Source organism: Bidens hawaiensis, unplaced genomic scaffold (genome assembly GCF_021521415.1).
Source record: "Bidens hawaiensis isolate Kalapana, Puna unplaced genomic scaffold, B.hawaiensis_p1.1 tig00013115_1, whole genome shotgun sequence".
Lineage (NCBI taxonomy): Eukaryota > Viridiplantae > Streptophyta > Magnoliopsida > Asterales > Asteraceae > Bidens > Bidens hawaiensis.
The window spans coordinates 251,603-377,110 of record NW_027492105.1 but is presented as its reverse complement, the minus strand read 5'-3'; the positions used below and the strand labels follow the sequence as shown (position 1 = coordinate 377,110).

At 36.1% G+C, this 125,508-nt stretch overlaps 9 protein-coding genes, 2 non-coding genes and 1 pseudogene across 13 annotated transcripts; 7 read left to right on the top strand and 5 right to left on the bottom strand.

Moving 5' to 3' along the window:
* The first annotated feature begins 26,353 nt into the window (after positions 1-26,353).
* On the top strand, positions 26,354-31,354 carry LOC143543282 (sodium/hydrogen exchanger 1-like). Its single transcript, XM_077035637.1, has 13 exons — positions 26,354-26,648; positions 27,254-27,372; positions 28,283-28,380; positions 28,783-28,842; positions 28,933-28,979; positions 29,069-29,263; positions 29,344-29,390; positions 29,506-29,572; positions 29,674-29,774; positions 29,869-29,970; positions 30,069-30,207; positions 30,430-30,492; positions 30,729-31,354. Exons 1-13 carry the CDS (start codon positions 26,469-26,471, stop codon positions 31,149-31,151), a joined length of 1,641 nt encoding a protein of 546 aa, XP_076891752.1. The 5' UTR covers positions 26,354-26,468; the 3' UTR covers positions 31,152-31,354.
* A 5,906-nt stretch (positions 31,355-37,260) lies between these two features.
* Positions 37,261-40,915, top strand: LOC143543267 (sucrose nonfermenting 4-like protein). Its single transcript, XM_077035625.1, has 13 exons — positions 37,261-37,408; positions 37,516-37,603; positions 37,754-37,936; positions 38,016-38,150; positions 38,245-38,304; positions 38,407-38,496; positions 38,618-38,752; positions 38,837-38,981; positions 39,063-39,236; positions 39,316-39,379; positions 39,481-39,550; positions 39,865-39,976; positions 40,583-40,915. The coding sequence occupies exons 1-13, from the start codon at positions 37,308-37,310 to the stop codon at positions 40,672-40,674; spliced, it is 1,449 nt and encodes a 482-aa protein (XP_076891740.1). The 5' UTR covers positions 37,261-37,307; the 3' UTR covers positions 40,675-40,915.
* Positions 40,916-43,111: 2,196 nt separating this feature from the next.
* On the top strand, positions 43,112-49,934 carry LOC143543281 (ISWI chromatin-remodeling complex ATPase CHR11-like). 2 transcript variants are annotated; one of them, XM_077035636.1, is made up of 24 exons: positions 43,112-43,318; positions 44,202-44,318; positions 44,404-44,510; positions 44,626-44,738; positions 45,166-45,263; positions 45,363-45,542; positions 45,630-45,851; positions 46,033-46,167; positions 46,254-46,536; positions 46,636-46,709; positions 46,828-47,048; positions 47,133-47,220; positions 47,312-47,405; positions 47,500-47,688; positions 47,760-47,868; positions 47,948-48,037; positions 48,155-48,227; positions 48,383-48,434; positions 48,507-48,565; positions 48,691-48,856; positions 48,941-49,119; positions 49,193-49,408; positions 49,488-49,589; positions 49,685-49,934. In XM_077035636.1, the coding sequence occupies exons 1-24, from the start codon at positions 43,115-43,117 to the stop codon at positions 49,700-49,702; spliced, it is 3,189 nt and encodes a 1,062-aa protein (XP_076891751.1). In that variant the 5' UTR covers positions 43,112-43,114; the 3' UTR covers positions 49,703-49,934. The 2 variants fall into 2 exon arrangements, with proteins under 2 accessions (XP_076891751.1, XP_076891750.1); XM_077035635.1 differs by having other exon boundaries at positions 48,380-48,434.
* Positions 49,935-51,696: 1,762 nt separating this feature from the next.
* LOC143543242 (uncharacterized) lies at positions 51,697-53,865 on the top strand. The gene is made up of 5 exons (XM_077035609.1): positions 51,697-51,797; positions 52,188-52,415; positions 52,526-52,583; positions 53,160-53,386; positions 53,668-53,865. The coding sequence occupies exons 1-5, from the start codon at positions 51,697-51,699 to the stop codon at positions 53,738-53,740; spliced, it is 687 nt and encodes a 228-aa protein (XP_076891724.1). The 3' UTR covers positions 53,741-53,865.
* A 2,298-nt stretch (positions 53,866-56,163) lies between these two features.
* On the bottom strand, positions 56,164-62,309 carry LOC143543266 (putative serine/threonine-protein phosphatase 2A regulatory subunit B'' subunit TON2). The gene is made up of 12 exons (XM_077035624.1): positions 62,131-62,309; positions 60,907-60,998; positions 60,620-60,682; positions 59,081-59,179; positions 58,601-58,759; positions 58,361-58,432; positions 58,110-58,242; positions 57,860-57,924; positions 57,656-57,731; positions 57,396-57,497; positions 57,112-57,304; positions 56,164-56,433 (listed from the first exon to the last, which is right to left on the bottom strand). The coding sequence occupies exons 1-12, from the start codon at positions 62,267-62,269 to the stop codon at positions 56,196-56,198; spliced, it is 1,431 nt and encodes a 476-aa protein (XP_076891739.1). The 5' UTR covers positions 62,270-62,309; the 3' UTR covers positions 56,164-56,195.
* Positions 56,942-57,064, bottom strand: LOC143543291 (small nucleolar RNA snoR104). The gene has a single exon (XR_013137048.1). It is a non-coding gene; the product is annotated as a small nucleolar RNA snoR104 (small nucleolar RNA).
* LOC143543292 (small nucleolar RNA snoR104) lies at positions 59,585-59,707 on the bottom strand. The gene has a single exon (XR_013137049.1). It is a non-coding gene; the product is annotated as a small nucleolar RNA snoR104 (small nucleolar RNA).
* Positions 62,310-63,772: 1,463 nt separating the features above from the next.
* LOC143543241 (uncharacterized) lies at positions 63,773-64,315 on the top strand. Its single transcript, XM_077035608.1, has one exon. It carries the CDS (start codon positions 63,773-63,775, stop codon positions 64,313-64,315), a length of 543 nt encoding a protein of 180 aa, XP_076891723.1.
* Positions 64,316-68,333: 4,018 nt separating this feature from the next.
* Positions 68,334-71,858, bottom strand: LOC143543280 (putative cyclic nucleotide-gated ion channel 14; annotated as a pseudogene). The gene is made up of 7 exons (XR_013137041.1): positions 71,767-71,858; positions 71,134-71,671; positions 70,418-70,637; positions 70,026-70,320; positions 69,840-69,951; positions 69,503-69,739; positions 68,334-69,121 (listed from the first exon to the last, which is right to left on the bottom strand). The product of XR_013137041.1 is annotated as a putative cyclic nucleotide-gated ion channel 14 (transcript).
* A 5,255-nt stretch (positions 71,859-77,113) lies between these two features.
* Positions 77,114-82,855, bottom strand: LOC143543240 (ubiquitin carboxyl-terminal hydrolase 18-like). Its single transcript, XM_077035607.1, has 11 exons — positions 82,575-82,855; positions 80,470-80,605; positions 80,290-80,378; positions 80,116-80,201; positions 79,601-79,763; positions 79,355-79,478; positions 79,046-79,203; positions 78,777-78,879; positions 78,459-78,650; positions 78,273-78,334; positions 77,114-77,904 (listed from the first exon to the last, which is right to left on the bottom strand). The coding sequence occupies exons 1-11, from the start codon at positions 82,853-82,855 to the stop codon at positions 77,289-77,291; spliced, it is 2,010 nt and encodes a 669-aa protein (XP_076891722.1). The 3' UTR covers positions 77,114-77,288.
* Positions 82,856-97,345: 14,490 nt separating this feature from the next.
* Positions 97,346-97,895, top strand: LOC143543265 (flowering-promoting factor 1-like protein 3). Its single transcript, XM_077035623.1, has one exon. It carries the CDS (start codon positions 97,346-97,348, stop codon positions 97,667-97,669), a length of 324 nt encoding a protein of 107 aa, XP_076891738.1. The 3' UTR covers positions 97,670-97,895.
* Positions 97,896-106,552: 8,657 nt separating this feature from the next.
* LOC143543239 (uncharacterized) lies at positions 106,553-106,948 on the top strand. The gene has a single exon (XM_077035606.1). The coding sequence runs from the start codon at positions 106,553-106,555 to the stop codon at positions 106,946-106,948; it is 396 nt and encodes a 131-aa protein (XP_076891721.1).
* Positions 106,949-125,508: the final 18,560 nt, after the last annotated feature.

Below are 125,508 nucleotides of genomic sequence, written 5' to 3'. Positions count from 1 at the left end.
GGAATTCGGAAAGTCATGGTGATACATGAATTGTCGATTCTTGATTCGAATTTGTTACCTTTATTAAGTCTGCATTTAGGGTCATTTATTTTACTTTAACTTTTGACAGTAACTGACTTCGCGAAACCAAGCTTTATAAGGTTATACTTTGCGATAAAACCAAGATATTAACTAAAATTAAAACTTTTATAGAATGCCTCCGCTATCTCGCCGATTTCAGAGAAGAGAAGCCTCGCGCATGCGTAGACAGCAACGTTCCCAGGAAATGGCCGCCGCAATAGCCCAAGCTTTGAGCCAAAACAATACCAACACCTCTGGTTACAACATTAAGTCCTTTAACGCGGGTAACCCTCCAAAGTTCACAGGTCTTGAAGGAGCCACCGTGATGCTCCAGTGGCTTGAGAAAATAGAAAACACTTTCCTCCACACCCAATGCCCCTCAGACAAACGAACCCTGTATGCTTCCAGTGTCCTGGAATCTAGAGCGCTTACATGGTGGAATGGAGTAGCTCATGCGCGTGGCGCAGAAGCTGCTTCTAGCATGACATGGGAGGAATTCAAGGAAATTCTTACGCGAGAATTCTGCCCTCCCAACGAAATTAAGCGCCTGGAGGAGGAATTTTGGAATCTTAAGCAATACAGTGGCGAAGCGCGCGAGTACGCGACGCGCTTCCATGAACTAAGCCTGCTTGTCCCTCACCTTGTTACCCCTTCCCGCCGAGCCATAGAGAAATTCCTTGGGGGTCTCCCCATGGAAATTCAAGATTCTGTATGGGCCAGAAACCCAGTAACCCTCTCTGACGCCATTGAGTTGGCCGCTGTGCTCAGCGACAACCATGTCAGAGCAGGAACCCTGTTCCTGCGGGGAGCTGAGAAAACCAAACCCACCAAGACTGCCCCTGAACCAACAGAAACCAAACCAGAACCCTCAAACCGTAACAACCTCAAGCGCAGGCGCAAAGCCTATGCGCTTACCAACCCGCCCATTGTCCAGCAACCCATTTATCAACCTCCAGTTTACGCGCCTAACCCTCTGTCAGCCTACCCAATCCCTCCTATAGTCCACAACTATGCCTTAACCAATCCAGCACTCCCTGCCCCGCCAACTAAGAAACCTTACACAGGAAACCACCCCTTTTGCCCAACCTGTAGACTCCACCACCCACCTCAAGTCCCATGTCGACTTTGTACCCGATGTGGCCGCGCTGGTCACCTTGCAGAAAACTGTAGAGTCCTTCCCGCCAGTCCAATTGCGCCAACACCACCAGTCTACCCGCAGAACCCACAACCAACCTACCAAAACCCACGACCCAGATCGTGCTTTAACTGCGGTGATCCCAGTCATTTCCGGAACGCGTGCCCGAGACTACAAGTGCAAATCACACAGGCGAATCCGGTGAACCAGATTTCAAACCAAGTAACGCGTGGACGAGCTTTTAACATAACCGCGCACCAAGCGCAAGCGAATAATGACGTAGTTAATGGTACATTTTTGCTTAACGGATTTTATGCTTCTGTACTTTTTGATACTGGCGCCGATCGAAGTTTTATCTCTCGCGCCTTCGAGCAGAAGCTTGCGCGACCGCGCAGCGATTTAAAAGAAGATTTTTCAGTTGAATTGGCTAATGGTGAAATTATTTTAATTAACTCAGTGATTAAAGATTGCACGCTTAACCTTAACGAAAACGATTTTCTGATTGACCTCATCCCTATGCCTCTTGGAAGCTTTGATGTTATTATTGGTATGGACTGGCTCTCGAATAATCGCGCCGAAGTTATTTGCGCCAAGAAGTTGATTCGCATTCCTCGAGAAAATGGTGATCTTCATATCTACGGCGAGAAACCCTCCCGCGGTCTTAAGCTTATGTCTTGCGCCGAAGCCCAAAGACTCATGCGGAAGAAGTGTATTGCATTCTTAGCCCATGTGGTTAAACCTGCTGAAGAAAAGAAGCTTCGCGATATCCCTGTTGTGCGTGATTTCCCTGAAGTTTTTCCTGATGATCTTCCTGGTATCCCTCCCGCTCGTGAAGTCGAGTTCCGTATTGATCTTGTCCCTGATGCTTCCCCCGTAGCTAAATCTCCTTATCGTCTTGCACCCGCTGAGATGCAAGAATTGGCCAGCCAACTTCAAGAGTTGACTGCTAAAGGATTCATTCGCCCTAGCTCTTCGCCCTGGGGTGCTCCGGTGTTGTTCGTTAAAAAGAAAGATGGATCGTTTCGCATGTGTATTGATTACCGCGAGTTGAACAAACTCACCATTAAAAACCGGTATCCCTTACCGCGTATTGACGACCTCTTTGATCAACTCCAAGGTGCCTCTTGTTTCTCGAAGATTGATCTCCGCTCTGGCTATCACCAGTTGCGCATCCGCGATGAAGATGTTCCGAAGACTGCTTTTCGAACTCGCTATGGCCATTTTGAATTCTTTGTCATGTCCTTCGGTTTAACCAACGCACCCGCCGTTTTCATGGATCTAATGAATCGGGTGTGTAGGCCTTTCTTGGATAAATTCGTGATTGTGTTTATCGATGATGTTCTGGTGTATTCTAAGACCAAGGCCGAGCATGAGCAACATCTCCGATTGGTATTGCAAAAGCTTAGAGCCGAGCAGCTCTTTGCCAAGCTCTCCAAGTGTGAATTTTGGTCGGATGAAGTACAGTTTCTTGGCCATGTTGTTAACAAGATGGGTATTCATGTCGACCCATCCAAAATTGAAGCAATCAAGAACTGGATTACGCCATCCTCTCCTTCCGAGATCCGTTCCTTTCTGGGCTTAGCTGGTTATTACCGGCGCTTCATTTCGAACTTCTCGAAGATCGCTTTGCCATTAACAGCTCTAACGCACAAAGGTAAACCGTATATTTGGGGCTCGAAGCAAGAAGAAGCCTTTCTATCGCTCAAGCGTTTGTTGTGTGAAGCTCCTGTTCTTGCGCTACCTGAGGGTAATGATGATTTTGTCGTGTACTGCGATGCCTCCAACCAAGGTCTCGGTTGTGTTCTTATGCAACGAGGCAAGGTTATCGCTTACGCATCAAGGCAACTCAAGGTTCATGAAAAGAATTATACAACTCACGACCTCGAACTTGGTGCAGTTGTTTTTGCCTTAAAGATCTGGAGACACTACCTTTATGGTACTAAGTGTATCCTCTACACTGACCATAAAAGCCTTCAGCATATCTTTGATCAAAAGGAACTCAACATGAGGCAACGCCGATGGAACGAACTCATCAGCGATTACGATTGTGAGATCCGGTATCATCCTGGTAAGGCTAATGTGGTAGCCGATGCGCTCAGCCGAAAACCCTGCCAGCTTAACTGTATCTTGCCGCGCACCCAGCTTCACTTCGCGCCGATCCTAAGCAACCTTGAATCGCGCATTCGTGACGCGCAGCGCGCATCCATCAGTAATGGTAACCTTCGCGCCGAGTTAGCGTGTGGCGCGGAAGCGCACTTTGTCCCTAATCTGAGTGGAATTCTCTGCTATCTCAATCGCATCTGGATTCCCTTTGATGAGAATCTTCGCGCTGATATCCTGAGTGAAGCGCACAAATCTCGATATTCTATTCATCCTGGCGCTGATAAGATGTACAAGGATTTGCGCATAACTTATTGGTGGCCCGGTATGAAAAAGGATATTGCTGTGTTCGTAGCTAGATGCCTGACTTGTTCTAAGGTAAAAGCTGAACATCAACGCCCATCTGGTTTGCTCGAACAACCAGAAATTCCTACGTGGAAATGGGAATGTGTAGCGATGGACTTCATTACCAAGTTACCTTTGACAGCAAGCAAACATGATAGCATTTGGGTAATAGTGGATCGATTGACTAAGTCTGCTCACTTTCTGCCCATTCGTGAAAACTACCGTGTTGAGCAACTCGCGCAGCTTTATGTCAAGGAAATTGTCTGCCGCCATGGTACTCCTTTGAGCATCATATCCGATCGCGATGGCCGTTTTATATCCCGCTTTTGGAAATCTCTCCAATCTGCGCTAGGAACTCGCTTGGACATGAGTACGGCATATCATCCCCAGACTGACGGTCAGTCTGAGCGAACTATTCAAACTCTTGAGGATATGCTCCGATCTTGTGTTCTTGATTTTGGAGGTAATTGGGATTCGCACCTGCCTTTGATCGAGTTCTCTTATAATAACAGCTATCATTCCAGTATTGGTATGGCCCCATTTGAAGCACTTTACGGTCGTAAGTGCCGCTCCCCGATTTGTTGGAGCGAAGTGGGTGAAGCTCAAATCACAGGACCCGAACTTGTTCAAGAGACAACCGATAAAATCGCCAAGATCCGTGATCATCTGCTGACTGCCCGAAGCCGACAGAAGAGTTACGCAGATCGTAGACGGAAGCCTCTCGAATTTCAAGTTGGTGATCTTGTTCTCCTCAAAGTGTCGCCCTGGAAGGGTGTTGTCCGCTTTGGGAAGAAAGGTAAGCTTGCTCCTCGATATGTTGGTCCATTCAAGATTCTCGCGCGTGTAGGAAAAGTTGCCTACAGACTTGACCTGCCGCCCGCGCTCAGTAATGTGCATCCAACGTTCCATGTATCCAATCTCAAGAAGTGTTTAGCTGACGAGAACCTTCACATTCCACTTGATGAAGTTCAAGTTGATGAATCTATGCATTTCGTTGAGAAGCCTGTTGAGATTATGGATCGCGAGGTTAAGCAAACCAAGCGCAGTCGCATCCCTATCGTGAAAGTTCGTTGGGAGTCCAAGCGCGGAGCCGAGTTTACATGGGAAAGGGAAGATCAAATGAAGATCAAGTACCCGCACCTGTTCTCTGCGCAACCTACTTCGAGATAAATTTCGGGACGAAATTTCTTAAAGTAGGGGAGACTGTAACATCTGCCCGATCCGACCCGACCCAGGTACCCGTTTCTCTGATCCGATCTCTTTCTTTTATGATTTAATATTTATTTATACTTTACTTTTAATAATAATATATATTTTCCTTCCCGCCTCTTTCTCTCTCTTTCTTTCCGCCGTCCCGTCCCTCTCCTTCTCTCTTTCCGCCTTCTTTTCCCTCTTGTCGCCGTCCCACCCTTACGCCTTGTTTCCCTCTTTTTCTTCTAACTCTTTGCTTGTCCTTTGTTCCTTCCCGCCTAAGGTTGTCTGCGCAGCTCCACGCGCCAGACTCCTTACAAGGAAGCCTGCGTGAAGACCACATGTTTCAGCGATACGCGAGACGAACTCTTCTCGCAGCGCGCTAAGAACGGTAGTTCTTCCCGCGACGCGCTAAGGATTTGTAGTTCTTCTCGCAGCGCGCTAAGAATCGTAGTTCATCCCTCGACGCGCGAAGGATTATAGTTCTTCCCGCGGCGCGCTAGGAATTTTAGTTCCTCCCGCGGCGCGCTAAGAAATGTGATTCTTCCCGCGGCGCGCTTAGAAATGTAGTTCTTTCCGCGACGCGTTAAGGTTGTTTCTGTCTGCCTTCGCGCTCGCGCTCTCTTGACCTTCTGTGTCTGCCTTCGCGCCTTAGCCTTCTCGCGCTAAACCCTTTGAGTTTTCTTCTGTTGAATCTAGCCGTTGCTTTTGTGTTGTCTTATCTTTTGTGCTGTTGACCTAATCTGCTTTATGTCCGAAAAGCCACTTTTGGCGCAGCATGCGCACCAACCCCATTGGTTGTCAGAAAAAGTGACTGACATTATCTTTTGAGATCTGCTTTTGCCATGCTAGACCAGTACCTTTATCTGACCCGCCCATGCTTTTTACTGTTAACCTGTCCGCTTTATCTTGCCCCCTGCAGCTGCCATATCTTTTGATATCTTTTGCTTTTGGAATCTTTTGCTTTTTGAGATCTTTTTCCCCTTTTCTAGGGATTGTGTTCCCTAGGGTTTCTCTATAAATAATAATATTATTTTTCCTAACACATCACACACAAACACTTAATTTAACCTCCTCCTTGCTCTCTCTGCCGTCTTCCTCTCTGCCTCCGTCTTCCTCCCTGTTCTGCCCTGCTTTTCCGGTAATATATATATTATATATAATAATTTACTTATTAATTATGCTAACTTATAATCAAGACTTAAATCAATTCATTAAAACAATAATCTTATTTATAGGTTAACTTGTGCTTGTTTAAAGTTGGTTCTTGCTTTATCTTACACCGCATCGTTTATCATGTGAGTAATCTCATACCTAATCCCTTTTTGCTTTTAATGTTTTGGGATGTTCATGTGTTCATACAAACTTAGAGTCTTAAACTTGTTTATGAACTTTAGTCGCGCAGTATCCCATGTGTTGAGGACGTAGACTTGGCTGTTTATTTGTATGTGTGGATCATTAACCGTCTTGTCGGTCTATTCCGCAGTTTTCATGGTACCATTAGATGAACACGGGAGAACTATCGTTTATGATTTTCTCTTTTGTTTGCACATACACAGTTTGTCTTGTTTGTGAGCTCAATTGTGAGCACTGGCAGTCTTATGAATCTTAGAGTTGGTCCCAATCAGATTACACCCTTGTTGAAAACCAGACATACACATGTTGCGCGCAGATTTATGATTATCTATGTATTGTATTAAACTTGATTTCTCACCAACACGCAAGTGTTTGACGTTTATTTTAACACATGTTCAGGTTTGCAGTAGCTGTTTTGGAGCTTGTGGACACATAGGAAGTTTTCTTTATTTTGGACCTAGATTAAAATGTATCAAGACAAGTTTTTGCTGTTCGAATATTATGATTTATAATATATTGATTTATGTTGATTTATGTTATCTCTTGTTAACCCTGCGCGTGCGCGAATGAATGTATTTATTAAATATTGACACCCAATAGTGTCACGAGTAATGAAACAATATGTGGCGCCCCGATGTATAATCCGCCTTTGGTCGGGGTGTTACAAACGGCTCCCCCAAGGAGTTTCACACCTAACATTGGCCTTCCAATCTCACAGGGAAACACCCCCTCCTGCACCCTAACCCCATTGCATGACGGCCAAAATACTTCTATTTTCTTAACGTTAAGATCAAGGCCCAGGCGAGGGCCCTCTGCCCTGATAATATCTAAATCTTTAGCAACCTCTATAGTGTCTCCAATAATAGTACCATCATCTAGGTACCAGGCATGGAAGAGGAGCTTACAAGAATCCTGGACCAGATGAACAAGAGGGTGCAGAATTAAAGCGAAAAAAAAAGGTCCCAAAGGGTCCCCCTCTTGAACCCCAGTGGTGGACCAAATGTGGTCATCTCTCACATATAGCCTAGCTGGCTGCCCATATAAAAGGTTCACCCATAAAGAAATAGACGGGCATCGGGCACGAACCTCATTCAGAAGAGCAGTCCTATCCACCAAGTTGAAAGCATTACAAAAATCAACGGTAAGCATAGTCAACGACCCATCAGAATGATACTTATTTAAAAACCTGTTCGCGCTATGAAGCACGGCCTCTGCACCACTAGGGACTCCCACCCAAAACTAAAAGTCACAAAGGTATTTGGCAGTTTCCTTTCCAACACCCCTCATAGCCACTTTAGAGATTATTCTCCTCCAAATGGCACTTACGGCAATGGGTCTAATCCCATTCTCAGGTTTGAGCAACGGTGTGAGAGGAGCCGACGCAATGAACTCCGCCAAAACCCTCGGGCATCTCCCCCCCCTATACATAAATTAACCACCGCAGTAGTAGCTTTTAGCAACCTAACAGCGATCGTCAACCCCTCCCCACAAAAAGCATCCAAAATGTATTGGGCCCTCAATCCATCTCGCCCGCAAGACGTCCCTTTAGGGAAGGATTTAATACACCCAAGCACACTATCCTCGTCAACAACAAGAGGAGGCTCAGAAAGCAATGAAGTAGGCATAACCGGCGGGGGCAAGTTGGGATGCTTAGCCACTAATGCTTTCAAAGTATCATTGCCAAAAGGTGCAACCCCTGAAGAGCATAATACTTTAATTTCGGCGGTGAAATGCCCATCCGCCACTTTTCGTAAACATTGTTTCACATTGTTGCACACCGCAGAGTCATCGTGCTTAGCAAGAGGCCCATCATGACTCGAGCTCACCCTCAAAGGTTGGGCAAAAAGGGATAAAATAAGCGCATCAAAACCATCCTTAACACCCCAAGCTGTTAGTGCCTGCTAAATACTATGACATTGCAAGGACTTCCTATTACCGGACCTGCACTCTTGACGACTAGAAGGTCTGAAAACTCGCAATATGCACCGCGGTAACAACAAAAGTCTCACCCATGCCTCCACAGACTCTAGCATAGCAACCACCTTTGCTACGGCCGCAGTTAAGGCTTGAGCAAAAGCCTACGAACAACTACGAGGGATGATCTTAACAGTCGTGATAGGAAGAGACAAGACGCGGTCAAGGAGAACCTTATCCACCACTATCCCTCCCAAGGGAGCAACATCCCTCATAACATACGGTCTATCAATCCCCACAATAAACTCATCCACATCTCCCACGCCTTCCTTGAACTTGGCGACCCCATCAGCATGATGACACGCCCTTCTAAGAGCATTTACATGCATACACAACCCACATAGCCACTGGTCCGAAGCCTTTAAAGCCTCCCCAACCGAAATAAATAAATCACAGTCCGTGGAGACGGCGTCCCTTAGGGCTCCTTTTCGCTCATCCGACGACAAATGAAGTCGTTTGATATGCGCAACCAACCAAGGGAACCCCTTGAAACCCGCCCGTCCATCCGGGCTACAATGGAACCCCCGAAAAGGACACGGCCAAACATCCCCCGAAGGCCGAACACCCACATCCATTGCTAGGCCCACCCTAACCAATCCACCATGAGAAATGATGTTGAACGACAACAAGTATCAAATAAATCATGCTAACCAAGACTTTCTTTAAATTATAATAAAGTAATCTTCTATTTCTATTAAGTTTCATTTATTGTCTCATTGTTAATTAGCACATACAGAATGATTTCATATATTATGTACTAAAAATAAAAGAATAGATAAACGTGCATGAAATTTTTTAAGAAAACTAAAAGTAAAATGGTTACATTATAGACTGTTTCAAAATATGTTATAATGGACGCATTTGATATTTTATTTATTATATATATTAAGAAGTTTTTAATCTTGAGATATATGCGATATTATTATATTATATATTTTAAATTAGAAGATCTGTCATACTCTCAACTTAACTGTTCATTAGAAAGCTCGCATATGATGTTTGTACTGTGTGGATTGATGATTGTAGACAAAACTTAAAATAATTCAAACACCTGGTTGTTCTATATGTGTACGCGTGTGGTGTTTTGTGGGGGTATCTAATTGGACCGCAAGTTTTCTGGCATTGCTAACACCATCTGTCTCCCACTCTCCCTCGACTTTGTCAAAACCACCCAATATTAAACCCTTCCGCTGTTAAAGAAATAATAATATTAATTGTCGTGACGGTTACCACTAATTGATTTCTGATATTCGGTTTATTTGTACATATTTAATTGTGTTAACACACTTGTTTTACGTGTTCAGTTTAGGAACTTTGGTACTTCATACGTGTTTGTTGTGTTTCAGGTCACAGGTACTTAACGTGTTTAATTTGGACCTATACGAGCATGGAATGAAAACCCGGGATGTCCAGCACGCTTGCCGAGGCAATCATGTGAAGTTGCTGAGAAAGGAGACCCATCGCGTAGCGCGATGGGTGTTGAAGGTAGGGCATCGCTCTACGCGATGCCCTGTAAATTAGACTACGTTGACTTTTGGTCCATCGCGTAGCGCGATGGACCAGGAGAGGAGGCCATCGCGCTACGCGATGGTCCCCAGAATCGTGAAAGTTAGGGTTTTGTTTTATATTACGTTTGGACGACCCGAGACGCCATTCTTCACCTTCCAGGCGATTTCCAGAGCAGAAAAGCAAGTCTCGATCATCCCCAATCATCTCTAAGTGTCCTACATGGCCTACCAGATCAGAACCGAGGCCCGAGAGATGCCGATGCGCGGCTAGTTTCTTCGAGTCATACCCGGGATGTAGAGTATTGAATCTTTCAGTTTTTCTCATGTATTTAGAATGAATTGATTGTAATGATCTTTGATTAATCTATGAGTATTGATGTCTAGTATTATTGTGCACTCAGTCGGTTTATTTTGATCAGGATTGTTTTGACTAGTTGAATGTGATGAAGCATACGCTTTCCCTTAGTTAAGTCACACTGGCAGGGACTGTTTGATAACCAGTGCCATGTGTTAGTAAGCGTTGATGCCTAAGGTTTGTCTAGTTAGTCAATCGGTGTTAATCTGTTAAGTTGCATGAGTTTGCTGTTAGGTTAATTACTTGGATTCCTGGGTGTGATTTGTCTTTGTTAATTGATTGAACACGTGATTACTTGCTTGCTTGTTGTATACAAACCATTTGCTAGTGTGATCAGCACTTTAATTGAATTACTTCATAAGTTTAGAAATTGATTTCACTTCACACTGACCACTTACTCCTGATGGATACGATACCTGACTTACCCTAGCTGCTTAGGTTAATTAGGTTTTTGCATGACTCAAACGACGGTCATCAATTTCTCCTGATGGTAAAGAAAGGTTCCGACTTCCAGTATTGTCGGATGTATTTCTGGGTGTTTATTTGTTGCTACGCCGCGACTATGGTGGAGGCACACGTTTGGCAGAGAGGGAGAAACAGAGTTGCTTCCCTACCGTTGCCGGCGGCTTTCTGGTCGTTTAGACGGCGGCGGTGTGCGGCGATTGTATTAGATGTTCTCATTGGCAGTTTCACTATTTCTTTTCGATCTATGTGCATATTAGGTGTTCTATAGTTTTTTATACCACTAGCCATATGTACACTACACATACATGTGCATAAAATGATACGATTATAAAACTCTAAATTAGTTATTATGAGTGCAAAAACAATAATATAGATCATTTAACTTTTTATCCGTGGTTCTTATGTATAGATGCGTAGGTTATACATATTGTAGTTTATATATATTTAAAAGAAAAACATTAAACTAATTTGTTTGTGTTTTTATAATAACATGTGTATGCTATGTATATAAATGAAAAATCAAGTTAACTTGTTCATATATGGTATTTGAATTTTAGGATGAGAAACAACAACAAAAAAAAATTGCTTTATTTTTTTTAAATATGGAACCTTGAGGTTTTACGAATATGATTATTTTCATCAAAATCGCTAACCTCGTCTAATTTTTAACATTAAGTAGGAGTAAAAAACTAAAAATCCCCCCTCCCCCAAAAAAAAATACGTTAATCAGTTTTTTAACACCCCATAGTATGTTTTATCAGTGTGACATACTTTCCTTTTTGACACTCCTTATTCCTAAACAAGTAATAGCATGTGTATAAGATAACCACACAACATACTCAATGCCACTTAGTTCCGTGAAATGGTTTTGAAAATAAAATGTATAGGGTTTACGAATTATTAATCAACGAAAGTTGACATTAAAAGATTATGGTTATTTAAAAAGATCTTACATAATAAGGTATATTGGTTTTTAATAATCCCAACTATTGTCTTTAGGTCACTGTTGGTCCCAACTAATGAATTGGCTACTAATGGTCCAACTTTTAAAGTATTTGTTTCTAACGATCCGCGACTAACAGAATCCTAACGTCGTTAGTTTTAGGTCGCCGGAAAAACGGTTTTGGCCGGAAAACTCAATTTTTTTCCCGAAAACTCAACATTTTCGTCCCAAACATATTGGTAACTTCGTATCAGACCTTTAGGAACCTTTTTCTAGTAAAAGCCCCAATTATTGAGGTCGTCTGAAACCTTAGAATCATTGTCGGAATCGGTTAATGGTGCTCAAGTGGTGGTAGTTGGTGAGCGGTGTGTCAATTGACGGTGGTTGTGGTGTTCAGGTGGTGTTTTCCAGCAACAAATTTGAATTTTCCGGCCAAAAACGCTTTTCCGACGACCTGAAACTAATGGCGTTAGGATTCTATTAGCCGCGGACCATTAGGAACAAATACTTTAAAAGTTGGGACCATCAGTAGCCAATTCATTAGTTGGGACCAGCAGTGACCAAAAGGCAATAGTTGAAAGCATTAAAAACCAATATACCACATAATAACATTTGTGAACGAATTAAAATAGTTTATTTGAAAAAGATATTGTACTATATTAAGCTATAAGACTTTTCTAGAGAAGATTTTCTCTCTGTCCCTCTCCCTGTTTTTTTTTTAATGACTGCATTTTATACACAATAACGACATAGCAAATACCAGAACCAAGTAAGCACAAGAGGATTATCTTGCATGTTTAACTTTACGCAACTTGTCACACCCCGAAAACCTTAACTTAACACAGCGGAAGTCTTAACTTTAATTCGTTCGGGTTATGACAAACGCCGATAGTCAACAATAATAAACATTTAATAATAAAAGCATCATCTTTTATTATAAGGAAACATTTTACAAAATCAGAGTTTATTACACGTGCTGATGCACGGTCTACAACACATCACTTTTGTTCAAACACCCCACGCTCTCATTTCCATGCCACCTCGAAACCTTCACTTTCCTGCAAAGCATATTTAAATAATATTTGGGTCAACACGAATGTTGGTGAGTTATTCCTGAGAAGAAAAACTTATTATATAAATATAAACAATTTATATATAAACAACACATGAATATAATGGTGTACGGCCATTATACTCCCAATAAAACCGATCATACACGGTATAACACAATAACGAAACCCGCATTTTACCTTTAAGCACAAAAGGCGTTAGTTGTAAACTAGCTACGAATACAACGCGTGTATGACTACCAATTTGATAACTTGAAACGTACCATACTCGAAATAATCCCACTTTTAACCCAACGCGAATGGAAGTGGGGGGCGTCACCCCGATAGATCTACCAACATTTCTGTGCCCTCAATTCGGTTAACAGTTATTTAACCAAATTGATTCATCCCACAATAACGACAATTTGTAGTATAATGCGTTTTCAAAACATATATATATAAATACGAATATAGATATACAATATGCTTTTCGGAGGAAGAACTCACCTTTAATTTCGGTGTTCGAATAAACGCTCGTTCCTATATTAGTACACGTTCGTTAATCTTAAATTTGACTAAAATATACATATTCTTATTCTAAAAATTCCACACAAGCATATAACACGTAAAGTTTACTACTTATAATCTTATAATTCTATACTTAAAAATATAAACAAGTAATAATCAACTAATAATTGTTTTATTTAATAATTTAATTTAATTATTAAAATTTATAAAAATTATTACCTTTAGTTGTTGGAGTGTAAAAATTTTGACTCTATTATAATCGGTTTTGTCGGTTTTGCCGGTTTCGTTGATTTTGAGCTTAAAAACGAACCGGTTGTCATTTTTATGAAACTTTTAGTTTTTAAATTATCTAGAACACTTTTTATATAGTTTTTAGTCAAGTTTTATCGGTTTTTCAATAAAAATGTTTTGGTTTTTATTTTGTTGCCAATTTCTTAAAAATGTCAATTTTTAACGTTTTCGTGTCGGTTTTCGCGACACGAACCGTGTTGGTTTAAGTTTTGCTATTCTTGACTTTTCTTATACTTTAACTTATGTTAAATATAAGAATATTATGACTTTAGGAGCTGTTTTAATTCAGTTCCAAAAACTCATGTCGGTTCACCTTAAAAGTCGAACTTTCCGACCGTTAAAGTCACCGACAAGCTATTTAAGTCATAATGTCAAAACCCAACCGTTTGGTACAACAAATGTACATAATAACAAATAATATATCATCATATACATGTTTGATCATCTAGCACCAAGTATGCACACAAAACAAATTTCTAATTACACATACTCAAAACCTTAACTTAAGTCTTCAACTACACAATGAACATGTTATTTCTATGTCTCTACAAGGTGTTTATGTACCAAAATTTCCAGATCTTAATAACCCATATTAACCTCTTATTTCATCCCATTATCATCTTTAAAACAAACACATTCTTGATTCTTTAACAACAAAGTTTCTATTACTAGTAAGTAGCAATTTTTAATAACCTTATTATCATACCAACAATCTTTACAATAGAGTTTACTAAAGTAATCCTAACCACAAGTCTTTAATCATCCATAAAAGATTATGTTCACTTATCATCTTGCAAAACATCTTGTACAATTTACAAAGTTTCTTTTATTAGTAAGTTTAACACAAACTCTTGTTTATCTAAATTATCATGTTTCATGCATCCTAGTACTTCTAGTAGATTTTATTCTTTTTCATATGTCCCATTCAATCACTTAGTTTGTCATTTTCAATCCATATAAGACAAGTATGAGCTTTATGATCAAAAATCAAATTTTTGTATTACTTGCATGTGTAAGTAACTTTCCAACAAAATCAAATCTCTACACTTTTGTCAACCCTTTTCCAAGATCCTTTTCAAAACCATTATTATTATTACTTACAACTTTTTCAAGAAATCAAGTATGTGGGTTTTCAAAATTATCATTCTTTCTTTAACCATTTTACCATTTAACAAGCTTACAACTTCAATCAAATACCAAAATCAAAACCTATGGTTCTAATGGGTGTTTTTACCCATAATCCATTTCCAATCTTTTGACCATTTACACATTTACTTCCATTATTAAAACAATACCTAAACCCATTTGTTAAACAAACTCAAGTAACATCAATATGGACAATCTATACAAGCTTAAATGCAACCATAACAAGTCCTATAATCAACAAAACCCATCTTACACATTCATATGCAAACTCACGGTCACATACATACATGCATATATCCATATTATACTTGCATGTACACAACCAAACATACTAAAATCAAGCCTTAAACATCAAATAACAACTAATATACACAAATCTTTGAAGTGGGTTACCTTGGGTTTCGGATTTGGTGCCTATGGAGGTGCTAATGTGACCTTGTGTTGGCTATAATCCTTCATTTGTCTTCCTACTTCTTGTTATTTGCTTAAACCTCCACCAAATACCTCCTAATCAAGTGTTGTGTGTGTAAAAATTTGAAAATGTGAGATGGTAAGGTGATGATGGGGTGGCCGGTTATAAGAAGAGAGAAAGAGAGGTATAGGGTTGTGAGTTGGATGGTATAGAGTGTGCATGTGTCCATATTTGAAGCTTCCAAGTAATCTAGGTAATCATTGGATACATACATGCAAGCTTTTCATTGGTGGGTTTGGGAGGTGGGTTGGGTTATGTGTATGTGACGGCCGAGAGAGATGGGAGAGGGAGAGGGAGGGGTGGTTTTGAATAATGACATGTGATAATATCTAGGTGTTAGCGTTTAACGTATCTCGTAATTTATCTAGCCAAACGACTTCCGTTTCTAATAATTTTTATCAGACTTTGAGCGAAATTAGATTACAGTCAATGTCTGCCTAAAAACATAATTTTCTGATAAACTTAATGTCGGGCTCTTACGGTGTCCTCTACTGGCTTTCGGTTACTTATTTTCTAATTTTCGCGATTCTAACCTTATAAAATTAAGTTTATACACTATCTCTAATATCCTAACATAAAATTTTATTTTTCAAGGTCATCTTGACACGTTTATGAATTTATTTTTTTGAGATATTATCCGGTGTCAATCTGCACAGTGTCAGCTACACGACAAAATTGAACTTTTTCGGGTTCCATATTTTTTTAAAATTCAACTAAAATCAAAACTTTGACTAAAAATATTATTCCTATGTATTTATTTTACTAATTAATACACGATTACGGTTAAGATAATTACCAGATTAGTCTAATTTTTGGCGGTTGTCACATTCACCCATCCTTTTAGAAATTTCGTCCCGAAATTTAGGATGTAGTGCTGGTTTCGGTTTCTTCTGGGAAGAGGTGAGGGTATTTCGCCTTCATTTGATCCTGACGTTCCCACGTGAACTCGGGACCAAGTCTTGAATTCCAGCGAACCTTGATAAGCTTAATCCTGTTACGTCTTAGCTTCTGGATTTTCCAGTCCATGACTTCAACAGGTTCTTCTACAAATCGAAGCTTATCATCAATCCTATGTCTTCAATAGGAATAATCAGCGATTCGTCAGAAAGACATTTCTTCAGATTGGATATGTGAAACACGTCGTGTATTCCACTGAGTTCTGAAGGTAGGTCGAGTCGATAGGCTACCGACCCTACTCGTTCGGTAATTTTGAACGGTCCAACGTAACGTGGGCTAAGTTTTCCTCTTTTACCGAATCTGACTATGCCTTTCCAAGGTGATACCTTTAGTAACACTTGGTCTCCTACCTGGAATTCCAACGGTCTCCTGCGATTATCCGCATAACTTTTCTGTCTGTCAGCTGCAGCTTTTAACCTATCCTTGATTTGAAAGACTTTGTCGGTGGTCTCTTGGACAATTTCAGGGCCTGTAAGTTGCTTTTCTCCAACTTCTGCCCAACAAAGAGGAGATCGACATTTTCTTCCATACAAAGCTTCAAATGGTGCAGCCTTAATACTGGAGTGGTAGCTGTTATTATAGGAGAATTCAGCTAAATGCAGATAAGTATCCCAACTACTTCCGAAATCAATGATACAGGCTCGCAGCATGTCTTCCAATGTTTGGATAGTTCTCTCGCTTTGACCGTCTGTCTGGGGGTGATAGGCAGTGCTCATATCTAAGCGAGTTCCTAGGGATTCGTGAAGAGATTGCCAAAAACGAGAAACAAATCGACCATCTCTGTCAGAAATGATTGAGACTGGTATTCCATGTTTGGCTACGATCTCTTTCAGATACAGCTGAGTTAACTTCTCCATTCTGTCTTTTTCTCTAATGGGTATAAAATGAGCGGATTTAGTTAATCTATCCACAATTACCCAAATCACATTATAACTTCGCGGTGTAACTGGCAGTTTGGTTATGAAGTCCATGGTAATATTATCCCATTTCCACTGAGAGATCTCTGGTTGTTGCAGTAGTCCAGGCGGTCTTCTATGTTCAGCTTTCACTTTGGAACATGTCAGGCACTTGCTGACATACACTGCTATGTCTCTTTTCAAGTTAGGCCATCAATAATGTTCTTGGAGATCTTTATACATCTTGGTTGATCCTGGGTGGATCGAATATCCAGACTTATGCGCTTCGTCTAGAACAAGATTACGCAGATTTCCATAGAGTGGTACCCAAACTCGATCATGTAGGTATAGTGTCCCATCAGACTTTGTGACAAATTCATTTTCAAGTCATCGCAATTTCTCAAACCTTACATTTTGCGGTTTCAAAGCTTCACGCTGTGCATCACGAATTCGAGTAGTAAGACTCGTTTGAATCGTCAACCCTAATGCACGAACACGCAGAGGCTTTTCTCTTTCCTTTCGACTCAACGCATCAGCCACAACATTCGCTTTACCCTTGTGGTAACGAATCTCACAGTCGTAATCATTGAGTAATTCTACCCATCGACGTTGCCTCATATTTAGCTCTTTCTGATCAAAGATATGCTGGAGACTCTTGTGATCAGTAAATATTGTACATTTGGTTCCATACAGATAATGCCTCTAAATCTTAAGAGCAAACACAACAGCTCCCAATTCCAAATCACGCGTCGCGTAGTTCTTTTCATGCTCCTTGAGTTGTCTGGACGCGTAAGCTATCACCTTGTCTTGTTGCATAAGCACACAGCCAAGACCTAAGCGAGACGCATCACAATATACTACAAATCCCTTGGTACCTTCTGGTAAGGACAAGATTGGTGCACTACACAACTTTTGTTTAAGCAATTGGAAGGCTCCTTCTTGTTTTTCTGTCCACTCATATTTCTTGTCTTTTTGGGTTAATTGGGTTAAGGGTTGAGCTATAGAAGAAAAATTTTCAATGAATCTACGATAGTAGCCAGCTAATCCTAAAAATTGTCGCACTCCAGTGGGTGATCTTGGTGTCTCCCAATTCTTAATTGCTTCAATTTTTGTTGGATCAACTAGGATACCATTCTCATTGATTACATGCCCTAAAAAGTGGACTTCTCGAAGCCAGAAATCGCACTTGGAAAATTTGGCATATAACTTCTCTTCTTTTAGCAATTCTAGAATCAGTTTTAAGTGTTGTTCATGTTCTTTCTTGGTTCGTGAGTAGATAAGTATGTCATCGATGAATACTATCACGAATTTATCCAAGTATGGCTTACAAACTCTGTTCATAAGATCCATGAACACAGCCGGTGCATTCGTTAGACCAAAAGGCATGACCAGGAATTCATAATGGCCATAACGAGTTCTGAAAGCGGTTTTAGGAATATCCTTTTCTGCAACACGTAACTGATGATACCCGGACCGCAAGTCGATTTTTGAGTAATAGCTTGATCCTTGCAACTGATCAAACAAATCATCAATTCTCGGTAGTGGGTACCGATTCTTAATAGTAAGTTTGTTCAGTTCTCTGTAATCGATACACATTCGAAAAGAACCGTCCTTCTTTTTCACAAATAAGACCGGAGCTCCCCAAGGTGAGAAACTTGGTCTTATGAATCCTTTGTCTAGTAATTCCTGGAGCTGATTAGATAACTCCTGCATTTCCGATGGTGCTAATCCGTACGGAGATCGAGCTATCGGAGCGGCATCTTGAACCAGATCGATTCTGAATTCGACTTGACGCTGAGGAGGTAATCCAGGCAAGTCTTCAGGGAAAACTTCTGGAAAATCCCGTACTACAGGAATATCCTCTATCTTTCGCTCTTTAGCCTTTGTGTCGACTACATTGACAAGAAAAGCGGGACATCCTTTCCTTAACATTTTGCGAGTTTTTGTGATACTAGAGAGTTTTAACTCGGTGATACTCTGGTCACCTCGAATGCTCAGAAATTGACCGGTTGGGGTTGGTAAACGAACTAGCTTTTCGGAGCATATGATTTCAGCACCATTTTTGGATAACCAATCCATTCCTACTACTATATCAAAACTGCCTAACTCTACGGGTAAAAGATCGATTGGAAACCTAAGGTTTTCTAACAGAATATTGCAGTTTCGGATAATTTTACTGGTTTCAATTAGCTTCCCCGTTAGCTAATTCTATTGAGTAATTATTGTCTAACTTGCTTGGTTCAATACCGAGAAGGGGTTCAAATTGGTCAGAAACAAAGCTTAAATCTGCTCCAGTATCAAATAGTACATAAGCATAATGATTATTAACGAGAAACGTACCGGTGACTACGGATGAGTCTTTCCGGGCCTTTTTCGCGTTCATCTCGAATGCCTTGCTCTTAGCATTTTGTACCTTGAGTTTGGGGCAATCATTTCTGAAATGTCCGATGACACCGCACTCGAAACATTCGAAAGTTCGGTTTCCTGAACCGGACGGAGAGTCCTTACTGAAACAGTACTGAGTCTGGTGTCCAAATCGATTACACTTATGACATTTCCAACATTCCCCATTATGACTCTTTCCACACCCGTTACAAGTGGATCCTTGTCCTGATCCTCTTGCGTTTGCTGCAAACATCCTTCGTGCTCCTTGGTTTCGTTTGAACTGTCCTCCTGAGTTACCATTCCACTTTCGTTTGAGTTCTCCGGTTCTCTGATTATCGGTAACTGTTTTTCGTTCATGTTCGGCGGTAGTCGCTTTCTTACCGAAGTCTTTCAGAGTTCCCATACGAATTGCATTATCAGTTAAAGATTTTGCCAGCTCTCGGGCTGACTGGATAGTGGTTGGTTTGGAGGAGGTAACCAATCCTCGGATCTCGGGAGCTAAGCCCCAAATGTACCTCTCGATTCTTGCATATTCAGGCGTAACCAGTCGGGGTACTAGCCGTGCCAAAGCGTTGAATCGAGAAGTATATCCTCCAATGTCAGCACCTTCCATCTTTAACTGCCAGAATTCGTATTCGATTTTCTGAAGTTCGTTTCGGGGACAGTACTCCTTTAACAACATTTCTTTTAGTTCTTCCCAGGTTAGACGGTAAGCGGTATCTTCTCCGAGATTTTGAATTATGGAGTTCCACCACTCGAGTGCCTCATCACGGAATGAGCACACTCCGTATTTTATCCGTTCGAGAGGAGTGCAATCACTGATTTTCATTACTGATTTTCATTACAGATTCCATGTGTAAGTAACTTTCCAACAAAATCAAATCTCTACACTTTTGTCAACCCTTTTCCAAGATCCTTTTCAAAACCATTATTATTATTACTTACAACTTTTTCAAGAAATCAAGTATGTGGGCTTTCAAAATTATCATTCTTTCTTTAACCATTTTACCATTTAACAAGCTTACAACTTCAATCCAATACCAAAATCAAAACCTATGGTTCTAATGGGTGTTTTTACCCATAATCCATTTCCAATCTTTTGACCATTTACACATTTACTTCCATTATTAAAACAATACCTAAACCCATTTGTTAAACAAACTCAAGTAACATCAATATGGACAATCTATACAAGCTTAAATGCAACCATAACAAGTCCTATAATCAACAAAACCCATCTTACACATTCATATGCAAACTCACGGTCACATACATACATGCACATATCCATATTATACTTGCATGTACACAACCAAACATACTAAAATCAAGCCTTAAACATCAAATAACAACTAATATACACAAATCTTTGAAGTGGGTTACCTTGGGTTTCGGATTTGGTGCCTATGGAGGTGCTAATGTGACCTTGTGTTGGCTATAATCCTTCCTTTGTCTTCCTACTTCTTGTTATTTGCTTAAACCTCCACCAAATACCTCCTAATCAAGTGTTGTGTGTGTAAAAATTTGAAAATGTGAGATGGTAAGGTGATGATGGGGTGGCCGGTTATAAGAAGAGAGAAAGAGAGGTATAGGGTTGTGAGTTGGATGGTATAGAGTGTGCATGTGTCCATATTTGAAGCTTCCAAGTAATCTAGGTAATCATTGGATACATACATGCAAGCTTTTCATTGGTGGGTTTGGGAGGTGGGTTGGGTTATGTGTATGTGACGGCCGAGAGAGATGGGAGAGGGAGAGGGAGGGGTGGTTTTGAATAATGACATGTGATAATATCTAGGTGTTAGCGTTTAACGTATCTCGTAATTTATCTAGCCAAACGACTTCCGTTTCTAATAATTTTTATCAGACTTTGAGCGAAATTAGATTACAGTCAATGTCTGCCTAAAAACATAATTTTCTGATAAACTTAATGTCGGGCTCTTACGGTGTCCTCTACTGGCTTTCGGTTACTTATTTTCTAATTTTCGCGATTCTAACCTTATAAAATTAAGTTTATACACTATCTCTAATATCCTAACATAAAATTTTATTTTTCAAGGTCATCTTGACACGTTTATGAATTTATTTTTTTGAGATATTATCCGGTGTCAATCTGCACAGTGTCAGCTACACGACAAAATTGAACTTTTTCGGGTTCCATATTTTTTTAAAATTCAACTAAAATCAAAACTTTGACTAAAAATATTATTCCTATGTATTTATTTTACTAATTAATACACGATTACGGTTAAAATAATTACCAGATTAGTCTAATTTTTGGCGGTTGTCACACAACTATCCCAATTCACACATGTTTTCTTCGATCTTGAAACCACTCAAAGCAAGCTTTGTATCTTGAAACCACTCAATTTGAGGAGTTATAGAAAATAAATACAAAAAAATTCATTTTTTATGGACTATTTCAAATATTTAAACTTTGAAACTTAATATATTATCTACTAGGTTAGTTATCCGTGTGCTACACGGGTTGATCAAATTTAATTTTTCAATTAAAAAATATATAAAATTGTAATAACTTAAAAAAGATAAGCATAGTTTGCATCATATGCCTGAAGAGCGTATTTATTAAAACATATATGAATCAAATAACTGAAATTGTGTAATGTTTAGTAATGCAATCCACTTTCGGTTTGTACACGCTATCATATATAAATGTATGTTAAATCGAAAATAAATCGCACACCTGCAATGTTGGGCCTTCCCATAAATATATTTATTTAATCAAAAAGATTAACCTCTCTCTTGAGAAATTACACTGTGGAGGGAAAGCAAATAAATTGTATATTTCACCTGTATAAAAAAAAACATTTAACAAAAGTTATAAAAATTAATATAATGCAAAGTCGTCTTAACTGTTTCCACCTTGCGTTACTTTTGTACTTTAAAGCTTTGGAACCTTCTTGACAAACCATTTACTGTATTTGTTCATGTAAATCATCTTATTTGAATGACTCTTAACAAGAAGTCCCAAAATACCCTAAGTAGCGTCTTAATTTCAAAATCACTAACACTCAACTCAAACAGGAGTCAACAAAAGCAAAAATGCACCTAAAATCAATGAAAGAGCCAGTGTTGACTATTGACAGCCCATTACAGTTCCTTGTTAGCAATTTTATCAACTGTTGTGTAAGTGTAGAAAAATTTGGATTCTAAAAATAAGTTTTCTAGCTTTTTAGTGCATATTAATTACAAATCAGACCAATTTAAACATAACCAGACTGATCTATATTAGATTGTATATTTAAAGACATTTACCAAACAACCTCACAATTTGGACGTTTAAGGAACCTGCTTCCTATTTTAATCCAAAATGACCCACATGACTCATTAATAAAAATCAAGCATTTAATTTGATCATAGTGACAACTGACAAAGACTCCTTTATAAACTAAACAAGTAAAATGCGGTACATATATCCGTATTCCATAATGTATATTTGTAAAAGTCATGTCGCAAAAAGAAAAATACCTTTGCAACACGATGAGCCTTCTTGATGTCTTTCCAACTTGTCTTATTTATTACCAACCAATTTACAACACAATGATTCTTGCATATCAGTAACTTCGCTGATTATACACAAAACTTGATCTCCTCATATGGGCATTCAGATATTAAGCAATTCCATTTTGATATTTTAGAGAGCATATCTTGCTGATTATTTCCAGTTTCACCCTTACTCAATTGTAACCGTAAGTGTTAAACTAATAAATATTCTAGTGAAAAACCTTGAGCAAGCACACAAGAATCTTCTTTAAAAAAGAAGCTAAATAGTTATAATTCTAATGAAAGTGAACAGGAAATTATATACCTAAAATAAACGATTAATATTGTTTAAAAAATCCATTATTATTTATATAGACATGAACATAAACCCTAAATCTAAACCGCTATTAAAAAAAAAAACAAACACAAAAAAGCTCGAAGATAATTGATCACTATGAACATAAACCCTAATCCTAATGACTTATATTGAATTAGCAATTAATCACAAACTAACCAAAAACCAGAAATTGATTTCCCAAAACTATCAAAATCTAGAATCTAATTACAACACCATAGAATCAATAATCATAAAATCTGAATAAACAATAATATTAACCAAAATCAAAACCTTTCAGATATTGTGAATCAGGAGATGATTAATCACCGGTTGTGTGTTCATCAATTAAATTGTCGGAGAGGAAATCAAACATAGCCTACGATTGTTTGTTCATCGATTGAATTGCAAGAGACAAAACCCCGTAGGCCTGGAATGAAAATAGAGAGAGAAAGAATGGAAAAAAAACCCCTAAATAAGTGATGGGACGGAAAAATAAGTTGTCCCGTATTGCTTTCCTTCGTTACAGAGTTTAGATTAGATTTAGATTATTACAAAATAAATATGACAATACCAAGTCTTATATAAACTTGATGCATAGATTATTTAGTTACCAAGTATTTAAAATTATATCGGATTGTTTAGATAACATTACAGGAAAACAAATTGAAAGTTGCCATATCATATACATACAACATACTAACATAATTCTTTGTTTTTTTTTTATTTTACCGTCGCTTAATCCATCATATTAATATCCCTCAACCTACATTAGGTAATCGGTATTATTCAACCTCATCAATTTTTATTTGAGAAATAGATTATTGCTTTAGACTTTATAGTAGCATGGTTAAAAAAAATAAGAGTTGAGTCAGTCGACCCCTCATGTTGCCTGCCATTCTTATGCAACGTATACATCATTTGATTTTGTATAATGAATGACTATTTTATGTTAACAAACTTTGCACATGCTGCTATGTACAAACTCATTTATAACATGTCGAATGTTATCGACACACATGAAAATTGTAGCATGCATATAAACTTGAACCCCACATGTTACGTAGTTACGTACACAACTCGATTACCTAATATGGTTCTCTTTTTGTATATTCATACTTTAAAACTACAATTTACAACCAAAAATAAAAATATACATAAAATAGTTATGTATATACCAGATCTGTTTAAATTAAAACAATATGCATTATTAAAGTTTAAAATAATATACGATTAAACAGATCAAGTATTAAACTCGTTAGGTTGACTTGAACATGACTCGTTAAGAAAAATCATTTTCTTATTTTCAAATGTAGCTACCTCGATCATCTTTTAACTGTTTGCCCCACTTGTAGCCTAGTGGTATGAGGATTGGATTATCCAGTGCGGACCCAAGTTCGATCCCCACTCGTATCCCTTTTGATGGATTACGAGTTTATGACGATAACTGATTTGAGTTAGGCCTTGTGAGATTATCAGTTTGAATCCCTAGACCTCCCGGGTTTTCGTCCCATCATGTGTTATGTCAGAGAGTTATGCTCTTGTGGTGGCACAACGACTGCCAAGTAGCAGCTGGCGGTATATGTTTCGGCGGAACGCCCAAGACGAACTCTAAAGCCAACGTAAGCCTGGTTAAAACAACATAGTCTAATGGAAGCAAGGCAACGAAACTCTCTAAATTTATGGAGTGCGATGGCCTAACGTACAATAAAGTCGTCGTTTAAAAAAAAAGGAAAAACAATCTCTTATTTTTACATTTAGTCACCACAATCATCTTTTAAAGTTTGCGTTCTTTTTAATGTGGTATAGTGGTAGGAAGTTGGGCTCTTTAATGGAGACCTATGTTCGATCCTCGTAGGCAATACTTTAGTTTTTGTGATCTCCGGTTCAATCTTGAGGGTGTCCGGATTTTACCAGCAATGAACCTTCGGACGAGTAAGTTTTCCTGGAAACTGGAAATAACTCGGAGTCGCGTAAAATGGGTTGGGTGTTGGGTCACGGGTCACCCCATAGCCCATACACGTAAAAAAAATATTTTAACTGCTTGCCATCTGGCAAACAAAAAAATAATAAGTAGAAAATATCCGATCGTCTTCTCACTCGCAGTCACGATCTAGAATATCATATCATATATAAATATAAAGACCAAGTACAGTTTGAACACTACGCGTGCAACGTGCTTTCCAGTACCTTTCAATTCAACCTTTTTAATTTTGATTTGATTCAACGCAACTTCTTCTCGTGTTCAATCTCGAACCGTCTGGAAGCAAATCAACTCACGCCTCTCTGATTCAAATCTCAGCTTCAATTCTGAAATCACACGCAGATCACGCCTCAATTTCGGGTATTTTAGCTTTATTAGATGCTGTAAGATGCTTCATGTGTTGCGTTAAATGTGCTGATGCAGTTATTATTATTATTATTATTATTATTATTGAAGTTGTTGTTTAATATTCTATTCTATTAGGTTTACTGAATACTGAATTGTTGATTTAGTGATCTGAGATTCGAAGTTTTGAGATCACGTTTTCTGCTCGTAAGCTCAGTTTGACCTAATTACGTCACACAGTTTCCGGTAATTTTAGCTTTATTAGATGCTATAAGATGCTTCATGTAATGTGCTGTTGTAATATTTATTATGAAGTTGTTTGTTAATATTCTATTAGGTTTACTGAATACTGAAATGTTGATCTGAGATTCACAATTTTGAGATCGTCTTTGACCTAATTACGCTACAGTTTCCGGTAATTTTAGCTTTATAGATGCTTCATGCGCTGTGTGTAATGTGCTGATGCAGTTATTATTATAGAAGTTGCTGTTTAATATTTATTAGGTTTGCTGAATACTGAATTGTTGATTTGGTGATCTGAGATTCAAAATTGACCTAATTACGCCTCTCCTTAATTTTCAATTCCGGAATTCAAATCTGAGCTTCAGTTTTGACTTAATATTCGGTAATTCTAGCTTTAGAAGATGCTTCATGTCTTCCATCTATTGTTCTGCCGCGTCATATGATTTTATTTCTAAAGTTATTTTTTAAATTCTAATATTCTATACTAAATACCGAATTGTTGATTTGATGATATGAGATTCCGGTTTAACTGCTGCAGAAGTTTGTTTGTTGTTTAACCGGCCAAATTATCCTTAAAGTTGGTTTTTGATATTCTACTAGGTTTGCTGAATTGTTGATTTGGTAATCTGAGATTCCGTGTTTATACTGAGGTTCTTTGTCCGACCTGCTAAATTGTCATTAAAGTTGCCTTTTGATGTTCTATTAGGTTTACTGAATTGTTGATTTGGTAATCTGAGATTCTGGTTTAACTGCTGCTGAAGTTTGTTGTTCGACCTGCCAAATTATTATTAAAGTTGTTTTTTGATATTCTATTAGGTTTACCGAATTGTTGATCTGGTAATCTGAGATTCTGGTTTAATTGCTGCTGAAATTTGTTGTTCGACGGGCCAAATTAATTGGCCAGGATGGTGTTTGATTTGGGATCATTGATTGGGAAGATGGGGAGCAATGCGTTGGCTACCTCTGAGTACTCTTCGGTTGTGTCTATGAACTTGTTCGTTGCGCTTTTGTGTGCTTGTATCGTGATCGGTCATCTTCTTGAGGAGAATCGATGGATGAATGAATCTATTACCGCACTTGTCATTGTAAGTATTTGTGTGTTTGCTGATCTATTGGTTTTAAATTAGCGGTCCTGAATCTGCAATTCTAATGGATTATGATTGATTAGGGGTGTGCGAGGTTCGGTTTGGGTCGGTTTTGGGCTAAAACCGAACCAAAAACTGAAACTTAGGTTATTGAATTTTTGAAAACGGTTCGGTATCAGTTTTTCGGTTTTCAGTTCGAGTTCGGTTTTGCCACTTTAGCTTGAAAATTTTGGGTCGAAAAATAAAACTGTCCCAAGATAATGAATTTGGGTCCAAATCATTTTGTTAATTAATAACTAGTTGATTATTATGCATTTAAGCTAAAATATTCCAGTTACGTATTTATGAACTTTTTATAAATTACTTCACATAAAAAATGGAAATCCATAATTTCGTTCGTTTTTTTTTGTTATTTATTACGTGCAAAACCAAAACCAGACCGTAAGTTTGGTTTTATAAAAACATAAAACCAAACCGTCGATTTTTAGTTTCGGTTTGGTTTTTTCGGTTTCATGCACACCCCTAAATTTGAAAATGATTTATTGATGAAGATGAAAAGGGTTTTAAAATGATTTGTTTTATGTTTTTGATTAATTGGATGGCAGGGTCTCTGCACAGGAGTTGTTATTTTGTTAATAAGTGGGGGAACAAGCTCACATCTTCTAGTCTTCAGTGAAGATCTTTTCTTCATTTATCTTCTTCCACCAATCATCTTCAATGCTGGGTATGCTTTAGGCTTTTAGTTTCCTTTTATATGGAAAATAATATGTTGTTCTATAGGTTGTTTGCGATTTCAAAGCTGAAAGAATCTAGGGTTGATTTCCTTCACAGTTAACGTTTCTATCGCTATAAATTGTCCTGTCTCTTGTACTTTGCTTAATTTATGGTGACATACTGACATGTCAAGATTTGGACCAGTCATTTTAAGAAGCAACACGCTTTTTAGTTCATGGTATTAATGGGAAGTTGAGAGCAACACTCATCTTCTTGTTATATACTTTATATATTAAAAAGTACTTTATCTTGTTAACTTGTATTAATTAGGCTGAAGCAGATCATTGGATTCTTGCCTTATGCCAGATTTCACTAAGAACCATTTTATAAAATCTTGGTGTATTTCCATTGATTGGTATCATAAGATTGGTTTATTTAGCCATAACTGCTATTGTGGAGCCCGCATGAAATGTAATTTTTATGCTTTGAAGCAAAAAAAAAAGTAGAAGTTCAGGCCACTTCCCACATATCTTCAGAAGTGTGAAATGCCCGTTATATTTAGTTTTATAAGATTGTTGTAACACCTGGGAGAAGAAATGACCATGTATTAATGGCATAATCGTATAAATATCATTTATGTTAATAGATTTTATGTGGTATCCAAAAGAAGAATGTGTTAATAGAATAAATGCACTATGCTATTTGTCTCATGCGTTTTTTTCCCATGAATACTTTTCTCTCTCAAACACCAAAAGTTTAGATGTCTATGTGCAATTAATAGCTCTGTTGTTGTAAGTTTTAAGATCAAATTAAACGTAACTACTCATTAATAACGTGATCATAGTTATTTGAACTTTTGCATGGTTAGTAGTTGTTACCTTATGTTGTCTTTCCTTATGTTTTCCATAAAAAACAAACAGGTTCCAGGTTAAGAAGAAACAATTTTTTCGCAATTTCATGACCATTGTTTTATTTGGTGCTGTTGGTACCGTGATATCATTCACCATCATATCATTTGGTAAGCACTTCCCATCATTCTTGGTTAAAGCATTCATATGTATTTGTAAATTTGTTCCGCGTTGTAGATAATCTGTTTATTAATTGCGTAGTATATTGAGATATTTATTCGCAGGATGACAAAACCGCTTTGCTTTTGTCTTTATTATTTACTAAGTTAATTTTACAATAGTATAGGAAACATAGTCATAACGCGTTAAATCTTTTCTTTTACATAGCACAATAAATAATTGTAGAATAATAATAACAAAATCATTATAAGATGTCTCATGTTGAAAACTGAAACTGAAATCTGTTTTTCCTAAATTTTCATTCTCAGTTGAAAGTATTTGTTGATTTATGATCATATTGATAGCATTGCATGATTATTCAATCTAAAGAAGTTGTACTTATTTGTTGATAGCTTCTACAAAAATTTTCAAAAAGATGAATATCGGGAATCTTGAGCTTGGAGACTATCTTGGTATCACTTGATCTTTAGTTTTCATTCAAACTTTTCTTTTGCAATTTGTTAATATCTTCTTGTTTGCTTAACTTTCAATTTTCTTCCCAGCAATTGGTGCGATCTTTTCAGCAACTGATTCTGTTTGCACCTTGCAGGTACTTAGAGCATCATCAAGTTTATTTTAACAATAATCATTATCATTTTTAGATGCTAATGTATCTAATATTATACTCCCGCATTTTAGGTGCTCAACCAAGATCAGACCCCCTTACTGTACAGTCTGGTGTTCGGGGAAGGAGTTGTGAATGATGCCACATCAGTTGTCATATTCAATGCAGTTCAAAACTTTGATTTATCTCAGCTCACAACAACTGTTGTTCTTCAGTTGATTGGGAATTTCTTTTATTTATTTATCACAAGCACACTTCTAGGAGCAGGAGTGAGTCTTTGACCCCTTCCCGTCCCAATTATCTTCATATTTTGGTATGACCATTTGATGTTCTATTTTGACTCTTGTAGGCTGGGCTGCTAAGTGCATATATTATAAAGAAGTTATATTTTGGAAGGTACACAGTTTTTTAACTCCTATAGGCTAGGTTACTAACGAGCCTAACTGTAGTGATGCTTACATTAGTGTACATTATTAATGACAATAATAATTCTATGATCTGCTGGATCTAGGCATTCAACGGATCGAGAAGTTGCTATCATGATACTTATGGCTTATCTTTCTTACATGCTAGCTGAGGTAGATCTTCTTCTTTGCTTATTTGCAATTCTACCTGTTTACTTATAATATAGTTTATTTAAAAAAGTCAACTAAAACTTAAAGGTCAATGACTGTTGCAGCTATTCTATTTGAGTGGCATTCTCACAGTGTTCTTCTGTGGAATTGTGATGTCCCATTACACTTGGCATAATGTCACAGAAAAATCCAGAGTAACAACCAAGTATGTTTATTCTTTTAGCTAATACTGTTATTATATTAATCTATTGGTACCAGACTTAATAAGTTCATTTGTATCTACTTGCCAATATTTTCAGGCACGCCTTTGCAACCTTGTCATTTATTGCAGAGTTATTTATTTTTCTTTATGTTGGTATGGATGCTTTGGATATTGAAAAATGGAGCTTTGTGAAAGACAGGTACAATCTATTTGTATATTTTTGAATTTAAGTCTATTTACTAATCAAGCTTCAATAAGGCAAGTTTAACATGTTGGTGTTTGTTTATGGTTTGTCAGCCCGGGGACATCAGTTGAAGTGAGTGCAATTTTATTGGGATTGGTTTTAGTTGGAAGAGCAGCCTTTGTCTTCCCTCTATCATTGTTGTCCAATTTAACCAAGAAGGCGCAACACGAGAAAATCGATTTCAGGCAGCAAGTAAGTTCTTACTTTATCGTAGAGGTGGAAAGTTAGTCAGATTTACTTATATATGGGTCGATTCGAGCTATGTTTTATGACAAATGGATCAATTAAAAATTTAGCTAAAAAGACATGCCCATTTTGCCACCTCTTCGCTATTCTTGTTTTATGACTCTGATTTGACTGACACAAACGGATCCTTAACTTCTTTGTTTTTCTATTTCCTTGTGTTTTTTTAAGGTTTTAATATGGTGGGCTGGTCTTATGAGAGGTGCTGTGTCTATGGCTCTTGCTTATAACCAGGTTGGTTAACTTACTTCTTTATTTATTCTTATATTTTTGCAATGTTTAACTTGTTACTGTTTGCCATATTAACTAATTATAAGTGGGAAGTAATCATGTAAATAGTAATATAGTATCCCCCATAGGTAATGGCAGATATAAGGTTTTCTACCATGGTTGTTTATTCCCATTATATTTTATTTTTTATTTGCGCACTAGCACTACAGAAATTGTAAATTATTTCTACCATCATGCAGTTTACGAGGGAAGGTCATACAACATTGCCTGGGAACGCAATCATGATTACAAGCACCATCACTGTTGTCCTTTTCAGTACCATGGTATTCGGTCTAATCACGCAGCCTCTTGTGAGACTGTTGTTACCCGCACCCAAAAACTTAAGCAGGATGATATCTTCCGAACCAACGACTCCTAAATCATTCATTGTACCACTTTTAAACGGTCAGGATTCAGAAATCGACGTCCCCCGACCTTCCAGTCTACGAATGCTTCTTTCGACACCAACTCATACCGTCCATTATTACTGGAGAAAATTCGATAACGCGTTTATGCGTCCTGTTTTTGGTGGTCGGGGTTTCGTGCCCTTCATCCCTGGTTCACCGACTGAGCAAAGTCTTCACCAAAGCTCACATAATCTTGTGGAAGAAGAAACCGGCTAAACCGAAGACTAGATCTAAATCAGAACTTTTTGTTAATAGGTTTTGGATGAGGAAGCTGTGTCTTTGAAGTTTGAAATGATGGTATTGTATTGTGTGGTTGTAGGATAGATCAAGTTTGTTGCTTTGTGTTGGGTTTTGGTTTTAAGGTGGTGAGTTTATGACTTGAAAGAATGTAGATTGTGCCTTTGTGTATAATTTGTGTATGTTTATGGTTTTTGATCACTTTTTTCAAAGTTATTATATGTTTTCTCTTCAAAACTATTAGTTTGCATTCATTTGTTTTGATTTGATAACTTGATACATAAAAATATTATACAGTGACTCTTTTATAGCTAGTTAGTAACGATTAAGTCGTTGCGATATCAACACTAAATAAAAAATAACAAATCTGTAAACGCCCGGAACAGTATCGGCATACGTATATCTTATGATTTAAGCAGTACGAATTCAATCGGTATGGATCAAATTAGTTACTGTAATGTCACTAAACCCAAAAAATAAATTAGTATATGCCAAGAATAGCAATGACACTTTTATAGCTTATAACAATGATAAAAACATATTTAAAAACGAAGTTTTTTCCAATCGGTAAAACTTGGGCGTTGTGGTGATAAGTCAACACAAATTCAATTGATAATTTGATATTGGTTAGATTCGTAATGATGTTGAAACTAAACTTAAAAAATATATTCATCAAATTAGCATGTTTAAAACAAAATGATAAAAAAAAACATCTTTAAAAAACACAAAAATAAAACTATAAAATATTCAAAAATTGAATTGTGACATTAACGGCATCTTTTAAGCTTAGGAATATTGATTTTAAATAATCTCAATTATATCCCATTGATAAATAACAGTTTCATTTTTAAACTTGACTGGTAGCAGTCCTAACTAAAAGGGTATTTGTTTTTAACGGACCACGACTAATGGATGTTAACTCCGTTAGTGATTTGCTAGCGTAGACCTTCTTCTTCGGCCGCATCATGCCAGAAACCTGCAACTCGCCTTCATTCTCCCTAATATCAATACATCGTTCCTCTCTCTCTCTCTCTCTCTCTCGAAACCTAATCGACGTGTCGCCGTTGTTGTCTCCGTCGAAGTCCACCCTCGGCAATCGTCGTGCACCATTCAAGGTAATTAACCCATCATTCGACTTGTTTTGATCCCCTTAACAAAAGCCTTATGTGTATTTTGTAAATCGTGTAACATTGATTATGAATTTTGAAAATAAGGTTGGGTTTGGTATCTAGGGATTTGCCATGGAAGAAGATGAAATCTGCATCATTTTCTAATTTCCGATATGTTTTGAAGGGGAGGGAGACGGTGTAACAATATTAGGGAGAATGGAAGCGAGTTGAAGGTTTTCGGCATGATGTGGCCAGAGAAGGAGGTCCACGTCAGCAAATCACTAACGGAGTTAACACCCGTTAGTCGTGGTCCATTAAAAACAAATACTCCTTTAGTTAGGACCACCACCAGCCAAGTTTAAAGTTGGGACTGTTATTTGCCAATTGAGCATAGTTAGGATTTTTTAAAACTAATGTTCCTTAAATTTATGTTTCATGTTTAACGTTAAAGGATCCCCCTAACTTAAAACGAATGATTTGCTTGTTTAAAAAAAATCTAACTCTTCTACGTTACCACCACCAGCCAAGTTTAAAGTTGGGACTGTTATTTGCCAATGGAGCATAGTTAGGATTTTTTAAAACCAATATTCCTTAAATTTATGTTTCATGTTTAACGTTAAAGGATCCCCCTAACTTAAAACGAATGATTTGCCTGTTTAAAAAAAATCTAACTCTTCTACGTTATAATAGCTTACTATAATGGAATACATATGGTCTCACCTAAGTCGAAGAAAAGAGAGAGATAACGGGTTGAAACAAGTTTGGTCAGATTAGGTTTGCATCATGTTTAACTGAAATGCTACTCGCACCTAAATGTGTGTATCTTAGTAGCCGTATGAGTCATCTACAATGGTGGTCAAATTAGGTTTGCATCATGTTCAACCAAAATGTAACTCTCACCCAAAGATGTGTATCTTATTAGCCGCATGAGTCATCTACAACGGTGGTCAGATTAGGTTTGCATCATGTTCAACCAAAATGTAACCCTCACCCAAAGATGTGTATCTTATTAGCCGCATGAGTCATCTACAACGGTGGCCAAATTAGGTTTACATCATGTTCAATCGAGATGTAACTCTCACCCAATGATGTGTATCTTATTAGCCGCATGAGTTATCTACAACGATGAATTCAGTTGATACATTTACCTCTAAACCTACTTTTAAATTTACACATTTGTCCATAACCATATTTAAACTAGAGGTGGGCAAATAAACCGGTTAACCGAACCGATCCAAAAATCCAACCGAAACCGAACCGGTTTGAAATCGATTATATAGAAACTGGTTGAGAATTGACTGAAACCGTAGGTTCGGAACCGGTTTGTAGTTTTCTCCATCAAAACCGGTTAACCGAACCGAAACCGATCAAAACCTGTCAAAACCCGAACTGAAACCGATCAAAACCTGAACCGAAACCGATCATAAACCGGTTTAGACTTTTATTGATTTTGAGTTCTAAACCGGTTTGTGCACCTTTAATTTAAACTGTTAAACCTTTACCACTTGAAAGATGCACTATTTTTAACACCTTAGTATATTACTAGGATATAGCCCGTGTAATATACGGGTGGTTAAAAAAATACAATAGAAAAGTTAAATTTAATAATATACGTAATAACATACATCGTCGTTTCAAAAGCATACTAAAATATATTTATATGTCTAAATATATGTTTAATATATCATATTTTTATCTTATGGATTCATAACAACATAGCTTATGGAAGAATAATTTTGTTTTAATAATATAAATAAGTAGATTAAATTAAATAGCTTATTAGGTGTAAATTATAATTTTGAAAATTGTTAAGATGGAATCTTATATGGATAGCCTAATTAAAGGTTTTGTAAAAACTATGTTACTTTAATATAATAGTTAGATTAGATTAGATTAGGGTAGTTTCGCTTGACCTTTGTGATTTTAATCAAACAAAAAAATTATCAAATGAACCCATTCTATTTGTGGAATCAACATAAAATGTTTGTGAACTATTTATGTGAAATCAACATAAGAAAAAAGTTTATTAACTACGTGTTTGACTTTTTAGGAATCCAACATATTCGTATTTGATGATATGAAAAGATTTCGTTAAGATTTTCTTACACATTTGACTTCATCTATTAATAAAAAAATACCAAAGCAAGTATTTTAAAAGTAAGTTTTATTATAGGTAAAACTATTAAAGATCACGTGATGATTTCTTGTAGTAAGAAAAAAAGTATCAACTTATGTCTAAAAATATACCTGACAGAGATGCCAATATCATTAACAAATTAAACATAACTCTTACTAAAAAAAGAAATAAAATTAAGATAAAACAAAGGATTTTTATTTCTAGAATGTGGCTCACAAATTCGTATATAAGCTCGTTCGTTCACACAAACCAACTCGCACAAGCAACTATAGACAACTTGAATAGTATAATGTGAAACATATTAGCATTTTTATCCATTACTTGTCTTAAATTTTTGCTAACTAACTACATGCAGCTCAAAAGAAGGTCTGGAGTTCTAATTCATGGTTTTTTTTATTTTATATATTTTCAGGTTTTAGTCCCTATTCGTGGCTTTATACTTGCACCTTTTACGTTTTAATTATGTTTCTACGTTTAACTTCAATAGATTTATCATACGACCCCTGAACTTTAATAGAGTTCCGCTACACCTATGAACTCTTAACTTTACACTTGCACGGTTGCACCCTACACCTTAATTGCGTTTCTACCCCTGAAAGAGTTATCACAAATCCCCCTAACCTCAGCATATTTATCGCACGATCCCTGAATATATAACTTTAGACATGTTTACTTAATCGTGTAACTTGCTTGTTTTTATAATCATTTTAACTTTAACTTTTTTAATATCTACAAGTCGCCAGAATCGATCCACACATAATTCCCATATCTACACCTATGACGCAACGCATCTAACTAATATATTAAAACAACATAATTTTGTCTACATGTCCTTCACCTAAGTTGTCCACATAGGCTTCCATGTCATCAGCCTTCCATAAATCTATTTTCCACGTATTCACAATAAAATTTTAATCAATGATATTGACTTTTATATTTTTGTAACTTATTAATGTAATTATGATATTAATTATTCTAATTATTGTTAGAATTATAAAATTTATTAAATTTACTAGGTTTAAACTGTTCATCGTTTCTTATTTACAAGGCACATGCTTCGTTCAAAAATCATAACGCTCTCCATCGTTTGTAACCAGATTCTTCGCCTCATCTATAACCGGTTCTTCATGATTTGTCAGTTTCATAATCCAAACAACATCAAATATGTTCATCGTTTGCAACTATCAGGTATGAATTATATTTTAGTGTTTAATCAATTTTTGTGATGAACAACATCAACTTGATTCACTGTTATTGGATTTAAGGTTTAACTGCATGATTTTTTATACTAACAATTAATAGATTTGATATTTAATCTATTCCTATTAATCTATTTATATTTTAATCTATTTAGGGTTTAAAGGTATGATTTTTTTTAAATTATCGGTTAATCGATATGATTTTTAATATGTTTGTTACTTAAAAAATTATGTTTATATATTGTGATTTTTTGTTCCTAATACGCCTTTTTCCAAGTTTCACTAATATTTATGACCTATCAATTTAAAATTCGAAAATCTTATTATATATGAATAGGAACCTAACTGTTATAATAATAAAATATTAGTTTATTATATTTAACACATTCTTGTATTTGGTATAATATTAATCAAACAATAGTAATTGATTTAGTGAGCATCTAATCTAACTAATATATTAAAGCAACACAATTTTGTCCACATGTCCTTCACCTAAGTTATCCACATAGGCTTCAATGTCATCAACTTTTCATAAATCTATTTTCCATATATTCACAATAAAATTTTAATCAATGATATTGACTTTTATATTTTTGTAACTTATTAATGTAATTATGATATTAATCTTTCTAATTATTGTTAGAATTATAAAACTTATTAAATTTACTAGGTTTAAATTGTTCCTCGTATCTTCTTTAAAAGGCACATGCTTCGTTCAAAAATTATAACGCTCTCCATCGTTTGTAACCAGATTATTCGCCTCATCTATAATCGACATTTTTTGTTTCAAAAGGTTTTTGAACGAAAACTCTACACGGGTGAAAATATAAGTTTAAACCTGGTATGTATTTGTAAGCTTAGTTTTCAAATAATATTACAAAATCTTTTACTAATGTGTTTTTTTATTTTTTTCATGTATAATGGTTCATTTATGTTATATTATTCCTTATTTACTGAATTATTTATTTATTAAGTATTTTCTTTTTATGTTATAGACATAGTTTAACATCTTTTATAATATCTGCTGGTAAAAAACTTATGTCAAATATTTATGTTGATTGAATATGTTTTTTACATTTTATATTATTTCTTGATATGTTTTACACCCGTATGTAGCACGGGTTATTATCCTGGTATTAATTAATTAAATTTACTAGAACAAAACATTACCAATAATAATTTTTATTAAACTTTTTAGCATACAATTTGCTGTTGCCCAATGAACGGTTGATGACGCCGCTGTAATACATATAACATCTTCCTCAGATCCTCAATTTACTTCACCCCAAGCTTTATATACAAAAAACATTCACTTTTTCTTAAGGGTTTTTGCTCAATTTACCATTTTACACCAATAAAAGTTTCGATCTTTTTCCGTCTAGGGTTTCATCTTTGTATCAAGATCCAATTCAACAGTATCACTATTCGATTCGATTTGACTCGTTCGCATTAGGGTTTAATTTCATTTCTTTTATTTTTTATTGGGTTTGATTTGTTCTATGCATGAGGTTGGTTTTTGAGCTTTTGGGGATTAAATTAGGTTTCAAGAAACACAGTCTTGAGCTGTTATAGAGTAAATAGAGTCTTGGTGTGATTTAAAGCTAGGGTTTTTAATCAAGTTGTTTGCTTTAAGTGAAATTTGAGTGAAAATTGCGGGTTTAGTTTAATTTAATTGGAAGTGGTGGTTTGAATGTCTGGTTCGGGAATGGATGGCGGTACGAATCTGACGCCGGCTCGGTTTGTGTGGCCTTATGGTGGAAGGAGTGTGTACTTAAGTGGCTCGTTTACGGGGTAAGATTTTGGTGTTTGTGTTTGTTTGTGAGGTTGCACGCCAGGTGTTTGTGATAATGCCTGAATGAATGGACTCGGTTAATTGATGGTTTGTGTGTTTTGTATAGATGGTCTGAGCATTGGCCTATGACCCCGGTTGAGGGATGCCCGACTGTGTTTCAGACGATTTGCAGCTTACCGCCTGGTTACCATCAGGTTAGTTTCTTGCTTAATATTGTTTCGGTTGGTGATCAGATTCTTTACAAGTGAATAGAAGGCGTTTAGGTTAGGATTGATGTAATTTTCCTTAAGACCCGAGTGAAATTATGGAACATCTGACATTCACATGTTATTTTCATCTTGTAGTATAAATTTATTGTCGATGGCGAGTGGCGACATGATGAGCACCAACCTTTTGTAAACGGTAATTATGGTATTGTGAATACCGTACTCTTAACCGGGGAACCAGACTACAATCCTGCAGTCATGAGTCCACATACGACTTCTGGTTCAAACATGGATGTTGACAACGAGACGTTTCAGCGAGTGGTAAGGCACTTTATATATTGCTATGTTTTAATTTGTTGAAATGTGTGGTCTTTTATTTACTGTTGGTAATATATTGTAGGTTAGGGTTTCAGATAATACACTACATGAACCGTTGCCAAGGATATCAGAAGCTGACCTGGAAGTATCTTGTCACAGGATTTCTGCATTTCTGTCTACACATATGGCATATGAGCTGCTTCCCGAGTCTGGAAAGGTCTGATATGATTATTGGGTTTTTAATAAAGTAATTAATTCAATTTTTATGGTTCTTTTTACAACCGTTTGTGTCTTAATTGTCTTGTTTACAGGTCATTGCTTTAGATGTTGATTTACCTGTAAAACAAGCGTTTCATGTCCTTTACACGCAGGTAATTCTAGTATTCTACAATCTCTCTTATCTACTGTATAATGAATCTTTTTTTATATTATTCTTTCTACATGTATGGTTATTAAAGCCGTATAATTTTTAGGGAATTTCTACTGCTCCTCTTTGGGACTTCAGCAAGGGTCAGTTTGTTGGTGTTCTAAGTGCATTGGATTTTATTTTAATTATGCGGGAGGTAAGTTCAAGGCGAATCCACTTATCAACATTAAGACTAATGATGCATGGTGAAAAAAAAATACATTATTTATAATATTATTGGTTTAAAAAGGCTTGTTATTTATTTGAATCTTTTGCAGCTTGGTAATAACGCGTCCAATCTGACGGAGGAAGAACTTCAGAAGCATACCATATCTGCTTGGAAAGAAACAAAGCTATATCTGAATAAACAAGCTATTGAGCATGGTAAAATATTTCCTAAAAGATTAGTGCAGGTGAGTATATTATCAAAAATTAATTTTTTGTTTACACCGAGAACTATAGTGACTATCTGATACACACACACACACGTTGTTCAGGCTGGGCCAGATAAAAATTTGAAAGATGTCGCATTAAAGATTCTGCATAATCGTGTTGCTACAGTTCCAATAACTCATTCAACCTCAAGTGATGGTTCATATCCACAGTTATTATATCTTGCTTCACTTTCTGAAGTACTAAAACGTAAGGTTTTGATTCTCTTTTATTAACTAATGTACCTTTTATCACTCTAAATTGCTAACTAAGTATATGTGGTTAGTTCAGTTGTTTGTAGATACTTTAGGCATTCTCTAAGTTCATTGCCTATATTGCAATCGCCAATTTATTCACTTCCTTTGGGCACGTGGGTCCCGAAAATTGGAGACTCCAACAGACAACCGTTGGCAATATTAAGGCCGAATTCTTCTCTTAGTGCAGCCCTAAATTTGTTTATACAAGGTTTTTTTTTTATGTCAGTAGATATTGATATAAGTGTAACCATGCTCTCTTTTACAAATTCATCATTTTTCTTTTGCAGCTGATGTTAGCTCAATTCCAATTGTTGACGACAATGATTCGTTGTTGGATGTATACTCTCGAAGGTATCTTTATCTCTCTTTGTGCATTCTTAAATCTTAATATTTCTTGGGATTATGTTATTGATTTTGCGTTGTTCTTATCGTGTTGGTGTACATTTTGACAGTGATATAACTGCTTTGGCAAAAGACAAAATCTATACACGCATTAACCTTGACGAAATGACTATTCATCAGGTTAGCGTCATTTGATCAGTTAACTCTTTAACCTTGAGTCAAATAGTATTAATATTTAGTCTGTAAAGTAATATGATATTAGCAAAAAAGGGAGCAAGCCAAATGGTTCTAAGTCAATTAAATGTATTTTTTTAATATATCGTAGAAATAATATAACATGTGTAAGCACATTTACGCTTTATTATGTATTAAGAGAGTTAGACAAGAAATTGTTTGGGGTCAACCCAAGCCGTACCAAATTTTTACTTATTTTAACTTACCTTGTTTGGCCCATTAACCAACTCATATGTATCTGATATCTCTGATAATCGCAGGCTTTGCAACTGGGACAAGAGCCACACCCTAATGGGGCAAGTGGACAAAGATGCCACATGTGCCTACGCTCGGATTCTCTGCATAAAGTCATGGATAAATTAGCAAAACCCGGTACTTTCAACCTGTGTGGCTCAGCCCGTTCCTCTTTAAGATCTTTTTATCCAACTTAATACAGTCGAGCCAGCTCATCTTGTATCATTTTGGCCCAAACCGACTTGCGAAAACATGAAACTGAAAAAAAGACGATCCGTAACCAAGAAAACCGAGCTGACCAAACCCAAACAAAAACCGACAATGTTTTTGTAAAAACATAATTTTCGGTTTGGTTTCAGTTTTGCAAGTAATTAAAACCAAAAAAACCAAACCGTACCGAAAGTTTATGGATTTTCATTTTTTGTTTTGAATGTTAAGTAGTTTATAAACTTCAATAAATGTTTTAGCCCAAGTGTATAATAATCAATAATTAACAAAAAAAATTAGGCCCAAGCCCCAAAGTTTTGTGTTCGTATTTTGGGCCAATTTTCTTTTACCCAAAACATTTTAAGCCCAAATGGTAAAACCAAAAAAAACAAAACTGGAAGTTTTTAAAACGAGTTTTTGGTTTGAACCCCAAACCTATCCATGCTCGCCCAACCTTGCTGCTTGTTATGATCTATGCAATACTTAAAAGATTAAATAATATTTGACCATTTTGACCTGATATGTGCTTCGGGTCAGGGGTAAGACGAGTGGTGATTACGGAGGCTGGAAGCAAGCGCGTTGAAGGTATCATTTCTCTAAGTGACATATTCAAGTTTCTGCTTAGCTGATGAATCAATAACAAATCTCAATTCTTTAAAGCTTACGGTTGCAATTTCACTGTTTCGCCTTATGTTTTGATAAAGTTTATTGATTTTCGAGAGCAAAGGCATGTAAATGATAAATCCCATTTGTATTTTGTTTGTTCATCATCGCCCACCCACCTTTCTGACCATTACTCAGGCCTGCCTTTGTGCTCTGCTAGTTTTGCCACTTTGTGGTATGTAGTTTTACTGGCAACTATGGTGGTATTCTTTTATAGACAACCAAGCAGAACTTGTGAAATGGTGGCTTTGTGTTGAGCTTGTTGGTTATGGTTTCGTTTAGTTGTTGAGATTCAATGTTCAAACTTTTAAGAACCCGCCGATGTATAATGTTATCATGTGATGGTTAACTCAAAACACTTTCACTAACTCATGTGGAGTGAGTTGGTGAAGATAACACGAGACGCTCGGTTCAGACATTTTTACTAAGACAACTTATGGACAAGGTAAGCATTGATAAAATAATTGACGAAAATTGCATCTGATCATCCAAAGTTGATGGCTTTCAATCACGTTAAATGGCGGGCCAGTTGCCTGACAACCGAATAGAATTGAGGGGTTAGTGTTTGTGAAATCTGAAAAAAAAATAAAAATAAAAAAATTTACAAGCATTTAAATGATAAGAAGCAAACAATTTTTTGAGTTTTGATTTAAGATCTTGAAGATTGTTGATCAAGGTATAACATTAACAATGAAATACCGTTTATTACTTTCATTTCTAGGTTTGTGCTTGTGAAATTTGATGAATGTTATACAAACACTTAAATGATGATTGATAGAGTTTTGAGTTAACGATCTCTAAAGACAACAGTTGGGGATATATATCAATGAAATACCACGAATTGGTATATAGTTTTTAGTAAGATATAATAGTCAGCTGTGATCAGTGTTAAGTTAACTAGGCAATCTATTAGCACACGTTGATTTTTTAGAAGAGTAGGATACCCGAAACTTGAAGCTCTTAAAATAAACACGCGTATGCATCACAAATATGAGTGGCTAACTGGGTTATTGACAAATGATAATGACAAGTTGATTTTGTAAGAAAGCCAGTATTTATTTTGGTAACTAGGTTACTCACTAGATCAAAATTCATTGTTGTTTCAATTGTTTAGTTAATTTCTCAAAACCAATTATATATATATATATATATATATATATATATATATATATTTTAAGGTTAGTGTTAAAAGGTTAAATTTGACAGGTCAACCATAAGTCAACAAAATGCAAGGGGTGTGTTTATCAGTTAAAAAAACTCATTTTAATTGACTTTATTGTTTGGTTTGATGATGAAATAGTTTCCAATGTTGGAGGGCTATTTGTGACAAAAATAAACTTAGTTTGTTAACGAACCGTTAAGCAACTCCATTTGGGATTTAGGGTTTATAAGCGAGTTTTGTACGATTGGATCGGTTAGTTCCTTGATTCTTTTCCTTTTTCGTCTACAATCATTTCGATATTGAATTCAATAATCATAATGCAATCATCATTCTACAAACTTTGTTCATTCGCTTCACATCAGTAACATAACTAACAAGACTCTCAACGTTGTTTCTCACGTTTTGCTTTATATCCAGAAATACCAAAAACATGAACATGTCTCCCTAGCACCTAATTAGGTATAAAACCAAAAAAAAAAAGAAAAAACTCAATCATGCACATACTAGCGTTTTATGTGTATCTAAACACAAAAGGAAACCACTTATGTTCCTGGTTAAGACGAAACAACAAAACACCATATTTTAAACATAGGAGTTCATCGCAAACAACAAATAAATCACTCATTAGTCCGTCACAAAATACCTTTTACTAGTCACACCGCTCAACAATACCATAAATAAATTATTTTCTATTTCAGTAACAATTACGTTTAAAGGTGTGCAAACAGTCACGATCCGACCCGAACCCATTTAATGGTATTCGCAGGACCCGGGACCCCGACCATATGGTAAATAATCGGGTCTAACCGGTTCAGGTATCACAACATCCCTTGGTTTATTTAAGGACAAAATAGTCAGACATGACCCAGACCCATTTAGTGGTGTGACACTTATTTTCTACCTTGGTAACAATCTATACCGTATGTTTAAGGGTGTGCAACCCGTAAGACCCGACTCAAACCTATTTAATGGTGTTATCATAACCCAAAACCCGACCACATAGTAAATAATCAGGTCTTATCCGTTCAGGACCCACCCGAGTGGTAAACCCATGAAAAGCGGGAACGAAACAAAATTGTGATAGTGTTAACGGCGAGAATTTTCCCACTCTCGAAATAAACTAAAAACTTAGGCTATAAATATCAATACGACTATTTTCTCTCTCTCTTCGTCATTCATTTTTGCCCTCTTTTCAGATTTGGCCAACTGAAAACCAAAACCCTAACCGTAACCAATCAATCGCCATGGCCAGACGCTCCAAATCCAAGGACTCAACGGACGAGTCTCTATCCAATTCCAATTCTTCCGAGGAAGAGCAGGTTAACGATCCGGTAGTCGAAGAAGAAGACGAGGAAGAACTCGAAGCCGTTGCTCGGACTGCCGGTTCCGACGAGGAGGATAACGGAACTGCTATCGCTGAGGAGCAGGATGAGGATGAAGAAGATGAGGTTCGTTATGTTGTTGATTTTGGTTAGTTAGTGGTTAGGTGGTTAGGTTAGGGTTTGAAGTGATGTATGACGGTTTAGTTGTACGATTTAGGTGAGATTTGGTGTGAATTTGTTTGGCTGTGTGTTAGCTATGGAGTGTGATGTGCTAGGGTTTTGAATTTGTTTTGTTTTGATTATGATGTTTCAGTATGCGTAGCTTTATTTAATGAAAATTTGTTGATGAAGTATAATTGTTGTTTCAGCTTGTGTTATGTGGATTTACTGGTTTAGAGGTTTAAGCTAGTGTTATGGAGTGCGATGTGCTAGGGCTTTGAATTTGTTTTTTTATGTGTAGCTGCAGTTGTGTTTTGATTATGCTTTCAGTATCTTGTTTGATGAAAATTTGTTGATGAAATGTAATTGTTGTTTCAGCTTATGTTATGAGGATTTAGTGATTTAGAGGTTTAAGCTGGTGTTATGGAGTGTGATGTGCTAGGATTTTGAGTTTGGTTTGGTTTGTTTGTATGTGTAGCTGCAGTTTTGGTTTGGTTATGATTTAAGTATGTATAGCTTTATTTGATGAAAAATTGTAAATTAGAGAAAATTGTTGTTTCATTTTGTGTTTTCAGGATTTACTGGTTTAGAGGGTTTGGTTACTGATTTTGATGAAATTTTTGTTTACAGAGCTAGTTTTGTTTGAATACATGCTGTAATATGTTTTATGGAGTTAAGTTTTGGTTACTGGTAGTTGAGATATGCATGTGGAGTTTACTTAGGTTTTTGATGTTTATGGCATTGCCATGATTGTTAGTGATTTTTTGTGCATTGCACGAGAGTAGAGGTGAGTTAAGGTGAATTAGTATTGTTGTTTTTCTCTGTGTAACCGGTGTATGGTAATGAACAGGCGCAGAATGACATTGCTCGCCGTGAAAAGGCTAGGTTGAAGGAAATGCAGAGGCTGAAGAAACAAAAAGTACAAGACATACTGGATCAACAGAATGCTTCTATTGATGCTGATATGGTGTGTTATTTAGGAAAAAAACCATACTTTTGCTGCTTTTTTATGTGAAGTAAATGTGATTGTGTTACTTGTTACAATATGACAGAATAGCAAGGGAAAGGGGAAATTGAAGTTTTTACTTCAGCAGACAGAATTATTTGCTCACTTTGCCAAGAGTGACCAATCTGCTTCTCAGAAGAAGGTGAAGGGAAGGTAATAACTTTACGCAGTTGGTGAACTTTGTTACTTGATTTTCTTTCTGAAGTTTTTCCATTTGAAGCATTAAACTTTTCTAATGATTTTGTGCTTGCCTTATTTTGGTTATTAGCGGTCGTCATGCATCAAAACTGACTGAAGAAGAAGAGGATGAAGTGTACCTTAAAGAGGAAGAAGATGGGTTGTCTGGCGCAGGGCATACACGTTTGTTGGTGCAGCCATCTTGTAAGTTTTTATTTGGTTTACTAGTACTGGTTTGTCAACACATGGGTTTCCTTCTTATCCATCATTTCTGTACTAGCTATGATTTGAACCATGGACTTTAAAGTTTTTCAGTTGTTGATTCATTATAACCACTTTGATGACCCTTGGTGGTTTGGGTAGCACATATTTTAAGAAGTGTTATAACGTGAATTGGTATAATTTTGATCAAGTTCTTGTTAAAAAAGCTCTTTTTTTTGTTTCTTGACGACCAATTATAAAGTGGTGCATTGTTTTTTGGGATCAGAAAGTGTGTTTTATGCTTGTTTTAAAAAAAATATATAAAGAGGGTTTTAGTGGTGTTTTCCACTTTTTTTAAATATATGTTTCAATGGCATAAGGTTTAGCTGGTGTTTTGAATCTAATTTTGGGTTATGCTATTCTTTGACAGGTATTACTGGGAAGATGAGAGATTATCAACTTGCAGGGTTAAATTGGCTTATAAGATTATATGAAAATGGCATAAATGGCATTCTTGCGGATGAAATGGTACTGCCAGTGATTTTAATTTTCACCATCAGTTTTATCATGCAATTATTACTTGATGTGTGTTTGATTACTTATTTTTATCATTTTATAATTCTTCAGGGTCTTGGTAAAACTTTACAAACCATCTCCTTGCTTGGTTATTTACATGAATTTAGAGGAATTACTGGTCCTCACATGGTCGTTGCTCCTAAATCCACACTTGGAAACTGGATGAATGAGATTAAACGTTTTTGCCCGGTGTTGCGTCCTGTTAAGTTTCTTGGGAACCCAGATGAAAGGGTAGGTGACAGGGATTGTGTTTAACTGACTTTATTGTTAGTTATACTTAATATAGTCTTTAAATATGAGTGATTTTTGATTTTACAGAAATACATACGAGAAGAGCTACTTGTTGCTGGAAAGTTTGATGTGTGTGTCACTAGTTTTGAAATGGCTATTAAAGAGAAGTCTACTCTACGGCGTTTTAGCTGGCGCTATATTATAATTGATGAAGCTCATCGAATTAAGAATGAGAATTCACTTCTTTCAAAGACCATGAGGATCTACAATACCAACTATCGTCTTTTAATAACTGGCACACCACTTCAGGTACTGGAAATGATACTTTATTTTATTTGTAGTTAATTAATCTGATTTTCATGCATGGCTAATGTTTATCACGAAAGCTATCAGGCCTTTCAAAGTTTTTGTTTCTTCTTTTTAACAGCTTGTTTTAAATCTTGTGGCTTTCTTTGTAGATTTATTCATATTTGTATATTTTTTTGCGCAGAACAATCTTCATGAGCTTTGGGCACTGCTGAACTTTTTGCTACCTGAGATATTTAGTTCTGCTGAAACCTTTGATGAGTGGTTTCAAATTTCTGGTGAAAATGATCAAGAGGAGGTTGTTCAACAGCTTCACAAGGTATGTTGAGTGCTTAGTTTTTAAATTTTTGTGCTTTGATATATGTTATACTATTGTATTATCCTATTTGTTTTTATCATGTTTAGGTCTTACGGCCTTTTCTACTTCGAAGACTGAAGTCTGATGTTGAGAAAGGTTTACCTCCCAAGAAAGAAACTATTCTCAAAGTTGGAATGTCTCAAATGCAAAAACAGTATTACAAGGCTTTATTGCAGAAAGATCTTGAGGTTGTAAATGCTGGTGGGGAGAGAAAACGTCTGTTGAATATTGCTATGCAGCTCAGGAAATGTTGTAATCATCCATATCTTTTTCAAGGAGCTGAACCTGGTCCTCCTTATACTACTGGGGACCATCTTGTAGAAAATGCAGGTGATTGTCTTACCTTTATATTCGTACATGGCTGCATCATTTTTGATGCTCATATGTTCATTGGCGTGCTGTCTATTAACAGATTCTTTTTAATCACAGGCAAAATGGTACTTCTAGACAAGTTGCTTCCAAAATTAAAGGAGCGCGATTCAAGGGTTCTAATATTCTCACAGGTTTGTACTTTAGCTTTTCTGTTTTTTGTTCTATATATTCAGCTTATTGTTGAAGCCATGTAAAAATGCTTATTAAAAAATTCCCTAGTGAGTATACTAATGTAGTTTAAACTTATAGATGACAAGGCTTCTGGACATTCTAGAAGATTATTTGATGTATCGTGGATATAAATATTGCCGAATTGATGGAAATACCGGCGGTGAAGATCGTGATGCTTCTATTGAAGCTTTTAATAAACCAGGAAGTGAAAAGTTTGTTTTCTTGCTGTCAACTAGAGCAGGAGGTCTTGGTATCAATCTTGCTACAGCCGATATTGTCATTCTTTATGATAGTGACTGGTAATACATCTTTTTGTCAACTGTTTTTTTAGTATTTTTCGGATCTCATCTGAGGAACTTGTATTTACTGTAAACATTGTGTAGGAATCCACAAGTTGATTTGCAAGCTCAGGATCGTGCTCATAGAATTGGGCAAAAGAAAGAAGTTCAAGTGTTCCGTTTTTGCACTGAGGTCTGTTTTAGTTTCTTTTTTTTTGCCTTTAACTAGAAGCTGCTGTATTTATAGTTTAGTAATCCTTTATGGCCATATTAATTGATTGCAGTACACTATAGAGGAAAAGGTCATCGAAAGAGCTTATAAGAAGCTTGCACTTGATGCCTTGGTTATTCAGCAAGGACGTTTAGCTGAGCAAAAGAGTAATCATTCTTGATATCATATTACCGTATATGCATATCACTCATAACTATTGGATTTCTGTGTGCCTTATTATATTCTTTCTTTCTTGTACAGCTGTGAACAAAGATGAGTTGCTACAAATGGTGAGGTTTGGTGCTGAAATGGTTTTCAGTTCTAAGGATAGTACAATCACAGATGAAGATATCGATAGAATCATTGCTAAAGGAGAAGAGGCGACTGCTGAACTTGACGCTAAGATGAAGAAGTTCACAGAAGATGCAATTAAGTTTAAAATGGACGACAGTAGGTTCATTACCCTAGCTTATTTTGTGTTGGTGTTATTTTAACAGATACTAACATATTTTCACATGCAGCTGCTGATTTGTACGACTTTGATGATGACAAGGATGAGAACAAGTTTGACTTTAAGAAGATTGTCAGTGATAATTGGGTCGAGCCTTCAAAAAGAGAGCGAAAGAGAAAGTAATTGTTACTTCTGATTTCAAGGTATTTCAGCAATCTTGTAATCAATCACTTGCTTATTTGTCACTGTTTTTTTCAGCTACTCTGAATCTGAATACTTTAAGCAAACAATGCGTCAAAGCGGTCCCACAAAACCCAAGGAACCAAGGATTCCTCGTATGCCACAACTGTAAGTTCCTTTTTCATCATTTGCTGTTTTGTTTTGTAACTTAATATGATTCTCTTTTCGTTAACATCAAATTACCACTTAAAATGTGTCTCTTGAACTTGCTACATCTTAATGCAGGCATGACTTCCAGTTCTTCAACACGCAGAGACTCAGTGAACTCTATGAGAAAGAAGTGCGCTATCTCATGGTGGTAATAACGCTATTAACCCTAACTTTTCCATCTTTTTGTTATTTTCAAGAGTCACATCTTGTTATTGCTGGTTTTCATGTGTTTTAGTGTTTCGGTGCTGATAATTTTGTGCACGCTTCTGATGTGTTTTTCTTGGTTTTTTGAATCTTCAGCAGGCACAACAGAAGAATCAAGTTAAAGACTCAATTGAGGTTGATGAGTCAGAAGGTAAAAGTTATTTCATTTGTTTGCTATTCTATTTACATTTTAGTATTGACTAATATATTATTAATTTTGTAGAGGTGGGAGACCCTTTGACTGCTGAAGAGCAAGAAGAAAAAGAGAAACTACTGGAAGAAGTATGCCTTTATTTTTACTTATTTTATATTTTTTATTGAGCACTGGTTCTTAATTTGTTTTGGGTTTTATATCTCTTAACTTAATTTTAAAATTGTAAATGTAAAACTTTGATTCTTCATCACAGGGATTCTCGACATGGAGTAGGAGGGACTTCAATACATTCATAAGGGCGTGTGAGAAGTATGGCCGGAATGATGTGAGTAGCATTGCTTCAGAAATGGAAGGGAACACAGAGGAAGAAGTTGAAAGATATGCCCGTGTGTTTAAAGAAAGATACAAGGAACTGAATGGTAAGTTAATATAGATTTATACTTGTGTATATGTATGCATGTATGTATATATATTCTCATTAATGACATGATATGTTTCTGCAGATTATGATCGGATCATCAAAAATATTGAAAGAGGTGAGGCTAGAATTTCACGTAAAGATGAAATAATGAAAGCAATAGGAAAGAAGTTAGACCGTTACAAGAATCCTTGGTTGGAGCTTAAAATTCAGTATGGTCAGAACAAAGGCAAGCTTTACAATGAAGAATGTGATCGATTCATGGTACTAATTCCGCCCATAATCTTATCTTTCTACAATCCAATGATCTTTTCTAACAGGATTAACAAATTTACAGATTTGCATGGTTCACAAACTCGGGTATGGAAACTGGGACGAGCTGAAGGCAGCATTCAGGACATCGCCTTTGTTCAGATTTGATTGGTTTGTGAAATCTCGAACCACCCAAGAACTTGCAAGGAGATGTGATACCCTCATTCGTTTGGTTGAGAGGGAAAATCAAGAATATGATGAGCGGGAGAGGCAGGCTCGTAAAGAGAAGAAACTTGCCAAGGTGACTTTTAACTTACTTTTACATGTTTAACCTTCACATATTCCCTTGTCAAATTGTCACGGTTACATGAATATTTCAGAACTCGACTCCATCGAAACGGGCCTTGGCACGACAAGCTAATGAGAGTCCTCCTTCTATGAAGAAACGCAAGCAATCATTGATGGATGACTATGTTAGCTCGGTAATCATATCTCCTCTTACTATACCCTATGGCGTATGTCGGTGTCTTGTATAAAAGTTGGTGTTGACTAGTGAATGGTGTGTTTCTTTTTGCAGGGAAAGAAGGGCAAGTGACAGCTTACTGATATGTGATTTTTGAGACCGTTGGATTAGTGGGTGTATTAGTATATACAATGGATTGGCATTTGTTATATGATGCCTTAGTAGGCCCATGGATCTCTATTTACTTAGGTTTTGTTTATTCGGGCTTCAAACTGTGATCAGATTCCAAGTACGAATGCTGGATTTGGATTTTGTATCAGCTCTAACTATCATACTTTTGTTATGACTCAAAAATGATCTTGTTTTGGTTATGGTTATGGTTTATTTGTTTATTTTTTAAGATATTTGTAACCTTAAATTCAACTTAGGTTAAAAAAATACAGATGTAAAATGAGATTACATTAACAAGACTGCATCTAAAACTCAAATAGGATTTTTTTTTTGTACATGTTATACAAAATACCTGGTTTCGGACCTGATTTGCTGTACCTTACTTGGAACCGGTTTCTATCAGTACTCTATCTGTCGGTAGTACTTAGTATAGGATTTCTTCTCAAAGCCGTACCTGAATTCGGAACTGACTTGGACCCGATGGAACTGGAACTAAAAATACCTGGACAAAACCCGACTCGAACCTGAAAAAAATCCCGGAAAATCTGGTCAAATACCTTACTATACCTGAAACCAATTTCTACTCGGACCTGATTCTGGTTCCTGAAAATACTCGGTTTGTGCATCTCAAGTACCGGTATTGGTACCAAGATTTTAAAAATTCGGTATTCGATACTTACTAATACTTTGGTACTTGGTATCTTTTTGGAATGTATTAGAGTTTTATTGAGGTTCTAACCCATGAATATCTTTAAGCGGGTATTTTGGTACTTGGAACTAGACATGCACTAACCGGTTATTCGAAAACCAGTTAATTTAATAACCAGTCTAGTTTTCGAACACAAAAACCCTAACCGGTATAACTGGTTTCAAGTATAACCGAACTGGTTAATGACCGGTTAACCGGTTTGGTTTTTCGGATAAAAACCGGTTAGAGAGGGACCCGCTACTAGAGGTGCACAAAACAACCGGTTTCGGACCCAACCCGACAGTTCCTATCCGGAACCGGACCCGACCCTACCCACGGGTATGGACCGGGTTTTTGGTTTCCTTCTGAAACTGTACTTGGAATGGGAACTGACTTGGACCCGGTGGAACCGGTTCCGCCAATACCCAGTCGTACCCTACCCGGAACCCGAAAGTAACCCGATGGAACTGGTCAAAACCCGGTCAAATACCCCACTATACCTGGAACCGGTTCCTACCCGGACCCGGTTTTGACTTTTGTTGACCATACATGGTTCCGGTTCCTGAGAATACCCGGTTTGTGCACCTCTACCCGCTACTAACCGGTAACTAACCAGTTTGGATGTGCACCTCTACTCGGAAACCGTTTGTCATTATGGTTTATTGGTTTTATTTTTGTGTCTTGGTTTTATAGTTTATTGAATGCTGATATCATACTGGTAATCGTACAAATGTCGCCAATTTGGTACCTGTTGCAGAGTGTGATTAAGTTAAATATTACTTTTACTATTTTAGTGGATATTTGAAAAAAAAACTTTAGGTACCAAAATGGGTGACACACTGAAATACCCGTAAATCTGATGGGAAAATCTAAAATTTAAAACTAAGTATTCTGTATATAAGTTACAATATATGTATCTATCATCTTTAGCTACCACCTGATCCGATTCAAATTTTGACAGCAACCAATACCTACCCTACCCTACCCTACCCTACCCTATTGATTGCAAATAATCTCTCTCAATATATTGAACTAAATCGTAGACGTCATCATCATCAAGCCGCCAATCACAAACGCTTTATACTCAACCACTTACAGCCAGCAATCAATAACAAATCATGCGCCATTTGCTTAAACCAAATCGAACAAGCCGTCGTAATTACAATATGCTTGCACGCCTACTGCTCCGATTGCATTCGTAAATGGAAGTCATCGGAAGCGGACGTGTCCGCTCGCTTCGCTGTTTGTTAAAATCGATTTTAATTCCATGAGTTTCCGTACACAGCATTTGTTACCTGTCCGTGCGAAAGTCAACCGTAATGTTAGGGATTTTGACCGTAGACGTAGAGATTTTGTGGCTCAACGAAGGCGAGGCTTTTTAACTTAAACATAGGGTTTAAGTTTTTATGAGAAGTTAACCGTAAACGAACATGATGTTCTTGCTTGTTCATTTACGTTTAACCGAACACAAACGCGTAAGTGAATGATTTTTTGTTCGTGTTCGTTTATTAAGAAAATGAGCATGTTCGGTCTGTGTTCGTTCGATTAAAAGTTAAAACTAAATCAACAGTTCACGGACATAAACAAACAAACAAGTCTAATACTTTGCAATTGATCTAAACATATGTATTTATGTACATATCTATAATAAACGAAGAACGAACATAAATGAACGAACAAAACATGTGTTCAGGTTTGTTCATTTAATTAAATGAACAAAATTTTTTGTTCATGTTCGTTTGTTTATTAAATTAATAGACTTCCTGCAGAACAGTTCATGACGTTTGGTTCGTTTACAGGCATACCTAGGGTTTCTGCTTTTATATTTGTTTATATTTTGTTCACTCTCAGGGCTATTGGAATATCAAGAGAACTGAATGCTGTTAACAGAAGAACAAGGCCACTACCGAAGCAGAGGTCATTTGGGCAGCCCGGTATGCTGCCTCCTGGTGTTAGCAAAGAGAGAATTCTGCAGTGGCGCGCAAGGTATAACATGTACAGCAGTGATTAGTTTAGTGCAAGTTTATATTTTCTTTATTGGTAAGTTGATTTGGTATTTGTCTGATGACATGTTGTTATGAATATATTTTTTGCAGCATATATGAGCAGAACATGGTTGCTGTACCTTGCCCTACCAGAAAGTCTCTGGAGCAGGTGTGTAGCTTACAAAATTTTAACTTTTACTGTTTTATCATATTATTAACATTTTCATTAGATTTATCATTTCTATTTTTAGGCTTGAAAATGGAGATAGTTAAAATGGTCATTTTCTTTTGTTTTTGTGTTGCTGTGTACATTGAAGTTGAAATGATTGCATAAAGTTTTTATTGATAAAGTGGGTTAGTCAAAGGGGTTTGATAAAAAAAAAAAAAAAAAAAAACTTGAACGGGTCACTTTAAAGTTAGTCTCGAATGATCGTTGATCGCTTGTCACAATATGTGGAACATTAGTTTAAATCTAGTCTTGAATGATTGTTGATCGCTTGTCACAATATGTGGAACATTAGTTTATCGTTTAAACCTTTTATATGTGATTTATAGCATTCCATACCTCAAAGCAGCAAGTATTATCTTAAGGTTCTGTACTCCTTTTTATTCAGGAAGAAGCTTAACTTAAATTCTTGTTTTTGTTCTCCGTCTATGATTCTCTAGATTCTGCTATGATTTTGAAGTTAACAGCTTGCATTTGCTTTAAGAATGTTATTTTGTGTTTACATGTGTGTACTTTCAGGTATGTATAGGAAGAAACAGTAACAAGGAAATCTTACTAAAGAGAATAGAACCTTGGATACACAGGGAACTCCATGCTGTTCTTGGGGATCCAAATCCAGTCATACTTGTCCATTTGGTGACATCACTCTTTATCTCAAGCCTTGAACGAACTCATGAGAACAACCATCTTGAACGTTTGCAGCCTTTTCTGCTCGGACGGACGAGTACATTCTGGCATGAACTCAGGTATGTTGTCTCCAGCTATCATTAAGTTTGTAGTTCACATTAAAATTTGGAAGTTAACTTCCTTGCGTGAGTTTTCTGTGTATATGTATGCTTGTATTACTGTAAAGAAGAACGTCTCATTTTTTCTATATGTTGTATTTTTGAACCAACTGATGGAAAATATTAAGAATACTGGAGTTCGTGCGGTTTCAATCAAAGAATGTCTATATCAGTCAGCAATCATTATATTTTTACATTTGATCCAATAATGTGTTATAACCGCCATATGTTTTTGTCTACAGATGTTTTGCAGAAAGCTCATTGAACCTGGAAGCATATGACACGATAGTTAAATATGAAAAAGTTTCAAACTGAAGACCGTTATTGGATTTTGTACGTGTATCCATGTGGGAATTTTGGGAGCACCTATAGTATGGATGAAACCAAAAGCAATCTCATGTCTGGATGAAGTCAATCAGGTCAATTTGTCGTGCAGGCTAGGTGCCAGTTGAGTATGGTTCGTAGAAGGGTACGGGTTTAATTGAGGGAGCTTGATCCCTTAAAACTGGATACCCTCCATACCAACCAAAGAGTGGTGTATTTCACCTTGTTATCAAACCCTTGCCCGCAATGATCAGCCCGCAGGGACCTGCTTTGATGATTTGAAGTTAGTATGGTTGACTCATAATCTAAGTAATGCCTAATCTTTTAATTCAGCAATGTCATATGGGTTTCGTGTCTTAAATTGCAATTGAAATTGTCGCTGAGCACTGACCCCAACTATTTTAACCAGACCCATTTGGCTCGGCCCTCATTCAATTCCTAGATCCGCCATGGCACTGCACTCTACAAAGAGGTTACCGGGCTTTGAATCTGCTTTTGTTTTCTTTTCAAGGGCACAATTAATTGGCATTTATAAGTATTGTATACTTCATTTGAAATCAATTTTGATGTATACGTTTTACAATGCATGTTCTTGAGTGTGAAATGTGAAACAATCTACTACACACGTGGGCCATGTCGCATAGCTAAAGGGATGCCGCAGTCCACATGTAGGATCACACATGGGGCCACAAAACACACTTAAAACTCGAAACAAATGGACCTTAAATCATTTAGTTTACTCCAATCCTTCATAGGGGCAGCATCAAACTTTAGCTTATTTGCCCAAAACTAACTTATGTATAAACATGCGAACAAGCATACATGAATCCCCAAACTTTTTCTCTTACCATCATGTGGGAGGCATATGAGTGACAAATTTAATAGTTAGGGAGATACCGATTGCAGATCTTTTATACATAGCAGTACAAACTTATGGAACAAATATGACCAACGTGTGAGCACTCATGTTTCTCGTCTTAATAATAAGAAGCCGATTCACGTGGAATTGTTGGTAATTAACTGAGTCGGGCCTGTTGGTCCGGGCTTAAGTATCTCATTATGGTGTATGGGATTAAGGGGCTATATTGTTGGTTGGCCATAAGTTTAGTGGTCAAGTTGTCAGAAATTTATGTCAAATTGTTGGACATAAATGTCATGTAATTGGCAAGTTGGCTAACTAGTATAAATACATCTACCAAGTCAGCGTTAGATATCACCGTCACCACCACTATCACAATCAAAGTTATAATATAGTTTTTAGTTATTTATACTGTTCCTTAGTCATCGTTTATTAATCTTGAGGAATCAATTCTGTAAGGAACCAATGTTTTAAAGAACACACTAAGATAAAAGAGTTGCAAAGTTTAATATTATGTAATCATATATGATGCTCTCAATTTATTTGAGAAACTAGTTTACATATATGAACAATATACTTTCAGTGTTGCACCATTCATGATAAGGTTTAATTAAGATCTGGACAGCATACCAAATAACACCTTACCCTGGTGAGTGAGAATAACATTGAGCAAAACATTTTGGAGACAACTTCATGCATCACAACCGCATGTCTTATAATGTGTTGTTCTCACTATTACAAGTGAACTTCACATTAGGATCGAAAATTCAAACCTCCGTTCGATCCCCTCCCTCTTTAAAACTCTCTTGAGCGTTTAAAATGACCTAAATATGGAACATAACATAATTCCTTCATAGGTATGAGATGGCACGTCTTATATGCCAGTCTCGAAAGTGTCATGCTAGTTGATCACACCGATTGTAGTATCACACACGAACATCTTAAATTATTTGCTATATGACCCGATTCTCCCCTAAGAAGTCTAGTGATGTACAAATGATTAAAGACTATTCTTTGGTATGACAAAATCTAACATGATACACATAATTTTCTAACATGTATATAACTCCAGACAACCCATCGTCACACGTAGCATTCTGAAGAGATTCAACAAAGCAAATACCCAAAAGATAAAAAGCACACACACAAACATGCAAAGATAAAGTAAATATACATGAGCAACATTTAGGCAAATTGATGTCATATCAACATTCAAAGACAGTAAATGATTGTAAAACATTTTGCATATCTTACAGCCATTGGCACAACTATACGAAAAAAAAAATGTTTCTTTAATGATTCTCTCCTGTCAAAGCCATGAAATGTTGAAGAATGAATAATAATACAAGCAAGATATCTAAATTTTTTGTTTGGCAACAAAAGCCATCAAGAATCTGAAGTTCTGAACCCATCAATGCAAGCACACATATAACATTTTAGCACTCAATAATACTGAAACAAATTAGTGTGTAAAGCAAGCACTACAAGTTATCAATAATTTTTTACATAAGATACACACATGGTTCTCGAAAAGATGTTAATATGTATACTGTAATTGTCACATTTTTAAGCACCACACCAAAATGGCTATTCTTCTTCGGGCTCTTCCTCTTCTTGCAGAAGATTTTCTCTGTTGTCGTGGGCCCAGAAACCGCGTACATCTATAAGCATACTTGCAACTGTCCCACCTTGTTTGCAGGATAACAAATCTGAAAGTGTGATCCTTAGAGGATCAGCTGGCTTCACCATATCCCAGATTTCATCCCTAACATCCTCTATGCACAGTTCATAATTTCCACCCTCGATCCATTTCTGGTGCACGTCTCTGAATTGTATGCAAGCAAAATATCACAATTAAAAGGCTTACAAAAGACAAATGTCGTTAAATCGTTGCAAATTTGATGCGCTTTACAAAACTAACTCTTTTGAAGTAAAAAAAAGAATCTTTTTGAACTCCAATGCACACTATTTTTTAGCACAAAATATACACCGATAATTTATATAAATTAAAGCAAGATATTTTATTATTATGCGATTATTTTCTTTATTTATTATATGAAAAATATACAAATATACCAAAAATAAATTGAATCAAATTCAATATCGGGCTCACTTTAGGCGACAATGAGAACTTTTAATGATATATTTTCTAAAAAATAATTTGTATGTTAAATATGTAGCAAATAAGATGACCAGGGTAAAATTTAGAAGTAAATTAATAAAAAAAAGTTTTAAGTTTAAATATTTGAGTTTATCTCATAATCCGAAATTCCAGATAAGTTAAATTTCATTGGATAAAAATTGTTGTTATACCAAATCAAGTGTTTCTGGCCATATGTATCTCATAATCCGGAGGCTTGTGAACGTGACTTATGTACAGCAAGCAGGAAAACTTGAGACATATAATTGTTCTAGGAAGGCTATATCAGGCAACATTTAAACTTTAAATGCTCCCCTTCTTTACTTCCAACTAAAATCTAGAAAACAAAAATTAGAAAATTACCTGAAAAGCGTGTGAATATCAGCTGTTGTGAGGAATCCCCTTCCATGAAGATCTAGACATCTGAATAAATAAGTTATACCCTCTGGAGTATCTTTATTTTCTAGGGCTAGAACAAAGTCAAGAAAACTCTCAAAATCCATCTCCCGAGCATTCCCACTCCCAATTTTACCACGTCGCACATGCTCATCAAAAGCTATTAACAACATTAAAATAAAATATATAAGTTTTAAGTTATAAAGATATTTCCTTCCAAATAAATGTGAAAGATGTTACCGTTTACTTACCCCTCTCGATAAAGATATCTGTGAGTGTACCATCTGCATATTCTCTAAGTTCCTGCTTGCTAAGTGAACCGCTTGAGTCTTTATCGAGTGCAAGGAACATATCTGTACATGAATATGAATAGCCAAGGTCAAAGTCAACAGCTTAGTTTTCATTCACTAATAATGCAACTTAAGTTCAAAATAATAGTTGTATAAGAAGATGGTAGCCAACAATTTAATATCCATATGTAATGAAATTACATAATAAAAAATAGTCCCACCGCATATACGCTGTGCAGATGTCAGTGAAAACCAGTTTTCAGCCTGTTCAGTGTCAGTAACTTCTTCCTCGCTTTCCTATTATTGTGATTAGTGATGCAAAAGCACAAGCAGTAAGGAAAACCATAACAATAAATCATTGGAGAAGTGATGATTTGATGTAAAAACTAGAAAATGCCAACAGATGTGTACAGCCAGCATATTACCTGGTGCAGTTCCATGAGTTCTTGAAGACAGTTACTAAGCAGCACTTTCTTTATGCATGCCTTTCCTGCAAAATAACTTATTAACAAGAAAACCAGAAACGCATAGAAAGACATCATTCTTCAATTTGAAGATATCTAAAGGCTTCCAAATGAAAATTGCATAGAAAGCCAGAAAAAGAGCTGAAAACAGCTGGTATTCAGGAAACGAAGAACACTGAATTAAAGGGAACGAAATAAGAATAAAACAAACCTCGTCTATTGGGATCACAAAAGAAGAAGAACTTGCGTGCAGCTATTTTGCAATACATTGTAACAAAAGGTCCAGGCATATCCCGTAGTTGAGCCAAATTAGGAATTAGACCACGAATATAAGCTTCCATTTCCTATAACATCAAATTACAAAAAGTAAATAATGATAATGATAATAAATATTAACAATAATAAAACAAAAAGTTTGATCTGGTTTGTACAAACTGAAGATTAAGATAATGAGATACGTACATTAGGTTGAAGGAAACCATCAGAATCCTCATCAAGCTCACTCATATCAATTCTGGCCTGAGTAAGAGAAACCTGAACCAAAATAACAAAATATTTGGGCTTGTGGAACTAAAGAAACCCTAGCTAATATAGATCTACATAATATATATATATATATATATATATATATATATATATATATATATATATCACGCGAAGAAAATGCTAAAAGATCAAATAATAGAGTAGATTAAAACTCACCGTGCGCATTACATAGAGATAGAAAGGCAAAATGGCAATTCTTCCTGATTCATCCTTTTCAAATTTCATAAAATTTGAAGGGCTGAAAAACCGCCGGCATTTTGGGCCTATTTGTTCAGTACAAACAGAGGCGATGTGACAGAAGTCTTCATAGTTCATCTATAGATGGTTAATAGAAAGAAAGGTATCAGCATCACCATTAGATGATGAAACAAGAAGCATAGAAACTAAGATGGTAAGATATTATAAAAAAAATTGAATCAATCAGGTAAATTTAAGATGTATTAATCAGGATCACAACAAAAAAGTAGCATGATCAATGTACATAAAGGTAGACCTAAGTGCACAACTAAATATGATGTGCCACAAAAAAATGCACAATAATCATTCATTATTTGCATGAAGAGTAATAATTAGATCTAACAAGTAAAAACACAAAAGAGAAAGACTACAAATGTGACATTTTGATGAAGTGGATACCTTCTCTGCACCTGTGGCATCATCAATAACACAATTTTCTCTCAAGCAAACCCACATAGCATCCAAATCATCAGCATTCAGCAAAAGATCAGATTGCTTCTGCATCAACAAACCACAACTTTAAGTACATACCTCAAAAACCATAACATGATAGCAGAACTAATTAGGCAGCTTTGACTTGTAAATGGGCATAGACTATTAAGTCCGAAAGAATGAGGAAAGACAAACAAATAAATGTACCCAGTAAAATCCCATTCATAGAGTAGGGCTTAGGGAGATGAGAGCAAAAGCAAAAATACTAATAATAGTAGCAAAATACCAATAACAAAAGGTAGTGATAAAAACTAGAGATAATGCCAGTAGGGTATACAAAAGTTGTAGTGTTACACTGTTACACCAAATTTTGGATAATTAGGTCAGGTAAGTTGAGTTTTAATACACTAAACTTAATGTGTTCATTGAATAAGTCGGGGCATTTTTATACCAACTCAAGTGTTTCTAGTCATATGTATCTCATAATCCGGAGGCTTGTGAACGTGACTCATGTACACAAGCAGGAAAATTCAAGACTCTTTTCTTGGTATAGGAAGGCCATATTAGGCAACATTTCAACTTTAAATGTTCCCCTTTTTTACTTCCACAAGATATAATTGTTTAAAAATACTTTTTGTTTGATAGGTTGAGATTGAAGGTTTGATAATAACTGGGCTTAAAAATACATAAAAGAAAAACACTTTTATGGGTTTTGTCAAACCCATTCAATTAAAACAAACAGCATCAATGACTTTCATATCGACCACTACTTCACTTCAAAACCCTCCAACAAAACTAGGGATGGCAATGGGTCGGGTTTGGGTCGGGTTTAGGTATTTCCAAACCCAAACCCGGTTATGAAAGTCCGTCCCAAACCCGTCCCAAACCCATTGGGTTTTAATCAGGTAATTGCCCGTCGGGTTTCGGGTTTTCCCATCGGGTTTTGTCAAAAGACCCGTTGGGTATACTTGACCCAAAACCCATTGGGTTTCTATCGGGTTTTGACAAAATATAACTAATCGACTACAGATAATGATTAGCATGAAAATAAATTGTCTCACATAATTGCCATAAACAAATTTCAACAAATATTTAAAATATTTAGAGTATACTATATATAAATATAAAAAAGTTATGTCGGGTACATCAGGTATATAATCGGATAAATGGGTCAATGTTATTGGGTAACCGGTCGGGTAATCGGGTATATTACAAATCCCAAACCCGTCCCAAACCCATGAAAATTTTCAAAACTAATCCCAAACCCGTCCCAAACCCTAATGGGTCGGGTATTACCCGTCCCAATTATGTCAGGTTTCGGGTTTTCCCATCGAGTTCGGGTTTCATTGCCATCCCTAAACAAAACACACACTGTTTGAACAGGAAAAAAAACATAACATGCTATAGAAAACGAGTCTTTTAAGGTTTAGAAGGGTTCTGTAATTTGGCCCTCAATACTATGACAGTAAGATACACAATGAATTTCAGAAAAGTGGAAATAGGCACCTTTAGAAAACGATATTTTGCCAACCTTTGGACTCTGTGGCTGATGGAACCATCCTCAGGTTTCTGATAAGACAAAAATCAAATAGAACGGTTAGAAACTAAAAGTGAAAAATATCCTAGTTGGTCAACAGTCAAATCTATGACTTAAACTGCGTCCAAGTCAAATGTGATATATTTTGGGGACAGATGGAGTGCAAATATAAGTCACATTGTGAGGTCAATAATTTCTATAACTGAATGCGATAAAATTACATAATCAATAAGAACAAAGCAGTAGTTATCAAAACCTTCTTATAGAAACTTGGGATTGTGCCAGCTTCAGCACTCTTTTGTTGCTTTTCTTTGAAAATATCAAGCAAGATTCTTTTTGTTTCTAGCTCTGCATAACAAGGTATGAACATACAAATTAGATAGCTAAGAAAGAAATATCCACAATATAATCATGACAGTTAAGACCATTTTTGAGAGCATTATGAAATTATAACTTAAAAAATGCTAATCTGCGGACCAAATGGCTTGCAATAGACTCGACTACAATTGTCAATGGGAAGTTGTTATAAAAGAATATGACGTTTGCAAATTGTATAGAAAAATACAAGAGGCAGGTAGAACTTATACAAAGTAGTAGGAACTAGGAAGACTTAATATTATCATGAAACTATATAAAGATTTGCATAGCCTCCATAAAAGAAAGCTTAATATGCTCCGAAGAGTGTTACAAAATTCCTACTGTTTGTACTTCCTTGTATTTATCTTCTCTTAATCGTATATTCTCGTATTTACAAACTTAAATCCAAACATAAACCAGGACTCGGTTTTTAACTTTTACCAGATTTTAGCATCAGCCCAGGCTCACAATTAATACAAGTTGAATAGAACTGAAAACAAGAACTTCAACTCATTTGTACAGTTGGATTTCGACTATATTGTAAAAATGTGTAACATGTAGCAACAAACTATTGTCCTAAAACCTTTTAGTTTTCATCAGCCGTTTCTCAACTTCTCGTATACACACTCGAGTCTTGCAAGATGTGTATAAATCTTAGAAACTCTTCTTTGAACTATTCTATAATCCATGATTTGATAATTGCTTACTAGCAAAAAATCAACCCTTAGTCATGAGGATAAGGCAAGCAAAGTTCACCAAAATATCTAAGCATGCTTTATATCAAACTGGCCCCTACATTAAATGCTGCACATTCACAGTTCACACACTAACTCAAACTTTACCTCTAACTAGACTCCAGCTTGCAAACTCCATTATTACAAAAAAGAAAATAATAATAATAATAATAAGTCTAGCCAATCTTAAGATGACAATGACCTCAAGTTTACATTTTTTTCTCCAATCTGAGACCTAAGATTAGATAATACTAAGAGCCACATTAATCAAAGAAATCATCAGTCAATTCATATAATTACCAAAACCCTAATTACAAAACACACACCAAATGACCAAATCTCAGTTTGAAATAAACAAGTTGAATTTGTAATAATAACAATAATAATACCCATAAGAGCTTCGGAGCCTAAGCCGGCACCGGATCCGATGAAGCGGCGAAGATTACGGACCCACAGCATCGAAGACGCCGGCGGAATCTTCCGAGATGATGCATCGTGGCCTTCACCGTCACTCGAACCACTATACATTGATTTAATTTGATGTATTAATTTACTTGAAGATTTGATTTGAATTTGAAACCCTAGAAATATGAATGACTGCAGTCCAAACTCACACTCCCTTGTGATTTATATATAACACCGGAAATATAGTGTTTGTTTGGTCTCATGCTTTTTAATCTTTTTTCTAATATTAATCTTTTTTAATCTTTCTAACATTTATTTGTAACAGAACGAAGAACTGAGTCGATATGTTTATGAGTTAAATGGGCCATAAGCATGTTAGCGGACGACTTGTTTACCTAAATAATAAATAAGTTAGTGAGTCGATATGCGTCATCCAAAATGTTAGTCATACACAGTCCGTATAATTTGATTTGCCTCTATTCGAATAGAGCTCCTTTGTTAAGCTATATATGAAAAATCAAAACCTAATTATTTTAGTATCTTAAGAGTAGATATAGTTTTATATTTGTTTTCTTTTATTATGTGTGTGATATTATTATTATTATTATAAGTATTTATTGTGTATCTTAAACTGACTCAAAATTTGGTTAGTTACTAATAAAAGATAATTCTAAGTTATAATTAACTATGTAACAATTGTATTATAGTTACTTTGCTCATTTTGTAGAATCATAAATTGTTAAACAAAATTATTTTAGAAAGACAATCATAAATTAGATTTTTTTAAAAAAATCATACTCTTTTAACTCTACTCCTAAATTATATTTATTTTGCAATCTTAGGACTTGAAGCGACAAAACATTATCCAACAACTAGGTACCGCTAGGCTAAAGGCCCTTTGATTATTCATAAAATAGATAAATCTGATTAATTGTGGTTAGGGGTGAAAATCAGGAAAGTGGGACGATGATCGTGATCACTTTCCTCGGTATTTATATCATATGGTAAATAATGATAATCAAAGTTTTTACTAATTATGTTATATTGAATATTGCAATCCGCTATAATATTTTAAAATTTTCTTATAAATGACGACACACGCTTCATAGTTCATAATTCGACATCACCTAAAATCAACACCTAAGATTTGAGCCATTGCCGCTTGTTTGACAGGAAACAAACAGCCTCTTGACTCCCAATAATAATAATAATGTCATAACCAATATATTAAGGGGCTATTTGGTAGCCTCTTAATGATTGTTTAGAGACTACCAAACAGCTATAAGTTTTTCCTACCATGCAACATTTTTTAAATATTTATTCCAGAGCATAAAAAGGATATAATTCTTGTTTATATACTTATCTAGTATTAAACTATGTCGGCTATAGTTTCAGTTTATTATTATTAAGTTCTATATTGTATAGGGTATCTAAGTGTATTTAGTATCTCTATATAATTGGTTGTAATTGTATCTCATAAATTAATAATACTTATTACCTTTTCCTAACTGATTTGGTATCAGAGCCAAAATCAGCTCCTTTTTTTCTCTAACCCTAATCGGCTCAATCTGCCGCCCAGCCCCTACTGCCTCTTGCCGACGCAACTTCCGGCCAACATAATCTTCAATGGCAGCCATAATAACCTTCTCCAATCAAGAAAAGAATACCCACAACTCTCATAAATTCGCCTTTACCCTAAAGCCTACCAATTATGGCTACTGGAGGTCGATGATCAAATCCTTCCTGACATCACATAACCTATTTCATTATGTTGACGGTACAATTCCGTGTCCAGAACATAAGGTAACCGTTGGAACTGCAACAACAGACAATCCTAGTTATACTCCCTGGATTTCTAACGATGCTCATATCCGCACGTTGCTCATCTCCACTGTTTCTAAAGACTCGTACCAGCATGTTCAGGGTAAGACATCTCGTGAAGTCTGGTTATCTCTGGAACGGGCTTATGCACCAGTCACCACTTCTCATGAATTTACTCTCCGTAGCCAACTACTACGCATCACTATGAAGGGTGATGAGAAACCTATTGACTACCTCTGTAGGGTACAAGGATATGCCACTGCCCTTGCCAACATAGGAGAACCAGTAAAAGATAAAGAAGTTGTTATGCTTACTCTTGCAGGGCTACGAGAAGAATACAACGTCTAAAAGGAACACTACTGGGTCGTCAACCACCTGTCTCCTTTTATGAAATCTTTGCCTCATTAAATGACCATAATTTTGTGGTCACCAAACTTGTGCAAAACAACCCGCAAGCACTTCTTGCTGCTACCTCTACTCCCTCACAACAACCCTACACTGCTCCTGGTCTCTTAAAATCTCAACCAACCCTTGAACAACTCCAAAATATCCAGTTGATGGCCTCTCAGTTGGGTCACCAACTGAATCTGAATCTTTCAACACAACCACAGGTTTTTTTTGGATCTCGATCATACAACACAAATCGCGGTAACCGGAACAACCGTGGCCACTCTCGGGGCAACTCACGTGGCTCTCTCAACTCACGTCCTAGAGACAATGGTGGCAGCAGACAATTTTTATGGGCCTCCACTCAAAACACCGTGTATGGTCACTGCAATTGTTGTGGAATTGGGCATCTACCTTCTCAATGCCCAAATCAGCCCAATCAGCAGAATCAGCCCGCTCCACAGGCCAATTTTTCCGCCTTTTCGGATGGAGCTTCTTCTTCTGGAAGTGCTTGGAAACCCGACACGGGTGCAACCCATCATGCCACTCCAGATTTAACTAGCTTGGACAACTCTAAGGCATACTATGGTAATGATTCATTATTTGTTGGCAATGGTAATTCCATACCCATTTTACACATTGGCTCATCTAAATTCCACTCTTCACACAGAACCTTTAACCTTTCAGATATTCTTCATGTTCCTGAACTTAAACAAAATCTTTTATCTGTGCAAAAATTTTGTCTTGACAATAATGTATTCTTTGAATTTCACTTTTCTTATTTTGTTGTGAAGGACGAGTATACACGCAGTACCCTCCTCACGGGCCCCAGTGAACAGGGTTTGTACTCTATCCGCCTTCCACAACTCAAGTCTCTGCCCAAGGTTGCCTTCACTGCTGTTAAAGCTTCCTTGAATATTTGGCATCAACGTTTGGGACATCCTCACGCTCAAGTCTTTAATTCTGTTGTTTCTTATTGTTCTTTACCTGTTTCGGACAAATTATCAAACACTTTATGTTCCTTTTGTCAAATGGGAAAATCAACTAAATTGCATTTACCTGATTCTAATTTTCGTAGTTATAATATCTTGGATCTTGTTTATTGTGATGTTTGGGGTCCGTCATCGGCACCATCGCTTGATGGTCACCGGTATTTCCTATTATGTGTTGATCATTGTCTCGATATATGTGGTTTATCCCTTAACTCAAAAATCGGATGTTTATGCTATATTAACAAACTTCATAACCATGGCTGAACGCCAATTTAACACTAAATTAAAATGCATCCAATCCGATTGGGGAGGTGAATTCCGCTCCCTCACCAACCTTTGTCGCAACCTTGGCATCATCCATCACCGTTCTTGCCCACAAACCAGCGAGCAAAACGAAATTGTGGAACGCCGACATCGGCACGTTATTGAAACGGGTCTCTCTCTACTGGCTCATTCATGTCTTCCTCAATGTTTCTGGCACTTTGCCTTCGAAACAGCCGTTTATTTAATCAATCGGTTTCCCTCACGTGTCTCCTCAAACAAATCTCCATTTGAACACGTTTTTCACCGTAAACATGATTACTCATTTCTAAGAGTTTTTGGTTCTCAATGTTTTCCTTATCTCCGCCCATACAATCGTCACAAAATCGAGTTTCGTTCTACTCCTTGTGTCTTTCTTGGCTATAGCCTTTCTCATCATGGCTATCGGTGTTTTGATCATTCCACTGAGCGTATTTACATTGTTCGGCATGTTCGATTTAATGAACATGTCTTTCCGTATACACCTTCACCAAAGCCGAACCCATCTCCACTTACATCCTCTCTGTACATCTCTATCTTTCCTAATCCACCGCCCGGTTTCTCACCAGAACCTAACACACCAGCCCCGACCTCGTCCCCAGCCAACGAACCATCTCCACCACCTTCACCATCTCACCCGTCTCCTGCTAACCCTACCCCCACGGCCCAACACTCTGCTGCCCAAACTACCCAATCCTCGGCTGCCCAAACTACCCAACCCTTGGCTGCCCAAATAGCCCATCCCTCGGCTGCCCAGCCTGCATCCACAACTGCCCAACAACAACCCCCAGCCCCTCCTCCTATGGATACTCGTTCAAGACCCCCCAACCCCAGACAACACCCTAAACGACCAGATCGATATAACCCGGCTGCTTACCTAGCCAAGACCACCTCCTCCTTACCCATTGAACCAACCAGCTTTACTATTGCCAACAAATATGCTGAATGGCGCCATGCTATGTCCGAAGAATTAGACGCGCTTCACAAAAATGGCACGTGGACTCTTGTGCCCTTCTGTACCTAACGCTAATATTGTTGATTGTAAATGGGTTTACAGGTTAAAAACTGATGAACATGGTAACATCAGCAGGTTCAAAGCCAGATTGGTTGCGAAAGGCTTTCATCAACAACATGGCGTGGACTATCATGAAACGTTTAGTCCTGTAATCAAACCCGCCACAATTCGGACCATATTGTCCTTGGCCGTTACGAATAAATGGTCCCTGAGACAACTGGATATTCAGACTGCTTTTCTGCATGGTGATCTTGAAGAAGCCGTCTATATGCTCCAACCGCAGGGGTTCGTTGATCCTACAAAACTGGATCATATTTGTTTTTTGCACAAATCCTTATATGGCCTCAAACAGGCTCCCCGTGCCTAGTTTAACAAACTGTCTGGTGCTCTTCATCAGTTGGGGTTTTTTGGGTCCAAAACTGACCCATCGTTGTTCATTCTCCATTCTCCGGGTTCTCTGGTTTATCTCTTGGTTTATGTGGATGGCATCATCATCACCGGTAACAATCCTGACACGGTTGCTAAGCTCATTACCCGCCTCAATTCACTTTTTGCTCTTACAGATTTGGGGCAACTACATTATTTTCTCGGAGTGGAGGTTGTTCACAAGAAATCAGATTTGGTTCTTTCCCAACGAAAATATATTTGCGGCATTTTACATCGAACGGGCCTGGCTGACTGCAAACCAATTTCCACTCCCATGCACACCTCTCATGTCTTACTTCCTGATGATAGTCCTCTCTTGGACGATCCCTCTTGGTATAGACAAACAGTTGGCGCCCTTCAGTACGCGACCCTTACTCGTCCTGATATTGCGTTTGCAGTCAATCGGGTGTGTTAATTCATGCACGCTCCAACGGAAAATCACTGGGATGCTGTCAAACGCATCTTGCGTTATTTACAGGGTACTATGAATATGGGTCTTTGGTTTCGTCACAACACGGGCTATCGGCTACAAGCCTTCTCTGATTCTGACTGGGTTGGTTGTCCAATCGACCGGCGCTCCACGGGGGGATTTGCTATATACTTGGGTTCAAACCTCATCTTCTGGTCAGCTCGCAAACAGCAAACAGTTTCTCGCTCCTCTACTGAATCAGAGTACAAGGCCATTGCATATACTATTGCAGAATTAATTTGGCTAAAGTCTCTTCTTCGTGAACTTGGCTTACACAGCGAGGCACCGACACTTTGGTGTGACAATCTTGGTGCCACATATCTCAGTGCCAATCTGGTGTTTCATGCCCGTACTAAACATATCGAGGTTGACTGCAACTTTGTTCGTGAACAGGTTACTCAATGCCATCTCAATGTCAAGTTTATTTCAACCAATGATCAAATAGCTGATATCTTTACGAAGCCCTTGTCTTCTCAAAAGTTTGAGTTTTTGTGGTCCGAGTTACAGATTGCTAACCGCCCTGAACTTGCGGGTGAATATTAGACTATGTTGGCTATAGTTTCAGTTTATTATTATTAAGTTCTATATTGTATAGGGTATCTAAGTGTATTTAGTATCTCTATATAATTGGTTGTAATTGTATCTCATAAATTAATAATACTGATTACCTTTTCCTAACTGATTTCTAGATATCAATAACAAACAGAGTTAATCATTACTAACCTTTAATCATGTTTGTTCCAACATTTAACAGTACATATAAACACACTATTAGTAACTACACAAGTATGATGTCCCATATACCATGTATCATAAATATCCTGCATAATTTAAAACTAGTCATCTTCTGGCTCAGCAGAAAAATCAGGCTCTTCAGGCTTCTGTAACTTAATCAAATCAACATCCTTCGTCTTCAATATCCCACGCCTCGTGTTTGTAGCGAATCTCGAAGCTATTATTGTGACATTGAGCGGATTCGCGTTGTATGATGACACATCATCATGATGTTCAGTTTCATGACCATCACGATGATGAATATCTTCATCGTCATCAGGACGATACGATGACTCACTCATACTCAAATTCCACTGCATCCTTCTCTTCTTTCTCCGTCTCCATACCGCTTGAATAAAGCACGCAGCCCATGTTCGCCAATGATACGAGTAAAACCGAAAGGTGTGTTGTAGTTTCTTACTGTGTAACCGTCCGAACTGATTTGCAACAAACTTTAAATCTTCTGCGCGTAATGCAAAAGCTTCTACTTCACTTAATGCTTTAACGGTTCGTGTGGAAGATGGTAAGTTTAGAGTGGATTTGGGGAGTAGGGCCCATGCGAGCAACTCTTCGCCACAAACGTCACCGGGCCTTAATGTTATCGAGTTGAAAAAGCCCGTTCGGCCTCCGTTAGTAGTGGAGCTATCGAGTCTTCCTCGGATTATAAAAAGCATCTCTGAAACGGGATCACCTTCGCGTACTATGTATGTGTCTTGAGTACTTAGTGATGATACTAACCGCTCGCATATAGCATCAAGTAGTTGATCGTCCATTTGAGAGAAAAATGGGACCTGTGAATTGTTAGTTACTAACTTGATCAATGTAACATTACAAAACATTACATTATGAAGAGAACAAAATGAACAAACCTAAATTGCTTAATTATTCTTTATTAGTGGTTAATGTTTTTTTCAACATATACTTCTTAAATGTTCATAAAAAACCATCAAACTAATTTGTTTATATGTTCTTTTTTGAACTTTAACTATTTACCTACACATGTGCAGATTGTATCCACTTTTTCATACTACTTTTTGAAAGAAATCCAATTTTTCCTTTTTACTAGAATAGTTTAGGAGGTTTTATGTATTACAACTCATTTGAGACATTTCCTGCAATATTTTTTTTATTTGACCCGTTAGAGATAATACTAGAGAAGGTGAGTATCTTACACGTCGAACAAGATCGAGGCACAAGTGGCGTTGTATGTCTCGACGAAGATCTGAAGGCAAATTGCGCAAAATAGATTCTTCATCAACACCACGTGTTGCAAGCCACTTGTACTGAACAAACTTACGAACACGTTCTTGCAAATCATGAGGTAGTTGTCTGTGTCTCATCCATGACTCAGTATCCCGCCGTCTAAGCCTCCATTCCTCAAGCCTGACAGTGATGGATTGCAGATATGTCTACATAAAAAAAGAGCATAAAAATAAGAAAACATACATTGTTCAACCAATATAGTAATAAGATTGGCTTGTCATGCAACAAATAGACTAGAAACATTACCTGCATATTTCATATTAGATGAGCAAATAATACAAGTCCCATGATCGCGATGAGTATGGCAAACGATGTTTCTCCAATGAACGTGCTTGTGGACAAATTTTGTCAATATGAACTGCATTTAATCATATTTAAAATTTTGGTTCTTTATGTAGTTCAAAAAAAAAGTACAAAACAATAGAACCATACCTCAAGTTTTGTAAGCCCCACCATAAGCAATAGAAGTACTTTTCAAAGAAATTGGCGGAAACGACACCTTTTGCAACAGCAGGTCCAAATATCCCATATTTGAAGCCGGTATCATTGTCTGGATCACAAATTTGAAAAAGATTTGTCCCGTTGGCCCATATCTTCCGTCCTTCATCGTTTGACGACCCACAGTCCAAATAACGAAGTGAACACATCATTGGATTATTATCGTGTCTGCAAGTCGTTTTCCAGCATGTTGCGTGTCGTTCAAATGACAGCAAGTACCATGATGACCCTAAAACCAACCGTAATGTATACACCATGATTGAACTTATAAAGATGATAAAAATTGAAACTTTTAGAGGTTAAAGATCGAATATTAAAGAAAAGACTACTTACATGACTAGCTAACATGTATAATACAAGATTATATGCTGCACCAGCCCAAGCAGTTTTGGTGACAACTCCTGTAGTTTTGATGATTTGAGAGCTTAAAGGGAAGATCAGATAAAGTCTTGGAATGTATTGCAGGAGTACAATAAGTACTAAAGCGTTGGTGGTGTGATCCGCACTTGGGGTTCTTATTGCTGGGATAATGAACCATATGACAATCTGAGTAAGATTAAAAAAGAACACAATGTGATTTTAAATTTCAAAATTCTATTAACTTTATACCATAAGAATGAGAACTAATATGTCTAAATTGTGATTACAAACTTTGGTTAACAACGATTCTACTATTTTATAACCAAAGTTACCAACAAACAAACAAACATAGAAAGTAAAATCCACTCATAGCAAGCTATTGATAGGGTCTGGGGGAGGGTGGGCCCGAGGCCGCTCCAATTGACCCCCCGATTCCAAAACATTTTTTTACATGTAGAGTATAGTAATCCAGATAACATAAAGCGGGACTAAGGGAGTCAAAACAACAACAAAACGAAAAGTACTGATAATAATATTAGTAGACATAATCACTTTCAAAACGCACATCAAAGCACAACCACAATGCCAAAAACATTTCAACTTTCACACAAGACTAACGAGACGTGCATTTTACATTTTAGCTTAAAAAGATTAACTAAAATAAAACCAAAGTCATGCATACCTGTGGTAGAGGCAATGTTGCAACAAGATCTATAAAAAAATTCGACTTCAAGTACCGCCTCGCAATCTTCTCCTGATCCATAACAAGTTCACCTCTACCCAACACTCTTGAACTTGGCGAAACATACGCAGTCCTGAACTTAATAGCTATATTCAACATATAAAACACATCCGCCATCGTGCGCAAACACGTAACAACAATCCCTAACTTCAAATCAGACAACATACAAGAACCACCACCACCTTCACTTTCAACAGAAGGCAGATAAAAAAACAATGGATCCACAAAAAGTGCCACCAAACAAGAAAAAAGAAAAATCCTATTCCATTGTAAAATAACATCACTTCCAGGATCCAAAACCCTTTTTCCCTTTGACTCATTATTTTCTTCAGGGTGGATTCTTGATCTCCCTAATTTAATAATACTCACATGATTAGAACTTGAAATTGGTCTACTTTTGCCATTATTCATCAACAATGGGGCTGAAATCTTGTGTTCAGGTAACTGTTTTTCTGGGATTTGCCAAGAATGGTCAAACCTGTTTCATTTGTTCAAAATATTATGGAATCATAAAACAAGAATGTGGAAAGTGCATAAAGGTGTTAACTTTAGTACAAAAAAATAGGATTTAACCTGACTTGCTTCTCTGATTTGAAGTCCATGATGGTGAAATGTGGCAAATCTTTAATCTTGAACAATGCCCAGATGGAAAGCTTGCATTTTTTTATAAAGTTTTGAGTTTTATTATGTGGGATGAATATTAGAAGCTAGAAGTTAGAATCTTTTTGGGATGGGTTGAAAGATATGCATTGGTACGTGAAGAATCACAATGCAGAAACCCACAAGATTTTGATGAATGAGCTGAAACTCAGTTTTTGTGAAAGAAAGAGTAGACTACAAAATATAGTCCTTTAAGTATGCTTTGTTTTGCAGTTTTAGTATTAGTTTTTTTGTATGGTTTTGGTCCAAATTCTGAAGTTGCTAATGAGAGATATTTAGTCAATTTATATTTATCTTCTAACTAGTTTAATAAGTTTAAAACAAATTATCAAATTTAAGGCAAGTATAGAAAAGTGAAGTTTACATAAAGAAATTAAAACTTTTAAAGTCATTCAAAATCAAGATAAATATCAATAAAAGGAAATAAAATCTTAAATTTGATCCAAGTGATTAGGGGTGTTCATGGTTCGGTTCGAAACCGCGAAACCGTCCAAACCGGTCATCGGTTTGGTTTCGCGGTTGGTTCTTTTTCTTTACTCTCGGTTGGTTGGTTTGAAAATTTCCACACCGTAGTGAACGGTTTGAACCGAAAACCAACCGCATAAACCGGACCGGACCGTATGATTTATTTATATGTATTTTTTAAATATTTCATATAATATATATGTGTATATACATATACACTACTAAACATTGACAAATATTAATAATAAACAAAAAAAAAGGTGGGCTAAGCCCAAATCAAAAATGCAAGAAACCTTAATTGGCCTTTTGTTTTCTTAAATGAGATCCCAAAAAAGTAAAAATAAGTTGTTTGCTAAATTATATAAATAATTGTGACTTGTATAACATTTACATATCATGAATTATTTTGGACATATTGTATAAAGACCGAACAAGGCCAAACCGCGAAACCAAACCTAACCAAACCGTTATTAACGGTTCGGTTTTGGTTTACGAAAATCAAAAACCGTTACTAACGGTTTGGTTCACTGTTTGACCTAAAAACAGCGAAAACTGGACCGCGAACACCTCTACAAGTGATGTATTTCCTTTACATCTTGATAGCATTTTTTTACGTCAAATATCTATTTACTTTTCGGGACTCGAACTTAGAGTATTTGGGCTGTTTAATAGACTTTGTCTTTATCACTAGGCCACCAACCCTAACATATCTTGGTAAAAGATGGATTTTGCCTTTTTTTTTTTAGCTGAAACAGTTTTGATTTTAGATAACGTGATGAGTCGGTTGGCTATTTGATTCGAATATTTTAAATTTATTTATATTTTAAGTTCTGTGAAATCTGATTGAATAATAAATTTTGAACGAGTGTGGAATTAAAAAGTTATATTAGTTGAGAGATTACAAATTGACAAATTATCTCTTACACAATAATCCTTTTGTTACACAAATTATCCAGATGATTGATCGAGTTGAAATCAACAATAACAGCAAAATTTGTCACTAAACTAAAACTTCAAAATGACATAAAATTAAGGGACTATTTTGTAATTAGTTTAGAAAATCTTTTTTTGGTTGACTTTAAAGTGGTAAAAGTAGAAAGAAGAAATAACAATACACATAAATTCCCCCTAACTTTACCTAATTAACATTTTTGTCCAAAATCATCTCCATGCTTTGTTAAACCGATGCTTACACTTTAGTAGTAATAATAATAATAATAATAATAATAATAATATATGTTTACTAAAAATATCAAGCGATAGTTTAATTCATTAGTCAACTATAAGTGATCTTGAATTATAAATAAAAATTATTGTTTTAGACCGAGACTAAGTTAACATATTAGGAGTCAAATCACATATCGTTTGCTTGCTATGAGTCATCAAAGGTTTAACTGTCCAGTTATTTTTTTTTTGCTTAACTAGCCAGGCCGAAACATATTTCTATCAAAAAAAACTTCTTACAAGTTTGAATTATTGATTTTTTAAACTTGTTTTTATGTTTAGAATGATCATTGAAATTCTTCTTCTTTTTTTCTTTAATAATTTTTTTATTTTCTACATATTATTAATCTTTAAGTTAGTTATGACATATCTTTATTTTTAAGGTTGCTATGTGAGTGGTCCAAACCATTGAGCTAACTAACAGAGCATAGCATATGGTATGATAATCTGTCGGATTTTTAATTATAGCATATGGTATAATTACTATGATACTCATAGTAATTATACCTTTAGCTCATTTTCCATATCAAATTTATAATATCAATATCACATGTATTTAAAACAAGAAAATGTTTTTCACATTTAAAACAATGTGATGTACTGATATACATATTTGAGTCTTGATTACGAAATATGCTTTTAGTGTGGTTTCCAACTTATGCAAGCACTCGTTGTCAATTTGTCATTAATAATGATTAATGACACAACATCAATGTGTAATATCAATAAAAAATGTTATTTAAAAGAAGAGTGGCTAAAGATGCTAGAAAATAATAGTGTAGGGATGATTGTGTAAATTGTGGAAACATAAAACAAAACGAAAGACAGCTCAGAGTGTTGACATTTGACAAGCAGGTCGTGGACGGCACAACCTGGGACTCACTCTTCATGGAGGACGATAAAGATAATATTTTATGTGTCCAACAATAAAACGTTTAATTTTATTACTTTTAAAAGCAGTTACATGTATTCGAAATGTTATTTTTCATAAGTTGGTTTAATAAAATGTCATTTTTTTATATGGAAAAATATGGTGCCTATTTAATTCCGCGACAGATTTTTTTACGGGAATACATCGTTTACAAAGACGTGATATCACAACAAATACGTAATATGATTATACAACATATTCTATTAATACAGTGAAAAACATTATTAATAGAACATGTTCTATAATCATATTGTTAGTTAGACTATTTGTAGTGGTTTAATCAAAAGGTAAGAAAAATCTTGTCATGTCATTATCACGGAGGTATGGGATCAATCATTAACTTTTCACTCAAAAACACGTAACGGTTTAACTAACAACACAATTAATATTTAATCGTCTTTTAATATATAAACATGTGAGTAAGAGTGATTGATTGGATTAAAGTTGCGGCCCCATCTTTTGAGCCCCTTACCCGTTGACGTGTTAACGCATGAAGGGGCAACCAACCCTTTGACGCCTCACTTCTTCACTATGAAATGGTATGATGGGCGTGATCCGGTTGATGTAGAGAGGGCGTTTAGCTCACTACGATTGACCTTATCAAGAAATAATATATAGACTAACTAGCTTAAAAATTAATTTCTTTTTAAAAGTTTAAAATAGCCGAGTTCTTTTATGCCCTTTTCCAACCATTAGTTTTATGAGTTATTTGCATCATGTTATCTTCTTTTAAGTTCTCCCTAACCCTAGTACCAACTTTTTAATGTCATGGCTTTTATTATTATTATTATTATTATTATTATTATTATTATTATTATTATTATTATTATTATTTCACTGCGGATATTGTAATAAGTAGAATAATGCAATAACAAATAAATAAACACGCGTATAGTTTTTAAGACCGGCCCTTTTATTTAACCTAATAATAACAAACTAAAGAGTAAGAGAGCCCAATAGTGATAGTCCAATACCCATTTTGTTTAGCCAACAAAACATTTTTTTCCATTCATTTTTATCAAATCATTGTTGATCTTTGGGAGAAACTTTATATAAAGGCTTATTTTTTTAGTATCCGCTTTAGGCACTTGAATTCTCAAAGACGAGCCTGAGTCTACGTGAAGAGCATTCAATTAAGATGACGGATCAAAAATGCATTACTATTTTCAAACTCAAACATAACTTAGATTTAGTGTTATTGATTGCTCCGTTAAAACTAGTGCTAAAGCCCATGTAAAAAATTCATGGTGAATGTAACTTTGTATATTTATATTTGTAACTTTTAGAAAATTATATTGTAAGAAGTTAGTTATGTTTAGTTGATATTTTGGGCTAGATTCTGAATGTGTAGATTCTATATGACTCAATAATAATGAAAACAATGCAGCCGGCAAATGGAAGTTATGAAACAACAAATTTTTTCTAAGAAAATTGTAAATGAAAAAATACTTATATGTTACTAAATATTATAAATAGGGATAAATTAAATGATTTCAATTAGAGAACCAAAAATTTGGATTTGGTTCATATCTGGTTTTTGTTTGATACTTCTATAGTTCTATACCCACACTGGCTATGTATTTTTCGATCTTGATCCTATCTAGTTTGACTCATGTAACACGCCAGCGATCACAATTCAAACCATTTTGTCACCGTGATATTGAAAAGGTTGCACATAAAAAGGAGACTAGCGAACATAAAAAAAATGTTCAACTAATCGGCATCACTTGATTGTCAGATATGTAAATAACACATAAACATCATATTAAAGAAAAAAAAAGAGACTATCATCAATAATTGATCAGATATCATAAGGTGATTTGGTGATAAAGGCCCAATTAAAGTATACTCGAGAAGAAGGAAACGAGCCACAGCTGCCAATACGGGCCAGCTGAATTCTGTTTTTGGGCTTAAGCTAGACCATTTGGTCAAGGAGTTAGTGGTAAGTTGGAAGAGTGGGGAGCAGTTACTATGGCTTTTATTAACAGGAAGATAAAGAGTGAGGAGCTGTTCTAATGCCAGCAGTTACTATTTTGGGTTAATAAATCAGGCTTCTTACTTTGTATTCCTCATTCTAGTTTTTCATTATCAAAGTATTATGTAATTGGAGACATTGCTCCTCTCGAATTGAGATGTTTATCTCAGTCTAAATAAAAGTTGCCTGCTCGAATTTTAGATATTATCATTTGGGAACATGACACATGAGTCTCATTGTTGCAAAATCATATCGACATTGTTGCATGTCCTTTTGGCCCACCGAAAAACTTGCTAAAACGTTTAAAACATCTTTTTCCAACAAACAACGCTAACACCTAACTGAATTAGACGGGGGGGGGGGGGGGGGGGGTCTCATTCGACTCATTAATAACGAAACATACACTGCGCAATTACTTGACTCTTTAGTCTTTACCAAACCTTCAATACATCAACCCAAATATCTAACTTTATAGAACGTTTAAATACTATATAATAAAATACAGTAGCGAAACCAAGAATTTTTTCATCAATTTCGAACATATAAAACAAAGTGTAGAATCGAAATGCAGAGGAAGGTTGTACTTATTCACTTTAAATGGATAGATGTACCATACATTACATACCCTTTAAGAATATAATCAAATCATTTAAAGACAAAAATGAAAAAAAAAAAAGTGTACCTCAAAAATCTAGCAAATTACTGTTTTACCCTCCTGCTGCTGCTATATTAACCAAAACATCACTCATCCCTGCCCCTGAGACTTCTATATTCCCAAATTTTCTCAAACACAGGAACCTTAATTATCATTAAATAATAATAATTATTATTATTATTATGTTAAACTCCATTTACAACCACCCTAGATTCAGTTTTTGACACCAGGATGTCATTATTCTTCAAATCTCCATTTTGACCTTCAAGGGCTTTTTCGTCTTTCTTATTATTCGTAACTTTCCGAGGCCGTTTACTGAGAAAACCCGACGAGATCAACGGCTTCAGTTTTGCTCCAGAAGAACTTGGCTTTGCTGGTTTTTCAAACTCCATACCGTTAGCTTCTTCACCGTTGCTCGAACTAGAAGACACGTTTCTCATTTTACCCTCGATGTCATCACTAACATTATTCTGAATGGCAGCGGGTTTGTTTGGTGCAGTTTCGTTTTCAATGGCGACTGTACAATCACTGGTGCAGTCTCCGTTATTATTTATAACTGAAAAATCTGTCTTTGAATCGGCTGTGTCAATGTCCATGTCACCAGTGGCTGAATTTTGAGATGTAGAGATGTTAATGTCTGCTGAGGCGTCATTAGCAGCATCAACTAATTCTGTAGTCGATGAAGAGTCAACAGGTTGGGTTGCGATAGGTGTCTTTTCTTGGGATGTGTTTGGTGTTTGAATGCCATCGGTTTTAGAAGCTTCTTCAACTGGACTTAAGCATGAATTTCTGGCGGAAACTCTGAAAATAATCAACAATAATACATGTAATTATTGGTTAAAATAGCAAAAATATGTAATGTTTTTATTTTAGAAACATTATATAATAATTTTGTACACCATCTTTGTTTCTTTTACACAATACTTAATTTGTATAAATTGTTTTACCAACAGAGTTTTTTTTTTTATAAATTATATAAATTCTTTTAAATAATTTGATTTGGTTAAAATTTAAAAGGTAATTTGATTATAAATAAAAATGAATGTAAGAAGTGGTGATGATATGAAAAGGTACTGTTTGTCGGAATAGAGTGAAAACGGGCATTTTTGAAGAATTAGTGAAAATCTGACATGGCAACTGGCTAGGCGTTTGTGGGTATAAATATGTACCTATTATACAGAAGCATATAAGCACCCTGTGACAGCACTTCATCCAGCTCAACCGTTTCAACCTGCAAGAAATTGTGGGTCGGTTAGAAACAAATATAAATGAAAACTTCTATGGATGATTGAAGAGATGACACCGAGAATACACACACACACGTGTGTTTGTGTAACGAGAGAGAGAGAATGCACCTTGCAGTCATCAATTCTGTACCAATTCCCAGAAAAGTCCTTAGTAAAACAAATGTAATGGCCAAAATATGATGCATTCAGCATATCGACATGGACAACAACCGCATATAGCCTGTATATATTATTGCCATCTGCATCTTCACTCATGTAGGGACTAAGATCTAAAGTTTCTGGGAATGTCACTCTCTCCCACTCTGCATAACAAAATAAAAAAATAATCACTGACTAAAATATTGATTTACATTACATAATGATACAATAAAAGATGATAATTTCATAAGTCAACACAATATTTTCAAAAGTGTATTATAGATGAACAACTCTAGTTTTACGAACCTGAAATCGTTTTAACGCAATGGTAAGAATATTTGGAGCCATGTTAATGTTTAGTCGTTTCCATGCTAAGACATAGTCATTACATCTGAAAAACAGTTCAACAGCGAAGTCAGCTGACAATTTCATATGTCGATTGACTTGCTAACAAAATGGACAAAAATACATAAATTGCAAAAAAAAAAAACAGTAATGTAAGAAAATTTGAAACCATATTATAGGTTGTTACTGAATAAGAAAACAATGAAGATTACCCGTCACATTTGTACTTATTATCTCCTTCAAGCCATTCTTTGACTGTAAATTGATCTAAGCATTCCTCAAGAGACGCAGCATCCCCTTGGATTTCAACAGTCAAATCCATCATATTTTCAAACTGATTCGACACATTATTGCACTTTGTACCGATCACCTACAAATCATTCCATTAGATAAATGCAGGCCTTTAAAAAATAGATAAACAAACCAAAAGTTTCAATAATTGGTCATTTCATTATATGCGAAGTGTACAAAAGATTACTTAAACAGATATTATTAAAAGAAGTGGCTGCGAATAAAGACACCTGAGACTGAAGGCGGCCTCCAAATATATGTTGAATAAGTGTTGTCTCCTGAGAGCTAGGATGCACAGCTCTTTCTCCACCATATTCATCAAGGCAAACTGATTGCATAGTGTCGATAACAAACCTGGCAAATGTGAAAGCTATGCATTCAGTAGCAGATATTTGAATAAACAAGGTTAGTTATTTTTTTTTAATCAAAGACGTGTGCATGCATATTAAACTAATCAAATATGAAATAAAGAAAACCTCATGAACTCGTGTGCATCCTCTTGTTTCCCATAACCGAGATTACCACCAATGTTAGGCAATCGTGACAAAATATTAACTGGTGAAAATGCATGGTTACTTTGGCAGGCTCTTTCCATATGAGCTTGAAGTTCACATAAAAAGCACCAATCATTTCGCCGACCTAATAAATCAAAAACATAAAAAAAAAAAATAAGAATTCTATGCAGAAGTGAGAAGACAGCTTTTTTCCGTAACAGAAAGAACAAAATAAATCATTCATTTTTTCAATTTTAAAATACAAGAAAATGGTTAAAACGCAATGCTAATTCAACTCTTTTAACATTCTATAAAAACGCATACACAAAATTTATTTTTTTATTGAGCCTATGCATGTGTAGGTAAACATTTTAAAAAGAACATACAAACAAATTAGTATAATGGTTTAGCATGTGCATAACATAGAAATTTGTACATAAGAAGTACACAAACACACACGCACACATATATGAAGAGAGAGAAAGAGAAGTAATTACATTCCCTCCTATGGCCTTTCTCAAGCAAATAGGCAGCAAGTGGACGAGTGTACGCTAAACATTGTAAAACAACGTTGGCAAAACAGCTGTTAAATGAAAAAAAAAATCATCAGAATTTCTAGAAAAACATGAACACAAGAAAGTAAATGGATAAAAACAGCCATAAAAAGACACATGTTTCCACAATTCAGAAGCCCGCAAGGAGGAAACCCTTGATTCCTCCAGTTAAACAGCTCCACAAACTTGTCATAAGGAAAAACAACCTGAACCAGAAAATATTCAACCCAACATTAAAGCCATTTACTGTAAAGCAATTTAAACCAACAAATGCAGACAACAATAACCAATCTTGACCTTCTTCATCTGTGTGGAATTACTAGTCCCCGGAACTATCGAACTCGCAGTAGAGTTTCTTCTCCGCGACAGCCGAAAATCTTCGCATTTTTCCTTGTGCCCAGATTTCCAATGAGACCTTTGACATGATTCTGAACTGAAATATAGAATACAACAAACTAAAACCAAAATAAAGAAACAACACTATACAAGTATACATAACGTTAAAACACAATGTCACAAAACACTAAAGAAAGTCAAAATCTTTCACAGCAGACCAGACTATATCAACAAAAAGCTTCAGATAAACCATCTTTAGGGGCATAATCTTGCATCATCCAATAAAAAAATAATGTTCATAGAGATTCTGATCAAGAGATATCTAAAGATCTTTTCAATGAAAAATTAAGAGCTTTTATAAATTCGACAGAACTTAACTACCTCAAAATTTGTCAGAATTCATATCATATAAACTCAAGATCATAAAAATAAAAACTTTACAACAGAACAGGCTATACCACCAAAGTGCCTCATATATAACAATCTTTTGAGGTAAAATGTTGCATCATCCAATAAAACATCAACGGCTTTTTTATAAAAAAATCCATAGAGATTGTGATCAAGGGGTGTCTAATAATCTTTCCAATACAAAACGAAGGCCTTTTTATTAACACAACTCAAAATAAACCCAACCCTGCAGCTGTATTAGTCAGAAATTACATCATAACCTCAAGAAACCATAAAAATCAAAACTTTAATAAACATAAGCATGAGTTAACGTTTTTTAATCAGTATCATCCAACAAAAAGAATAATGTTCATACAGATTGTGATCATGGGATATCTAAAGATATTTTCAACGAAAAGTTAAGGGCTTTTAATTCAACAGGACCTAACTACCTCAAAATAAACCCAACCCTGCAGCTGAATTAGTCATAACCCACATCATACAACCTCAAGAAAACATAAAAACAAAAAATTGAATAAACATAAATTTACCTTTTTTAATACCAGTATTATCAAATAAGAAAAACAATGTTCATACAAATTCTGATCAAGGGATATCTAAAAATATTTTCAATGTAAAATTAAGGGCTTTTATAAATTCAATAGAACTTAACTACCTCAAAACAAACCCAACCCTGTGTCTATATCAGTCATAAATCACATCATATAACCTCAAGAAACCATAAAAATCAAAACTTTATACAAGCATAAACATAAATTAATGTTTATTAATACAGATTGTGATCAAGGGATATCTAATAATCTTCTGAATAAATAATTAAAGCCTTTTACTTTTAACCAGCTCAAAATAAACCCGACCCTGCAGCTGTATTAGTAAAAATTCACATCAACCTCAAGAAACCATAAAAATCAAAACTTTAACAAACACAAACAAACATTTTTGAATACCAATATCATCCAATAAAAAAATAGTGCTCATACAGATTGTGATCAAGGGACATCTAATAATCTTTTCAACAAACAATTATAGTATTTTAATTTCAACAACCTCAAAAATAAACCCAACCCTGCAGCTATATTAGTCATAACCCACATAATATAACCTCAAGAACCCATAAAAATCAAAACTTTAACAAACACAGATAAACAAATTTCATTACCATACAAACCCAAGAAACCATAAAAATCAAAACATCAACGAACACAAAAACAAATTAACATTTATTAACACCATACAAATCCAAGAAACCATAAAAATCAAAACTTTAATAAACATAAACACAAATTAATAGTTTTCAATACCATACAACCTCAAGACAAATTAACCTCAAGAACCTATAAAAATCAAAACTTCAACAAACACAAACACAAATTAACATTTATTAACACCATACAAATCCAAGAAACCATATAAATCAAAACTTTAAAAAACACAAACACAAATTAACAGTTTTCAATACCATACAGCCTCAAGGACCTATAAAAACCAAAACTTTAACAAACACAAATTAACAGTTTTCAATACCATACAACCTCAAGAACCCATAAAAATCAAAACTTTAACAAACCCAAACACAAATAAACAATTTTCAACACCATACAAACCCAAGAACCCATAAAAATCAAAACTTTAACAAACAAACAAACGTTTTTCAATACCAGTATCGAACGGCTTTACACCGGGCACAATGCTTGGTGGTCAGGCAGCCACAAACAACACAGGGATCACTCGTAGCAGCAAGACCCGGCATGGAACGAGACCCAATCGTGGTGTTAATATTATTATGAGAATTGGAGTGGTGAATGAACAAGTAATTAGCGGCTGCAGTCTTGAGTGAGTAAATCAAGGCACAGATAACCGCGAAAGCTGTAACAGCGAGCCCAAGATACCAATTCAGATCCAAAGGAGGATTAAGATTATGATGATATTGTTCATGCATCGACAATGACTCTCACTTTGTGATTATTATTTATAATAACAATAATAATATTGTTGTTGATGGGCCGATTAGGGTTTTTCATGGGTGAAATTTATGGATCCAATTTGATTGATTGATTGGAGAACGATGATTCTTGGGATTTTTTCTTCCGATTATTATGGAATTGCTGCATTAGCTTAAGTCGTTCAACGGTGTCGTATAGCGTTAATTATGGTTAAGGAAACTTGATCTTTCGGTGAATATAATTAAATCCATAATTAAATCTTTTAACTAAAGATGGCTTAAATTATTAAATAATAAAATTGTACTTTTGATTAGCTACAAAAACAGCTTTTTTGAGTTTTTAGTTTCTACGAACTTTTTAAATTAGAGACTTCTGTTACTCCACTTCGGTGAGATTATATTGTCTTAGCCGGATCGACGTTAGATTTAAAAGTTGGTTTGGTGTTTGTAACACCCTAACCTTAGGCGTTTGTAACACCTCGACCTTAGGCGGATTATACGCATGGTAAGTTAAGCAAGTTGAAGATTATAAGCACTTAAGTGAGCGAACCGGAGGAGTTCGGTTCAACAACTAATCCTAAAAAAATATTAAATATTTATAGGTTCAACGGAATGTAGATGAGGAATGAAAGAACATGCAAAAGAATAGAGGGTTCGGTTCATGATTTGGAGTTTTTAGCTGTGGAGAAAAATATATATTTACACTAAAGTTGTTTCTAGATTTTCCGTCGTAAAAGTTATGTATAGTTTAGTTTTAGTTTTTGACAAAAGGTTACGTTGTGATAATATTTTTTATCCTATTTCGTAAGTTTGACTCGTTTCAAGAAAAGTCGAAACAAGCCTAAAAAGAAGAAAAACGAGTTAAGTGAGTGGTTTGCTTTTGGGCACACATAAACTGACTTTATTTCAGGTTTGGTTCCGACATGATAAAAATATTATTTTATAATTTCGGATTAAATAATCATGTTTTATAAGTTAATGCTATAAAAAATTCCAAAACTTTAACTGCCTAGACGCATAAGCGGGCCGAGATCGTTTTTGATGAACTAACACCGTTGTCAAATTATTTTCGACAAGGCATTAACTTTTGAACGAAAACATATTGCAAAAATAATACACAATAGATAATAAAAAGAAGAATCTTGAAACTTTGAATGATTTACTTTTTAGAAGTCAAATCTAGCTTGATCACCAAATTGAAGAGCAAGAATGCAATAAGAAGTAAAATTAAGAGCGGCAGAATGTCTGTAGAGGTTGAGGGGTCAATTTATAGACGTGGAGTCGTTAATAACATTGTTTGACCGGATTAACTGGCAGGAAGCATAAAAAAGGTCTAGATACATGGGAAAACGTCAAAACAAGTCAAGTGGCATGAAATTTGGCGGAAAAAGGTTAAGTATGAGATTAGCCGATTGACTAGCAAATTTTCGCATAACTAGGCCTCCGTCACGCGTCATGAAGGACTTACAAAGATCCTTCGTGTAGCGCGACACATCAAATAAAACGGCGTTGACCATGGTCCGTCGCGTTTCATGAAGGAAAAGGAAGTCTCATTCGCGAGGCGCGACAAACCAGAACTCAAAATGTTTTGTTTTTGGCAACTTTGGTCCTTGGATTTTGGTAAATTGAAATTTGAGTAATAAATACATGAAATAGAGTTTGCGATTGAGTTCATAACATCGTCAACATCAAAAATATAAATTGTGACGAATCAATTAAAAACATGTATCGTAAATGACATGAAGATCAATGCTTTCAATAATAAATGTGGATCCACCATATCAAAATTTAAAACGGGTCTGATTTCGAGTATGAAAATTGAAGAATGTCACAGCGTTTCATCAGGAAACCATACTGTCAGTTACCACTTGAATATAAGAAGTTAGTTAATTGTCTTTATTTTATTTTGCTAGAATTTTAGGACTCATTTATAATTTTCACAAAATCTTTAGTTCTTTTACATTGAAATAGAAGACAACGAAACAAACAAAAGTTGCATCGCTAATCCGTTTTAAATTAAAAATCCAAGATTTTAATATTTATCTATCCTCCTAAAAACTTTAAAGAAGTTGGTTTGCTTTATGTTTAATTGATAAAAGATCATAACATCTATCTATATTCTATCCACACGTTTTCGAACTACAATTATAAAGCCCGTAACTGTAACAAGAAAAAGAAAAATATAGATATAGATTAGGGTTAATAAAATGAGTAAATGAGTTAGTTATTTAAGTATTTTGAGCTTAAATGGCTTTTAGTAATTTAAATTATTACCAGGGGTGAAATTTAGTTAGGGTCCGGGGTGGCCCGGGCCCCCTGTTTTTTTACGCAGTGGTGTAAATTTACTTTTTTTCGCCCGGAAATTTTTATACGTTGTTTAAATTTACCCGTTTTCGACTTAAAATTTGAGCCTGGCCCCACATGTTTATGAATTTTTTAATACATTTTAAGTCCGGCTTCCCGACGAACTCGTCCAACCTTCGCCACTGATCATTACCCGTTCATATTGGCAATGCGAATAAGTTTTTTTTTTTTTTTAATCTATGTTAAAATGTTCAAAGTTTCTTTGAACAAATACAATGAAAGTAAGTGACATGTGGGAGTAACTATTCTAATTTAGGCTATCTATTATCATCGCGTCTTTGGCGTGAATTGGTTGCCAAATCAGTAATGGGCGCCATGAACAACCATAACATGCAGGTGCGGTTAACGGCGTAGGGCGGTGCCCGGATGCGTGGCTACGGCAAGAGGGAAGAAGAAAGAATTAATGAGCAAGAAGAAAGAGTTGATTGGGGAATGTTTGACTTAAATTTTAATCTCATGCATTAAATATTCCTCTTCATATTACAACCGTTGGATGATATTGGAAAACGAAAACAAAGTAAATGCATGTATCCATTTTTCTAATGCACACAAAAAGTAACTATTAAATAATATTATAATAAGAGTTGAAAAAAATCTTAGGCTGAGGGGTGCGGAGCGCTAGTCAGGACGCGAGAGGGAGTTCGCTCGCGCCCCGGGGCGCGAGAGCCACACCACCGGGGCGCTAGAGGGGCGCGAGAGGGGCGCGAGAGCGGAAAACGAGGCTGGCGCCAGGAGGCTCGCGGGACAGGTTGAGCGTGAGGGGTGTCTTGGGATGCAAAATAGAGCCGTTGGGGTTTAAGCTGGGTGTCTTGGGAATGTTTCAGCATATATATATATATATATATATATATATATATATATATATATATATATATATATATATATATATATATATATATATATTCGTGCAGAAAAGCTTCAATTCAACCACCGAGTGTAGGTGACGCCGATGGTGGTGGAGGTTACGGTGGTGGTGAGGAGGAGGAGAGAGAGTGAAGGTGCCATGGTTTTGACCGGATTCCGGTGGAGGTTACGGTGGTGGTGAGGAGGAGGAGAGAGAGTGAAGGTGCCATGGTTTTGACCGGATTCCGGTGGAGGTTACGGTGGTGGTGAGGAGGAGGAGAGAGAGTGAAGGTGCCATGGTTTTGACCGGATTCCGGGTTGAGAAATTCCGGTTTTGACCGGATTCCGATTGAGTTTTTGAAGACCGGATTCGTTGAGGTTTTGACCGGATTCCGATTGAGTTTTTGAGAAATTCCGGATTCGTTGGGTAATACATTTATAAAAAAAAAAAAAAAAACCGCTCGCGCCCCCTCTCGCGCCCCTCCACACCATGCCCCGGGGCGCTATCACCACTACCAATACCCATCTTATCAAGTTTCTCTCTCTGCCACACGTCACAATATTATTGGATGGCGCCCCCACTCACGCCCCCTCTCGCGCCCCCCACACCCCTCAGCCTTATCGTTAAGTTGAAAAAAATCTATACATTCTATTAAAAAAATTGATTATGCCCCTTCTGAATGGTTGATTTTACTATTTCCTAAAATAACAAACATTCTTACTATGTTCTCTTCCTATTGGTTCATTTTTCTATTTCCATAAATAACAAGCCATTATAGATTTTCTTATCAATAAAATAATTCAATAATAAAATAAATATTTAACATTAAATTTAATGCATTTTTAGTAATGTTTTAATTACATGTTTTTACACCTACATTGAATGCATTAAAATATGTTGTGTAACCCTAATTATTTTCAAGAGATGGTCATACTTGTACCTTTGTTGTTTTAAATTTTATATGTTTATTTGATATTTGATGATTTCTATATTTTCACCCGTGACGACCACGGGTCAATTTGATTCACTTTCAAAATTCATATTCTGGCCAATTTTGCAAATCTAGATATTATCAAACAATGAAAGGTATCGAAATCAAAATGGATAACATTATGCCATATCCAACACATTTCATATTAACCTATTATCGATCAAATAAGTAATAATTTTTTATTCTATTTTTGAGTGTTTGCGTTTATTTGATTTTAACATAGTCTTAACAATAATGTATGTTTTCATATATTTTATATTTTTCTCACCACTCCGTCCATCCCAAAGTATCTATGTATTCCAAGTCTTTATCCTTTTTACATAAAGGTTTGTAATTTCATATTTTATTACTTTTTAAGTGACCCTCACTATAAGTTGTTTATAGCATGATCTGAATACCATTTATGCATTATCAACCTAACACATTTGTTATTATGAAGAATGGCCAAAAGTCAAATTAAGGTTAGCGGGTCCGCCGAACCTATTCTTTAAATGAATATAATATTCTAGCGTTTCTTGTGGTGTTGACTTTACTATGGTCTGTTGTGATTGTGAAACATTTTTGTAAAGGAAAGAACGGTACAACAATAGAGACGTACAAATATAATTATATATGATCTTTCATGATAAAAAAAACATTTTAATTTATGATTCTCTCCCTCTCTCTCTCTCTCTATATATATATTATTTATTAATCAAATATATTATTTTACGGTTAAACAAATTTTATAAGAGCATCGCTCTTCATTTAAGGCTATGTCATCCTAAGGTACTGTTAAATTGATGCATCAACTATCTGTTTTAGGTAAAGCAAGACATGGATGCATCAACACTGTCTTCAAGGAAGTATTTGATGGTTTATAAAGTTTATGTTATAAAGTTTTAAATTTTGTTTGTAAACATTTTACTATGTAACTTCATTTTTTGTGACCTCATGTTTTGCAGTACTTTTTTTCTGTATAAATATCAATTGCAGTTTTATATCATAGTGGCATCTCAAAAAACATATTAAAAAATATCTTGTCGTTTGAAATTATATGTGTGTACTTGACAACTTCTATATTTCCACCCGTGTCGTACACGAGTTAATAACTTAATTAAAAAAATTGATTATGCTCTCTTTTGATTGGTTGATTTTACTATTTCCTAAAATAACAATCATTCTTATAATTTCTTTGTCATAAAATAATTCAAAATAAAATAAAAATATTAAATGCACAGACCATTAATAACGACCGTTTCTATTTTTTCTTTTTCAAATTATGTAACCCTACCTTCTCCACTCCTAAATCCTTTTAATCGATGTTCGCCAGAAAATCAATCGAACTCGTCGTCAGGTTATATTTCTCCATTATCTCAAAAACCCTAAATATTCCCTCAATTCTTGATATACATGATCAATCGATTTAGTTTTTACTCGATACACATGATCAGTTAATTTATTTTTTTACACCAAGTACATGATCTATTGTTTGTTAATCTAATTTTTTAATCAGTTGATTGTGTTTTGGTGTAGGATTTTGATTTCGATCTTGTGTCCATTGTCTGAGAATTATGGTAAGGTTTGATTTTTGTTCGTGTATTAGGTTTTGTTAATTATCTAACTTTACAATGGTATTAGTTTCAATGCTAATTGATTAGGGTGTTTGAAGACTTGCAGCAAATTAAATATCACTACCACTGATCTAACAACTTTTTGTTTAATTTTTTATATTTTATTTGCCAAGTTCTAATTTTATATATTTTATGCTCATATAAAAATTCAGCATTAACAATTATGTGTTTTTCATATCACAGTTCCGGCTTCCATTATGAAACCTTAGACGGTGGCGTTGATTTGTGTTGCTTTCTTTCGACGATGCAAGGTTCAGGTTTGTCTCAGTTCTTATATTCGTTAGTTTAAATTTCAGTGTTCATTTGCTTGGTATGTTCATAATCCAGTTTAGTCTTTTAGTTTAGGCCGCTACAAATTTGTTTTTGTAGTATTTTTGCTTGATCGATACGTTTTATTGGGCATCTGTAATTTTGATTTTTTATTTTTTTGGTAGTATTTTTACATATTAAGCCAAGTTTATGAAATCAGGTACATGATGATCCACTTGATGATTTATGTTAATTGATTTAGGGTTTAGTTTATTTTATCGACTTGATGATTTATGTTAATTTGATTTATGTTAATTGATTTAGGATTTATGTTAATTGAATTATTTTCATTAAGTGAAAACAATCATTTTGTTAAACAAACTATCTTCGTGTTGGAACCAAAAACACACTGATACACTTATGGCATAGATGGAAATTGGTCATTGTCATAAAAGAGGGAAGAATTAGTAAAAGGGGGTATATGTGTACTAAATTGAAGAAGGTAATTTTTTTTAGGATGTTGACTTTTTTGGTCACTTCCGACTTTCATGAAATTGTTTACCTCTTTACTATTATTTACTTTTTTTTTGCTAAATTTGACCAAAAAAGTCAATTGGTGGGTGTTTTATGTGACATTGGGTTGTGTGGCATTATTTTGATGGGTTTATATGGTATATCATCCGTGGGATTGGTCTTGTATCAATCAACACTTGGATACAGGCTGAAAAATAAAAGGGCATAAGTTGGCTGATTTCCAGAATAGGCCGGCATTTTGGTTCTATAATACAATATATTTTGGTTGTTATTACTTAGATGTCTAATGGGCTAAATAAATTTTGGTCTAACAAATTTAAGAATTGACTCATGACTAATAAAACAAATAGGGCTTTGCGATTTCATACTGCAGTTGATCAATTTGTGCTCAGGTTGGAAAAGAATACTGATTGTATAAATATTTTGACTTTTTGTTTGATAGCAAATGTGTGAAATGGTACTAAATAAAGATAGAATGTTGAATAAAATTGATGGTATTGTTACAGGTAGAAGAAGATAATATAAAAAACCAAGCAGGACCATCGTTGCAGAAGTTAAAAATGGTAACAATTTATTTAAGTATTTTAATTTTGAGTTTTTTTTTTCTTTTCATATATTGTAATAAGTTTTCTTTGGCTTAGGGTTTGACCTTCAAAAGGTCAACGTAACATATAAATACCCCAATGAAGAAGATGAACATGGCAAGGATGTTAATGCCACTAACTTTCAGCGAGTGTTGCTGAGGACATGCTTTGTTAATGTCATATTTTCAAACTTTACTTTTATTGTTTTATTTTAGTTTCATAACTGATTCAGATAAAAATTTCTTTTCTTTTCTTTTTTTTTCAATCATAATAATACAACTTTTTGACTATGTAAAGAGTCGTTTTATTATTAAAGAAACTGGTTTACAGTCATGGGCAGTTATAAAGAATGCAAAGTCACATATATCACCACAAACGTTACCTATTACGTTATCTATTAGGAGACATTTAGATATTTGTAATTTTTATTAATAATCAACGTTGTATATTTGTTTAGATGTTATGTGTTTATAATGTATTTTAATATGTATATTATTAAAGTCAGTGGTGTTTTTTTTTATATATTCTTTTTTCTCAACTCATGTATCCCATGAAAAAAAAGTACTAAAAGACATACTTAAACAAGTCAATGGAGTATCAAAACATAGCCATGCTAAACATATGGTTGTCTATCAGTACTTTCTTTTTTCATTCCGTATGAATATGAATTGCAATCATAAATCATGTTGCCGTCTCGAAATGCATATTAAAAAATATCTATTAAAAACATCTTGTCATTTGAAATTGTACGTGTGTACTTGCTGATTTCTATATTTCCACCCGTGACGCGCACGGGTCAATAACCTAGTAGAAAAATAAAACACAAGAACAATAATTAATTTAAACACTATTTAAACCCCCACATTTTATATATCAAACCTCACCACTTCAAAAATTTTTTTTTTCTATTCCTTATCTTCATACTTTATAAAAATAACGGATCTACTTGGTGATTACCGACCTATGCTCGAGCTTGACACATATGAACAATACGAGGCTGACGATTGGGATTTACCCGATTCACAAATGACATGGGTACCCGAAACACAAACCCCGCTACAACCGTTATTTCCATTTGCCCAACCCGAACTTGAACCCAAACCCCTACATGAAACAGAACCACAACCAAAAAAATGCTCACACAAGAAAAAACAAGTCGGTGAGTCATCAGGACCCCAACAACGAAGGGCTAAGCGTTGGACAATCCATGAAGAATGTCCGTTAGTGAGAGCTTGGGTTGACGTATCGGAAGATCAATGTGTCGGCAAGTTTTTCTTATTTATTTAGACTAGTCATTTAAGAATTTTTTAAATAAAATAATTCAATATTTGTTGTGCGTAGAAAACAACCAAACTAAAACAATATTGGAGTCTGATTCGGGCGTTGTTTTGGAAGTGTGTGGGGAATGAGATCGTACCGCCGACATATCGATGTCGGGTCATTGGGCCAAAATCCGTTGAAAAGTCGGTTTGTTTGGTAATCTTTATAATAAAATTGGCCGAATCGAAAGAGCGGAGAAAGTGATTTTAATGTTTACAACTATACTATGAATGGGTATTTTTATGAAGTGGGCTCGGATTCAGAGAAGGATTCAACTTTGTTATGCTTATTTTATTTATGTTTGTGATTTTTTTTTTCAAATTATGTTTTTTTTTTCCTTTGATTGTTTTCTGCCTTTGTTTTATCTTTTATTTAAAATTTAATGAAACTTTAACCTTCTTAATTTTAAAAGCATTTAATAATTTTATTAGGGTGTTACTAAACATACCCCTCCCATTCAGTTTTACTAAACGTATCCCCTCCTTAAAATTTTACATTAACACGATTTAAACTTTTTTGTTTTACCTTTACCATTTTGTTATCTTATTATCATTATTATTTAAAAATAGTTTTTTTAATACTATAAAGAGTTTTTCTTTTCTTTTCTTTTTTTCATATTATAACACAGTTTTTTAGTTATCAAAAATAACTAAAATAATTGTGTATGCAAAAAAACGTTTCTTTAATTAAATTTGTTTTCCTATTATATGTTTTAGTACTTTTAGAGTTTTAAAACAATAATTTTTAGAGAATTTATTTATATAAAAAATAAGACAAAACATTTTCCTTAGTGAATTCAATTAATAGAGAATTTATATAAAATAAAAAAAAAACATTTTTTTGGAGTCCATTGTTTGTGCAGATATTTGCAGTTTACATGTGTATGTTTCGACTATAATCCCATCTAATTCAACCCTCCGGTTAACCAGGTATTACACACCAAGTCAGGTATTACGTACGTATGCCTACATCTGGGAGGGTTACAGTACTGGCCACATTGGGTATGATAGATTAATAGGTGCCATACTATATGTGTAAATCGGCCCGAAACGTCTACCTTAAGCAAACATGCAATTTGCAAATTATGGATCAAGTATAACATGTCTCAATTTTGAAAGTATAAACATTGATTCACCTATTTGTTTGAAGCTATAATGTACGTTTGGATGCGTCGGTTCTCTTTGTGGTAATCACATATTCGAAGTGGACCTAGAATAATAAGTTTGGTTTCGTTTCCACGTTTAATATTATTAAGGGAAACTTGTTTGGGTTTTAAACATGCTAAATTGCTTAAACAAGTATGCTTCATTTTGTGGTTAGTTACTCATATATCCCATGCTCGGGCATGAGATCATCGTATATATGGTCCATCTTTGTGGCGTAATCACAATTTTTTTTTTCGATTTTTCATTGTAAAGTTCGTATTTGGGCATACGGTTCACATTGTCCTTCAACAAGAACATAAACCTTTATGTTTAGCTTGAAATTTGGATCCAGGTTCTAGGGTATCGTTTTTGAGTGTCTAAGTTTGCAAACTTACAATGGAAATATTTCAACTTTAGAAGGCACAGTTACCTACTAGATGAAGAAAATGCATGGTTAGTGACCTTTGTAATGAACATCCTTGAAATCTTCAGGCATACTCACACCTTTGAGTTGCATGTTTTAGCATGATTTAAAAAAAAGTTTTTTCTTTTTTTTTTAATCTTTTTTCCACATTTAACACCCTCAAGACAAATCTACTATATTTTGGTCACAAAACAAGTGTTTACAGTTTTAACCCCTAACATTGATATTTAATATCATTTTACACACGTGCGCGCACATATATATAGTCTTTCAAACGGACTTATGCTAACACGTCATAAAAGAAATTTAACATTTTAATATGGATTAAAGTAAATTTTGGATGTCGTGATTCACAAAAATTCAAGCTTACAAGCGAAAACCAAATATCTAGTTGTAAAAACCAGAAATAGTACAAATAAATAACATTTAAGTTTTTAATATGGAATTAAACGAACCAATTAACGTTTCTAGTTATTCTCGAGGGTTTATAGGACGAACTTACTTTTCTAGAGTGCTTTTAATTAAAGTTAGAGAAGTGGTGCATCAATGTTATAAAGGTGTTGCACTAATTCGTAATATTTTTCTATCGATTCTTCATTCTAGTTGATACACTTATATATCATTCTTAGGCGAATGTGTATCAACATATTCTAAGTTTCCAACTATCCATTGTTTATGTAATATCTATAAGTTTTTTTCTTTTTACTACAAACATGTTTTAGTATATCATGTTCCAATAACAGATTTTACTATTTAAAGTTTTAAAGACAATTAGTATATATATGATTATATTCTTTATCATAATATGCTTCAAATCATAACTTTCTCTCTAAATATATATGTTAATCCCAGTCAATGATTACACGGTTGCACCTTATGTAGTCATGCATATAGGTTCAAGTAAATAGTAATATTAATTATTCATGTGGAACTAAAATTAGGTAAGTTGAATCTTTGAAACAAATGGAATACTTCACAATGTTCCCAACAAACCTGAAGTGTCATACTCTATATAATATAGTAATATATATATGGCCTAACATTTTTTCCTTTTCATTTCTTTAAGGAAAATTGGTTTTAAATAATCCCAACTATCACCTATTGATAAATAGCAGGCCCAACTTTACACTTGGCTGGTGGCAGTCTTAAATAAAGGGGTATTTGTTCTTAACGGGCCGCGACTAACAGATGTTAATCCCGTTAGTGATTTGCTGACATTGACCTTCTTCTCCGGCCGGAAACATGCAACTCGCCTCCATTCTCCCTAATATCATCACACCGTCTCCCTCCCTCTTCAAAGCACATCGGAAATTTGAAAATGAAGTACATTACATCTTCTTCCATGGCCAATCCCTAGATACCAAACCCGTTCTTATTTTCAAAAATTCGAAATCAATGTTACACGATCTACAAAATAAGCACAGGGCTTTTGTTAAGGGGGTCAAAACGAGTCGAATGAAGTGTCAATTACCTCGAATGACGCACGATTGACGAGGGTGGACTTCGCCGGAGACAACAACGGCGACACGTCGGTTAGGTTTCGTATGAGGGGAAAGATATATAGAGAGAGAGAGACGGTGTAACGATATTAGGGAGAATGGAGGCGAGTTGCAGGTTTCCGGCAGGTTTCTGGCCGGAGAAGAAGGTCAACGTCAGCAAATCACTAACGAGGTTAACATCCGTTAGTCGCGGCCCGTTAAGAACAAATACCCCTTTAGTTAGGACCGCCACCAGCCAAGTGCAAAGTTGGGCCTGTTATTTACCAATAGGTGATAGTTGGGATTATTTAAAACCAATTTTCCTTTCTGTAAAGCTTCATGTAAATAGAAATTAATACATTCAATCTATCATTAATCCTTAAGGCGAGGCATATTCTTTCAATACTAATAAGGCGTGTTAAGTGTCGTGGAGAGGTAAGTTAGTAAAAAAAAGTAATGCAACTTAGCTAGGTACGTAGTTAGATATTAATTATCCAACACCTAAATACAAGTGTTAAGAGGAAGGTTGGTTAACCAGAATTTTTTTTAAAAGAGTTATTAATTGGGGTTGGACCCCACAACACTTGGTCGTTAGTTAGATGGCGTGCAAGAAGCAACAGCATTGGCGTCTATGGGGGTGTTGTGATTTTTAACATGAAATTTAGGTGATGTGGCAGGTGGGTGGTACCCCACCTCCTGCATTCATAATACTTGGTCTAAGTATAGTAAACTTTTGTTACATTACACCTATTATAAGCACAAATATTTACCTTAATAAAAACTAACATGTTTATTCACATATCAGTTTATTGTCTCTGTGCGTATGTTTGTATGCATATATGTATATAAGTATAAGCATTGTTTCGTACTATGTGAATGCGAATGCATGATGAAGCATAACCCTATGAAAAAGTGGAATTGAAAAATCAAAATATAAAAAACCTTTACATGACGTGAAAGAATACTCATACACACATATACACACACTAATAATTATAAAAATTCTTCCACGCATCACCTTAAAAAGTTTTATGAGATTTAATATGCCTTTTGATATGCTTATGCTTAATTGTGATCCATAATTAACATTCTGATATTGTATATGTTTAGAAGGGATTGATCCTCATTAGCAAGTGTTTAGGCCTTTATTCTCTTCACAATATTCCTTTAACCTAATTAATGATCTTTAGCCATTTTTTTAGTTAGCTTTTGTATTATTATAATTAAACCTTTCCCTTTGTGCAAAACCAACAAACATCCTTGTTGAAAATGTAATTTGTAGTGAGTGGTTAATTACTTGACGAATTGATGTAGCCTATTCTAGTTATGTAAAGCATTTTATCAAATACTATACAAAAGCGTGCACGTTAAGTAATGTATAGATTATACAATATTAGAATGAAAGTTTTTTAAAGTTATCCCTCTTGAACTTTCTTTAGCATGGCATGAACTCAATATGAAAATAATTAATCAAATTAGTAAGTTTATTCGTTTTGAGTTGCCAGTGTACAATTTGTTCACATCATCTTTTAGCATAACAGAAAATAAAAAATATATAACTTATTTCGTTAACCCGTCGTTTGCAACTTGAACTTGCAAAATCCATTTAAGCCATTTAACATGTTTGCAACCCGACAAGCCTATTTAGTTAATCGAGCTACACGTGTCATGTTCAAGTAATACATGGTGAAAAATGTGTTTAAATTAGAGTCTATATACCTTTGATACGAAATATAAAGGTCATGTTAGAGATTAATCAAACTTCGCTCACGAACCCATTAATTTGCCATCCAACGTATGAGCATCATATCCCTACATTATTAAGCATTGAAAAATTATAGACAACGTTCTCAATAGAGAAACAATTTCAATTGTAGCGTACTTTAGTTAGGAAGTCCAAATTAAGATCACTCGAGAATGGGGGGGGGGGGGTTGGGTTGTGATCATTTGGATACCCCTTGAAGGTAGTTGTTCATCACTAAAGAGAGGAGCACCTCTTGCTATGGGGGTGGTCATTTAGGGTTGTGGTAATAAGTAACAAATAAGAGATTAGGGTGGTGGGTGTTGACTTTGTGAATGAGCCGTCAACCAATCATTCATTATCTTTACAACATTTTTTAAATTTTAATAAAAATGGTTTTAGGGTATTTAAGAGAGTGATATCTATGATTAATGTTCATGGCCTTACATTGCTTATCGCTAATAAATAATAAGTTTAAAGATTCGGTAATATACTTGTTTGACAAACCGGTACTAGTGCATGAGGGGTCATGTTATCATCTTTTCTACCACGCTTTGGCAACACAAGACTATAACGATACATTGGTGAACCTTAATCATTTAAATTGTGGGGGCCTAAAATATATGTTATATTTGGACTTTTGGATTAGGAGGCGTCCAACCAAATGGAACTACTATTATTCAAAGTTTCATTTTCATGGCTATCGACAACCACACAAGAAATTCTTAGGAGGCCACCCGCATCATGGTAGCTATCTCCTATTAGCACATTTAACTACAATGTTCTAATGGATTTGCCGTGCATGTTGCCCCGAAACACATCATGCGGTGAATTCATTTAGCCTAGCATCTCTCTTGAGATTCGTCTAAGGTGCGCCCTCTCCTCTGAAAGTCGAGGGTTCGAGTTCCATGGGAACTAAATTAGGAGTAGATTGGATGATTGTGTGAGTGGCTCTAAATCACATGCATAGATGTGGTGAGGAGCCATATTTTAGGAAAAGATACTATACCTGATGCATCATCTTAATTCCTTATTAGTTACAATTGTTTATAGTTTTATAAACATTTATATATACGTGGATATGGAAGAATATATGCTTCTACCTAAGCAACCTTCCTATATAAAACCCTCCAACCCCCTATGAATTTTGCCATCTTCAATATTCTTATAATATATTAATCTGCAATTCGTAGGTTAACTATGTCTGGTGTTTGGGTGTTCAAGAACGGCGTGGTTCGACTGGTGGAGAACCCTGGTGCTGGCTCCATGCAAGGCGCGTCTCGTGGGAAGGTGCTGGTGCACCTTCCCACGAACCAAGTCGTCACATCATACGAGGCTCTTGAAAGGATGCTCACATCTTTAGGATGGGAACGGTACTATGATGATCCAGACCTTTTTCAGTTTCATAAAAGATCAACGGTGCACCTCATCTCTCTCCCCAAGAGCTTCAATAAACTCAAGTCCATGCACATGTATGATATTGTGGTGAAGAATCGTAATGTGTTTGAAGTACGAGATTCTTAGTCAGTTGGCGTGTATTGTGTTCATGATCATGGTTGGTTCGGTCTTTTGTTTGAAATATGTGTGTCGGTTGTATGCTTCAAGATTTGATTATTTGTGTTATGCATGTGTTTTGATCGTTTAGTGTGGGGTTTTAGGGTTTAGGAGGTGATTAATGATGGTATTGTTGTCACAAAAGAGTTTGCTTGATTGGGTTTCAAGAATTTGTAAATCAAGTTCAGGAGTGGTGAACTAGAAAGTAGTTGTACACAAGTCATCTGGTTTATGTTAGTTTTGTTTCGTCTTGTTTGTTTCATATCGTCCAGCGTCACAATTTATCTAATCTCGTTGGTTAGAATTTTGTGATAACAGTTCTTGTACTTAAAAAAAACACGAACAAACTAATATATACATGGACTCGAGTTCCAATCTTCTTTGATCTCTTTGATAAAAAGGATCAATAAATCTCTCTATGATCTCTTCACTCTCTTTCTATACATATATATACACAAAAAGCAAATTCTTGGGACCCAGGATACAGAATGTTTAAATTTTAAAGAGTGGACATATATATCCAAGTTTGATCCAACAACACAGGTGACAAGAAACCAATGTCATTACTCCTCATATCAATAACTTGAATACTAAACTGTCTAATGTTGTCAGGAAACATGCATGTTAATTATCTACATCTTTTGTTACTATAAATTGTTTATTCCTGATCCGTTCACACTTGCTCATAATTAGATATGAATAAAGAACACCAAAACACACGTGCAACATACATTTTTTTGATACGTCATGCATGATCATGAGTGCAACAATGATATAAGTTAGTTTACATTTAATAATAACAGGAAGAAGATTAAAAAATTGTTACTACAATTAATGATCGTTAAGTTTTGTCATTTAACAGAAGCAGCATGCCGATCTTCATTATCATTATATATATGTAACTTTTGCATGAAACTAGTTCGTAAACAGGTTAAGTTTGTGGATTGCAAGAATAATGTTTTAAAAGATGAGTATATGTAGATAAGTTTTAAAATTAAAGTTTTAAAGAAATTTAAATGTTTTATGTAAATTGTGAAAAGTAAAATTTATCACAGTTTATACCAGTATACATTAATTTAAAGGATATAATTCGAGCTTATTTACATATTCGCTTATTGCATACATAGTACAAATTATAAAATACAATCTGTTTGTTTTGACAATAACAAAAATATGATTATGCGATATATATAGATGATAGATATGTGTATTCATATGCTAATATTTTGCATTCTCACATCAATAATAAAAATGCCAAAGAAAATGAAGCAAAACAATCAATAACAGGGACCTAACAAGACGTATGTTTAGTATACGATCTGAGTATGTGATGCATGCGGATGTATATATATATTTAATGATAACTTTCACACAAATGGGTTTTAAATAAAATCTAATAAATCATACACAAATAGATAAGTGTATCTATCACGGGTAGTAGTGTAACTAGGATAAGAAGTAACTATTGATTTGTGGATATCATAGCGCGCTATTGATAGTAAACCTTTGTTATTATCGAACCGATCGATCAAAGAGGATGATTTGTGAATATTGTAATTAAACTAAATTACTAACATTGAATCTGTCACACCCCAACCTACGGCGGAATATGCCGGGACGCGACATATTTGTATCATAGCTCAAAGAAACTAATAATAATAAGTGTCAATATCTAAAATTACTTATTCATATCAATCGTACACAAACAATTCAAAATTTAAAAGAATTTGATACAACATTTAAACTTTATAAATTTTACCCTAAAATCCAAGTCTATGTCTTCACTTCAGATAACTTCTTATAACAACCTGTATTATGCATTAAAATAATTTGCTAACAACACATGTTGAGCGAGTAATTCACAGTTTGGTGTAAATATAATAATATTAGTATGAGAAATAAACAATTCTTTGCGTATTTGAATAGCATCAATTAATATAAACAAGTATAAGTATACATCTTTTCAATCATGCCACTAGAATACGGACATTCTACTCGGACGAATTCGCAACCAATAACAACATAAAATAAAAGTAACAAAAGTGTCTTTTCGAACATGCCACTAGATTCGGACATGTCTACTCGGACGCCGTATGATCATACTATGAGGATGAGATACCAACCAACCATAAAGCAGTAAACACATAATTCATATAACAATCAACAATTAATCGAGCATCATCACAACCACGCAATTAATGGAATTGTGTTTGAGCGAAACAATATTATAATAATAGTTTTCTAGTACGCATAATGCCCGCAAAACAAAAATAGGAAAAATGAGATGTAATTACTCACCTTTAAAATAGTGGACGGTAACGGAAAGACGATTAAAGCGAGCACGTAAGTTAGTCCTTAGGAGTCTTGGCGAAAAGTCCTAATTTAAAGTTACAACTAAAATAAATATTCGTACGATATATGCGAACAAGACACGATATCATGATGGGCTTATAATGGATTTGGGATCGATAAGTCTTTATATATATACATGTGTGTGTATATATTAGTTTAATAAAAGTTGAATTAAATGCGTAAGTATAATTTTACAAGTTTCTTCCCATAAAACCCAAATTATCCGTATATAGGTATAATTATATATTTATTCATTTAATAAGCAACACTTGTTTCGAAAGATAAGCGGTGATCAGTTCATTTAACAAGTAAGCCGATTTTGAGTTTAATTATTTCCAAAAAAAATTATATTAGGTTAAATATGAAAAATATATAAGTTTATAAATAAGTAAATCAACAAAATAATACACACACATATTCATATACGATAAACGTTAAACGAGAATTTGTTTTAAAAGTTTAATGGGGTTCGGCCTGTAAACAATTGAAATTACTGCTAAGTTTTATCTAACTTTAATTTAATTATATTAATATTAAATAAAACAATTAAAAATGATAAAAGTAAAAAGAATATAAAATAGTAAAACTAGTCCTTTATGTTTGCACGGTTTTTCATTGGATGTCCTTTGGCGAAAGAAATGACAGAAAACATCATTTATGCTTAAAAACTCCATCACATTACGTCCTTTGACACTAAACCAGTTAATTTTCTTCGTTAAATCCGGTCAAATGAACCCCACTTGAGGGCAATAGTGTCTTTTCACATCTCTTATTCTTTTACCCTTATTTAATATAAAAAGAAGATATATGTTAAATTTTAGAATTAATAAAATTTATGTTATTTTCACATTTCTTGTTTTCTTTCTCTCAACAATCTCTCTCATGAAAGCCACCACCATCGCAACCGGATTGCCACCATCGCCAACGTCAAGACATTTGCTAAATAACCCAACTCCGACCTACAACCATAACCGTCTGTTTTCTTGACTATCTTCAACCCGTTTCAAATCTGAGAACGAGAACGAGTGGTTGGAAAAGGGGTTTTGGATATGAGAATGAGGGTTTCAGATCTGAGAGTTCCAGGGTTTGAAGAGATGAGAGGGATGACGATAATGGTGGGAGAATAACGCGTAATGCTCTACCCTTCTCATATCACCGACTACCCCACCATCGCCGTCTCCAACAACACCACCGTCTCTTATTCATTTGCGGCAAACACCACCATTTCAAATGAACATTAATTTTAGATGAAATTGTGAGATCCAATTTGGGGGAAATCATAAATTAGGGTTTTGTTATTGTTGGATATGGGGAGGAGACACGATGGCTGTCTTGGCGGTGGCAGCCGTAATGGTGGTGGTGACGACAGTGTCGGTGACGAGAGGGAGTTTGGGGTTTGATCAGTGGGGTGGGGATGGTGCTTGCTGTTGGTTGATGATGGTGGTGGGAGAGAGAGGGTGTTTGAGAGCGAGAGAGAGTGTGTGTATTGTTTTATATGTTTTTATTTTCAGTTTTGATTATTAAATTGATTGTAAAATTACAAATCTACCCTCATGTGCCTTGCACATGACTGGATTTAACGAGAAAAATTAACCGGGTTAGCGCCAAAGGACATAACGTGATATGGTTTTTAAGCATAAAGGATGTTTTCTGTCATTAAGTTTGCGAAAGGACAACCATTGAAAAAGCGTGTAAACATAAAGGACGAGGTTTGCTGTTTTGTCTAAAAAGAAACTACAAAACCGGGCCCGGGGGATTCGAACCCGCGCCCCAGGCCGGTTTTTTTAAGTATTAACAGAAGATGCACCAGCCAATTGGGCTGGTGATTAACACATTTGTACTATGAAAACGAAAATACTTTAACAATCTTTCAAATAGACACAATCCCTTTATAAACCCTAATCCAATCGAGATTCAAATGCCGATCGTTTGCCCTCTGTCGTTTAAAATTGACAGAGGGCTTTTGATACTCATACAAAACCGATCACAATCCATGTTTTAGTTACCTGAATCGAAGTTTGATTGTATAAGGTCGTGGTGTTAGGGTTCTGGTGTAACACCGTGAAAATACCCCATCTAGTTTTGGGCCAGAAATGTCAAGATTAGAAGTTAAAGGGCTAAAAATGTCAAATCCAGAATTAGAAGGACTGAAAATGAAATTCTGCACCTTCGCGTATCGCGAAAATGCAAAGAAGGAACATCTTCGCGTATCGCGAAGATGCTGGCATACATTTCAACGTTATCCAGTGACGTGGTGACACGTGGCAGCCTGGGGTTGACATGCCGATTTGCGGCATCGACTTAAGCAACTTCGCGTATCGCGAAGATGCTCAGGCAAACATCTTCGTGTATCGCGAAGATGCACAAAAACGGGTATAAATAGGGCAGCCACGAGCTCAGTCGTTTTCATCCCATTTTCACACTTTTCTCACACACATAACCTAGGGAGTCGTGCCAAGAGAGTTCTGGTGGTTTCGAGGCTGTTCTAGCAAAGAATCGGGTGTTGTTACGCTACTGAACGAGCTGTTAATCTTGAAAACGAAGTGCAAGTTGAAGTGCTGCTGATTTCTTAAGTTCTGTCGAGCCAATTAAGGTAGGATTAAGGTTAAGTTACTTTACTAGTTACTTTAAATACATAAGTAGCTTAGTTAAGGGTATAGTCGTTAAACTGTAATTATTTTCCAAGTAATGTTTTATAAAGCAAAGACATTGCTTGACGGGCATGTAGTAATGTTATCGAAACTATTATTTTGACGGGCATGTAGTAATTGGAAGGGGGGGTATCATTAGTAGACTCTTCTTGCCTAAGGAAAGCAATTCGTACAAATCTCAATCAACCGCGGGACCCATTTGTTTACCTGGAGAAGTTTGCCAACGTGATATCCTTTATTAGGCCAAAGCGTGCTATTCCAAACGTCATATGTAAATCCAAAGTATTTTCATAAAACGACTATAACTATACTAAGGTTAGGTCAGAACTAAGAGTCTGCTGATCAGACCTCAAGTCTGCTGAACTGAATCAGACTTCAAGTCTGCTAATCAAACCTTAAGTCTGCTGAAACTGTAACAGACTTAAAGTCTGCTGAATAATACCAACTAGGTACTTATGCATACCTATTATGAATATAGGTTAATAGCATACTGAAGCCAAGGAGGTTGATATTTCCAACTGATAATATAAGGTGAACACGTTAACCTTTTACTGTCTGAACTGATTTTACTCCTGTAATAGACCGGTTGTTTGTTACAAAGAGTCGATAAATGTTTGCATGAGATAAAATCTCTAAAATCGTTATAATACAAAATAAATAATAAAAAACAACTCAGACCGAATACACATGTGTCTGGATCCAAACATAACTGATAATTGGCATACAAAACCAAGTCAGTCATAACCGGTTCTCCAACAGGGTTACATGGCCTAGGGGAAGGTTGTCTCCAAACAGGGGCTATGTACTCGGGAAACCTTTGAATTGTGTGTGTAGGGCAGTGGTACAAATCCCAGAATGGACAGGCATTCCTGCTGAGTTTGTGAAACAGAAAACTATGTTTGTATTTAACGACTGTTATAAATGTTTTATCGAGTCAACGTTTCACCAGCATATAGCTGACGTGTTTTTCCCACCCTTGCAGGTAATTAGATGAAAATAGATGGTATACATGGATTGGAGTCATAGAAGATCGCTCAAGATGGCTCGTTCTTGAATATTATAAATCCTTGTATTATTAATATCACTGTTTTGTAAAACTGAAACTCGGGTGTTTAATTCCCGAGTAATTTTGATAATGTAAATTAATATTTTAATATTTAAAGACTTCCGCTAAAATGAACCCGCTACTCTGATATATTTACAAAACAGGTACCAACTGATGGTCACACTCCTAGGCCCTGGACCGGGGTGTGATAGGTTGGTATTAGAGCCATCGGTTTCAGCGAATTAGGTATTAAAATTAGTACCTAAGCTTTAATCATTTATCTGATAAGTAGGGATAAGTTATGATTGGTAGTCTGTCTATCCCTAAGTTATTATATATGCAGATGTCTTACACTAACTACTACGGACAAAAACGTCGGGTCGCAAAGCGATCTAATCCTGCCCCCGATGCTGAGCCGTCTGACTGAGTTAGCACAAACTTTGGTCCTAGGTGGCCAGCTGTTTCGGAAATTCCGACTGAACTGGTGTATGTAAACCCGGCTGATCTGAACCCGATGAATCCAAACCAACTACACCCTGTTGATCAAATCGATCCTTACTTGGCTTACGGAAGCCAACCAATTTATGCTCCGGGAAGTTCAGAAATGCCAATCGAAATATCCAGTGACACTTCCGAAAGTGTTCCAATGACCGGTACCCCGAACTATTATCCATATGATCTGGAAGTTCAAAGTAGAGTTAAACAAGAAACTAGTACTGAATCCTCAAGTTGGATGAACTGTCATTCCAACCAGAGTTTATGGCATTTTGGATCACCCCCACCAGGTGCTCAAACTTTAGTTGAACCAAGTCGAAGATCAGTTTATTATTCTGATAATCCTAATTTTCCACCGTATCACGGACCTGTACCAACCATAGCTGAACAAGCAAACGAGATACGGGAAGAAGCCCACTTAATTGAAGAATTTTATACAACCAACCTTCCTGATGAGGAAATGCAGACCTATATAGCAAATCCTCACTTGTATCCGAGAGAAAATGCTTATCTTTTTCCTTCGGCATCCGCACCGGTAGGGTATCCCAACCCACCCAACTCGGTGATGGATGAATTAAGAAACGAAAGGATCAAGAAGAAAAAGATGGGCGATAAGATCATAAAAAAATGTGATAAGATGAAGAAGTTGGTTAAGAAATGGGCTAAGGATTAGGATTATATAACTGATGTTGTTGTATTTCTATCTTTTTGTAATACTATGAATAAGCGTGTTGTGTTTTTAAATTCATATATTCATATGATTTACAGAATGTCTGAACAACGAGAAACCCGAGTCAGTCAAAGGAGTCAAGCTGACAAAGCGAAGACCCCTGAAAATAATAATTCACTTTCTGAAGAATATATTGGAGGTATACGTGATATGATAAAAGAAACGATTTCCCCACTAATCAAGGAAGCTGTAACTCCTCTAATAAAGATGGTGCAAGACCACACGGTAATTCTAAAAGTTTAGCCAAGTCAAAATCGGTAAAACAAACGCAACCAAGCCATAGCGTATCAATGCATTCAAAAAGAAAAGAAACTGAAAAGACAAAAGAAAAGAAACAAGAAGGTTGCGAAAGTTCCACTGCTGAACACATTCTGAGCAAAACAAAAAGAGCAAAAGTTAGCACGGGATGTACCTTCAAAGATTTTCAAATATATAAACCAAAGGAGTTCTATGGGGATAAAGGGGCAATAACAACGCTCTGTTGGATTGAAAAAATGGAATCTATTGTGATTATAAGTAAATGCACTGAGGAGGAAAGCATCAGGTACTCTTCTCAAATGTTTAAAGGAGAGGCACTGGAATGGTGGAACACGTTGATTGAAATCAAGGGAAGGAGTAACATGTACAATTTGGAATGAAAAACTTTCAAGGAACTGGTCAAACAAAGGTTCTGTCCGATACATGAAGTTGATCAGATTCAGACCAAGTTATGGAATCATAAGGTCATCGGCACTAATCTCAAGGAATACAACATGAAGTTCCTTGAATACTGTAGACTTGTACCGCATCTGGTTACACCGGAGTACAACAAAGTAACCAGATACATTTATGGGTTGCTAAAAGAAATTCGTGATCATGTAAGATCACACATACCTGCTAGTATTGAATCTGCAATTGAATTAGCAGGATATCCGATGGAAAGTATGATTTGAAATAAGGATGAAGAGAAAAAGATGGTGGTAGAAAGGAGGAGAGAGAATGATGGTAGACAGAAATTTGGAAAAGGTAGAGAAGGGTCAAGTGTGTTTAATCGACCGCTGTGTAAGAATTGTGGTAAAAAGCATGATGGTAGATGTTTGAAACACACCCCCAAAGTTGATGTTCACAAGTTTGATCCATATTCAACTTGCAACTTTTGTAAACGACCGGGACACAAGGAGGAGGATTGTAGGAAGAAGTTAATCGTTTGTTTTGATTGTGGTGAGAAAGGGCACTTTAGTGCGGAATGCACTAAGAAGAAACCGACAATTGGAGGCGCCAGTGGTAGTGGTGCCAGGAATGAAGCCAAGAGGGGAAATGCCCGTGCATTCATGCTTAACACTCAAAAGGCGTGAGAATTACCAAATGTGATTACCGGTAAGTTTCTTATCAATAACGTGTATGCTAGAGTATTGTTTGATTCAGGCACAAATCAAAGTTTTATAGATTATAAATTCTGTAATTTACTAAATGAACCTCTAGCTAAATTAAGTAAGCAATATGAAGTAGAAACGGCTAATGGATCATTAATCAAAATATCTGAGGTATTAAATAGTTATATTACCTTAGCCGGATATGAAATGCCAGTGCAATTGTTACCAATGGAGTTAGCTGGATTTTATGTTATTTTAGGGATGGACTGGTTAGCCGCCAACCAAGCCAGAATACTATGTAACGAAAAGGCTATTGAAATTCTAACTCCAAATAAGAAAATGATTCGTATAGCTGGTGATAAAGATTCTGGTAAAACAGGAATCATTTCAAAAATAAAGGCTAGTTATTGTTTGGGAAAACGTTGCTTAGCATTCATGGCTTCTGTAACCAAGGAGCCCGAGCCTAAGAAACTAGAAGAGGTCCCAATTGTCGCCGAATTCAAGGATGTATTTCCTGACGAGTTGCCTGGAATTCCGCCCGATCGAGAAGTTGAGTTTAGAATCGACCTAGTTCCGGGAACAGCTCCAATTACTAAATCTCCTTATAGATTAGTACAAACTTAGATGAAGGAACTGAAAAAGCAGTTGGATGAGTTATTGGAAAAAGGATTCATACGACCGAGTTCTTCACCCTGGGGAGCTCCAATATTGTTTGTTAAGAAGAAAGAGGGATCAATGAGGATGTGTATTGATTACCGGGAATTGAATAAAGTCACGATCAAGAATCGATATCCGTTGCCAATGATTGATGATCTATTCGGTCAATTACAAGGAGCAAGTTGTTTTTCAAAAATTGATCTAAGATCCGGGTATCATCAATTGAAGGTTCAAGAAGAAGATATATCCAAGACTGCATTTAGAACTCGATACGGACATTATGAGTTCACTGTTATGCCTTTTGGACTCACTAATGCTCCGGCAACATTTATGGATATGATGAACCGAATTTGCAAACCTTATTTAGATAAGTTTGTTATTTTTTTCATTGATGACATTCTTATCTATTCCAAAACAAAGGAGGATCATCAGACCCATCTAAGGATCATACTGGAAACATTAAGAAAGGAAAAGTTGTATGCTAAATTCTCTAAATGTGAGTTTTGGCTGTCTGAAGTTCAATTTCTTGGGCATATTGTTAATGAGAAGGGTATTCAAGTTGATCAAGCGAAGATTGAAACTATTACCAAATGGGAGAAACCCAAAACTCCGACTCAAGTAAGAAGTTTTCTGGGGTTAGCTGGCTATTATCGGATATTTATACAAAATTTCTCACGAATAGCAGTTCCATTTACATCATTGACCCGCAAATCTGTTAAATTTGAATGGGGACCGAAGCAAGAAGAGGCATTTGAAACTCTTAAACAGAAACTAACAAATGCACCTGTCTTAGTCTTGCCTGAAGGAGAAGATAACTTCATTGTATATTGTGATGCTTCGCATACAGGAATGGGATGTATTTTAATGCAAGGAAAGAAGGGAATTGCATATGCTTCACGACAATTAAAAGTTCATGAAAAGAAGTACACCACACATGATCTTGAACTTGGAGCTATAATCTTCACGTTGAAATTATGGCGACATTATTTATATGGTGTAAAATTTACCGTCTACACTGATCATAAAAGTTTGAAGCATATATTTGATCCGAAAGAATTGAACATGAGACAGAGGCGATGGATGGAGATGTTGAACGATTATAATTGTGAAATAGTTTACCATGAAGGTAAAGCTAATGTGGTAGTTGATGCTTTAAGTAGAAAAGAACTTGAAAAGCCAAAAAGAGTACGAGCCTTGAGGATGGAACTCAAGGTTGATCTATTAACTGAGATTAAGGAAGCTCAGAAGTTGGCCCTAGAACAAGAAAATATAAAGGCTGAAAAAGAAAATGGAACAATAGATCAATTAGTCAAAGGTGACGATGATATACTCAGATTAGGGAAAAGAATCTGGGTACCAATGGTTGGGAGCTTGCGGGAGAAGATATTGGAAGAAGCTCACAGATCTAAGTATATGATGCATCCGAGAAGTGATAAGATGTATCATAATCTCAAGGATGATTATTGGTGGATCGGAATGAAAAGAGAGATCGCCCTGTATGTAGAAAAATGTTTAACATGTTCAAAGGTTAAAGTCGAGCATCAAAAGCCTCTGGGATTGTTAACATAACCCGAGATTCCGATATGGAAATTGGATATGATTACCATGGATTTTATTATGAAATTACCTAAGACGTCTCGACAAAATGATGTTGTCTGGGTCATTGTTGATAGACTAACCAAATCAGCCCGTTTCATTCCAATTCAAGAAACATATAGCATGGATAAATTGGCGCAACTATATGTGGAAAACATTGTATCATTGCATGGTGTACCGCTGTCAATCATATCTGATAGAGATAGTCGTTTCACTTCCAACTTCTGGAAAAGTTTTCAAAAGGCGATGGGTACACGGTTAAATTTGAGTACTGCTTATCACCCACAGATAGATGGACAAAGTGAGATAACAATTCAAACATTGGAAGATATGCTTCGCGCTTGTGTTATAGATCTAGGTGGAAACTGGGATACTCACCTAGCATTGATGGAATTTTCGTATAACAATAGCTATCACTCAAGCATACAAACGGCTCCATATGAAGCATTATACGGACGGAAATGTAGAACACCTGTATGTTGGTCCGAAATTGGTGATAATCAGTTATCAGTTCCCGAGATTGTTCAACGAACAACCGATCAAGTGACTCAAATCCGAGAAAGATTAAAAGCAGCACGTGACAGACAGAAGAGTTATGCTGATGTAAGACGAAAACCATTAGAATTTAAAGAATGAGACAAAGTATTGCTCAAAGTATCACCTTGGAAGGGTGTAGTTCGTTTTGGAAAGAAAGGGAAGTTAAGTCCGCGTTTTGTTGGACCATTTAAAATTGTTGAAAGAATAGGTCCCATAGCCTATCGACTTGAGTTACCCAAAGAAATGCAAGGAATTCATGACGTGTTTCATGTATCAAATCTACGAAAATGTTTAGCTGATGAGACACTTGCTATGCCTCTAAAGGATGTACAAGTGAATGAGAAACTCAAATTTGTAGAAGAGCTGATACGGATTGAAGATAGTCAAACCAAGTTCCTAAAACGTAAAAGACTGAAATTGGTAAAAGTAAGATGGAATTCGCGGCATGGTCCGGAATTCACTTGGGAACTTGAATCCGAGATGAAGCGAAAATATCCACATCTGTTTACATAAATCTCGAGGACGAGATTTTTCTAAAGGTGGGGAGGATGTAACACCGTGAAAATACCCCATCTAGTTTTGGGCCAAAAATGTCAAGATTAGAAGTTAAAGGGCTAAAACTGTCAAATCCAGAATTAGAAGAACTGAAAATGAAATTCTGCACCTTCGCGTATCGCGAAAATGCAAAGAAGGAACATCTTCGCGTATCACGAAGATGCTGGCACACATTTCAACGTTATCCAGTGACGTGGTGACACGTGGCAGCCTGGGGTTGACATGCAGAATTGCGGCACCGACTTAAGCAACTTCGCGTATCGCGAAGATGCTCAGGCAAACATCTTCGCGTATCGCGAAGATGCACAAAAACGGGTATAAATAGGGCAGCCACGAGCTCAGTCATTTTCATCCCATTTTCACACTTTTATCACACACATAACCTAGGGAGTCATGCCAAAAGAGTTCTGGTGGTTCCGAGGCTGTTCTAGCAAAGAATCAGGTGTTGTTACGCTGCGCAACGAGCTGTTAATCTTGAAAAAGAAGTGCAAGTCGAAGTGCTGCTGATTTCTTAAGTTCTTAAGTCCCGTCGAGCCGATTAAGGTAGGATTAAGGTTAAGTTACTTTAAATACATAAGATATAGCTAAGTTAAGGGTATAGTCGTTAAACTGTAATTATTTTTCAAGTAATGTTTTATAAAGCAAAGACGTTGCTTCCACGTGAAGTAATGTTATCAAAACTATTATTTTGACGGGCATGTAGTAACTGGAAGGGGGTATCATTAGTAAACTCTTCTTGCCTAAGGAAAGCAATTCGTATAAATCACAACGGGCAGTTGTGAGGACCCGTTTGCTTACATGGAGAAGTTTGCCAACGTGATATCCTTTATTAGGCCAAAGCATGCTATTCCAAACGTCATATGTAAATCCAAAGTATTTTCATAAAACGACTATAACTATACTAAGGTTAAGTCAGACCTAAGAGTCTGCTGATCAGACCTCGAGTTTGTTGAACTGAATCAGACCTTCAAGTCTGCTGATCGGACCTCAAGTCTGCTGAAACTATTACAGACTTAAAGTCTGCTGAATAATACCAACTAGGTACTTATGCGTACCTATTATGAATATAGGTTAATAGCATACTGAAGCCAAGTGTGACAACCGGTAAATTCCCAAACCCATAAGCTAAGTAATCAACCTAATAATTAGGTGATTGTGAATATTAAGCGCGCCATATTAGTCAGCGCGTGCATTTGTTATGTGCGCCCTGCGCGAGCGCGCCATGTTAGTCAGCGCGTGCAGTTGTTACATGCAACCTGCGCGAGCGCACCATGTTAAGAACCAGCGTGAGCATATGTTATATGCGCCATGCGTGAATGTTTTGGCTTTATGTTTTCATGTAACTTAACGTTATGTTGTCTATGGGTTGACCATCCCGCATAATGCTAAGGCGGGTGCATCCTAAATCGTTTATGCGCGTGCGGAAGGGAACTAACCTCCCCGCATGGCGGGAGCATTGAGAGCTAGTTTGTCTGAAGCTCCAAGATGGAATTGACTTCAACATGACTGATCACTATGTTGAAATACCAAGACCCCCTGGAGAATCTACAAATGAAACTCAATGTCCCTAACTGCGAGAAGGTTACGCACCTACCCGCAGCAAAGAAATGTCCTTCACGCAGAAAGCTATGCGCACAAAGTGATGCGCACAGAACACTTAGTCTATTCTCCAGACATAAGGAGATTACTCCCGCCCAAAAGGAAACAGTAGCGTGTTTCAGAGATTTTCCACTTTTTACTGTACACTGACAAAAGTACCTGAAAAAGCACACTGTAATATGAAAAGTCAACTGTCAGCCACCCTATTCTCACCAACCCCAGACCTGCATGTTCTGTCCAAATCAAATCAAAATCTTTTATCCACCACTCCACTCTTAAGTAAATAATAATAACTTCCATACTTTATCATCATTACATTTAGATATGAAAAGATTTCAATCCCCTAAAGCAAGGGATTGTGTTCCCTTGAGTTTGCCTATAAATTTGTAACCTAAATTATCACCCAAAACACACTTCAAAGAACTACAAACTTGCACTAATCCTCTCCCAAGCATCCGTTGTTTTCATTTCCGATCCTGTTACTAGGTAAGCCGAGAATATAACCTTGAGACCTACTATCCAACCCTTATATTCTCCTATTTCTTGATCTTAATATATATACTTCTTGTTATTTAATCGTATTCTAGACCTTCGATTCCAAGGCCAACACCAAGAAAACCCGAATCTCGATTAATCCCTTAACAAGAACCTCAGGTGAGTCTCACAGCCCCTATTCTCGCTGTTTTCACTGTTTTTAAACTGTTTTCGGGGCGAGGGACACGTACTTAAATTACGATTTATCATGTTATACTTACAAGTTATGCAAACGATTGTGTTTAAATTATGTTTCATGATGAGCAATGCAAACGGTTATCTATGGTTTACGATGTATGTGCGCCAGAATTCGAGTAAGTGATCACTTTACCATTGGAACTCTAAGGGTAGGGACTGCTGGTTTGATCCGCCCACTCGTAGGGGTCGCTCCTCTTACACAGACGAGTGCCTAGTATGGTCATGGGGCAGTACTATGGGTTTGAGCCCGCTCGTAGAGGTCGCTCCTCTTACGCAGACGAGCGCCTTGTTTTCCGGCACAACGTCCGCGCGTAACCCGCGGGACGGTATTACAGTATTATTCGCTCGTAGTGGCAGCGCCACTTACACAGACGAGCACAGTTTTCCAGAAGTGTCCGCGCGTAACCCGCGGGACGGTATTACATTATTTTAGCTCGTAGTGGCAGCGCCACTTACACAGACGAGCACAGTTCCCAGAAATGTTCGCGCGTAAACCGCGCAACGAGTTTATCAGAATATGTTGATAGATCTATGTTTTACCAAGCATGTGTTTAATAATGCTATCAGAATTATGTTTCAGAATGATTTGTATCGAGATTATGATGCAATACGATTTATCAAGTTACTAAAACTTGTGAACTCACTCAGTTTATACTGATTCAAATATTTTTACGTGTCTTTCAGGAGATAACTAGGTAGCGCATGGAGTCACACTTAGAGCACCTCACGCTGAACATCTAAAACTAGCTTTTTGGAAGATTTTAGTTCTATCCCTTCGATGCGCGTGGTTGTTCCCGCCGCGCAAGGGGATATGGCTTGGAAATCTTCAACAGTTTTATACTTGGATGTTTTATGTAATTTTTAAACAATGTAATGTATTTGTATTAAACTTTTCATGCGCAATGAAAATCTTTGAATGTTTGCAATGGCCCGTGCTTAATTATCAATCCCCACTCGCGCGCGCCCGGCTGTTTCCGCCGCTCAGGGCCGGGTGTGACAGATTGGTATCAGAGCACTGGTTATAGCGAACTAGGAAAAGAAGTTTTAACCTAGACTATAACCGTTGGGGAATCGCATGAAATATTTTTCAAAGAAAATATTTTCAAAAGAAACTATACACACACTTAGGAACACGGGTCACACAGTGTCTAGTAAATAATGATAACATTATGTGCTCAGAGTACATGCGCTAAGTTTAATATATTTTCACTCTTTTAAAGCGAGAATGCCTCCAACTAAAGCCAAGGGAATTACCATGACACCCGAGGAACTCGCGGAAATAATCGCGCAAGCGATTGCAACACATGAGGCCAGCAAGGCCGAATCTAGTCAGGGTCGTCAGAATGAGACCCCAGAACCCGAATCAGGAGCCTTGGACAAAGGATGCTCCTATAAGACATTCATGGCCTGTAGGCCTTGGCCATTCAAGGGAACCGAAGGGGCCATTGGGCTCTACAACTGGATTGACAAGATGGAGACAGTTCTCTCCATTAGCAGATGTAGTGAGAACCAGAAGGTTCTTTACGCGACCTGCATGTTCCAAGAGGCAGCTTCGTCTTGGTGGAAGCTTCAAACGAAAACTTTGGGGCGAGAAGTTGCTCTCCACAAGACCTGGGAGGAACTGAAGGAAATGATGATGAGAAAGTTCTGCTCTCGCGCAGAAATCCAGAGTCTGCAGCAGGAATTCTGGAACCACACCATGGTAGGAACGGATATCGACGCCTACAACAACCGGTTCAATGAGCTTTGCCAGTTGGTGCTAGACATGGCAAACACGGAGGAAAAGAAGATCGAGAGGTATATTTTTGGGTTACCTCCTGTTGTTAGGGTTCCGCTCAACGCCGCAGCGCCTCCCACCTTTGATGAGGCGGTAGCGCGGGCCATCACCCTTACAAGGGATACGGTCCGTGCGGGTATGTTGACTACGCGCGGAATCGAGCAGCGAACCTCTGATCCCAAGAGGAAGTGGAACTCTCACCACCGAGGGTCCGACTCCAAGCAGCCACCGTTCAAGAAGCAGGAAAGCGCAAGGGTTTACGCGATCCAAGCCGCGGAGCCATCAAGGAAAGGATACAGTGGCCCTTACCCATGGTGCAACAAATGCAAGTTTCACCACGAGGGTGAATGCGCGAGCGTCACGTGCGCCAAATGTAACAGGCCAGGACACAAGACGGTGAATTGCCGTGCTAAAGAAGCTGGAGCCAGTGACAACTGCTACGCATGCGGAAAGCCAGGGCATTTTAGTCGGGATTGCCCGCAAAAGGGGAACCAAGCTCGCGGGAGAGCTTTTGTGATCGGCGCAGGCGAAGCTAAAGAAGAGCCGAATGTGGTAACCGGTACGTTTTTGCTTAACGGACATTTTGCATCTGTCTTATTTGATACTGGCGCTGACCTAAGTTTTATATCTGCTGAGTTTAAAAACTCCCTAGGCCTAGCAACCAGTAGGCTAGACACGCCTTATACTATAGAACTAGCCAATGGTAGGCAGTTATGCACGAACGAAAGAACTGAACAATGTGTAATAGTCATGGGAGGTCACGGGTTCAATATTAACTTGTTGCCAATAGACTTGGGAAGTTTTGACATCGTGGTAGGTATGGATTGGTTAGTCGAGAACCACGCGGAAGTTATTTGCCATGAGAAGCAGGTTCGGGTCCCACTGTTGAACGGAGAAACCTTGGTGATTCAAGGGGAAAGAAGGGGAGTTGCGACGAAACTGATTTCGTGCCTAAAGGCGCGTAAGTGCCTAAGGAAAGGGTGCTACGCCTTCCTGGCGCATGTAGTAGAGAAGAAAGGAGATGAGCGAAGAATTGAAGACTTACCAGTAGTGCGCGAATTTCCAGAAGTTTTTCCTGAAGATTTGCCCGGATTGCCGCAGCCGCGACAAGTAGAATTTCGTATTGATTTAGTCCCAGGAGCTGCGCCAGTAGCTCGAGCGCCTTATCGACTAGCTCCATCTGAGATGCAAGAGCTATCCAATCAGTTACAGGAACTATTGGATAAGGGTTTCATACGCCCAAGCTTTTCACCTTGGGGAGCTCCAGTACTGTTTGTTAAGAAGAAGGATGGTTCGTTCAGAATGTGTATTGACTACAGGGAGCTGAATAAGCTGACAGTCAAAAATCGGTACCCCTTACCGAGGATTGACGACCTATTTGACCAGTTGCAAGGATCCAGTTATTATTCGAAGATAGATCTACGGTCAGGATACCACCAACTTAGGGTCCATGAGGAAGATGTGCCGAAAACAGCCTTCCGAACTAGATATGGCCATTATGAGTTCTTAGTGATGCCTTTCGGGCTAACTAATGCGCCGGCTGTATTCATGGATCTGATGAACCGCGTGTGCAAACCATACTTGGACAAGTTTGTGATTGTGTTTATAGATGATATTCTGATTTACTCTCGGACCAAGGCCGAGCATGAGCAACACCTGAGATCGATTTTGGAATTGTTGAGGAAAGAAAAGTTGTATGCGAAGTTTTCCAAATGTGAGTTTTGGCTTAGAGAAGTTCATTTTCTCGGTCACGTTGTAAACGAGAAAGGAATACACGTTGATCCTTCCAAAGTCAAGGCCATCGAAAACTGGGAAGCGCCAAAAACCCCAACTGAGGTGAGGCAATTCCTAGGACTAGCTGGCTACTATCGACGCTTCATTGAGAACTTCTCCAAGATAGCTCTACCTCTGACCGCGCTAACTCAGAAAGACAAGAAGTTTGTTTGGGGCGAAAGTCAGGAAACAGCATTTCAATTGTTGAAACAGAAATTATGTAGTGCGCCAATTTTGTCTTTACCCGAGGGGACGGATGACATCGTCGTTTACTGCGACGCTTCACATCAGGGACTCGGATGTGTCCTTATGCAGCGAGACAAAGTCATAGCGTATGCCTCACGCCAACTCAAGACCAATGAGAAGAACTACGCAACGCATGATTTAGAACTTGGAGCGGTTGTCTTCGCGCTAAAGATTTGGCGCCATTACCTCTATGGTACAAAGTGTATAATCTTTACGGATCACAAGAGCCTTCAACATATATTTGATCAAAAGGATTTAAACATGAGGCAACGAAGATGGGTGGAGTTGTTGAATGATTATGATTGTGAAATTAAGTACCACCCTGGAAAGGCGAATGTGGTGGCAGACGCGCTAAGTAGGAAGGAGCGAATAAAAACGCTGCGAGTCAAGGCTCTAAGGTTGACCATTCACGCAGATCTCTCTACCCGCATCCGAGACGCTCAGCAAGAAGCCTTGAAACCAGAGTTTGTTAAAAACGAATGCCTTGGGGGTATGGTTAAGAATTTGGAACTGAAAGAGAACGGCAATCTATATTTCGCTAACCGCATATGGGTCCCTCTCAAGGGAGGATTGCGCGAGCAGGTATTGAACGAAGCTCACAAGACGCGATATTCCGTACATCCTGGCGCAGACAAGATGTACCAGGATGTTAAAGCGCTGTATTGGTGGCCCAATCTTAAAGGCGCCATCGCGACGTATGTCAGTAAGTGCCTGACGTGTTCGAAGGTAAAGGCTGAATACCAGAAACCATCAGGATTGCTTCAACAGCCAGAAATTCCCATGTGGAAGTGGGAACAAATCTCTATGGACTTCATCACCAAACTGCCAAGGACACCTGGGGGTTATGACACGATCTGGGTTATTGTAGATCGGCTAACTAAGTCAGCGCACTTCCTGCCGATCAAGGAAACCGATAAGATGGAAAAGTTAGCCAGATTGTATATTCGAGAAGTAGTTTCAAAACATGGAGTCCCAGTGTCCATCATTTCTGATAGAGATAGTCGGTTCACATCAAGGTTTTGGAGATCGTTACAAGGAGCTCTAGGTACTCGCCTTGATATGAGTACAGCTTATCATCCTCAAACGGATGGGCAAAGCGAGCGAACAATCCAGACATTGGAAGATATGCTACGCGCGTGCGCAATCGATTTCGAAGGTAGCTGGGATACTCATCTTCCATTGGTTGAATTTTCTTACAACAATAGCTATCACACAAGCATTAAGGCTGCGCCGTTCGAAGCTTTGTATGGGCGCAAGTGTAGATCCCCACTGTGCTGGGCTGAAGTGGGTGACAAGCAAATGACTGGTCCAGAATTGATCCAAGAAACAACAGACAAGATTTTTCAGATAAGGGATCGCCTTAAGACAGCGCGCGACAGACAGAAGAGCTACGCAGATGTGCGAAGGAAACCATTGGAATTTCAAGTAGGGGATAAAGTACTTTTGAAAGTCTCTCCATGGAAAGGAGTCCCCCGTTTCGGCAAGCGAGGAAAGTTGAATCCACGCTACATTGGACCATTTGAGATCCTGGAAAGGATCGGTCCGGTTGCTTATAAGCTCCGTTTACCCGCCGAACTCAGTGGAGTTCATAATACGTTCCATGTGTCCAACCTCAAAAAGTGCTTATCTGACGAAACGTTGATTTTGCCGTTGGAAGAAATTCACATCGACAAACAGCTGCACTTCGTAGAAGAACCTATAGCAGTAACCGATTGGAAAGAACAAAAGTTACGCAGAAGCAAAATCAAGTTAGTAAAGGTTCAATGGAACTCGAGGCGTGGGCCTGAATTCACTTGGGAAAGAGAAGACCAGATGCGCACGAAATACCCACACCTCTTTCAGAGCATGGCTTCTGACAGCAACGTCTCCTAAATTTCGGGACGAAATTCGTTTAACGAGGGGAGAATGTGACAACCGGTAAATTCCCAAACCCATAAGCTAAGTAATCAACCTAATAATTAGGTGATTGTGAATATTAAGCGCGCCATATTAGTCAGCGCGTGCATTTGTTATGTGCGCCCTGCGCGAGCGCGCCATGTTAGTCAGCGCGTGCAGTTGTTACATGCAACCTGCGCGAGCGCACCATGTTAAGAACCAGCGTGAGCATATGTTATATGCGCCATGCGTGAATGTTTTGGCTTTATGTTTTCATGTAACTTAACGTTATGTTGTCTATGGGTTGACCATCCCGCATAATGCTAAGGCGGGTGCATCCTAAATCGTTTATGCGCGTGCGGAAGGGAACTAACCTCCCCGCATGGCGGGAGCATTGAGAGCTAGTTTGTCTGAAGCTCCAAGATGGAATTGACTTCAACATGACTGATCACTATGTTGAAATACCAAGACCCCCTGGAGAATCTACAAATGAAACTCAATGTCCCTAACTGCGAGAAGGTTACGCACCTACCCGCAGCAAAGAAATGTCCTTCACGCAGAAAGCTATGCGCACAAAGTGATGCGCACAGAACACTTAGTCTATTCTCCAGACATAAGGAGATTACTCCCGCCCAAAAGGAAACAGTAGCGTGTTTCAGAGATTTTCCACTTTTTACTGTACACTGACAAAAGTACCTGAAAAAGCACACTGTAACATGAAAAGTCAACTGTCAGCCACCCTATTCTCACCAACCCCAGACCTGCATGTTCTGTCCAAATCAAATCAAAATCTTTTATCCACCACTCCACTCTTAAGTAAATAATAATAACTTCCATACTTTATCATCATTACATTTAGATATGAAAAGATTTCAATCCCCTAAAGCAAGGGATTGTGTTCCCTTGAGTTTGCCTATAAATTTGTAACCTAAATTATCACCCAAAACACACTTCAAAGAACTACAAACTTGCACTAATCCTCTCCCAAGCATCCGTTGTTTTCATTTCCGATCCTGTTACTAGGTAAGCCGAGAATATAACCTTGAGACCTACTATCCAACCCTTATATTCTCCTATTTCTTGATCTTAATATATATACTTCTTGTTATTTAATCGTATTCTAGACCTTCGATTCCAAGGCCAACACCAAGAAAACCCGAATCTCGATTAATCCCTTAACAAGAACCTCAGGTGAGTCTCACAGCCCCTATTCTCGCTGTTTTCACTGTTTTTAAACTGTTTTCGGGGCGAGGGACACGTACTTAAATTACGATTTATCATGTTATACTTACAAGTTATGCAAACGATTGTGTTTAAATTATGTTTCATGATGAGCAATGCAAACGGTTATCTATGGTTTACGATGTATGTGCGCCAGAATTCGAGTAAGTGATCACTTTACCATTGGAACTCTAAGGGTAGGGACTGCTGGTTTGATCCGCCCACTCGTAGGGGTCGCTCCTCTTACACAGACGAGTGCCTAGTATGGTCATGGGGCAGTACTATGGGTTTGAGCCCGCTCGTAGAGGTCGCTCCTCTTACGCAGACGAGCGCCTTGTTTTCCGGCACAACGTCCGCGCGTAACCCGCGGGACGGTATTACAGTATTATTCGCTCGTAGTGGCAGCGCCACTTACACAGACGAGCACAGTTTTCCAGAAGTGTCCGCGCGTAACCCGCGGGACGGTATTACATTATTTTAGCTCGTAGTGGCAGCGCCACTTACACAGACGAGCACAGTTCCCAGAAATGTTCGCGCGTAAACCGCGCAACGAGTTTATCAGAATATGTTGATAGATCTATGTTTTACCAAGCATGTGTTTAATAATGCTATCAGAATTATGTTTCAGAATGATTTGTATCGAGATTATGATGCAATACGATTTATCAAGTTACTAAAACTTGTGAACTCACTCAGTTTATACTGATTCAAATATTTTTACGTGTCTTTCAGGAGATAACTAGGTAGCGCATGGAGTCACACTTAGAGCACCTCACGCTGAACATCTAAAACTAGCTTTTTGGAAGATTTTAGTTCTATCCCTTCGATGCGCGTGGTTGTTCCCGCCGCGCAAGGGGATATGGCTTGGAAATCTTCAACAGTTTTATACTTGGATGTTTTTATGTAATTTTTAAACAATGTAATGTATTTGTATTAAACTTTTCATGCGCAATGAAAATCTTTGAATGTTTGCAATGGCCCGTGCTTAATTATCAATCCCCACTCGCGCGCGCCCGGCTGTTTCCGCCGCTCAGGGCCGGGTGTGACACCAAGGAGGTTGATATTTCCAACTGATAATATAAGGTGAACACGTTAACCTTTTACTGTCTGAACTGATTTTACTCTTGTAATAGACTGGTTGTTTGTTACAAAGAGTCTGATAAATGTTTGCATGAGATAAAATCTCTAAAATCGTTATAATACAAAATAGATAATAAAAAGCAACTCAGACCGAATACACATGTGTCTGGATCCAAACATAACTGATAATTGGCATACAAAACCAAGTCAGTCATAACCGGTTCTCCAACAGGGTTACATAGCCTAGGGGAAGGTTGTTTCCGAACAGGGGCTATGTACTCGGGGAACCTTTGAATTTTGTGTGTAGGGCAGTGGTACAAATCCAGGGAATGGACAGGCATTCCTGCTGAGTTTGTGAAACAGAAAACTATGTTTGTATTTAACGACTGTTTTAAATGTTTTATCGAGTCAACGTTTCACTAGCATATAGCTGACGTGTTTTTCCCACCCTTGCAGGTAATTAGATGACAATAGATGGTATACATGGATTGGAGTCATAGAAGATCGCTCAAGATGGCTCGTTTTTGAATATTATAAATCCTTGTATTATTAATATCACTATTTTGTAAAACTGAAACTCGGGTGTTTAATTCCCGAGTAATTTTGATAATGTAAATTAATATTTTAATATTTAAAGACTTCCGCTAAAATGAACCTGCTACTCTGATATATTTACAAAACAGGTACCAACTGATGGTCACACTCCTAGGCCCTGGACCGGAGTGTGACATCCGGGATGTACACGAGTTTGAAACTGATCACAGCGACTTCATTTGATAAGATTAAGAGAGGGTTAAGGTTCGTGATGATCATAGGGTGGTGTGGGATGATTTAGTTGAGTTATAGTCATGTATATATAGTGATTTGTGATTAAACGAGCTGCGGTTAGTGATGACGATAAACCCGTGTTCATTAGCTGTCAATTAACATAAATAAGGTATGATTTGGACGCGTTTTTGATCATTTAACATATGGGAATATCAATTCCGTGGTTTCCGACGTGAATTACGGGCCAAGAAAAACAAGGTGGGTGGGAAGCGGTCGATAGATGAGAAAGAAGGAGGAGGAAGGAAAGGGTTTGTATAATAATTGCAAACCGGTCCCCTGAACTTTAGAGTGGGTGCAAAAACGGTTAGGAGTTTAGTTTAGGGGTCGTTTTGGCAATTCTTTGATAGTTAGATTATGAAAAGAAAGTATCATCGAAACTAATTCGAGCGTCGTGAAATAAAATAAATGATTAATAATAAATTTATTAATTTGATTTAAGAACAATAGACTGAGATAGAAAAAAAATTTTAATGGGTCAGGTTTTAAAGTCCGAAATTTAACGAATGTTACAGAATCTAAGGGAAAGAAGCAATAAAGAAGAATATAATCTATATATCAAGAAAATATATCATTTAGATTTCGAATCCACTTAGCAAAACAATAACAACACGCACAAGCTTATGGTGAGATCATTTTCTACCCATGATATATGGAAGTATGCTAGACCATCAAGGCTATCTAATGATCATATAATTCTTTAAAAGCTAGAACAATAAACACATAACAACCACCTAAAATAATGTAATGAAGAAGCGCTAATACAACTATGCCAATGTAAACGATGGATTGAGCTACCATAAAGGCTACCTGAACCCACTACTCTTTGTAAAGCCAATACAATTAACACATGCTAATCACTCAAGTTGCAGATCTGGTGTCGCACATGGTTGTGGCAATCGAGTTTTGGGCACAGTTGTTTGAATCGCCCTCATAATGTGTGCTTCTCGAATTAGGATGTGATGACTTTGGCTGATGCGTTTGTGTCTGAAGAAAATTTCCAAAGATTTCTCTCTTTTTTTTCTTGAGTTTCCACCAAAATCAAAGTACTGGCCATCCAAACTACAAAATTCAAGTAATGCACAACACCATTAAGCGTCGAGTGACACGAGTATGTAACCTGATGCTTAAATTGTAAAGAAAAAAATATGTAATGTTAATATATGTATATTAATTCACATGTCTATATGTATCAACAATGTCAAATGTAGAGGAAAATTGAAGAATCAATCACAGAAGAATCATGATGGATGAGCGGATCGCCCATGCCATATTTAGGCCAAATGAAGTTAGGTACAATATCGAAAAGTCACTCCACAACTATAATTGTAAGAAAGACAGCCTAAAACCAGGTTAAAATATGAAAACATATGGGTGTTACATTAAGAACAAGGCAAAAGGTTAGATACAAATTAGATGCTCATAATTAATACATGGTGGAGAATCATAAAATATGATAAGAGAAATAAGGATCATTAGAATTTCTAAGTGGAAGAATATTTCATGATGAAAAATATTCTAAAATGTTTTATATAAAACTCAGCATGTATAACTTTGTAAAACACTAACCATTTGAGAAATTAACACAACTTTTCACTTTGAAAATATACCAAAATATCTGAAAATAGATGCAAAAAAGAATGGTCGGCTTTGTGTTTTCTGATATTTCAAAAATATTCTTGGCTATATGATTTAGAAACATGTTTGTAAAACTTAAAAAGACTATATATTTCAAAAGATGAAAGTACTGTGAGAAGAACCAAGGTGCATCATGGATCGATCTAGGAAGGTATGGTCACTTTTTGAAAGTTGCTTTTCAGCTTATTATTCTTCTTCTCATATTTAAACCATATATAAACCAAATAAAGGTTTTAAATATTTTCTATATAAAGTGATCATTAAATGTTCATGATTAATTAATAAAAAGATCAAGATCCAAGATAGAGCAAAAGAATATTTTTTCTTATTTGTTCTTCATTGTATCTAGTGAGCACTGAGCACCAACTGTTATTATATATGGTAATTTTTATAAACACTTATAGAAAAAAAATCACTACCAAGCGGAAATATAAAGCAATGATCACTATCTAGATTAGAAAATTGATGCTTGTGGTCATTAGAGCGGCCATAACGTGGCTTATGTGGTCGTGTATGAAAAATACAAAAACACAACAACCGGACGAGTAGCAATGTGAGCTAGTTGAGGTTTTTGTTGTTCAGAACGTGTATACGGTGGAAGTTTGCCCCCTCTCTCACATGATATATATATATATATATATATATATATAGCTAAGTATAAAATGAAAACCCACTTGAGTTGTGAAAACTTTAGAAACTCATTCTCAACCACATGTTTTTAATTAATGTTTAAATCTTGTGGTACACAATTAAAGTGAATAAAAAATGTAAATATAAATATAACTTTTTCTCTCTCCTGAAAACATATATAAAAATTAGTAAAAAAATGTTAAAAAATAGCAAAACATTTTTTTTGATGTTTCGATATTTTGTATTAAATGTTACAACATATATTACATATAACAAAAAAAACGATGTTACATAGGGTTTTCGCGGGTTTTCACAACTCAAATGGGTTTTATTTTAACCTTACCGTATATATATATATATATATATATATATATATATATATATATATATATATATATAATATATATATATATATATATATATATATATAGGGGAAGGATATTTTGAGAACCATGTTGAGTTGTAAGAACTTAAGAACTTTCATTCTAGGCCACACATTTAATTAAATGAATTGGAATATGTGGTTGAGATTAAATCTGACAAAAAAGTCAAAGTAGGAGAGAGAATAAATATGTAACTGATTACACTAACTTTTACGTCCTTTACACATGTGTAAAATGTCGACTCGGTGCGTAAAAAATTCTGTAATTTTTTTACGTGTATGTAACCTACATATATTATGCATGTGTAAAAAAAATTTGAAAAAAAAAATCGTTATACTGAGTTCTTTTGAGTTCTTAAAACTCAATGGGGTTCTCATTTGAAATCTTCCATATATATATATATATATATATATATATGGTTATGTTAGAATAAAAACTCACTTGAGTTGTGAAAACTCTAGAAACTCATTCTCAACCACATGCTTTTAATTAAAGATTAAATCTTGTGATACACAATTAAAGTTAATAAAAAATGTAAAATTTATTTACATTTTCTCTCTCCTGAAAACATATATAAAAATTACTAAAAAATGTAAAAAAATAGCAAAACATTTTTTTTATATTTTCGATGTTCTGTATTAAATGTAACAACATATATTACATGTAACAAAAAAAAACGATGTTACATAGGGTTTTAATGGGTTTTCTTAATTCAAGAGGATTTTCAAACTATACTTCTCTTATATATATATCTATATATATATATGGGGTTAGTATCCTTTAAGAACTCATTTTTTGTTAAGAACTCTAAGAACTTTTAATAGACATCGATCTTATCAATCAATGGATGTGATTAAACAAGGGTATTATTGTAAGAAACTTGTTAGTTGAAGGGTTTAATTTAGGCATAAAGGGTATAACGGGAATGATATTTGAGTCTTTTTTTAAAACTGTTGTAACCAAAAAAGAAATTCCGATTATTCCTCTCTTTTCTTAACCCACGTTCTTCATAAAGAGAAAATAAGGTTAAATCAAATTATATTAATTCCAGGATTGAATATACCTTAGTGGGAACAACAATTGGGAAAACTAAAAATCTTTCATGGGATTTACACTATATGTAAATATATGTAAAATTTGGGATTTACATATAGTTAACTCTTAATGTAACTTATAAATTTACAACACTATATGTAAATATATGTAAAATTTGTTTTTCCTTTAAAACAAACATTAAACTTTACACTATGTAAATATGTCTAAAATTTGCAAATGCAACTTTAACAGGTGATCTGAAAATAACCTATGCACATGTGTAAATAGCACATTTACATATATATAAACATATAAATATGAGAATTATGCAACTCTGTAAATAAAAAAAATAAATATGGTATCATAAAAATACAGTTTCAATAAAAAAGCATACAAATAGCTTTTAAACATGTTCAAGTTTATGAATTGATAGAGTTTAGTTGCAATAAAAGAAATCGTAAATTAAAAAAATAAAAACCAAAAAGAGATAATAAACATTTATCCGTAGGCTACTTTCTCCAAATATTAATCGTAAACAAAATAAATATTAAATCATGAGGAAAAATAGGAATTTGGGATGTATATATTCAAACGAATCGTGATTATGAGATATTGTAGGAGATTTAAAATCATGGTAAAAGTTTAGAAAGACTTCACTGCTCCTATTTGAAAAGTAGATAGATAATGAATAAAATAATTTGATTGGCTATAACTAGTTCTTAAAGTTCTCAACCTATTTAAGAGTTCTTAATTGAAAATACACAAGGACAAACTATCACTTGCCTTTTAACTCAATTGGCAGACCATGACAGTCCCACCCGGGAATGTAATTAACTTTTTTTTAATGTGTGGTGGCGTAATATGGCATATATATATATATATAGGGTTAGGTTAGAATAAAAACTCACTTGATTTGTAAAAACTCTAAAAACTCATTCTCAACCACATGTTTTTAATTAAAGATAAAGATGTAAAAGTTTATTTACATTTTCTTTTTCCTGAAAACATATATAAAAATTACTAAA

Coding starts and splice junctions, on each gene's coding strand:
- LOC143543282 (XM_077035637.1), top strand. CDS start 26,469: ATGGTGTTTGATTTGGGATCATTGATTGGGAAGATGGGGAGCAATGCG. Junction 26,649..27,253: donor CTATTACCGCACTTGTCATT/GTAAGTATTTGT, acceptor ATTGGATGGCAG/GGTCTCTGCACAGGAGTTGT. Junction 28,980..29,068: donor ATTCTGTTTGCACCTTGCAG/GTACTTAGAGCA, acceptor CCCGCATTTTAG/GTGCTCAACCAAGATCAGAC.
- LOC143543267 (XM_077035625.1), top strand. CDS start 37,308: ATGTCTGGTTCGGGAATGGATGGCGGTACGAATCTGACGCCGGCTCGG. Junction 37,937..38,015: donor ACGAGACGTTTCAGCGAGTG/GTAAGGCACTTT, acceptor AATATATTGTAG/GTTAGGGTTTCAGATAATAC. Junction 39,551..39,864: donor ACGAAATGACTATTCATCAG/GTTAGCGTCATT, acceptor TGATAATCGCAG/GCTTTGCAACTGGGACAAGA.
- LOC143543281 (XM_077035635.1), top strand. CDS start 43,115: ATGGCCAGACGCTCCAAATCCAAGGACTCAACGGACGAGTCTCTATCC. Junction 44,739..45,165: donor TTTGTTGGTGCAGCCATCTT/GTAAGTTTTTAT, acceptor ATTCTTTGACAG/GTATTACTGGGAAGATGAGA. Junction 49,409..49,487: donor AAGAGAAGAAACTTGCCAAG/GTGACTTTTAAC, acceptor TGAATATTTCAG/AACTCGACTCCATCGAAACG.
- LOC143543242 (XM_077035609.1), top strand. CDS start 51,697: ATGAGTTTCCGTACACAGCATTTGTTACCTGTCCGTGCGAAAGTCAAC. Junction 52,416..52,525: donor ATTCTGCAGTGGCGCGCAAG/GTATAACATGTA, acceptor TATTTTTTGCAG/CATATATGAGCAGAACATGG. Junction 52,584..53,159: donor CCAGAAAGTCTCTGGAGCAG/GTGTGTAGCTTA, acceptor GTGTACTTTCAG/GTATGTATAGGAAGAAACAG.
- LOC143543266 (XM_077035624.1), bottom strand. CDS start 62,269: ATGTATAGTGGTTCGAGTGACGGTGAAGGCCACGATGCATCATCTCGG. Junction 58,760..59,080: donor ATGCCACAGGTGCAGAGAAG/GTATCCACTTCA, acceptor AACCATCTATAG/ATGAACTATGAAGACTTCTG. Junction 57,732..57,859: donor AACTCATGGAACTGCACCAG/GTAATATGCTGG, acceptor TCACAATAATAG/GAAAGCGAGGAAGAAGTTAC.
- LOC143543241 (XM_077035608.1), top strand. CDS start 63,773: ATGGCAGCCATAATAACCTTCTCCAATCAAGAAAAGAATACCCACAAC.
- LOC143543240 (XM_077035607.1), bottom strand. CDS start 82,855: ATGCATGAACAATATCATCATAATCTTAATCCTCCTTTGGATCTGAAT. Junction 78,651..78,776: donor AGGTTCGTAAAACTAGAGTT/GTTCATCTATAA, acceptor TGTTATGCAGAG/TGGGAGAGAGTGACATTCCC. Junction 78,335..78,458: donor ACAGAATTGATGACTGCAAG/GTGCATTCTCTC, acceptor AATTTCTTGCAG/GTTGAAACGGTTGAGCTGGA.
- LOC143543265 (XM_077035623.1), top strand. CDS start 97,346: ATGTCTGGTGTTTGGGTGTTCAAGAACGGCGTGGTTCGACTGGTGGAG.
- LOC143543239 (XM_077035606.1), top strand. CDS start 106,553: ATGGAGTTAGCTGGATTTTATGTTATTTTAGGGATGGACTGGTTAGCC.